This window comes from Magnolia sinica, chromosome 11 (genome assembly GCF_029962835.1).
Source record: "Magnolia sinica isolate HGM2019 chromosome 11, MsV1, whole genome shotgun sequence".
NCBI classification, from domain to species: Eukaryota; Viridiplantae; Streptophyta; class Magnoliopsida; order Magnoliales; family Magnoliaceae; genus Magnolia; species Magnolia sinica.
The window spans coordinates 6,385,652-6,529,830 of NC_080583.1; the positions used below are offsets into that span (position 1 = coordinate 6,385,652).

At 40.7% G+C, this 144,179-nt stretch overlaps 7 protein-coding genes across 10 annotated transcripts in view; 2 read left to right on the plus strand and 5 right to left on the minus strand.

Moving 5' to 3' along the window:
- The first annotated feature begins 1,250 nt into the window (after positions 1-1,250).
- On the plus strand, positions 1,251-6,323 carry LOC131218677 (uncharacterized). Its single transcript, XM_058213364.1, has 2 exons — positions 1,251-2,486; positions 5,743-6,323. The coding sequence occupies exons 1-2, from the start codon at positions 2,012-2,014 to the stop codon at positions 5,790-5,792; spliced, it is 525 nt and encodes a 174-aa protein (XP_058069347.1). The 5' UTR covers positions 1,251-2,011; the 3' UTR covers positions 5,793-6,323.
- Positions 6,324-10,903: 4,580 nt separating this feature from the next.
- LOC131218678 (protein NETWORKED 2A-like) lies at positions 10,904-19,887 on the plus strand. Its single transcript, XM_058213365.1, has 2 exons — positions 10,904-11,707; positions 17,051-19,887. Exons 1-2 carry the CDS (start codon positions 11,614-11,616, stop codon positions 19,750-19,752), a joined length of 2,796 nt encoding a protein of 931 aa, XP_058069348.1. The 5' UTR covers positions 10,904-11,613; the 3' UTR covers positions 19,753-19,887.
- Positions 19,888-23,589: 3,702 nt separating this feature from the next.
- LOC131218679 (protein ecdysoneless homolog) lies at positions 23,590-32,451 on the minus strand. Its single transcript, XM_058213366.1, has 5 exons — positions 30,891-32,451; positions 27,574-27,912; positions 26,266-26,405; positions 25,383-25,546; positions 23,590-24,104 (listed from the first exon to the last, which is right to left on the minus strand). Exons 1-5 carry the CDS (start codon positions 32,000-32,002, stop codon positions 23,922-23,924), a joined length of 1,938 nt encoding a protein of 645 aa, XP_058069349.1. The 5' UTR covers positions 32,003-32,451; the 3' UTR covers positions 23,590-23,921.
- Positions 32,452-34,493: 2,042 nt separating this feature from the next.
- On the minus strand, positions 34,494-61,422 carry LOC131218680 (uncharacterized). Of its 2 annotated transcripts, XM_058213367.1 has the most exons (6): positions 61,266-61,422; positions 56,373-56,565; positions 53,115-53,201; positions 51,869-52,255; positions 38,150-38,318; positions 34,494-35,974 (listed from the first exon to the last, which is right to left on the minus strand). In XM_058213367.1, exons 1-6 carry the CDS (start codon positions 61,337-61,339, stop codon positions 34,731-34,733), a joined length of 2,154 nt encoding a protein of 717 aa, XP_058069350.1. In that variant the 5' UTR covers positions 61,340-61,422; the 3' UTR covers positions 34,494-34,730. The 2 variants fall into 2 exon arrangements, with proteins under 2 accessions (XP_058069350.1, XP_058069351.1); XM_058213368.1 differs by lacking the exon at positions 51,869-52,255.
- A 4,615-nt stretch (positions 61,423-66,037) lies between these two features.
- On the minus strand, positions 66,038-74,990 carry LOC131218681 (small ribosomal subunit protein uS9m). 3 transcript variants are annotated; one of them, XM_058213371.1, is made up of 5 exons: positions 74,227-74,990; positions 68,438-68,878; positions 67,776-67,856; positions 66,596-66,697; positions 66,038-66,372 (listed from the first exon to the last, which is right to left on the minus strand). In XM_058213371.1, exons 1-4 carry the CDS (start codon positions 74,849-74,851, stop codon positions 66,606-66,608), a joined length of 1,239 nt encoding a protein of 412 aa, XP_058069354.1. In that variant the 5' UTR covers positions 74,852-74,990; the 3' UTR covers positions 66,038-66,372; positions 66,596-66,605. The 3 variants fall into 3 exon arrangements, with proteins under 3 accessions (XP_058069354.1, XP_058069353.1, XP_058069352.1); XM_058213370.1 differs by lacking the exon at positions 66,038-66,372 and adding an exon at positions 66,374-66,483; XM_058213369.1 differs by lacking the exon at positions 66,038-66,372 and having other exon boundaries at positions 66,374-66,697.
- A 17,622-nt stretch (positions 74,991-92,612) lies between these two features.
- LOC131218682 (protein ECERIFERUM 26-like) lies at positions 92,613-106,903 on the minus strand. Its single transcript, XM_058213372.1, has 2 exons — positions 106,386-106,903; positions 92,613-93,868 (listed from the first exon to the last, which is right to left on the minus strand). The coding sequence occupies exons 1-2, from the start codon at positions 106,812-106,814 to the stop codon at positions 93,002-93,004; spliced, it is 1,296 nt and encodes a 431-aa protein (XP_058069355.1). The 5' UTR covers positions 106,815-106,903; the 3' UTR covers positions 92,613-93,001.
- Positions 106,904-135,208: 28,305 nt separating this feature from the next.
- Positions 135,209-144,179, minus strand: part of LOC131218684 (putative U-box domain-containing protein 50) — a 9,276-nt gene continuing 305 nt past the window's right edge. The window contains 9 exon segments of the mRNA XM_058213373.1: positions 135,209-135,764; positions 135,865-136,065; positions 136,400-137,098; positions 138,618-138,882; positions 138,884-139,218; positions 140,397-140,537; positions 141,104-141,533; positions 142,889-143,016; positions 143,977-144,068. Of these exon segments, the coding sequence (XP_058069356.1) occupies positions 135,874-136,065; positions 136,400-137,098; positions 138,618-138,882; positions 138,884-139,218; positions 140,397-140,537; positions 141,104-141,533; positions 142,889-143,016; positions 143,977-144,068 (2,282 nt within the window). The 3' untranslated portion in view covers positions 135,209-135,764; positions 135,865-135,873.

The following is a 144,179-nucleotide window of genomic DNA, read 5'->3' on the forward strand; positions in this document are numbered from 1 at the left end:
AACAAAATAAATATCTTAGAAGATTAGAACGAATGGTCTTCAATTAAAATAGATATATGCCTCACTAAAGATTATAATTATATATTTTTAATATATAACACGTGTACACATGCAAATCCTTGTTGCGTGGGGCCAAAACGTCAGGAACCCAACCTGGTAGGTTCAAATCTGGGCTGAAGACAGGTTGGGTGGACCACCCAGCTAATTGCCACCCTTAATTTCGTTGGAACCACATAATGTGTGTGGTGGATAAGTCACGGCCATTTTCAAATGATGGTGAACTACCATAAGATTCCCCAAACCCCACCAATTCCTCTTATCTAAAACAAATGGTATTAGTAGAGACGTGGAGCTCCGTGAGCCCACCATTATCCATGTGTTTTATCAATGTTGTCTCTCTATATTTCATTTCATTTATGAGCCTAAAAGCAAGGAAGGCATATCCAAATCTAAGGTAGACCACATACGAAAACAATGTTGATTGAATTTTCACCATTAAAAACTTAATAAGATCTATTAATAAGCTGAGATTAAAAATAAATAATATATGATCATCAAATGGACCACACCACAAGAAAGAGTGTGAATTGAACATCCACCGTTGAAAATTTCTTGGGGCCACAGAAGTTTTGGATCAAGCTTATATTTGTTTTTTCCCTTCATCCATGTATGTATGATCTTACGAACAGGTTGGATGACAAATCAACATGACTGTGGGGCCAAGCAAAGTTTCAACGGTGGAAATCATTATTCCCACTGTTTCCTGTGATATGATGCATTTGATCTTTGGATATAGTTTAATTTTTGGATCAACCACTTAAATTAGTTGAAAAAACGGATGGACGGCGTGGATAAACTATATATCTTAACAGTGGGCCCAACGGAATTTAATGAGTACGATAAGAGCTACTGAGTAACTCAGTACGCAAACCGATTTCCCGGCGACAAGAAATTCGTCGCATTAATTCCACGTGTCACTTACTTGAGACGCACAAACACGCAATGATAGGACTCCAACTGACCACGTCAGCAAACTCGTCAGGTAGCGATCAAAATCCCACGTGGCATTTTCTTCCACGATTTATTTATTTTTTCTAATTAAGATTCCGCCCAAGTTCAATGATTAGAGTAGCCCGACGCATCGTACGGTGTACGATGGTCCACGATATCTTCTCGTAATCTCAACCGTCCAATCAGCCTTGTAAGAATCTAAGGCATCAGAGCTTATAAATAGAGAAGCCGACGAACAATTCAGCCGATTTTCTCAGAGAGAGGTTCGAATTTCTAGGGTTTTTCTGGGGATTTGGATACGCAGATCGCCGGTTAGGGATTCGAATTTTTCGAAGAGGAGGGGGAGTTAGGGTTTCGGAGGTTTTGATTCGAAGCGTTTTGGTGATTTTCAGGAGCTTTTTTTGGGTGATTTTGAGGAATTTGATTTTCAGGAAGAGGAAGGTGGGATTTCGATGGCATTCAAGTGATTTTTGTGGAATTTAGTGACAAGGAATGAAAAGGGATAAGGATTTTTTACGAGAAACTTCTGTTTTCTGCTGATTTTGGTAGTTTGGATTCGATCCCATGTTTTGATCTTTTGTGGATTTATTTAAAGATTTTTGATACTTTTATCTTTATTAAAGCTGTCTGATGTGTTTTTATTAAAAAAGCAGCTGTTTTTAGTACGATTTGCTAGAATTCAAGCTTTTGGGCAGTGATTTTTAGGCCGAGCGGAATTTATTGGAATTAAATTCGTTTTTTTTTTTTTTTTTTCATTTGATTGTTCGGCCAAACGACTCCTCATTTACATCATCCAAGTTGGATTTTTGAGGATTTGGGTTTTCGACAACAGTGATTCCTGGAACGGACGGGAAAAGTACTGAACACGCTCCTTTTGGTTTTCTATACTGGAAATAATCTCAATTCTATTTTGTAAATTGTTATTGCTGGATTCGGCTGTTGGGTGAATTTTATCATACATCTCGATATCTTTGCGCGCTATTGCTTTGATTGGGAAGAAATGGCTTTGGCCTTTCCGCGCCTTTCTTGGTGGTTGTGGGGTGGAAAAGATCACGAGTCCACTGCTCCCACGGGTCCTGTCTTAAACGCGTCATCGGATTTTGGCTTGGGTTTGCGGGAGCCGGACTATGTGAAGTTCCCTCCGGTTAAGGGAACGAAGATGCACTCCACGTCGAGGAGAGTTAAGCGGAAGTGGCAGAGCCGGGAAGAACGGAGAATTGACAGGGAATATGACCTTGTCCTGGTGCCATCAGATGGCGGGTGTTTGTCGGGGTCAGAGTCGGATGATTCTGATTGGTCGATAGGGTGGTTGGAGCCGCACGCTCCTGATTTCCAGAGTGATGATGAGTCGGAGAGCAGCTTTGCGGTGCTTGTCCCGTGCTATGGCCGTGGTCGTGGTGAGCTGGTGGAGAATTCGAAGAACCAGCTGTTGGGTGCCATCATTTCAGCAAACCTCCAGAATGGGTACTCTGCTGGTAAGAGCCTCTATATTTTCAATTTATATCCATTCAATCTCTATTTTGAATATGTTGCAGAATTTGATTGCTTGCTTGGTATGATCTGGTAATCCTGTACTTAAACTGACACTAATCCTGTATTTAAACTGACACTAGGGAATGTTGAGGCCATGGAAAGTTCCATTTATCTTGTGAATATGGTCATATCCATTTTCTTTAGTATGTCTATGGAACGACGTATATGCCACTGTAATGTTTAAAAACTGCACTAGCAATCAAGCCGGTTGATGGCCCATACAATCAGACCAGTTGGCCTCGGTCCAAAAAGCTGGGTCCTACAAAAACTTTTCAGAACTTAGGTGCTCTCTTCTTTATCCCAAAGTCATTGCTTAATTTGTAACACAAATCATTTCTGATGGTTTTGTACAAAAGTTTACGACAAAGAAAAGATAGACACACACAGACTTGTCAGGGAGGGAGGGAGAACTTTATTTCCATTTTTGATTGTTCTGTCAAGACTGAGTGGTCCAGTCCATGTTCTAGAACACTGTTTTGTTTTGTTGGTGAGCTACCAGAGAGGTAGTTTTTCTTTTACGTGTTCCCATGGCTTCCAATTCTAGTTTCAAAGCTTTTACCTTTGATGGTAGTTTATTTGGTAATCTGGGTCCAGCCACTATCAGAGGAGTGGTGCATGATGATAGGTGCAAACTGAAAGTTTGGGGGTTTTGGATGCATAAGTGAAAAGGTCTTAAATGAAGCAGATGGGGTCTTTGGTTAGCTATATTAAAGATGAAGGGGAGGCTTTTAGTGAATGTGATTTATTCTATATGGTTATTTGGCATTGAAGCAGAGTACGACTCCATGGAGATCAGCAGATATTCTTGAGGTGTATAGATGTGGTCGTTTCTTTTAGATGTATTTCTCATTGGACCACAAATTAGTGGGTGATGGTGCAAAGAGTTCTCTGTAACTTTTATTTGTTTGCATTTGGTAATCTCCGCTCCTAACCTGATGGATTTTCCTTTGGTTATTAGTGACAGTCTTTCACGAGGAAAAGAAAAATTGAATATCCGGATGATTCTTGATTGCTCTTTTTATAGAGATGCTATTTCGATTTAGCACTCTTGGGTCTTTGAGTTTCTTAGATTACTTGAAGTTGGCAAGCATAAACTGCCTGATTTTCTAGAAATGCACCAAATTAGACTTCATGATTTTAGCAGTTTTTGTGAAGTTCTTGTCAGATTATCGAAGTACCTGTTAAAGAGATCTATAGTTTGTTGTGCGGATGCGAATTAAGGCCTGTATGGAAGTGTATCGTCTTACCAGGGTATTTTGGTTATTCCTGGCCATAGAAATCCATTGTAGGATACCTCTTGCTTTCCACCAAATAAGGACCTCATGTTTCCAGACTTTCCTGTGTTGATACATAGTTCTAAAACTTTGTGACGACTTGAAACAAGGTCAACTTGAATCAATGAGATTTTGAGCCGAGTCATGGGGAAACTCACTTACGTCACTGACTTGTCTTGGACTCGTCGAGTCGCCCTGCTGACTCAGTTAATACGACTTGGCATGACTCTTTTCCAAACTTTTCTGTATCATTTGTAAAACCTTTTAGAATCTCAGTAGTTCCAACAGACTTCTGTTAATATTCATAGTGCATCAGGTATTGCACAGATTTGCTGGTTGATTTCTACAATGTTATTTTTTTTTTATTTTTTTTCTTTTATTGACCTTTCCTAAGCCCGCTCATGCGTAGACAGCATTCCATCTACATGCCACCACTAGTGCTAGTATAACACGCAGATATGAGATCCGGATCATTCATCAGGTGGCTACCTCATTGGAGATGCCCTGGCACAAAAATCAGGTTTGTCCAATCACCACGGTTCTCAAAGGGGAGGAAGGGTGGCAGCAGGTACCACAAGCCCTCTGTCCCTACCCTGGCCAATTATACCATCTAGTGAGTAGTCGTCCAATTCCGGCTGGTATTTGCTCCGTTTCTCTGGAATAGGAGTTGGTCGTTTCATGGGATCGTGGCGGCCACACGCTTGGTGAGCTATGGCTTTAGGCTGAGCCTTTTTTCCCTTAGCCTTCCTTTTTGAAGAAAGGCCGCTGCCCCTACCATTGGAAGTAGGGTCACCTGTGGGAACTGACGAACCATTTCAATAGTACGGGTGCTGCTATGACAAAAAATTGAAAAGGTCATCTTATTCAAAACCCTGATTATGACACCCCTTCTCCCACACTTCACAGAGGGGTTTCATTTGACTGAGTGAAAAGGAGCAGATCCACGGTCTGAACCGATTGATGTCAAAGAATCAGTGGATGAGTTGTGGTTAGGGGTGAAATGCCACTCGAACCCAGAGCTAGCTGGTTCTCCCCAAAATCCGACGCAGCAGCTCCATGAGGAACCGGTCGATTCCTGAGCCATTCGTTGCGCGGGAGCAGCGACGCATAGTCCCCCCCCCCCCCCCCCCCCCTTGCGTGCACGCGCGCGCTCTAACCCAGGACCAGAGCATGTCATGAAAGAAGCACACTGGGCAGGCGTGCTTCGACCATGTCTCACCCATTGCGGAAAATTCCCCACTGCTGCCTCCCCGTAGGAGTCTGGAATGTGTCTCAGTCCAAGTATGGCTGATCATCCTCTCGGACCATGCTGAAAAACGTAAGCTAGCGCGCAACAGCTTTGAAGCAGCCAGCAAGCAACGGCCGTTGCGCACGCATCTGATCGATGGCTTGGATATCACATCTGTTTGTCGAGCTGGCACATGTGGCTGTGGCATGTAGACAGGGTAACTTATACACACGTGGGCTAATACCAAACCTCCATTGTATTATTAATTTATTATCAGTATTTAATACCACTGTCATCATTATCATTTATCACTATTGAAAGTATTCTTCTTCTTCTCATTACTACTACTATTATAAACCTGTGTTTGTTACTACTGATATTCCATGTGCTGAAATTCACACCCATTAGATGATCCTAGCTATCAAATGGAGTACCTTTGCCCACTGATTGATTGTTGGTTGGATTTTTCCTTGCTGCGCCTTTGTAATCCTTTAAAGTCTGCCAAAGGTGGCTAGGGTGCCCCATCCATGCAGTAGGACCCAGCAGATGAAAGGTCCCCTATTGTGTACTTTGGATCCTATCTCTACATCTTAGAATGATATTAATCCATAAAAGTGAAAGTCCTAGTTCTGATTCTCTAGGTTCTGGTTAATTATTGGTTCTGATGTTTTCCTTGTTTTGTCTGGTAACGTGCAGATAGCGAGAAGTATATGGAAGAGTGGCTCTCTTCTCTCCAGAACAGCTGAGGTCGAAGACCATTCGATCATCAGCTTGGCCTTCTTTATTGAAATGGTTCTGTTTCTCGTCCGTCGAAGATCCTAAGATGATGTAATAACATGTGCAAAAACCCAAAAAAAGAAAAGAAATAAAAGAAAAATGAAGCTAAAGAGAGCGAGATCTGGACTCGTCAATCTCAGCCGGAAGGCGGCAATTGCAATGCAAGTGAAGATCAGCTCTGAATCTGATTTCTGGAGTGATGATCCGAATGCGGTTCTAAGATAAAAGAAGGGTTTGAAAAAAAAAAAGAGAGAGAAGAAGGTACCCGTGCAGTCCTTATTCCCATTCTATCTTCTCCATCACTTTCCTCCCAGAAGAGTTGTAGGGTTTGGATTGACAACATCATATATCCAACGACAATGAATGTCAGAGGATCATGCTTGCAATTCTTTGTGTAAATAACCCTGTGCATATGGAAACATATTTGCTTAATTTTACAGTGTAAATAACTCTTTTTTCTTCATCATGAAAGGGTGGCCCACCTGTTTATATTTGGCCAATCTGTTTGCATTTTGATGAAATTTGTGTGGAATTTATATAAGTCGGTCACTTGCTTGGAAGTTGTTTTTTCTTTTTATTTTTATAAAAGGTAAGAGGGGGGGATCAGATCCAAGATCTCTCTTAGAAGTACCAACGTCTCTGACCAACACACGCTGCATATCTCTTCAATTTTTATTTTTATTTTAAATATTTTATCCGTATATATCTGCATAAATTACTGGTAAGTATTATTAAATTGATTATTACACATTGAGTCAAGTAAATGCCCATCTGAGTCTTTTGAGTGAACCCAACCTGGCTGAACACTGAGTTGAGTTTTTGAGTCTTTGCACTATGGTTCTGAATCTTGTTGACAAATTACAATTCCTATTTGCCGAATCAATATAGGCCAAACCCTTAAACCATTGGGGATTGTAACACGCCACCATGCTCTGCAATGCGGCCCACAACAGACCACTATGAATTAGACATAAGATATAGTGCTGGCTTTGATACCATATATCTAGCAACTAATCAATTCACCAAAAGCTTGAACGCTAATGGAATGTGTCAAGCTGGGCCTCCCACTGGGATGGTTAAAAATTAAATCAATAAATAAAAAGATTTCTACTTTGGCATTTTAAAAAAAAAAAAATCCTTGTTCTGTTGTTTTAGAATTTCTAGGGCCTGTCCTGACAGAGGTAGAATTTGCACTGTCAGATTTGGGGGAAATGCTCTATCTAGACAGTTGTTTTTCCCCTCCTAGCTTTTTATTTATGCAATCACTTTCATCATGAGTCTGAACAGCCGAATGAGATTTATGTAGTCAACCCCAATTAATTCAGATAAGGCTTAAATAATGATGATGATGATGTTCATGCTACTTGATGAACAAACATGCTTGATCTTTGGAATAGCATTGGTTTATGGTCAGGTAAATCACTAAGAAATGCCCTATTTCTAATGAAAATGAAAATGAAAATGCTCTCAAAAGCTGTTTGGTTTTTTCTTTTTGTTCTCTAATACTTTTTTGAAGGATTCAAGTATAGTTTTAAAACTCAAAAACTTAGCTAGACTTGATATCCAGTTGGGTTGGGTTGACTCAATGACTTCATTCAACTTGATTAGTTATTTAATGATTAAATTAGTAATTTAGTTACACCAATCATAGACACTAGGTATGAATATGAGAATGTGCTGCTAATAACAGCTGATGGATGGTGCTTGCTGGGTTGGCTAAGGTTGTTAGTTTGAATCAAACCACTAGCACTTTTGTTGTCTTAACCGTCCATTAAATGTTAAACCAATCTGCCTGTCAGGACATTTTATGCAAATTTTAATTGATTGACCCATTTGAAGTGGGGCCCAATATTTGGACATTTCACTGTAGTCAGCAGAGCAAATTCTAAGTTTCTAGCGTATGAACGTGGGTATCAAAGATTTGCGAAAAATTGATTTTGGAACCATTGTTTGAAATATTGGTGTCCTGTTGCATATCATATGCTTGGGATAAAGATATGTTTGGGTTATTGCACGGGATAAGTTGTTTGTATTGGATAATTTATTATACTTTTTGAGAAACATGCGGAAACATTGGAAGATTTGTTGATTTTTTATTTTATTTTATTTTTTTAGGAAACTCCATGAATTGTTAAAAAAAATAATTTTAATCCACAATTTTAAATCATAACATCTAAAAAAAAAGAAGTATATATAATAGGTTTCCTTTGTATAGGGTCATAATTTATATATTATATGATTGAACTATTACAACTATATTCAAATTGAATGCATAATATTTAGAATGTATATAATGATTATTTTATCAAACACTCCCAAATACTTTAAAATTAGTCTCAATTTATTAAAAAAATAATTTTTATTTTTCAAAAATTAACAAGAACTTAACAAATCACTAATCTCTCATATATGCTTGATTTCATGTTTGAAGTGTAACATTGCAAGCAATTTGAAAGAACTTGAAAAAATTTCAATGTTTCCCAAATCAGATCACTTATGCTAAACTTTCGAAATTAGAGTATATGTAATGATCATTTAATTAAATACTTATAAATACTTCGAAATTAGTTTCAATGTTAATTGGTTTAAGGAAAATTTCGAAAAAACAGAGAAGAAATATATGAACTAATGGATATCAAAATCAAAGCTCCAAATCCACAATTTTCATGCAAAACATGAAAAACTAACAGATGTATAACCATTTGATACTGATTTAATATAATTTTAATAAAAAATATCTAAATTTTAAAATACTCACCAGATCGATCATTGTTAGCGCTATTTGTGCATTTCATTTCGCACATATGGTATATGAAGTATACCGTGAGATATATTGGTTGATATTGCCGGTATTTAAAATACTGTTTTCAATCATAGCAATCTGGCGGGATGCGAATTTTGTCCTATTTGTTTTCAATTAGGGTAATCTTGGCGGGACGCAGATTTTGTCCCACTCTGCCATCTCTAACCATGAACCGGTAGTTTTGTGAGCGGAGCGGACCCATGGTGACGTATCTGTTTATCCGTTCATCCCTTTACTCCCATCATTTTAAGGTACGAGCACAAAGGTAGACTGATCCAACACTCAAGTAGGCCACACAACATATGACTCCCGCATTTAATGTCTTGTGCATTTAATGCAACCTAAGCTTATTATCGGACCTACTTATTCTTTGTACGTACCTTAAAATCATACGAGAGTAGGGATGGACGGGTGGATAAACAGATACGTCCAGCCCAGAACTAGTGGTTCGGGGCCAGAGACGGGTGGGGTAGGACGCAATCCGCGTCCGTCTCGCCATAAAAGGTGGGGCCGTACGGTGAATACAATAGGTCCCACGTGCTGCGAGGGTCTTCAGGCGCACATCCCAGAAATACACTGACCGGACGATCTCAAAGATCAATTTCAGCCGTCCAGTCCAGATAGCTGGTTCTCTCTGGCCGTCCACCCAATAGACGCTGATTGGTTGGGTTAGGATCATCCAATCACTATGAATTTGGGGCTTTGCTCCATCCTCAATGGAATCTATTATTTGGATGGTCTAGATTAAAGTGTATATATGCCACGTGTAAGGCTATGAATTAACGTAGTTTAGTGGGTGGGTACACATGCACACGCTCGTACGCCGATTTCCTACCACACATTGGAGGCCTCCGTGATTCTTGAACAAAAGGAAAGAAAGACAAACGTTGTGGGACTCGGTATTATGTGCTTGTCAAATCCACGCCGTCCATCATCCGTGCCAGCTCATGTAAGAATGTGATCCCAAAAATCAGGCTGATCCAAAACTCAAGTGGGCCACACCACATGAACGGTGTAGACTGGAAGGCCCACCATTGAAACCATCCAATCCATTCATAAGGTGAACCCCATTACGATCAAAGGAAAAAAACAAAAAAAAAAAAAAAAAACAAAAATCAGCCTAATCTATAATGTTGGTGGGGCCCAGGAAGGTTTTGATGGTAGGTGTCTCGAGCCCTACTTTTCAGTTTTCCCTATGGGGCGGCTTGATTTTTGGGAAACGGATTGGCTACTCCCCCTGCCACCAGCCAATGGCTGATGGTCGGTGCTTTGTGAGCCCACCATGATGTATGTGTTTCATCCATGCCGTCCATCTATTTTTTAAAGATACTTTTAGATATGAGACAAAGAAATGAGGTATATCCCAATCTCAAGGGGACCACGTTACAAGAAACAGTGTTGAATGAACGTCAACGGTTAAAAACTTTTTGGGGCCCATAAAAGTTTGTATCAAACTGATATTTTTTTTTTCCCTTAATCTAGGTCTGTATGACCTAATCAACAGATTAGATGTCAAATAAACAATACAGTGGGCCTCAAGATGATTTTAATGGTGGATATCCAATCACTATTGTTTTCCTACGGTGTGGTCCACCTGAGATTTGTATCCTCTCATTTTTTGGGGTCAAACACTAAAATAATCTGTAAAAATGGATGAATGGCATGGATGAAGCACATACATCATGTTGGGGCCCACAGAGCACCGACCATCAGCCACCGGCTTATAGGCCCAACTGATGGACGGCGTTGGCTTTCACAAACACATCACGGTGGGCCCTACATAGCTTTTTGCTGCAGCGGGCTCCGTATGAAATTCGTGCGTTGAACGGACGCAGATACGTTGATTCGGTGAGGCCATGATCGTGGGGCCTACATTGATGTATGTGTTGTATATTCACCCGGTCCATCCGTTTTGCCAGCTCATTTATGAGGTGAAGCAGTTTCAAATATGAGGTCGACAACACTACAGGAAACGGTGGTGATTGCACGACCACCGTTAAAAAACTTTCTAGGGCCCACTAAAATGTTTATTTTCCATCCACTCTCTGAATTAGGTCACACGGGCTTGGATGAAGGGAAGACATAAATATTAGCTTGATCCAAAACTTGTATCCTTTGAAATGTTTTTAACGGTCAAACACCACTATCCCTGCAGTGTGGTCCAGGATCTACTTCATTTTTGGTACCACTCCTAAAAATAATATGACAAAACTGATGGACGGTGTGGATATCAAACATATATATCAAGATGGCCTCAACTGTTCACCACCTAACTCCGTGGTGACAGGACTCTCTGGGGGCCACTATGATGTATGTATTTTATCCACACCGTCCATCCGTTTTGCCAGCTCGGAATGAGCGCAAAATTGAAGTATATACAGCTCAAGTGGACCACATCACAGGAACGGTCAGGATACTGACGTACACCATTGAAACCTTCGTAGGGCCTACTCGCGATGTTTATCTTCCATCCAACCTGTTCATAACGTTACACATACCTGGATGAATGGAAAACACAAATATCAGCTTGATCAAAAACTTCAGTGGTCCCCAAAAATTTTTCAACGGCAGGCATTCAATCTGCACTATTTCCTATGGTGTGGTCCACTTGAGCTATAGATATACTTCAATTTCGTGCTTATGGAATAAAATGATCTGGAAAAACAGATGGACGGCATGGATAAAACAAATACATCACGGTGGGCCCCACATGGTCCTGAGTCGGGTCACCACCCAATCCGCGTCCGACTCGCCATCCTTCCGTCCGCCACGTGGCGCATTCTCCCGCCCATTGCTTCCCCTTCTTAAGTCTACCCGCTCGTTGTTCTAACTTCCTCTCTCCCCTCTCCAAACCAATTCAAACCTTCCATTTTTCAGCCTCAAAAAAGAAAAAGAAAAAGAAAAAGAATTCAAAACTCTCCATTGTTTAATGCAATCAATGTCTTTTCTCTAGAGAGAGAGAGAGAGAGAGAGAGAGAGAGAGAGGGATGCTGCAGAGAGCTGCCAGCAACGCTTATTCCTGGTGGTGGGCCAGCCACGTCAGGACAAAGCAGGGAAAATGGCTGGAACAAGGACTCCACGGTATCTCTTTTGTTTTTTCGTTTTTGTCGTTTTTTTTATTTTTATTTTTCTTATTGGTCGCCAAATGAATGGCTACGATTGATTTGATTGCTTGAATGAGATTTGATGATGTTATCTGAGCTAAGACTAGAATCTGGCATTTGGGTTTTGTTTGTTTTCTTATATTTTGATCTTGGTTGCAAAATGGAAGGCTAGGATTAGTTTTGATTTAGTGATGTTGGTTGGAATTAGATTTCCTTGAAGAGGTTTGCTTGAATACATCCCATTGTATTAGGATAAGATAAGTTGGGATTCTAGCCGTTGGATTTGGGTTTCTTTTGATGACCCAAATCGCTTATTTGATTGGGCTTTCCTTGGATGAAGGGTGGAAAAAATTCTTGAATTGAATATTTCAGTCCTTCGATTATGCAGAGGATATGGTCACTGTTCATGTTCAAGCAAAGGAGCCAAATTATCAAAGAGTTGAAATAATCCCAATTGAGAGCTTTTGTTTATTGATTTTCCATCATACAAAGTGAGATTCGTTGTATTAACGGTTTGGATCATTGAAAGATGACGCAAATTCAATTGCTGGAGTCCCGATGGCATTGCTCTGCAATGAGTCGGCTTGTATTTGGCAAAAAAAATTAAAAATTAAAAAATAAATCATGATTTCAACCCTTTGATCATTTCTCTTTTCCCTTTAATATGAATTGTCCCTTGACACTTGCAATATCAAATGGTTCAATATTTCAGTATGAGAGTTTAATTTTTTTAATTTTTTTAAAATTTTCTGGGTGGCCCATGGTGAGGCCATCATATCACTGGTTTAGGTCATTAAAATGGAGGCTGATTAAGGCTGAAGTTCAAATGTATTTTATTACAATATGTTGTTATGTATTCATGGAAGAAACCCACCAGATGCGGGGGGTGTGGCAGGAGGTGAAAAATGTTTCATGGAGTTGCCATTAGCCAAAATCTTGGAATCGATGGTGGGCTAGACATGATAGAATTATAATGGGGTTCAAATGTACGACTGGGATTCGATTGATTTCGCATTGTCTACATCCGTAGATTCCAATTAAGGGCTATAGTTGTGGATAAGGAAGATGTGAGGCACTCTTCCATGCTCATACAAATGCACGGTCTCTACCTTATGAGATTTTGGATGATTGAGATTATAGCTTTAAATTATTGTTCACAGATAAGTAAATAAATAAAGTAAACAGGAAAAAGAAAAAGTAAATCTACAATAGGGGGAGTATGAGAAGGAAATGTAGCAATGTAGTAAGTAAAAAAAAACAATGTAAAAAAGAAAATAGTAAATAAACGATTCAAGTTAGCTGAGGGGTTGTAGATGCGAGTAGAGAGGAAAGAACTTCGACATTCCTTTGAAGGAGAAGATGATCAGAGCTCTTAGATCTCCAACTCTATTCTACAAGGTTTTCGATCACAAGCGATTGACCTTGATTGGAGATCTAAGAAAGAAAGAGCACAGGCACTCTTCTATTATGGATGATTTTTTTTTTTTTTTTGAAGGGCTATTATAGAAGATTAATGGAGCTAATCGATCTATGCCCCACCCCTATGGCCATCTCAACGGAACTTAAGAGAGGGTAGTCCTAGAGAGAGGAGAGCACTTCACCCTTAATCTTTAGGATGTCTTCACTTAGGGGGTGCTTGGCACATGGTATTTGATAGGATTAGGTGGGATGGAATTGCATTTGGTCCTATGCAATTCCATCCAACATTTGGAGAGAATGGAAAGGGTGAGATTAGGTGGGATGGAATTGCATTTAGTCCCATGGGATTGCATTTGATCCCATGCATGAATTCCATGGATTTTGAAATCTACTACACATGTGGCCCCCACATTGATGCATGCGTGCCATCCATTCATATACACCATTTACATGTGACATTCTGGTTATATATGTGTACAAGTGAATGACATCCGTTGTGAACTTGGTCTGTTGATTACAATTCCATGGTCCCCCAAACATGATTTAGCTTAATTTGGTGTTTTCCGTGGCTTTTTTAAAAAATAAAAAAATAAAAAAATCCCAAACATGGGATTGGATGGCTTCAATACCATGGTATTTCCAGACATGCAATCATTGTGAAATAATGATGTTAGTCCCATCTAATACGATTCAATACCATTCAAATCCACGCTCCCAAATAGGCCCCTAGTCTTCAAAGCTTTGCACCTAGAACTATGAGAGGATAGTCTTAGAGAGAGTGGAGCACTTCACCCTTGGCCTTAATATCTAAGACACAGTCATTTTGTCTTCAAGGCTTGGTGTGGTAGTTGGAGGTGATAATTTTGGTTATTAGTGGATAGGTGAGGAGTGAAATATCACATGGCTTTTTGTGATTGACTCTTGGAAGCTTTTGGAAATATAGCATCTTTGGTGGTTGGGGTGGTGACCTGGTAATTTGAGTGAAGGTCAAGGATAATAGGGTAAACTGATTTCTTTTATGTATTTTTTGGTAATAAGGGTTGAAAATGGCTTTTGATGTGTGTGTAGTGCATGGTACACATCGGTACTCCAATTCATTTCTCCCTCTAAGTCAGAATAAATATGTTTTTGTTTTCAAACCCTCTCTTTAAAATTGAAAATGGATGTTCCGACGCAAATCTCAACAATCACTTGTTCTGATTCTACATGTTGATCGTTTTGAACTAAAAGGAAACTTTTTGGTGGAATATTCACGTTATGTATAATATCATGACCCTCAATAGTTACACATAGGTCTATATAACATAGAAAAGCAGGATGTCCATGACATGTATTTGTGGGATGAACTAAATCCTCATTGGTAGTGGAATCCTTTAAGAACCTCAGATGCCACCTGGTGAACCAGGTATGGTATGCGGGCTGCTCTGTAGGTAACTATGAGCTCGTATACAAGTTCAGTGGCAACAAGAGCCACTGGTGGCCTTCTCTAAGATAATGACCTTTACCCGCAACCCCTCTTTTGCGGCCTTGAGATCCTCGATTTCCTTCCCCAAAACCTCATGAATCCCAGCCATTTGGGCCTTTTGAGTATGTAAGGGGTTTGTAAAGCCTTTTTTTTTTAAATTTTTTTTAAAGAGAGTGAAATTCCAGATCAACAAGCTCTCATAATTGGGTTGTCATCAAAAGCAAAAATCCAATTTCCACTAGTGTTCTTTGATTAAATTTTGACATTTTATCGATTGGTTGTTGGTTGCAGAAAAACTTCGCAACTTCTGAAAGAGAAGGTGCCAACAAAAATTGGATTTTTACTACCTATTTGACCAAATCCCAATATACAATTGGTTGGCCACTGATTGTGGGACAGCTGGTCGCTTCCAAATGGAAAAAGGTGCCATCACATTTTGGATTTTCGCTACCACAAGAAGGTCAATCTAGTCTTATTTTGGAATTTGGACAGCCGAGATTAGGCCGTGGTCAGTTCAAATAGGATTAAGGGAGATTTTGGATGGACTTATATGAACTTGGACATGGTATGTGGTTATGGAATTCTGTGTGAGAAGCTATCCTTCTGATCGGGCACAATTGACTATTCCATTACTGAGTGGGGTGTTTATAGTATTCTTCGAGAACTATTTGATAGAATGTGGAGCCCACATGACAACTTTCATATGGGGCCAGGTTTCCACACCAGATGGCACATGTATCAGAGATCCTAGCCATACACGAGGTGGCGTGCATCATGAAAATGCAATACAATTAGAATTATTGAGGACCACTAAGGCATTATTTGGTAAAAACAGAAATTTTAAGCAAATTTGCAGTAGAACTCCCTTATTAATTGCATGATCATGGATGTGGAGATTTCTAGGGGGCATACGTTGTTCGTGAATCGCCTTGATTTTTTATTCTTCTAATCACACCATGGTGAGGTGGACCTATTGGATGTATTGGATTCATACACACCACGTGGGCCTCACAATGCTAGAACACCACTATTAAATAAAAATAAAAATGAGGGCATTTTGGTCATTTTCTCCACTTGAAAAAGCACATTTTGGCACTTCAAAGGGGTGGAGGCACTGTTACTTGAATCAGAATCCTTTTGAGTTAAAAAAAATACCCTTAATTAATTACACGACCATGTAAATCACTAATGTTACTTGTTTGTACTTCTTATGGGAAAGGGACTTTTACCACAAAAATCCTCATGAACTCTAATTTTACCAAAAACTGCTTCTACTAATTTAAAGTCCAATAAAAGTGCTATTTTAAAAGATGAAATGTCTAAAATGTCCTCTGCATATTTCTTATTTAAGATGCAGTGGATCTGAGCATGTGTATAAAATTCAATCCATCCAGCAGGTACAACCCAACATCATATGATCTGATTTGGAGAAACGCGTGGTCCACCCGATAATTGGATCAGCCTGTATTTTTGGGTCGTCCAATCAAAATACTGCGGCACACTTGTTGAATGGATTGGATTTCATCTGAAAAACATGTGGGCCCCACAATGCTGGACTGCGCCACTTATTATAAAAGATAGATGCTCCAGACAGAGCTCCTATCCGTTGATCTGAACTGTCTATTAAGTCCAGAACACATTTTATGGATTATCATGAAAAATGTTTACTGATAGGATGATCCAATCTATCTTGACTTTGGCCATATTTTCTCTAGCTATTCCCTTTTCCAAGCCATGGATGGGATGGTTATGATTGTGTAATGAAATTGATTCTTTATGATCATATGAAATCTAAGGTGGGCCCTACCAAATAGATGGATCAAATTGTTGATTGGACCTATTTTTCTGCCAAAGTCTCGACCGTCCATATCAGAGGCCATTGACCAAATAGTTGCCCAATGTCAGATTGGTGTACGTTTTGCATGTTAGCCAATGAAATGTGTTGGACCTAATAAACAGTCTAGATGAATCGATTGGACTGTCCAAGCGTCCCAAATGCAACTGGGAGAACTGTAACTTATAATGCTCTGGAAGCATGGGCTAGGAATGAAAAGGACGGACATTTTGGTAAAATTAAAATTCTTGAGGAATTTTATGGTAATTACTTAGTCTGAGTGTTAATTTCCATGAAAATGTTGAAAGGTCCATGGTTAAACAATGATTACTTTCTATTCCGATAGAAATCAACATTTCTTCTCTTTCTGAAGATAATGTTATCCATGTTTCTGGGGAAAAACCATGGAATCGCTTTCCATGCCTATGTTTTTTGTTTTATTTTTCTCAAACAGGGGAATTATATTTTCTGAGGAAATCAATCTATTTTCTAAGGTTTTTCACCGTCCCAAATGCCCCCCTAACGATGAATAGGATGAAGGATGAACAAGTTGATTTCTTTCTCACAAATAATCCAATGCTGAAACTTGTTTGGATTTGCAGATATGGAAGAGAAAGTGAAGTTCATTCTCCAAATCATTGAGGAGGATGGGGATTCCTTCGCCAAGAGGGCGGAGATGTACTACAAAAAAAGACCCGAGCTTCTAAACTTCGTAGAAGAGTCTTACCGAGCTTACAGAGCGTTGGCCGAAAGATATGAACACATTTCAAGAGAATTGCACAATGCCAACAAGACCATTGCAAACGTCTGTCCTGACCAAGTTGAATTTGAAATGGACGATGATGCAGATGACGATCAAGTGCCTGAAAAGCTGCCGAATCCACCGTCTCCAGCGCCCGAACAGCTGCCGAAACCACCATCTCCAGATCCCAGCAAGATTCAAAAGCCAGTGCCTGAAAACCCAAATTTTAATTTGAAGGCTAATGCACCGAGGAAAGATCGGAAAAGTGCATTGCCCCCAAAACCAAAGAAACCTCAATCTAAAAAGATTGCTTCTCAAAAGAGCAAAGATGAGGCACACGAAAAGATCGATAAGCTTCAGAAGGGGATCTTGCTTTTGCAGACCGAGAAGGAATTCGTCAAGAGCTCGTATGAGAGCGCGCTCGCAAAGTACTGGGACATTGACAATCAGATCATAGAGATGCAAGAGGAGATTTGCAGCTTGCAAGATGAATTCAGTGTCGATGCAGATGAAACAGTGATCGAAGACAATGAGGCTCGGGCTCTAATGATGGCCATGGCTCTAAAATCGTGTAAAGATACCTTAGTTCAGTTGCGGGAGCGACAGAAGAGATCGATGAGAGATGGGAGAGTAGAGTCACAAAGGGTTAACAATGCCAAAGAGAGGTTGAAGGCTCTCAAGGACGGATCTCTTGAGCATTGGACTGAAAACGGGAAGCTCTCGGATTCCACCGCTGAGAACTCAGAGGGAGATTTTTGTGTCCTGAAACAAGAACGATTAGAATTGCAATCGATATGCGAGAAAATCAAGGGATATTTTGATATGAATTCTAATACAACTACAACTGTGATGGAACTTGTGGAGATGGTGGATGGACTTGTAACTGTAGTCCTTGGATTGGAAACCACAGTTTCATCACAGACTGCTGCAGTGGAGAGATTGAGATCTGAAATGGATGAACTTCAGAAGTGCTTAATCGGCTTGGAAGAAGATAAGGATTGGAGTGGCAAGGTAACAGAACTGGAAGAGGAGCTGCATGGAGTGCAGGATCTCAACCAATCTGTCAAAGATCGGAACAATGAGCTTTCGAGGAGTTTTACAGAAACATGTCATACCTTCAATGGTCTCTTTGAGAAACTTGATCCACCTAAACAAAAGGATGAAGAAGTTGAGATTACAGGTTCATCCAAAGAGAGAGTTTCCCTCAATGCGGGCAGACCGCATGAACCGGCCCAAGAAGGGGAAGCTACTATCCATTCGGTAAATTCGATGGACAAGACAAGAGCACTAGAAGTGGATGGAATTGATATCGGGACGTACAAACAACTCACAGAAGAAGATTCACTGGACTGGCAGCAGCTATTCTTAAATGGGTTGGAAGATCGCGAGAAGATTTTGATGATGGAGTACACATCTATCCTTCGTAATTATAAGGAAACGAAGTTAAGGCTCTCTGAAATGGAGAAGAGAAGCCAAGAAACACTTGCGAAGGTTACGGAATTAAACAGCTCCAATGCCACAAAGGATGTGGAGATTTGGTCTCTAAGACAGAAACTGGGCCTTCCCCATACAAGCTCGCTTGGAAACCCTGACACCGACACCCATTTGATAGAGTTGAAAGATTCAGCAGTAAACAGATCGAAATCTTCCGACTACGATGCAAAGACGACATACTTCCCAAGTAACAAGATTTTGGCAGAGCTATTATACGAGCAAAATGGCAAGTCCATAGCAAGAAGAGGTTATTCAAGCACATCGATGCTAACAGAAACTCCACCTAAGAAAGAAGGTAGCACGGTAGCAACTGAAGAAAAGCATGTCCCTTCTGGGATTGAAGAGAAATTCCGACGGGACATTGACCAACTGCTGGAGGAGAATCTCCAGTTCTGGTTGAGATTCAGCTCATCATTTCATCAGATACAGAAATTCCAAACAGTCGTACAAGAACTCCAAACTGAAGTATCAAAATTGAGGAAGGAAAGCAAGAAGCAAGACAGCAGCACGAAGCAGCAAGACAGCAGCACCAATGCTTCGGACCTGCCGTCCACGGAAGCGGTCCAGATCAACAAACGGATCAAAGATGTACAGACTGAGTTGTTCCTCTGGTTAGAACAGAATGTACTAATGAAGGAAGAACTGCAGTGCAGAATGTCATCCCTAGGCAACATACGAGAAGAGATCTCAAAAGCTTTGAAGACTTGCTCTGAATCAGAAAAAGCTGAATTCACTTCCCATCAGGCTTCAAAGTTTCAAGGGGAGATTCGGAACATGCAACAAGAGAATAATAAGGTTTCCGATGAACTGCAGGCTGGCTTAGATCATGTGAGGAAACTTCAAATAGAAATACAGAAGCTGTCAAAAATGCGTGGGATCGAGCCATTGGGATCGAAAAACAGTAATAACCGATACCACAATGTGAGATACTCGACGAGCCGGAATAAAATTCCACTACGGAATTTCATCTTCGGTGCCAAACCCAAGAAACCATTGGTTGGTTCGGGCGAGAATCCGGCAGTGCAGAAACAATTAACAGATGGCACAGGAGACAAGTCTCCCACGTAAATTTGTTTCGATTCATGGGATTTTTTTCTACCTTCTCTGTAGATTCTTTATTTTCTGTTGAGAATTCCTTTTATTGAGATGAAATTCAATGATACATTTTTTTAATTGGAAATCTGAGGTCTTTATGCATATGTTGTGAAATTTAGTCATTTGAAGTTAGAACCATGCAATGGTATTGCCTCTATTGAAGATGAAAAAGCTATTGTAGTCTCTTTGAATATTGATTTGTCGTAGTCACCTGAACATCACAAGCTGCAAAGATCAGGCTACTGCATTCATCAGGTGGACCAAGGATGCATTTTGAACTTGTTGAATCAGACCATTGGCTGTCCATTGTTTCTGTACTTTGTTTCCCACCTGATCTAGATGGTGGGACACACCTTGTGGACCATAGTTCTAGAACTCGATGACTCAACTCAAAACTCAGCTGACTCAACTCGATTTCGACATGTTTCATTAAAACAACATTTCTAGGAAATGAGTTGTCAGAAACTAATTCCAAAGCCCTCGGAAACTAATTTCTGAATTGTCATCTACATGGGTCATTACAGATTGTCCACACAGTCACGTTTAGATTGTGGTCCACTCACTACTTGACCCATCAAACGAACACTTCTGATCTAGTTAACGTATGCAATGGCGTGGAAGCGAAGTACATCCATTCTTCCAAAGGCACTGGATCCAATCCGTATACATCTGCCAGTTTAAAGCTTTAGGGACATTATTAATTTCTTCCACCTTCAGGGAAATGTTAGTAATGTAATTTTCTTAGTAAAGGGATATATGTTATGTATGTGTAGTCATGTGGAATGCCATAATGGTCTCCTTTATTATTAATGAAGGGTGCAACTTGGGTGGGTTGGTTCGGGTTGAGGTTCAACCCGAACAAGACCTGAATTCAAGAGGAGCCAACCTGCAAGCCTAACAGACCCAAATTCCAACCTGTGGTGCCCAACTTGCACCCGACCTGAATTCATCTATACTTGACCCAACCCGACCTAACCCAACCCAAATACATGTGATGATTCCCAACCCGTACATGTGTTCATTCCCGACCTGACCTGAATTTGCTCAACACAAACCCAACCCAGTTTCAAATTAGGTCGGCATTTTCCAACCCAACCCAAGGACCTTGACAACATGACCCAACCACAAACAGAACTTGGGTTGGGTCAGGCGGCTATTTTAGTAATTATACACCTAAGTCATGTTGTGGTATATAACATATCTCTTTCTACAATAATGTCAGCTATCCATTCACTCCATAACACTATCAACCATGCTGAAAAATACACCAGCCTAACCTTTTGAATGTAGGTCAATTATTTATTACCGTCTATTTTCTACGAGTCATAGTACCGATGGTTAGCATTGTCGAACGAAAGTTCTTTAGGATAATAAGTAATCACAAATAGCTAGGATCAGAGAACAGAAATTACACATAAATTACACATAGACCAATGGCCTCCAAGCTCAGGGCTGCACCGTGTTGGGTGGGGCCGGGGCGGCACCTAATCCGCTCCCATATTTTGTTTTTGGAAGATGAGCAAAGGTATCCACTCCCATACCTACCACAGCAGCGATAGCAATCATCTTATAGCCACATCTTTTGGCTATGAGCAGTTATTATATAATACTCGAGCTGCATACACACTTGATATGCATGCACTCAGAAATTGTTCACGTGGCACATATTAACTTAAATAAAGGCCACTGCATTATGCAGCCCACTGTCTCAAAGTCACAGTGACATTGCAGAGGATATAGGCCTCACCTGAACCACCACTCAATGAAATGTTTCAAGATCAGTCTGATTTGGGTCTGTTTGGACACACTATCAAACGGCTGTTTGGAGACGAATCCGTCATTTTGACCTCTCAACCAACTAAATAAACAGTAGTGATTGGGAATATGCTTCCTATCTCGGAGACACTGGATTAGGGAAGATTTCCGATAATCTACTAAAATTTGAGAATTTTAATTTTATTTCTGCCAAATCATCATATACAGTCAATGGTACCACAACCTATACCATTCCACTCGTGTAGAGCATTGGGGACTCAGAAGCTAGGTGGGGCCCACCGTGATGTTTGTGAGAAATCCATCCTGTCCATCCGTTTTGCTAAACATCCATGGGGCCACAGAAGTTTTGGATCAGGCTAATCTTTTTGTTTTTCAGTTCATCCCATTAGGAGTGACCTAATGAACGGTTTGGATGGCATATAAATATCACGGTGGACCCAGAAAGGTTTCAACGGTGGGCATTTCTCTTCCCTACTCACTTTTTCCTGTCGTTCGGCCCATGTGAGCTTTGGATTTATCTAATTTTTGAGCTCATAACGGATGCATGTGGGTTTTGGATTTATCTAAATTTTGAGCTCATGTCCTAATATAATCTGGCAAAGCGGATGGACGGAGTGGATTTCTCACAAAACATCACGGTGGGTGGGCCCCATACTTCACCCCCGAGTCGAACGACTATGATAAGTTGGTTTGGCCAATTGGGCTGATGAGAAGAGAAAGCAGTCGACAGTCGACAATATTCCCTCATATAACCCATCAGTTGCTTCAGAGTCCACTACCACAACCAAAACCATGCAGTCCGCGCAGGTGGGGCCTATTGTTTGGTGATCAAGGCCACTCGCAATGAGAAGCACAATGAAGCTGGCCCAGCAATTCGTATGAGATAAATCAACAGTCCAAGGGACAAAACCATTCAAGATGCCTCAAGTGTAAGTAATTCTAATCAAATTGGGCTGAAATTCTTCACCCTACCTGACAAACGTACAAACTTCTTCAATTACTATAATATAAGATTTTGCTAGTGGCCCACCATAGGGCCCAGGCAAGTATTGAATTTGGCCTATTTGCTGATATATTTAGGCCTAAATCTTAGGAACTAAAAACTTACTACTTGGGGAAGATATTGGTGCTGATTTTAAAGATGTGATTGAAGACATTGAAGATTATTTCTACTAAGATTAGCTTGAAATCAGTGTTACAGGAATTTACATAAAAGATTCTAAGGACTGTTTTAAGTCTATATAAGGGGAGAGGTAAGCATTCTAAAGTGTCTGTGTGAGTTTTTTGAATTATTGTAAGAGAAGTAGTTTCTCTCCACCTCTACTCAAATATTCTATGTGGATGCACTCTTGTCAGTTTCTTTGTGTGATTCGGGTGTTGAGATTTCATAAACTGGAAAATCAGGTTGCACTAGGTAGGCACACACACTAGTATGGCACATTGGTGTGAGATCCAATCAATCCATCAGGTTGGTTCCACCTTCTACATCTTTTCCCAAAAATGAATCTAGTGTACTCAGCATGTGGGTCAATGGTATTTAAATAAATAAACAATTACATAACAGCCATTATGTAATAGTAACAGCGGGACTGTATGGTTGTAATGGCCTTTCTGAAAAAAATTGGTCTGAAACAGTCAATACAGGGCCTGTAACGGTCTAATTCAGGGCCAATAAAGTTTCTCCCCTTGCAAACGATTTTGACTATCACAGGGTCGTAATAGCTATTATGGCCACTGCAGGAATTTAACACCTTGTGTGGGTCCCAATATTGGAAACAGGCGAATGGGTTAGAAACTCCACCTTTTTAAAAAAAGAAAAAAGAAAAGAAGAGCCGTACATTTGTTCCGCTAACTGTGTTCCACTTGACAAGTGGATCAACCTGATTCTTGGGCTGGGGCATCAATATAGCGGCACTGTTGAGATGGATAGATTTGATCTCGGGCCTATCGTCCCATGCTGGCACATGTGTGGCACGTAGATGATCTTTATTGAACCACGAGTGTGTGCTTAGCAATGCTTCCATAATAAATATGTAAAGAGAAGCCCAATATCCATTGGCAAATGTAAAATCCTACACACATTGGTATCTTTCACATTCTGCATTTTAATGCCTTCGTTCCTTTTCCCTTCTGAGAAAATTGGATTTTCGCTGCAAGGTCACAATATTCTCATTATCTAAAGTATATATACAGCCCTACTAACACAGCCTTTTTAACAGGTCATGGCACAAGGTAGAGTTGAAGGCTCACCGCTCGTGCAGACCCGCTTGTATTAAACTGATTACCGGATGAAGTACAGTGCCATAAATGAGCCTCAAAACATGGCTGGCCTGAAGTTATAGAACACACTGTTACAGGGAAACATATCATTTACCCTTGCTTGCATCCTGGGGGAGCTGTAAACCCATGAGTCCAAGCAGATTGGATGCGGGGCCTGGAAGGCCCTGTTGAGAAGAGAAGGAATCAAGAAGGCTCTTCACAAGGTTTACATCAACATCTACAGGGGTGAAATCCTCGTCCATGTCCTCCTTCGATGCATTTGATGTTCCCTGCATCCAAATTCCACAGTTTATTGAATATTAGAGAAGGTAAAGATCGGGAAATTCATTCCGTAAGAATAATATTAAACTCATTCCACAGACTGCAACAGCTTTTTAAGTGTGGGTGATTCCAACAGGACCCGGCATGGGGCCGGAGGGAAAGAATGCATGGAAGTGGGGAAAATGGCTGTGCAGTCCTCTCAGACGCACATCTCAAGAGGCGTGCGTCCATCATCATCATCTTGCATGCTTCCCTCTCCCAACCCTTGACATGTCTCACAGGCCCCCAATTCTGGACCCTGTAAAATGCAAATACAAACATGTACATGCACATCATACAAGTATTCCGTGTTCTTATAGTTATAGCTAGTTGGTCCTGTAGGTTCAGCATCTGCAACTTTGGGATGGAGGTTGATGCAGGACAGTATAACAACAAACTGTTACTGTTTCTTATCTTGAAAAATTACACATTACCGGAATTCCGCCACTCCAGAATTGATTGAGATAATGTAGGAGAATGATGATATGGTATCTCTACAAATCAGCACCGTGTAGAGTTTTACAAGATTTAGTTTCCTTTGATTCACTTTCTCATTGTTTTCATTATTTGATTTTTTTTTATTAACTTAAAAATTACCTTTCAAAAAGAATAACTTAAAAAACTATATATTTGTGTACAGACGTGTCCCCATGCCAATATAAAAGTATATATTTTCTGATAAAAGAAAAGGATATGTTCATGTATAGGAGTGTCCCCAGGCCTAGAATTTTGTTTTTAGTCCGCCATACTGGACACTTCAACATGACCATGCCCCATCTGCAAGTGTAACAGTAGTTAGATCTATCCCAATTGGGGAATTTTCAGGGGGCATCCCCCAACACACTGAGATCCATCAGACCATCTCAGATCAGTGAACCACATGCCTCATGTGTCATATGCATCAGCAAACAGTACATTTAGTGAGGAGCATGACTAAATAATTCCTCTTGAATGTAAGGTAAAATATGGAATGGAAAAGAAAACAAAATCCCTCACAAACAATAAAGTTTCTTTTGTGGACCATAAGAAGTTCTGAAATTTCTATGCAGATTTCAACAGGAAAGACCATATTGTTAGCTTTGTAAAGAAAAGAGCAAACACAACAAGTTTTTCACTTTTTTATTTTTTCCTCTAATACAATTGTAGCCGTCAATATTATATATATATATATATATATATATATATATATATATATATAAACAAGTAATCAGCATATTATTTAAATATGCAAAGAGAGGAAATCCAACCTCCTTATCGTTCACAGCAGGCTGTTCGTTTGCACGGATGAAACTTTTCTTAAGAGTAGTTGCCTTTAGCTCCTCTTTTAGTGCATCAGAATAGGAATTCATAAAAGTGTTCCCCATGTCCTCATCTAATGGATCACCAACATCACTCCCATCTTCGGACTCATCTGCATGGTCATAGCAACTCTGTAAGAGTATGAACACAAATGAAAAAATAGAGAGATAACTGAAATTAGAATAACACATGAACAAACAGATGCATAACTGAAATCAGAATACATATACGTGCATGCGCATTCATTTGTAGAAGTTTGCTAATTCCACATGCTTGCACATCCCAAGCCCTCTACATGCATCACGTGTGCAAGATAACCGGCTTGCTATCAACTGGTCCAGTGAACAAATGAATGGATGAAAAACGTTGGTCAGAAGATGTGTTTTACTGATATCCTCTCTTCTCAGGTGAGAGAACAGTTGTATGACAGGGCCAAAATTTGTTTTATCACCTGGACTATTTTCTACCAGATTCCAAAATATCAGCAAAGATGCATGTTATGGTGCCAACTGTTTACAACTCCATCTAAAAGTGAAATTTTCTTATACAAAAATATAGAAGGTCAGTAAGTATTTTTATGTGATACAATTTTACTGAACCTTCTACTTATTTATTTATTTATTTTGGACAGGAACAGTCCAAAAGGTGCTTATCAGAGCCAACTAAATAATTGAACCATTTTGGATGATTTACATGGCCTTAACATAAGAGACAGTTAAGAAACAAGAACTAAGAGATCTGCCTTGGATATTTCTAGAGGGAAAACACTTGGTTAAGCATAAAAGATCATACAAACAAGCATAATCATAAGATATGTAATGTAGAAATTACCAAAATCCAAATCTGATGACGAAGAATCGCCTTCTTCAGAATCAGCACCCTGAGCAGTGTCTTCACGATCCATGTGACCCAGGGCTGATTCCATGTCTTTAATAAAGCGATCTGCATCTAGTTCCACTTCCTTTGAATCCCTTCAAAAGGGAAAGAAAAAGAAAAATTATGTCAAATGGGTGTTCAACTCCTCATCAATACCAGTATGCAAACAAAATGTCCCTTGACGTGGTATCTTCAATCATAATCAGATATCTTGATTCACCAGAAAAAGGGAAAACACAAGAAAGACAACAAAACTTTGCAGGGGATAAAAACATTCCATCCAGTGGGGATGGCAATGGCCAGGCAACCCTGCCCATCCCTATAGGGCCAAGGCTTAGGCCCCTAAACTTGGCCCAAGGGCCGGGCTTGGGCTTGAAATCTAGGCCTCTGTCCGGGCAGGACCAGGGCTAATGATGAATGGCCTAGTCCAATAATCAAGTGGGTGACTGTTGTACATAAGGATGGACAATTTGAAGATACTAGTGAGGATCCCATTCAACTTCCATGTGTAGTTTAAATACACTTTTTGGATACAAAGTCATGTTTCTATCATCTAAACCACTTATCTGAGGGACTTGTCACAGATGGAGTCATTATCATCATTCCACCACCAAGTTTCATTATATGATTGGCACAGGAAGTTAAGTGCACTAAAAAAGTGGCAAAAGATGTTATAAGCATAAGAACCCTTGCCTACTTCTCACAACAACCAGGAATTGTTGTGGTGCGTCGCTTCCAGGGGATGCCCCAGCCAACCCTTGCTCATTTCTCACTACACCCAGTTTCCAATATCATCCTTCGTTATAAGAAACGCCCCAGCATGGTTTTGGAACGTCATAGTGTCCGGGTTCATGATGAAAGTTATGGCATAAGTTTGACACAGACTCCCAAAATGATGCAACCCTCCTTTCAAGGTTAGGACCGACAATGAATGGCAATGAGAGCACAAAACTCCCACAGGCAATGTAATAGATCATTACATAGGTTGATTACAATGAAGCACTATCTAATAGTCTAGTACATAAATTGATTTAGACTATTTCAAACCTTTGATCATGTCACTCTTTTACTTACAGGGCCAGGGCTGAGGCCTTTTTAGCCACTACAGCCAAGGCTTTAGTGGCCTAGGGCTAGGCCAGAGCCAATCCCAGCCAGCCCTTGCCCATCCCATTGCCATCCTACCATCCAGGAAAGGAATGACCTGACAAAGTACAGGGACACCATGGCCAATTGGTATATTAGACCAATGAGTTACACAAATACCTGTTTTGAGGAACTTCTGCTCCTTCATAGCTGGAAACCTTATCGACAAATGCTTGCATAGTCTTTGCAAAGTTGCCAAGATCAAAATCATCCAACTGCATATCAGAAGAGTGATCAGTTCCTTTCTGTTTTCTTGACTTTTGATTTTTACTACGTTGTGATTCATAAATCTCCATCTCTTTCTGTCTCTCCAGAATAGCCGAGTTCAACTCATCCTCTCCATTGTAGAGCCAAGAATCATCGTCTGAAGGCGGAAGATCAAGACCTCTAAAATCATCAACCGAATGGGGCGATGTGAGAATCTCATCAATGCGTCTCACCGGAGCATTCAACGTCTTGCTGTAGTGAAATAACACACCACAAAGTTAGTATAGGAATATAATCAGTCCATTTTCGTATCTAATGTAATCCATTTAAATAAACAAGCCACGAAAAGATGGCATAACCTTCTCGACAACTAATGAAAGGTATTAAAAACTAGAAATAAGAAACAAAATGGAAAACAAAAGAGGAAAGCAAAGAAACCTTTATGGAAGTAATACCAATAATTTCACAATTATGTGTCTAGCCAATCTACCAAATTCAGAGAGAATTCAACCATCCGATTTTTTCAATCATGATCATCCTCTGAATTTTCCAATCATAATCATTATAGAGTTGTCCCGAGTACATGGGGGTCCCCTTCAAATCCCCTTTTGCCGTTCAACATATCCAAGTCCCTCTCCTTGTGAAAGTGAACAAGCCTCGATTCCATTCTCACCACCTCAATCTAAGTCCTCTTGGGCCTTTCCCTTGTACTCTTTTCAGGCCCTTCCCTCATACTCTTTTCAGTCCCTCTCTGTGCACGTGCACGTGCACGTGCATGTGTGTGTGTGTGCGTGTGTGTGTGTGTTACCAAGCACCCAACATCAAATATCAATCAACTTCTATCATTAAAATGAGCTAGAAAGATAATGTGGAATCACATAAGAATTTGTTTCCATATAATCAATATTCTAATTACAAACAAGGATCATCAAGGAAGAAGATTCATATCAACCAATGGCCTTAAGAGCATTCAATCTGTAAGCTAAGGGGTTGAGATCCTCTCCAATGCTGGCACCAAATCAAACAATCCAATTGTTTCACATACTAGGCATCCACGACCACAACCTGAAAATCCTAGAACCTCCCCCAATACCTCTAAAGCTATAATAATGCTTCCTACTAGCTACCTCATCAAATCACCAAGCCAAAGCCACATATAGATAGGGTTTACAGTTTGCATTATTACAAAAAGGGGTGGCGCACACAGCGCACTCCAGTGGTACTGGTGCCACCAGAATCTTACAGTGGAGCCGAGTAGATGTGGGTTCCACATGATGTACTCACACTATACCTACTGCCTATTAGATTTGTAACCTTAGAAGACCCTCAGGTCCCAAAATTCAGCCCGATCTAAAACTAAGGTGGGCGACAGAAACAGGAACGAGCTGGGAGGGAACACCCACCCTAGAATTTCACAGGGGCTCAACTGAGTTGTAAAACAACCTGAATGTTGGTCTTACCATTCATATGGACTTGGATGTAGGGTCTCAATGGCCTTGATTATATATAAAATACACAGCGGACCCCCTATGCTAATTAACAGCAGGTGTGCCACCTCAATATGTCCCATGCTGGTGCCCATCTGAGTTTTGGATTGAGCTGGCCCTGGGTGTTTTTTGAGCTGGCGCATCTTATGGACAGGTTAGATTTCATGAACAAATCATTGGAACCCACATCTGCCCGATACCACCATAGGCTTACAGTGGCAGGGGTACCACTGGAGCGGTTCCTTAAGAGGGTATGCAACATTGATGATGCAAAACCATTCAGGTGCCCACCCAATATAATGAAACCATATGCTGGTGAAAGCTCATAGCACAATTTCAAAAAGAAAAAACCATGAATCAGAGCTGTCCTAAGGGTGCTTGTAGGCAATGCTATAAATATTGATGATATCGGCCGATATATCTCATGATATATCTTGTATCCCACCTGTGCGTTACGAAACGCACAGCTAGTGCCAATATATCCCACATGTTCGATCTGCTGAGCATTTTTTATTTCCGATCCCTTTTTTAAAGTATATTAAATCAGTGTCAAATGGTTATAAATCCATTGGTTCTTCATGTTTTGCATGAAAAATCATGGAGTGAGCTTTGATTTCAATATCCATTCGTTCTTCATGTTTCTCCATTTTTTTTTTTTTTCGAATTTTTCCTTCAACCAGCTCTCAATTTAGACTAATTTTGAAGTATTTTAGGAGTATTTGATGAAATGATAATCACATACACTCTAATTTCGAAATTAGAGTGTAGGTGGTCCGATTTGGGAAAAATTCAAAATTTTCCCAAATTGCTTGCAATGTTGCATTCCAAACATGAAATCAAGCATGTATGAGGGCTGATCTATTGATTTGTTAAGTCACTGTCAATTTTTAAAAAAATCGTTTCTAATTAAAAATTAATGAAATTTTTTATCAAAACATTATTATTTTTTTTGAAATTTCCCTTCGACTAACTATCAATTGAGACTAATTTTGAAGTATTTACGAGCGTTTGATGAAATGATCATCACATACACTCTAAATGCTATGCATTCAATTTGAATATAGTTGCATTAGTTCAATTAGATAGTGCATAGCTTAAGAGATCCTATACGTGCACTTATTTTTTGAGATGTTATGATTTAAAGTGTGTATTAAGGTCTTTTTTAACAATCCCTGAAGTTTCATTGAAAAATTCAACCATTTTCCTAATGTTTCCTAAAAAGTACGATAAATTACCCGATACGAATGATATTATCTCGTGCAATAACTGATGCGTATCTGTATCCCAAGGATGCAATACATAATGCAACAACGATATTTCAAACATTGCTTGTAGGAAGAGGATTTTGAATCCTACTCTCCCAAAGAAGTTGGGGCCCATATGATGAATGGACCATATATATATATTTTTTTATATCGGTATCATCATCAACATCATCATCATAATCATAGCCTCATCTCAACCTATTGGGGTTGGTTACATGAATCCCTTCACACCATTCCACTCTATCAAGAGCCATATCTTGTGCCCGCATATCACATTGGTGCATTTGGTTAGAGTAAGATTCAAATACTACTGGACGTAGCCCATCTGATGAATGGGCCATATCTCTCAATTTCAAATACTAAATAAATACATAAACTTCAAGAACATCAAAACAAATTCACATAAAAAGAATAAGAAGCTTTAAACACAAGGACACGATAATCTGCAGAAGATATAAAAACAGAAGGTGAGCAATACCTCATCCGAGAAAACAGCTCACTCTTTCTATAGTACTCCATTGCATTTTCCATGCGTCGCCGGTGTTCTTTCGACCCCGGCATCAGCCCTTCAAAATACCCACTCCTCTCCAAGCTGTCCATATACGCATCCAAACCACTCCCTTTCCCTTCCACCCCAGCCAGCCACCTCTCCTGATATGCCATCTCAAACCCGCAAGCTATCTTCATCCCAAGCTCCGCCTCCACATACACTGGCCCATCACCCCTCGGTGGCATTGGGTAAACCCTCGGTGCCTGGAACATCTGCTGCACCAGCTGAGCGTACATCGCCCTCGACATCCGTACTGAAACCCGCACCATCTCCTCCTCCCTCCCTCCGAACTTCTCCATCCGGGCAGCGTGCTTCATCGAATCTATATCCCGGTCATAGAACCCCTCCACCGCCAGGGCAATCAGGCACGGCTCATGCTTCAGCACTTGCGCGACAGGGAGCGGGACCCGTACATTGGCCCGGTAGATGTTAGCCCGCGCTCGCTCGGGGTACTCCGAGATCCGGCGACCCAGCGCGGACTGGACAGCATCCGACGCTCTAGATTCCTCACCATGATCAATCATAAACTGCAATGCTTCAGATATGGTTGGGTTCGAGAGCCGGGCCATCGGCACGACGTGTAGTGCGGACTGACGAATGAAGACACGGTTCGAGCTGGTCTCGGGGTTGATCCAACGGGGTAGGGAGTACGCAGCCTCGATGAGAAGGAATTCACCATCGGAATCGCTGATACGGACAGACAGCGACGGGAATTGGCGGGAAATCTCGAAGAGAAGGAAGACGATGAACCATTCGTCGTCGAGATTGTCGCCGAACTTGGATTTTCCGTAGAGATGAGGGATCGGAGGGTTCGGAGAGATGGAGAGATTGAACTGCTGGTGTTGCCAGATGTAGTCGGAAACGTAAGGTTGGATGAAGTCGAGGATTTGGAGATGGAAGGAGATCAGTGCATCGACGTCGGACGGGGGTTTTGAGAGGGAGAAATCGGGGTATATGGAGTAGAATACGGTGTCGTCAGGGATTCGGGAGGAAGATGAAGGAGCGGATTGGGTATTCGGAAGAGCTGCTGCCGCTTCCATGTTCTCGTTTTTTTCCGTCTCGAAGGTTCTGGAAATGGGAGGGAAAGAGAGAGAGGGGATTAGAAGGGTTTATATAGGCTTTGGTAAATTACAGGAATGACTCTGGGTTTCTCTTGATTAAACATACAGCGGTACCCGATGGACCCGTCCAGAATTCAACGGGTCCAGGTACAAATGCTTTGATTCGTCAGAATCGGGTCGGGTCCATTAACATGGACTCGGTTAGAGTCGGGTCTGGGTCGCGTCCAATTAGTTTTATTAGTTATATTCATCATCATGCAAGCCTTGTCCCGATTAATTGCTGTCAGCTGCAGGATTGCCATTCTGTTGATTATATATGGAAAATATGTTGATTATATTTATATATAGGGAAATGGTACCAAGTGGTCCACCTCACTAGAGCTTCCCATGAGGTCGTGTGATGGACATCCACACTATCTATTTGGTAGGTACCCTCTAGATTATGGGATATGCTAAAAATCATTTGTATTTGGAACTTAGGTGAGCCGCAATATCTGAAACAATAGGAAATCATGCTTAAAACATCTAAAAGCATTTGATTAGGCCCATCTGAGTTTTGGAATGGCTAGAAATTTGGTGGGTCCCCTCATCCAAGTGGGACACACATGATGGATGTGCTAGATGTCTAAACCATGTCTCACTGGGTCCTAAATTATATATGATTAGGAAGGTTTCAATGAACGGGCATACAGTCTCAACTGTTGTCTGTGGTGTGGCCCACCTAAGTCATGGATTGGCCTACTTTTTAGATGTATGGATCATCATGAAAGGGTGCATCTTATTGATGGGATGGATGTTCATCACACATCATGGTGGCACACATAGAGCTCAACCTAATGGGAAGGTCCCATGAGGTAATCTTTTCCATATTGATTATTCTAACAAGAGATTGAATAAGGTCTCTATAGCTACATGCAGGTATCCGAAATCCATCGGATCCTGTCCAGCCCCCAAAAAGAGACCGAAACTCCAACGTTGATCAGACCATGTATGGACCCGACCCAAAACCAACCCGTGGACAGCCCTAACAGCGATTGTATCAGAACTTTTTTTTGTCTTCTTGTCACAAGTAGAATATCCTATCCATACAAAAGGTAATCCACACCATGATGATCTCCTGCTACTAAAATCAGGCCGGTCCACTCATTTGTTGGGCCACACCGATAAAATATATCAACGTCCCGCTATATGTTTTGTTTGGCCTGGTTCCACAACCAAATGATCATCTTAGCATGACCCACATTTTGAACGGATAGGATATTCTAAATAGTGGCTTATATCAGAACTGCTACAGCCGCTACCCACGGTTCATCTGACACTTTTGACATCTCAGAGCCACTCATCAGAGGGCATTGAATTAACGGCCAGGATCTCAGTCAGTGGGCCACTGACCTTTTAACAGTGAATGCTGGTGGGACACATCAGCTTGCAGTGATCACTTTGTAAAAGGGTCGGGGCGACCCAGCAGCTCATTGGATCCAAAATTCGGACCCACTAGAGCGGGTCCGGGTCCAACAGCCCGGCCCAATTACCAAATGGGCATCACGATTAGAACTGGGCATTGGGTCGAGTCGGACTGAGTTAGGGCTGACTCGACTCGATCCGGTTTTGTAATAGGCCTAACCTGAACTCGATCCGACTCGATACCAAGTCTAGCGTGCCTGACTCAATCCGACTTGATACCTAGTCCAACATGCGTTACTCAATCTGAGTCCAGTATGGCCTGGACTGATTCGGACCAAGTCCGATCCAGTCCGAAGTACAAAGTTGGGTTGAGTCAGCACCGAATCGGATTGTGAGATGAGGGAGGGAGAGACCGAGAGAGTGGAGAGGAGTAGGAAGAGGAGGGTGACGCTGGTGGGTGGTTGTCGGGCTCGGATGATGAGGAGGATAAAGGAGGGAGAGAGAGAGGTTGGGCTTGGAAGATGAAGAGGATGAGGGAGGGAGAGAGATTTTGGGATCGGGTAAGGGTAGGGTGTGGCGAGTAAGGTTTGAGAGTCGGGTCTAACAGATCGAGTTTCGAGTCGAGTCGGGTCGAGTTACTAGGTAACTCGAACTCAACTCGGTTTAAGTTCGAATTGGACGAAGACTCGATTCGAACCGCCTCACCCATTCAGTTCATGTTGAGTCAGATCTGAACAAGTCGGACGAGTCGAGTTTGCCAGATTGAATCATCCGGTGCCCACCTCTAGGCATGACCACCCAAACCAACCCAACTTCTAAACGGATCGAACTCGGGCCAATCCCCAAAGGACCCGGCACAGACCCGAATCAAGCCCAAACCCGATACATCAGTGTGTAGTGCATTACCAAGCCAACCTCCGTTTCCTCTCCTTCGTAATGGGTAGTTGAATTATGGATGCATGCACGTCTGCAAAGCTGGCACGTGCGGGATCATGGATCACGTCCATGGATCCCATGTGGGCCACGCTTCAGTGGGCCCCAATCAGACCCTATACAAACAAGCACAACCAGCACAAAGTCTCTCTTTTTTTACATCACTACTGTTTTACCATCTACTCTAAAATTTCAATCCTCATCCCCACCTCCTTTCTACACGGCCAAACGCCACACCCAACACGCGAAAACCATCGAATCTCAACCGTACATTACAGGCCCATCGGACCCCACAACCCCAAAAAGGACTACAACTCATTGCACCATGATACAAATCCAAGATTTTGGTTTTTTTGCCTACTCAGGAGTTTTAATCCCCCGTCTCCTTCTTCACTACAACCTCACCAACGATGGTTGGATTTCCACTGGCATCTGCATTCGACAAACTGGCTTGGTTCTCTCCCACAGATTGATTTTCAACACTTTCATTCGCCGGAATATGATTCTTGCATGCCTCGGCGTTCGGCAAGTCTGTCTGCTTCTCTACTGCAGTTTGAGTTTCCCTGTCCTTGCCAACTGCAATTTGATTCTCACTTGCTTGCGTGCTTGGAGAACTTGCCGTATTTTCAATCGCGATTTGATTTTTGCCAGCTCTGTTGTTAACAGCAGTTTGATTCTCACCCATGTCGGAGTTTGGCGGGCTGATCGGCTTCTCAGCTGCTGTTGGATTCAGCACGCTTGTCTGGATTGAAACAGCAAATGGATTTTCATTGGCGCAGTTTGCTGTAGCATGATTCTCGCCAGCATTTGAGTACGTTATTACTACCGGCTCTTGTTTGGGTTCTTTCAGCACCAGCAACGAGCGATCCGGTTTCTTATCTTCTGCAGATGGTGGGCCACCACTGACGGTGGAGATGCTGGGAATCTTCATTTCAGCTTTTACAAGTGGACCAATGAACTTATGAGATGCTGGCTTAGATTCCATGCCCACTTGCTGAGCTGGCCGATTAGATGGGGCAGTGGGGCCTGTTGGAGGAGGAGGCCCTGTCAATGCCAATCTCCCAGAACTGCCTTGAATATGCTGACCAGCGGGTCGTGGGACACCTTGCGCCTTGGTAGAATAGACGGCTGGGGGTGATGCAAGTCCTGTTCTAATGTAATGAATGTTGGCTGGCCGGGGCCCCATGTGGCCACTGGCCAATGGGTTGGTAACACCTGGCAACGACGATGCGGGGACTGAAACTCCATGCCTGATATGGACAGCAGTTTTAGACTGTGCAGCTCTGAACAGGGTGGCGGCAGTGATAGGATTCGCGATGCGGGCCCCGGCAGCGACCGCAGCTGCTTGCACTATAGGGTTTGGACCCGTTGAATGCTTTATCGGGAACGACTGCTTTTTCGAGCCAGCCGGCCGCGATTTAGGTGCAGGATTGGATGTTCCTCTGGGAAGCGTAGCTGGGTTGGAAGCTTGTTGAGGTTGATGTACTGCAGGCATGGAGCTGCTGACTGGAGATGCTGTGCTGGCTTCTGAGGGTGGAACAGGAGCTGTCGAAGCTTCGGCTGTAGCAGCAGGAACAGTAGAAGCATTTGATGGAGTGCTTGATTGTGAGGCACCTGTTTCAAAATCAAGAAGCTTATATGCTAAATGACGGGAGATGTGTGCAAATCATGTAGGGAAGTCGAAACCGCAACTTATTATTATCATTATTATTGCATAATTCTCTACTTTTGTTTTTTCTTCTTTCTTTTAAATTTTTTTTTTTTTTTAGGGTACTGCCCTAACACAAAGGGTAGAATAAAAGGAACAGGCATAAAAAACAAGAGAGTATAACTCAATAGTTTGAAAACTAGAAAACTCAACTCAACTCAAACTCAAAACCTTGTCAAGTCGAGTCGAGTAACTCTGTTGAGTATTTTCTAGTCTCGAACATCAACACTCAATAATATTTATTATCCAAAATAAATATAAATATTTTAGAGAGTCGGGGAATCGAGTCAAGTTTTGTCTAGTTCCATCAAATTTTCTTTGTCAACTGAAGTCTTGATCGTGTCTTGACTGAGATGGCCAAATCGGGTTCTTTTGAGTCATGTTTTTTTCAAGTTTTTAAACCATGGCGTAAATAGTATTTTCCATACAAAACAAGCATTATATCTTGACCAAAAAACATGAATTAAATGATTCCAGACCCGACGACATGCCCCAAAAGTCTCACAGACTACAACGGCTCATGATCATCTTGCCACAGAGGACCCATGACCCATCAGATCTTTGCCCTTTTTCCAACCTGTCCTATTGTCAGTTGAATGCAGACAGTTGTCGTATTTCTTTCTTACCCATCTCCAATGTTCCAAAGATGGTGATATCATCGCTAGTATCGCCGGGTCAGCAGTACCGAAACCCCAAGTAATATAAAAAATTCCAACTACCGCCAATCATTTCGATATTATCAGTGATATTTGGAGATAGCAATGATACTAGCAATATTTTGGTCTCTAGATGGTATTAAAAAAAAAGAAGTTCCTCAGTACGGGTAATACTAGCGATAATACTGCCTATACCAGGGATATTTCTATAAAACGTCAGAAATTCGTGAGAAAATTAGGAAAATCCCAAAATTTGAAAAATCATAATCACTACTTTCATTTTTTGTTGAATCAAAGCTATATGGGAGAGAAATCTTGACTTGAAGCAGAGAAGGGCAAGAACTCAAAGGTGACAAAAAATCTGTAGGAACTTAATTGATTTCAAATGTTAGTGAGGAATGCAGTATCTATGCATGATTCAATCACTGACATGGATTGTGACAAATATATCAACATTTGAGTGGGTCAATGGGGGAAATCGGAGAAATCCTAATTTCCACCATTTTTAGCCCTCAAATTGAGAATGGATGTTTTATTACTTGCATTGTATAGAATTTAAATGATATGAACACATTTTTGATACATAAATGCACTGCTTTTCTTTTTTTCTTTCTTTTCTGACAATACATGTTTTAAGGCCCTATAAAATGGATAGTTATTATATATAGTTTTTTTTTTTTTTTAAAAATTAATAACAATATTTTGACTCCTAAATGTGTAAACATGTCTTTTAACATCTTCTGAAGTTTTATTGAAAAATTCCACCTTTTTTTTCCTAATGTTTAGCCCAATCAGAGATATTTTTCCAAATATCAGTGATAATATTGGCGATATCGATACATGTTTCCGTATCCCTAATCATTGATGCATATAACGATACTGATACTATGAACACTGCCCATCTCTGTATAGATTCCCGATGGAAGTGTCAAGATTGTCTCGCCCTAGAGGTACATAGGATCAACATTCCACATAGCACAACCATGGGCCCCGCTCGTACAAATGAAGGGCCCCGAGTATATAGATAGTACAGATATCAATCATCAAGTTGAGGATTATATGGTGAGAGAGAGAAGAAGAAGAAGAAAATATTGCCACTGACTAGATGAATGAGACCTCAGCAGTGGGAAACAAAGAAATGAAATTTACTGCTTGTATAAGATTTTTTTAAAAAGTACCAAAATTCATGAACTTATGATAAAATAGGAAAAAAAAAATACAAATGGGTGTAAAAGAATTCCAATTATTTCAGAAAAGGGAGGGAGGGAGGGAGAGAGAGAGAGAGAGAGAGAGAGAGAGAGAGAGAGAGAGAGAGAGAGAGAGAGAGAGAGAGGAAACCACAAAGACCATCCCAAATAATAAACCACCCACTTCAGCAAATCTAGTAAGCTTGTAAAGAAAATAGGAGAATCGGCAGAGAATTACCAATTCCAACTGCAGATGCAGATGATAAGCTTCCCATCATAGGCATGTTCAGAGCCATGGAAACAGCCTGACGTGCTGCTAGCTGTGCCTCGGAAAGTGTTGGACCCACCGATTTGCTCGCATTGCTTGGTTTCAGGTTGGGTTTTTTCTTTCTAATGATGGCCCATCTCTGCAAGTACACGAGCAACCCAATTAAACTTCTTGAGAGAAACAATAACTGCTATCATTTGAATGTTACAAGGACTTACAAAGTAAAATGCATGAGCTTATAAAGATTGTGGTTTGGCTTTTAACCATGTTTTAAATATATTTCACCAAATGCCAAAGATGGCGGGAAGTGTTAAGGTGATTGGTATTGGGAGAGACTGAAGAGCCAATTCCCAGCGAAAGTGTCAACACGTGAAATCAGGCCGGTCCATTCATCAACTGGGGCATGTGTACGCAAGATCCAGGCCATTCCTCATGTGGGTCCCACCATAACTATGGCTAGCCCAAAATCAGGCAGAGGGAGGGAGGGAGCGCTTTAGCTACATTCATCCTATAAACACGTTGTTCCTTAACTGCCAACACTCTGTATGGCAAATCTTATAGCTATACTATAAAATTTTCCTTTCAACTTGAGTGGTACATGGCAATCACATAAAATTCCAAAGACACCTCTCCATTACTTCTACCCATCTTGAATTCTATGAGTAAAATCCTTCTCAATCTCTCCTCTCTTGTGAATTATCAACTCAAGTTATCGAAAGTGGTCATTCTAAGAAGCTTCTTGGTTAGCAATCTTAACTAATTCCTTGTTTTTGCTCCTGTTGTTACTAAAATAACACTCCATATACTCTGCTTTAGTCCATATATCCTAAAGCACCCCTCCATAAATCTAGCTTTGTGCTTACACCCTCCCTCACCTTGTCAATCAAAACCATGTCATCTTTAAACAACATACATTCTGGGATCTCTTCCTGCAAATATGGAATGTTAACTTATGCATAACCAATGCGAAAAGGTACAAGCTCAATGCTGAGCTCTGGTGCAAGCTTACAGTAATTGGGAACACACTTGTCTCTCCACTAGTGGTCCACTAAATTAACTCTCTAGGGACTCTATCTTATACTTTCTTAAAGTCAATAAAGACCATGTGGAGATCCTTCCTATCCCTATATTCCTCCATCAATTGTTGACGTTAGAAAATAGATTCAATGGTAAACCTCCCTGACATTGAACCAAATTGATTTCTAATACGTTCATCTCATGCATGTCTTTGCTTAATCACTCTCCCAAAGTTTCATAGTAAGGCTCATAAGTTTAATGATTGTTAGTGTAGAACTGTATGTCTCTATTTTTATAAATAGGTACAACAATACTTTTCCTCCATTCATCTAGCATTTTTTTCGATCTTACAATCTTATCGAACAAATTTATCAACCAAAATAACCCACTATTCCCCATCCACTTCTAAACCATATACATTTTCCCAAAGTTAAAAGGAAAAACCTTAATTTGTTAGTTTTTATGGACAATTGTTTACTAGCACTTCATCATAGGTGTGAGGATGAAGGGACTACTTTGCCCCTAAAAAACCCTCCCTCCCTGCCTCTTATCAATGGTTGCACCATCTCCTCTGCCACACTGACCCTCTCTCGCTAACTAGTCGCACCATCTCTCCCACACTGACCCTCTCCTATCGACAGCCACTAATCTCTCTCCCGCACCCACCCTCTCTCATTGACTGCCACACCATTCTCCTCTCATGGAGCAACCCTCTCACGCCAATGGCCACGCTATCTTGTTTGAATTGCAAGTGCTTTGTCAGGGTCTTCAATCTATATCTTGTGCATGCATAAACCCCAAATCCAGAAGATGAGGGTTTTCTGCAAGTGAGGTCCATGTTTCAATGGTAGGGAGCTTTGTAGTAGTGGACAGAGAAGGGAGATGCAGATAGATAGAGAAAGAGAGAGAGGGAGAGAAACTTACCTAACTAGAAGAGATTGAGAAATCAAACCCTCTATTAGAGTTCTACAACATCAGCTACATAGTGAAATTGGTTTAAAATGTTAGAAAGGGGAAAATATTAGAAAGGGTTTAAAGTAGTATGAAATGTCTCCGAACAATTTGGATTTACTCTTACATATTAGTGTATTTCTATGGTTGAGATTTGAAGCCCTGATGAAGACAGGCCCATGGGCTTCAAAGTGTACAGACGTAGGCCTAAGAAAGCCCATAGTTATCCATAAGACCCATCAAATGAGCCCAATAGCAAGGTATTAGTGGATCTTCTAGTAAGACCTAGAGTACCATGGGAACTTGTTTTCCATTAGTTAGTTCTAGAAAATCCTAGGACATTAGTTCTGGACAGTCTTAGGACAATAGTACCATAAAGTCCTAGTTCCAGAAGCGTCATGGGAAGATTTAAGCATGGATTTCGTGTTGGGCATAACAAAAACCCAAAAAGGATTGGATTCTACTTTTGTGGTGGTGGATCAATTCTCGAAAATTACACATTTTATCCCATCTAAGAAGGCCTCAGATGCTTCTTATATAGTTAATTATTCTTTCAGGATGTTGTTCGATTGCATGGGGTGCCAAAAAACTACTGTTTCTTATCGGGATGTCAAGTTTTGGAAAGCATTGTGGGCAAAAAATGGGTACAAAATTTCTGTGTTGTCTGTTGCTTGTTTCTGTTTTGGCTTTTGCCCAATAAAATTCATCTTTCAAAAAAAAAAAAAAAAAAAGGTATGAAACTTACGCACTCCAGTGCTTATCATCCTCGGAGGGATGGTCAGACAAAGTAGTGAATTGAAGCCTGAGAAATTTAGTGCTTGGTTGGAGACAAAGTTACAACTTGGAATCTTATTCTTCATCAGCAGAGTTTGCTTACAACAACTCTGTTAATTGAATGATAGGCCGATCACTTTTTTTAGATTGCTAATGGTATTTTTTTTTTGGAAAGGTAACAAAATTTCCATTAAAAAGAAAAAGACCGCTGAGGTAGCGGACAGAGAACAACCAAAAGAAAGGCAAAAGGAAACACAGAAAGAGAAAACAAAACAAAAAAGAAAAAGAGAGAACAAAACACAAAACAGAAGAAAGCTGATGAGGACATCGTGCACACGCACGCCCGCACACCACCACCCCTACGCACGTACATACGCAGAAGGAGTACCCCACCATCGATCTGGCTCGATGACGACGTCCAGGGAAGGCCTCCTAGCTAGAAGACAAGTTTTGGTTCAGAAAAGTGGCTCGATAGTCAAGAAAAGCCCATCATGGGATCTCATGATCGTGGCCCACTCGTCGGATTGGTTTTATATTTTAGGTTTTGCTTATTGTTATTATTTAGAACATCGTGAACGCTTTAGATTTCCTTGTTTGGTTTTTATTTTAGTTTACCTCATCGCCAAGTAATAGGTGTCGCACATGGTGCGAGTTTTTGGGTAGAGGGTTCTCCCTATAAATAGGCACCCCTTGTAGTTCTTTTCATGAATTGAAGTTAATAAAAAAATTCCTGCTTTATTTTTCTGCTCTCTTCGTGAGTTGTGGAATAATTCAAAAGTGGGTGCGAAGCCCTCCCTTTTCGAAGGGCTAACTACCGTGGTGCGAAGCCACATCGATCCCAATTCACCCCCATCTTCCATCATCTTTTTTGCTATCTTCCCCCACCATCCGTACTTCGAATTTATCCTTTTGTTGCATCAGATTTCTTTATTACAGCAGATTTCCAGATTTTGGCCCGCAGGCGAGCTGAAACTTCGGCGGAGCACCACGCACAAACCGTACATCGGATCGAGCTGAGATTTGGAGGTTTTGGAGTCCATCGCTGGCTGACTAGGGCTAAGGTGGCCTTTTTCTGAATAGTGGGCCTCACACACGTGCGGCCGAGATCACACGCACGTCCGTCTGGGCCATTGTTGCTGTCCACACGCGGGATCATCTTTGGGCTCAGGTTTTTATCCTCTTTTATCCTCTCATAGCCGTTTTTCATAAATTATAACCCTAGATTACATGATCCCTTATTGATTTACCCCTTTTATCACCTTAGAGTTCCTTGAATTGAAATTAGGAAATCCCTTGGATTAGGGACTGATTTTTATGCATGAGTAGTTGATTTTATTTCCCTTTGACATCGTTTGGTTTATAATTTTTATTAGTCCAGTCCTAGCCTGTGTCGGCTTGGACCCGCATAGATTCCCCTTTAATTGAATGTTTGGATTTTCATGTGGGATGTGGAATTTGTGTGATTGTTTCTGAATTAGTGTGATCTAAGCCTGAAATCTTGCATATCATATTTAAATTCACGTCCTGCATCAAATTTGGTATCAGAGCCAAATTTTCTTGTAAGGGAATTCACCACATATTTAGGGTTTAGTTTGAGTCCTTCATGCATTCAGTCCATCATATATAGCTGAATTTTAGTAACAGTGTGCAGTCTCCTTCATATAAAGTCTCGTAGGGTCATTTAGTTTTTAGACGCATATAGTTGTCATAGAAGGTCCTTAGGTTGAGCAAGTCAGTGTATGCCCACACAAACGGGTCGCGGTTTCGGTTTACACCCCACACTAAACATGGAGCAACTACAAGAAACAGTGGCCAAGTTAGCCCAGCAAGTTGAGTCTTTGAATAAGCATTTGGAACAGCACATAGATAAACGCCTCGAAGAAATAGAGGCCTCCTTCAGGGCAAACCCCACCATTGGAGAGGATGCCCAATCTCAGGCAGTTGGTCAGGAGGTTAGACCAAGGAATGGAGGCGGTCAAGGAGCTGGTCATGAGCGCATATCTGTGCACCCACCCCGTGAGGGACATCATGATCAATATGATCCAAATGCACAACTCCTCAAGGGAGTTAGGGTAGATGCCCTTACTTTTGATGGCCACTTAGACCCTAAAGCTTTTTTAGATTGGTTGGCGGATATGGACCACTATTTTGAGTGGTATGATATGTCGGATGCTCGACGAGTCCAATTTGCCAAGATGAAGCTTGTGGGTCAAGCAAAGAGGTTTTGGGTGACAGTTGAGCGAAAAAAAGAAAGAGCGAGGGAACTCCCAATAGTCCATTGGGGAGAAATGAAATAAACGCTGAAAGAGAAGTACCTCCATTTCTCTTATCGCATGCGGTTGATTGAGGAGTGGCAGTCTCTTCGACAGGGTTCCATGAGTGTTGCTAACTATATTGAGAAATTCGAAGAGTACTCGACCCGCTGTGAGGTTGATGAGGACCCCGTACTCACCCTTGCTCGTTTTAAAATGGGCCTCCGTCCTGACATTAGGAGAGAATTGCTCGCCAAAGACATAGGCACTATCGAACAGTTGTACCAAATAGTGTTATATGTCGAGCAATACCTTAAAGCATTTGTGGGAAAGCGGTTTGACTTTCGCAAATCCGGTACTAAGGCCAACCCCTCTGAGGCTAGACCTAACATGGGATTTCAAAACAAACCTTCCCCTAATGTTCAGCCCAGACTTAAGGATGATAAGGGAAAAGAGATTGTCGGGTCCAGTTCACGTGGAAGTAGGGCCACTAGGTGTTTTAAGTGTCAGGGGTTTGGTCACTTTGCTCACCAGTGCGGCACGAGAGAGGGCACCAAAGTACTCCTTATTGATGGGCAAGTAGAAGTAGTGCCCCCAGAGAGTGATAGTGAGGAGAAGGAATATGAGCCAGTCGGAACCCCTAGTGATGAGGAAGAGGGAGCACAAGAGTCGGTGACCCTCGCAATTGTGCGTTACGCCCTGGCTCAAGCCAAGAACACCGATGACTGGCGCCGCAACACGATCTTCTACACTTATGCAAAATGTGGGAAAAAAAGCTGTAAGATGATCGTGGATAGCGGTAGCTGTGCCAACGTGGCATCGACTAGCACTGTGAGTCGTTTGGGCTTGAAGCTGGAAGCCCATCCTCAGCCCTATAGAGTCTCCTGGGTTGATGAAACATCCATTCCAGTCTCGCACCGCTGTCTTGTCCCTATTCAGTTTGGATCTTATAAAGACACAATTTGGTGTGATGTTGTTCCTATGGATGTGGGTCATGTCATTCTGGGTAGGTCGTGGCTCTATGACAGGGATGTTACCATATTTAGTCATTCAAATGTATGTACATTCTGGTTTGAGGGCAAGAAGGTCAAGCTAAATCCTCTGCCACCCAAGAATACAACTGGAAAAGAGTTCACCACACAGTGGTGTGAGCGGCCCAAAAGAAGTGAAGGAGTCGAAGTCCAAGTCCAAACCGCTCCATATTTTGAATGCCAAAGACTTTGAGCGAGAGACGAAAGCGGACTCGATGATATACACCCTTGTGGCTAGGGAGAGTGTACCAGAGACTAGCGTAGAGTTACCCACTGAGGCCATTCAGGTAGTACACGAGTTTCGCGATGTTTTTCCTGATGATTTACCGAATGAGCTTCCCTCTATGAGGGATATACATCATGCCATTGATTTAATCCCTGGGGCAACTCTACCAAACCTCCCACATTACAGAATGAACCCGAAGGAGCACGCTGAGTTGAAGAGGCAGATTAATGAACTCCTAGAGAAGGGTTTCATTCGAGAGAGCATGAGTCCGTGTGCCGTGCCCGCCCTTCTTACACCTAAGAAGGATGGCACATGGAGGATGTGTGTTGATAGTAGGGTCATCAACAAAATCACAATCGAATATCGTTTTCTCATACCGCGTCTTGATGACATGCTAGATATGATGGCTAATGCTACTATCTTCTCAAAAATCGACCTCAAAAGTGGGTATCACCAAATCCGTATACGCCCTAGTGATGAGTGGAAGACGGCCTTCAAGACGAAGGATGGGCTATATGAGTGGCTAGTTATGCCTTTTGGGTTAACTAATGCCCCAAGCACTTTCATGCGTGTGATGACCCAAGTGTTGAGACCCTTCATGGGGAAGTTCCTGGTCGTATACTATGATGATATCTTGATTTATAGCGTGACTAAGGAGCAACACCTCAACCATTTGAGGCAGGTTTGTGAGATCCTTAGGGCCGAGAAGTTGTACGCCAACCTAAAGAAGTGCGCGTTCTTGTCTAGTAGTGTGATCTTCTTAGGTTTTATTGTGTCAGCTGAGGACGTATCGGCGGATCCCGAGAAGGTCAAGGCCATCGTTAATTGGCCTAAACCCCGCAATATTCATGAGGTGCGCAGCTTTCATGGCTTAGCCACTTTTTATAGGCGGTTCATTCGAGGCTTCAGTTCCATTGTGGCTCCCATCACGGACTGCATAAAAAAGGGAGAGTTTCAATGGACAAAGGCCGCCTCGAAGGCCTTCAAGGAGATAAAGGTCAAGATGACCGAAGCTCCAGTTACGCGACTTCTAGATTTTTCAAAAGCTTTTGAAGTCGCATGTGACGCGTCAGGAGTCGGCATAGGAGGAGTACTTAGCCAGGAAGGGCACCCTGTCGCCTTTTTTAGTGAGAAACTGAATGAGGCGAAGCAAAGATATTCCACTTATGACAAGGAATTCTACGCGGTAATGCAATCACTACGCCATTGGCGACATTACCTGTTACCGCAAGAATTCGTCTTGTTCTCAGATCACGAGGTCTTAAGATACTTGAACTCTCAAAAGAAATTAAGCCCTGGGCATGCTAAGTGGGTTCAATTCCTTCAAGAGTACACTTTTGTGCTTAAGCACAAGGCCGGTGTAGAGAATAAGCCTGCCGACGCGTTGAGTCGTCGAGTTGCATTACTCAACTCCATGAACGTTGAAGTTATGGGCCTTGAGCGCATCAAAGAAGAGTATTCTGAGTGTCCAGATTTTAGAGTTGTGTATATGTCTTTATTAGAGAGTCCGTCAGGAGCTAACAGTGAGTATTTGATTTTGGATGGATATTTGTTTAGGAGTTACCGCTTGTGCATACCACACACCTCCCTTCGCGATTTTCTTGTCTGGGAGTTACATTCAGGGGGGGTTGCAGGTCATTTCGGTCGTGACAAGACCATTGCCCTAATGGAGGATAGATTTCATTGGCCAAGCCTCAAGCGGGACGTGGCCAAAATTATAGGGCAATGTCGTACTTGTCAACTGGCAAAGCAGAGGAAACAGAATACAGGATTATATACACCTTTGTCAGTCCCATTCATCCCTTGGCAGGACATCAGTATGGACTTCATGCTTGGACTTCCCAAGACTATTCGAAAGCATGACTCCATATTTGTTGTCGTGGACCGTTTCTCTAAAATGGCCCACTTCATTCCTTATTCTAAGACCTTCGACGCCTCTCATGTTGCCAAGCTATTCTTTAGTGAGGTTGTCAAACTGCATGGGTTACCAAAAACCATAGTGTCTGACCGTGACGTGAGATTCATGAGTTACTTTTGGAAGACACTATGTCACATGATGAATACTAGGCTCCAATTTTCTTCTGCCTACGACCCTCAGACCGATGGCCAGACTGAGGTGGTTAATAGGAGCCTAGGGAGTTTACTTCGATGTTTAGTGGGGGAGTATACCAGGACATGGGACGCCGTACTACCCATAGCTGAGTTTGCATACAATAGTTCTGTCAATAGGTTCACAGGTCTAAGTCCTTTTAAAGTCGTTACTGGTTATAAGCCTAGGAAACCTATTGATCTTATCCCCATGTCATTATCCCATAGGCCATCAGAGTGCAGAGTCTTTTGCGCATCACATACATTCATTGCATCAAGAAATCAGGCGAAAGATCACTACTAGTAATGAGTATTACAAATTTTCTGCAGACCTACATAGACGCTTCAAAGAGTTCAATATTGGGGACTCTGTGATGGTCCATATCAGGCCCGAGCGGTACCCTCCAGGGGCCGTTCGTAAGTTACACGCGCGTAGCGCTGGGCCCTTTAAAATTATAAAGCGAAACGGTCTCAATGCGTATGAGGTAGATCTTCCACCTTCCATGGAAATTAGTTTCACATTCAATGTGGAGGATCTAGTTGCTTTTCAGGGACCCACTGATACTTTGTCCAGCCCTTTGCCCACCCATCCTTATGTCCCAACCTTACCCTTTGATCCATGGCCTCTTCCCGACCTTTCATGCCAGCCTCTGCCTCCCATACCTAGCCTTCACATACCCAAAGAGGAAATAGAGGATATCCTAGACCATGAGATAATTTCCACGTCGGATGGCGGGTTTCAGAAATACCTAGTTAAATGGAAGTCACGCCCAACTTCGGACAGTGCGTGACTCACTGAGGAGGAGCTTCAGAGACTTGATCCCGACATCCTAGAGCGGTTCAGGAGTTTTATTTCGCCAGTGGCGAGATCTTCACAGCCGGGGAGAGTTGATGAGGACATCGTGCACACGCACGCCCGCACACCACCACCCCTACGCACGTACGTACGCAGAAGGAGGACCCCACCATCGATCTGGCTCGATGACGACGTCCAGGGAGGGCCTCCTTGCTAGAAGACAATTTTGGTTCAGAAAAGTGGCCCGATAGTCAAGAAAAGCCCATCGTGGGATCTCATGATCGTGGCCCACTCGTCGGATTGGTTTTATATTTTAGGTTTTGCTTATTGTTATTATTTAGAACATCGTGAACGCTTTAGATTTCCTTGGTTTTTATTTTAGTTTACCTCATCGCCAAGTAATAGGTGTCGCACATGGTGCGAGTTTTTGGGTAGAGGGTTCTCCCTATAAATAGGCACCCCTTGTAGTTCTTTTCATGGATTGAAGTTAATAAAAAAATTCCTGCTTTATTTTTCTGCTCTCTTCGTGAGTTGTGGAATAATTCAAAAGTGGGTGCGAAGCCCTCCCTTTTCGAAGGGCTAACTACCGTGGTGCGAAGCCACATCGATCCCAATTCACCCCCATCTTCCATCATCTTTTATGCTATCTTCCCCCACCATCCGTACTTCGAATTTGTCCTTTTGTTGCATCAGATTTTTTTATTACAGCAGGTTTCCAGATTTTGGCCCGCAGGCGAGCTGAAACTTCGGCGGAGCACCACGCACAAACCGTACATCGGATCGAGCTGAGATTTGGAGGTTTTGGAGTTCATCGCTGGCTGACTAGGGCCAAGGTGACCTTTTTCTGAATAGTGGGCCTCACACACGTGCGGCCGAGATCACACGCACGTCCGTCTGGGCCATTGTTGCTGTCCACACGCGGGATCATCTTTTGGCTCAGGTTTTTATCCTCTTTTATCCTCTCATAGCCGTTTTTCATAAATCATAACCCTAGATTACATGATCCCTAATTGATTTACCCCTTTTATCACCTTAGGGTTCCTTGAATTGAAATTAGGGAATCCCTTGGATTAGGGACTGATTTTTATGCATGAGTAGTTGATTTTATTTCCCTTTGACATCGTTTGGTTTATAATTTTTATTAGTCCAGTCCTAGCCTATGTCGGCTTGGACCCGCATAGATTCCCCTTTAATTGAATGTTTGGATTTTCATGTGGGATGTGGAATTTGTGTGATTGTTTCTGAATTGGTGTGATCTAAGCCTGAAATCTTGCATATCATATTTAAATTCACGTCCTGCATCAAAAGCCCAGCAAAGAGGAAAAACAGAACGCATCTACGTGGTGCGGAGATGGATGCCGGTGAGGAGAGAAGGGTAGCTGAAGTTTGGGGAAGTGCAGGCCCATTCAGAGAGGAAATGCTGAATACGCTTGATCACGTAGAATACAGAATGAGACTCATCTCTAAAACAGCGACAATTTCTTTCTTCCCAGATAGCCCACCAAGCAGCAAGAAGAGAGCTTCCCCAGGCCACAGTTCTGTTCTTTCCCAGGGAAACACCATGCCACGCCGCAAGGACGTTGCTTGTAGAATTAGGGAAAGACCAGGAAATGTTAAAATTGGACAGGATAGTCGACCAGACCGTTTTGAAGTAAGGACAATGAACAAACAGATGGTCCGTCGTTTCCTCGTTTGACAGGCAACAGATACAGATATTTGTTAAAAGCATTCCTCTTTTCCTCAGATTGTCTACAGTGAACACTTTTCTCTTACCAACCAGCCACCCAAAGACCGCGATCTTTGGAGGCACCTTGTACTTCCAGACCTTCACAGTACTTCCAGATTGCTAATGGTATTAATCCTAGGCAGCCCATTGATTTGATTACTTTGCCAGTGTTTGCTCGCATTGGTGAACAGGTTAAAACATTCTCTCAGCATATCAAAGCAGTCCATGATGATGTCCGTTGGAAAATTGCAATTAGTACTGAAAGGTATAACGATAAAGTTGAACTTGATCGATTTGTTGCCCCATTCAATGAGGGTGATATGATGATGGCTTGTTTACGACCTGAGAGATTTCCAGCAGGCACCTATCACAAGGTTATCGTATCTTAAAGCAACTTGGAGAAAATGCTTATTTATTAGAGCTTCCATTGGATGTTCGATTCAGTCCTATCTTTAATTTTGAAGACTTAACAGCATATTTTAGTCACCACCAGGAGATTGAAGAATGTACTATCCACCGTCCCCCAGAACCTAAAGGAAAATAGAAGAAATTGAAGATGTGCTTGATGATCAAATTGTATCCAGAAGGCATAGTGGATACTAGAAGTTTTTACTTGAGTGGAAGAATTGCCCTCGACCAAATTGTATGTGGATCACCATGGACGATTTTCAGCAAATAAATCCTAATTTGTATGAGCATTGTCAGGCTATTCACTTGTCAGAGCCAAGTTTTCTCAAGCTAGAGGGAATTGATGAAGACAGGCCCATGGGCCTCAAAGTGTATAGTTGTAGACCCAAGAAAGCCCATGGTCGTTGATAAGCCCATCAAATGAACCCAAACAAGGTATCAGTGGGTCTTCTAATAAGACCTAGCGTACCATCAGAAATTGTTTTTCATTAATTAGATAAAGTGAGTCCTAGGACATTGGAAGTTGTTATCATTTATAAGTTAGTCCTAAGAAGTTGAGGCTATTTTAATTTCCCAAGTCTTTGCATTTATGAAAGAGGGTGAAGATCTAGGAGTGTATGCAGTGCGGGCTAAAAGGCCCCCATACCGGCAGGAGGGCAAGGGGGCATAGATGCCAAACCTGACCCCTATCTATCGTCATTCTAGCATTTATATAAGAAAGTATTGGAAGTTGTTATCATTTATGAGTTAGTCATAGGCAATTGGAGATTAAGTCTTGCATGTATGAAAGAGGGTTCTAGCATTTATAAGAAGGTTATATTGAGTTCATAAATAGAGGACCCTATATCAATGTAATTCGATTCATATTTAAAGTGAATGAAAGTTCTTGAGTAAGGTGTGACTCCTTACATTGGTTGGTGAGACTTCAAAAGATTCCTGAAGAAGTAGAGAGACTCTACTTCATACCTTCTTCTTTCTAACTCATGATATTGAACCCCGCATCCCTTTAAAAAGAAATCCAGCATCATTATTCTGTTTGTTCTACATCTATTTGTGACACTCCAACTAAGATATCCATAGAAGTAGAGAGACTCTACTTCACACCTTCTTTCTTTCCCCTACTTCTTTCATACCTTCTTTGTTTCCCCTTCTTCTTCTTCCTTATGATATTAAACCCCGCATCCCTTAAAAGAAAAGGATCCAGCATCATTATTTCTCTGTTGTACTTCTACATCAAGCCCTCTTTTACTCCAGGGTCGTTTTTGTCTTTTTTGAAAAAGTAATGAACAATGTCACCAATTCCTTTAGAGAAAGTAACCCAAGGCTGGGTTAGCACACATACGTGAAAAGTTACGGGGTTTTTCACAAATATGCATGCGTTGGGGTTTTACCCCACATGAGCACTCAAACCCATGACCTCAGTGCTGAAACGCACTGTCTACCATTGAGCCATGCATTATATATATATATATATATATATATATATATATATATATATATATATATATATAAAGAAACCTTTTTTTAAAAAAAAAATTGTAATAATTAATATCAAGTTGATAAAGGTGAGTCTTCAAGTCAACTCGACCCCTCTGAACATCGAGTTGAGTTTTTGAGCTATGGTGCATGGACCCTCCTGAGTTTCGAGCCAGTGCACGTTCACTATAGCACCCACCTGATGAGTGGCCACATACTGCACTCATTTGCAATGTAAGCACATGTGCTGAGAACCACCTCATCAGTCTATCCTCATGCTAGATATTTAGCTCTTGAGAAGTAAGCGGAAGAGGGAAAAGAAAAGCATAAGGTAGAGAAAAAATGTTGGGAACAAAAACTAGCAGAAGGAAACATATTCTCTCTTAAATATGGCTATTATTCAGAAATCTTGAGGCACTTGATGCCAGGAATCATTCTTCGCCTCTTTGCAATCAAAAGCATAAGAAAACACTTCCGCAGCAAGACCATGGGAGAATTATATGATCACCACCATGGGGATTCACAATGTTTCATCAGGTATTCAACTTGCACAAGTAGGTACCATGGTTTCTCGGAGAATGTTGATCTGCAGGGCCCCACCCAAGATTGACCTTGTCGAAAGGAAGACCACAGCCATCCAATATTCAGCCCTATTCAATTGAATGGGGACCATTGCTGCATTTCTTTTCCTAGCCATCTATTTGGCGGCAGAAAATCTAAGGGTCAGGATCATCCCATCGAGGAGATATTTGAGGGATGGTCTATCCATGGTGGGCCCATCAGAAACTAAAAACGTGAGCATGCTAACATGGATAATATCCTCGGTCAAGGATCATATAATTCTTCCATTCCCAGATTGTAGATTGCAAATGATTGAATACACTGCACAAAAATCAGAAACAGAAGTGCCCGGAGAAATTAAAGATTCCAAGGGTAAAGGAAACCTGAGATAGCTGTGAAGCAGTACGGTCATGCTTGAAATCTCCTTTCAAGATGTTAGCCCAATTCCCTTCACCACATTTCTGCACTGCTGCAATAAGTTCCATATCCTCTTCCTCAGTCCATAACTTCCTCTTCCTTCGAGGAGGAAGGTTCCCACTCCCTGGCCCATTTCCATCCAACTGTTCCAAAGATGGCACCGAAGGTAACGGTTGTTTCTGGACCGAAACAGGAACCGTTATGTTTGTCCCTTGTGTAGAGCGGGCCTGCTGAGGATTGTCTGACGGAGCACGTGATGCCTGGCCGTTGGGTATGTTTATAGTCAAAGGTGCCTCTACAGTGGCACGATTTGGCGGGCCAGAGTCGTTTGGCATACCAGAAGCAATTAGAACCTGACAAGCCAACCACTTCAGCAACCATTAGACACTAATTTATCATTGTTTGGCCAAAAAAAGAACCAGAAGTAGCATGCTACAATCAAAGCATCCAAGTGGTCCATAAGATAGGCCCCACCATGTAGATTCCGTGGCAAAGTATCAGGATGGTCTAATCATTAGGTGGGCAATGGTGCATGAACTGCCCATTTTCTTGGTACACTGGTCACACCTGATATGTGGACCAACCTGAAGTTTGAGCCATGGAATCTACATAGCAGGGCCCATCCAATGGATGGCTTGGATCTCGCAGACATATGGAAGATACCTCAAACGGCATGTAAACGGGCTATGCTATATGCACATGTGGGGTTGCATAACCTCTATGAATAATACACATTTACGAAAACTACATGGATCTATCTTTCTTACAGATGATCTTAGTGATGAAATGACAAACTGTCCACTCGCTAATTACATTGACTTGATGAGGATGTTTGATCTTTATAGTTAAAAGTTGTAAAAAATAACAGCCAAAAAATAACACAGAACTGCCATTACGAACCAAACTTGAAAAATCCAAACCCTTAGTTCCAAATGCAATATGGATTGTTTAATTTCATGTAAAGGAAATGAATCAATGCTACTCAAGGTTTGACGTATCCCCTGATACGTACTGGTATCGTCCATGAAATGTATTGGCCCATAATGGCCCGATACAGGGGCAATACAGTGCAATATGACCCTGTATTGGACATGAACAATTCGACGCACAAACACAATTTGCAAACCATGATGCTCTACTGAATATGTGCGTGACTGAGAAAATCATCATATCGAAGTGCATTGCAATTCTAACAGCAGAGATTGAGATTACCTTTACACATGCTGCTGCTTCTGTTGAAGCTTCAGCATTAACAGCGGGGAAAGGCTCCAATTCGAATTCCAAATCACTGTCATCATCCTGAAGGAGATTACAAGCATGATCAGGATTAATTACCTGACACTATACATGGTAATAAAGGCATCAAAACTCGTAGCAAGCAAAACCTGCAGGTCATTTTGGTGTCTGAAATTGAAACTTTTATACCTCAATCCATGTCATGTACGAGTATTTCTTCTCATTCCTGACTAGAACTGTAAATATGCTAGACTTATGTTGTACGGACCCGAATTTGAATTGGTCAGGCTTTGCCTATTCGAAATTTTTAACTCGCTCAGGCCCAAGCCCGACTCAGCTCAGCCCATCTAGTAGTAAGCAGATCTCATTTTCAGGCCCATTAGTACTATTCAAGAGATTTTAGGGACTTAAGCTTTCTATTACCATTCATAAGCATGTCTGGTTTGGTTAAGGCCAAGCTTTTTTTTTTTTTTGAAAGATGAGACAAATTTTAAAAACAGAACAGAATACAAGAGCACTAAAGGCCAGGAAGTCCAAGGGCTACCAAACCAAACTATAAAATATACACCAACAGACCCACAGCAGATCGCAGACCAACATAATGGCTATCAACGAACTCTCCTTTCTTCAATGATCAGTGCTGGAATAAATGGCTCCCCATTTTGCATTAAAGTCTTCTTCTTCATTTGCTTCTCTAAGAATAGGCATGAAGGAGACCTGCTTCTCCCCAGTTAACGTGTCTCATTTTCTCACCTGGAGCCGACCTACAACCTGTTAAGTATGGCCAAAACCCATCTAAGAAGCTGGTTGGACCAGCTGACCCACAAGCCAACTGGAGTTAAGCCCGAATGCTCTCTTAATGTTGAGCATGAGTGGGAAACTGCCAAGTCTTAGCCATAGCCTGAGCTTGAGTGTTCGCCTGCTATGTAAATTGTGAGAATCCTAACCACGCACATGCGCCATGAGCCTTCTTCAGCACCAAGACAACAGCGAGGCGCAAGGGGATGTACCGGGCCTCCCATGACCCTTTTCAAGCAGCTCCTTCAAGTGCTGCCTAATCTCCTCATTGGCCCATTGCCAGTGCTAGAAATAAAATGTTAGAAAAAGGAAAACGCTTGCATACCTTGCATGGATACCTACCAGGCTCACTTTCTCTAATGTGGGAGAAATGATTTAATGTGCATGAAATCCACCCTGTCCATCAGGCACACAACCCCTTGTTTGGCCTTGATCACAAAAAGCAGGCTGATTCAACAGTCAAGTAGACCGCCCACTATAAATTATACATAAAACTTCTATATTCACGTGGTATGGCCCACTTGAGTTTTGGAACAGCATGATTTTTGATTAATTATTTCATCCTGACAAGGCACATCTGACGAATGGATTGGATGGCTAAACACCACAGTAGGCCCTACACAGAACTAATGGTGGGCATCCAATCCCAAATGTTTCCTATGGTGTTGCCTGCCAGATTTCTGGATCACCATGATCTTTTGGTTTGAGGGTGCATATAAGGCAGCGTACTTGACGGATGGGGTGGATCTCATGAAAGTTCCACCCATGTGTGGCTCTCAGTCAGAGAAAGTGAGCTAGTGAGGCATCTAGCATGAGGCATGCTAGCACTGCTCTTAATAAAAACTCCAACCAATGACCAAAGCCCAATAGACAAAATCCCTCTAATCATTGGCTAAGATCATCCAAACATTGAGTTTTTTGGGGCGTGGCCCATCCAAAGTCCCAACCAAGGTGTGCCATAACGGCCGCTACATGAAAATAAATAGGGCAATTGTTACATGTTACGGGATCGTAACGGCCATTACAAAAAAAAAGACCCATAACAGCCCTGTAATGGCCCTGTTACGGAGCCGATGCAGTTTTTTTTTTTTTTTCCTTGAAAAAAAAAAACAAAAAAAAGAAGCCATTACAGCTTGTATCATAACGGTAACGGTGGCGGTCGTTACTGCAACCATTACCGTTAGAGAATACCATGGTCCCAAAAGATGAACATCTGGATCTTGACATGTGTACACATGTATAGGTATGGAAAGCTTGATAACTAACTAATATACGAGCTTTCCCTCAAAAGAAAAAGAAAAAGAAAATAATAACCAACCTCCGTCAATTGTTTATTTACATTAGTTGACATTATTGATATTTATCTAGGTGAAAAATTCAACCAGACAAAGCTCCATGGTCATATTTTATTTTATTTTATAGTACGGCCGTTTCCATGATCTTGGGTAAAAGAGGAAGGAAAGGCTAAGATGCTTTTGCTAATATACATTTAAAAGCTGGCCCAAATTTGTTGGGGAAAGGCTAAGATGCTTAAAATGATTATTTTTTTTTAATGGAAAATCATCCTTGTGATGATGATTTTACTTTTGATATTGATTCAATGTAATTGTTCAACAACACAAACTTGTACCATGGACTTGACCAGACTGACTCAGCTCCTAGTTGCTGAGTCAAATGAAAGTTATGACTCAGCTAGAACTATACTCAAATCAAGACTACACAAATCTTCTTATTGCTTAAAGAAATTTGACACTTGAAACATGGGACACAGACTCAGATGATCGATTCAACTTGGTTGGGTCACACTCACAAAGAAAGAAAGAAAGAAAAAGAAAGGATAGAAGTAAAAAATGAGTCGTGAAAAAACAGGCAATGAAAAAGGAAAAATAAATTAGAAATGCACATGCTCACTTGTCAGTATTAGTGAAAGAATTGGGAATGAAAATGGAAAAAAATAAAGCAGAAATGCACATGCTCACTTGTACGTATTACTGAGAAGTCTGTTTGCTGAAATATTTTTACATATCAAACAATGCCTTTGTGCAATCAAACATGACTTGAAAGATCGAAAGAGAACCCATCCAGTTACAAGGAATAACATGGTTTCTGAAAGTAACTCTCCAGCACACAGAGCCCCAAAGCAGCATGACTTGTTTAAAGAACACACATGCTGGGATGTGGGGGAGGTCATTTTGTGCCAGACCAAAACCAACTTGACATCTCAATTTCTAAAGAGCTCTGATTCCATGATAGTTTACCCGCTAAAAACACAGTAAGGCATGAACAATCTTTCTTTTTTCTTTCTTTTTTGAAGGTAGTAAGGCATGACCAATCCAACCTTAATAATGATAATACAGAGAAAACCAGAGAAAGAAGCACATTTTACATTCTACACAAATGCAAAAACAAACTGCCACTTAAAAGTGTCATGCTTACCACAGGTTCAGCACCATCTTCCAATTTCTCTAGCAATGTATCATGGTACGCCAGATGCCGCCATAGCATCTGATATTCCCGTGCATTCGAAATGCCAGTAGACGTCTTGCTCACCAGTGCATTCCAATCAATTTTCACACCAGTGAACTGAGCAACTTCCTGAAGTAGAGCAAGTATTGTTGTTGCAGTGTACCTGAAAAAAGATGAAAAGGTCAATAGAAGTCTATGTGGCCAAATACATCATTATAACCAACCAAATGCTTCAGTAGAGCTTCAGCTTTCAAAACACCCAATACACCGAATGCCATCATAACAACAAATCATGGAAAACATAAGACAAATGAGTGATTCATACTTTCTTTTTTGCCATACTCCAATGCAACATATTATATATGGTGTCCTAGGTAACGAGGGGATCTCAGGCTTTAGGGGCCGTTAGGTTACTGGGTTAGTGAAAAGGTTCCATTTAGATAGCCTTGTCCGGCCACGGCATATGCCCATGGTTTGTTAACAACAATTATTCATATACAGCTAATTTCAATAAAATTAAAGACAAGGCTGTCCAAAAAACTAGCCGTTATTGTTGATTGGGAAATCTGGACAAAATTTTGGTTTTAGCCCATTTTCCACGAAATACAAGGACTAGCGATCGTTTGTGCACAACTAGGATACATGTGCCAAATTTGTTACATAAGCCACAAGTGTACATGCATAAGTGAGATCACTCATCTTCAACCAACCCTCATGTGCCAAATTTAACCTTAAGAGCCCCACATGTTCCACATGTGCCAATACCCATGTGTACACCATACGTGTCACATGTGCCAGCATGCATGTTCAAGAGATTGACATTTCCGAAGATGCATCTTCAAGTAAACTATATATGTCACATATGCCAGTATTAACCTACAAGCGTGCTGCATGTCCACGTGTCAATGTGCCTAATGCAAAGAAGAGCCACACATGATTGTCTAGACAAGGTGTTTGACAAAACAATAGATAATACAACAAGATATTTCATTCATAAAAGACTGTTTAGACACCCTTTGTTGGACAAGTTCAAAAAGTTCTATCCGAACACAACTTTGATGGTAACCAAATGAAACCTTATTTATGTGGCAGATAATGTATGATATCAACATCAACCAATGCATCAATATAGTGATTAAAGCAAGTTTTCAATTTAGGATTTCCAACATTGCCACCTTGTTTTTTAAGATTCTTCTATTCCTTTCTTTCCAAACATTCCTCAAATCAGCAAACAGGACCATCTTCCACATGAACCTACCTGTCTAGGAAAGGCCCTCCAAACCATCTCTCCAAATATATCCCCCCAAATACTCTTGAATCATCAACTCAAAGCCAAACAATGACAGGAAATGGCTTACAACCTCTCTCGCTGATTTGCAATGAAGGAAAAGATGGTCCGCAATTTATTTCTCCTCCCAACAAATATAGCTCATATTTGGAAGCACGAAGTTAATTTTTCTCGAGTTTTTTATGGGCAACAACGAATTTATTAACAAAAGAGGAGCTACACAACCCATTTAAGGCAATGGATAAGACGCAATCCAAGACTCCTTTTACAAGGACATTGGTTGTACAATTAATCTCTATAGGGACCAAATTATATTTGAAAGGCATCGAAAGCAAGCACATCTTTATGTCCTTTAGGATAAATGCCAAATTCCAAGGAGGATGAGCTTATCCACTCTTAAAATTTTGTTGAGGCAGCCAACCAAGTGAAAGCCTTAACCTTCAGGGAAAACCTTTACCCCATGCCTTAGCACATGAAGATCTTGCTTGAAGCCTGTAATTCGAGCAAGGAAGGATTTTAGAGGAAAAGCACCCATTCATTGACCACTTCCAATACCTCTTATTTGGCTTCATTGGATCTATAACCACCTCTTTCAAGGCACCCAACAAAATTTTAAAGTTGTCTATCGCATCTTCTTTTAGAGTACCTCTCTCTAATAAATAAATAAATAAACTTATTTTAGATTACAGTGAAAAATAGTAATCCGTACCACACTGCTTCCAACAAGTTCATAACAATCCTTAATAGTGCCCTCTTCCTCAAGGTGAGGGCAAACAAAGATAGAAAGAAAGACCAATGGAACATCCCCCACCAAGGTGTTCTGTAACGGACTAATAGTAATGGTGGCCATAACGGCCACCACTGTTACCTTCATGATATGGGTTGTAACGGCTGTTACAACCCCCGTAACGACCGTTACGGTCACTTTTTTTTTTTTTTTTGGAAAAAAATCCTGAAAAACCTGTATTTGCCTTGTAGTGTTGATTAAAAAATATGAAAAACATGTATTTGCCCCATAACAGACAATTACGGGGCTGTTATGGCCTTTATAGGGGACATAATATGCCATTAACGGCAATTACGAGTCGTTTTTTCCATAACGGCTGTTACGGCCGTTACGACCCCATAACGTGTAATGGTTGACACCGTTACCTTTACGTAACAGCCTTTACGGCCCCGTAACGGCCTTTACAGCACACCATGTCCCCCACCCATAGCTCTTCCCAAAAGAGAATCTTATCCACCGTATCAAATTTGAAACGTACCCCCTCCTTGAGTGCCCTTCCCACTTTTTGGAAATATCACCATTCTAGTTGTGTAGACAAAACATGCTAATGAGTTTCCAAACCTCCAACTGCCTCTCTTACCCAGAGGCCCTACTTGGGAACCATCCAACTCCCCATGCTTACCTGCAATGACTTTTTTATTTTTTGCATGGCAATTTCATTAAAACGAGAGAGAGAGAGAGAGAGAGAGAGAGAGAGAGAGAGAGAGAGAACGAATGTTGCACGCAACCAACAAACAAGCTTGCAATGACATTTGACCATAATGTCCCCTCTCCTCCATGAAACACCACCGTCACTTGGTGAGAAGTGCCAAAATGAGGAATTAGTAAGAATTTTAGTGGCGATAGAAGTGGAAATGAGGAATTAGTAATAATTTTAGCGGCAATAGAAGTGGAAATGAGGAATTAGTAATAATTTTAGCGGCAATAGAAGTGCAAAATAATTTTACCATAATTTTGCATGGCAATTTTAGTTACGATTACTGACCAAGAAGTGCCCCAAAATGATCATTTTCGACTATCTTGCGTCGATCATTTGGGAGAGTGGCAAGATTGAGAAGGATGTTGCTCGTATAATTAGAGTTGGGTGGATGAAGTGGAGATGCTCCTCTGGAATTTTATGTCATCAGCGCATACCAAATGAAGTTGAAGGGGAAATTTAATAGGATAGCTATAAAACCAGTGCTTTATGAGACAAAATATTGGGCGGCAGTCAAGGACAACATGTTCATAAGATGTGCATAGCCGAAACGAGGATGTTGAGATGGATAAGTGGCAAGAAAAGGAATGATCGAATTAAAAATAAAGGCAGTCGAGGGAACTTAAGAGCAACAACAATTGATAATAAGACGAGCCAAAGTAGACTTAGATGGTTTGGCTACGTGCAATAGAGACCAAGAACTACACTGGTTAGGAGTGAGTTGGTTCAAGTTGAAGGCTATAAATGGGCAAGGATAAAAGCCAAAAGGATGTGAGAGGAGGTATTAAGAAAATGTGTTGTGAACTAGGGTTTAACTGAGGACATGGTCCTTGATAGTGGAACAAGATTCGTGTAGCTACACTAATTAGATGGGACAAAGCTCAAATGATGATGATGATGATGTCATCATGCTATTATCAACATCTTACCGATTCGAACTAAACATGGGTTCTACAACAAGGTATTCCGTAACGGTAAATAGTGGCCGTAACGGCCACCACCATTACTTTTACAATACAGGACGTAATGGCTGTTACAGTCTCTTTTTTTATTTATTAAAATAATTTAAAAAAAAAAAAAAACCCAAAAACTTGTACCTGCCCTATAACAAGACCCTTACAAGGCCGTTATGGCCTTTCCAGGGGGGCATTATGAGGGCTGTAACAGCGATTATAAGTTATATTTTTCATAATGGCTGTTACATAACATGTAATGGTTGCTACCGTTACCTTTATGGCTCTGTAACAGCCATTACGACACACCAAGTTCTACAATCTACAATCTTGTGTATTGGATGTGTTTGGTTATCCAAGGGCCCACTAGTTAGAAGGAGTGAGTTGGTTCAAGTTGAAGGCTAAAAGTGAAAGGGGAAAGCCCAAAAGGATGTGAGCATTGGTCTTAAGAAAATGCATTACGAACTAGGGTTTAACTGGGGATATGGTCCTTGATAGAGTGCAATGGAGGAACAGGATTTGTGTAGCTAACCTAATTAGTAGGGGATAAAGCTCAAATTATGATTATGACTTCATGCTATTATCAACGTCTTCCTGATTTAAACTAAACGCGTGTTCTACAATCCACAAGTTTGTGTATTGGATGTGTAGGTTATCCAAGGGCCCACTGCATCAACGGCCCCAATCACCTAACTACAAGCCACAAGTTCAAGAGTAGATAATTTCTTCTTCTTTTTTCTGGATGCTTAGGGTTAAAGAACTGCCCACAACATCAACGGTCCTGATCACCGAACTACCATCCACCAGTGCAAGACCCACTGCTGCCCGAGTACCCTATACACATCCTCAGGCCGAGGATCCTATAACCTCTGAACTAGAAACTGGGGTCAGTTTGTAACAGCTTCTTACTACAACTATTTCCTTATTTTCGTAAATTCTCCTAAAACATTCAATCCAGCGCCAGAAAAAAAAATCATTTCCATTACATAAATTCAAATTCAAAAAAACCAACTTGCAGAAACAAGGCAATGAAATGGAAAGGAAAAAAATAAAAAATATTATCTATTAATTTATTTAATTAAAAAAAAATTTAAAAAAAACAAAAAAAAAAAAACAGAAGCATTGTAAATTTTTTTACCTCTGCAAAATCAAGGAAATGTCTTCTTCGCTGATGGAAGCTTTCTTCTTCTTCTTTTGATTCGCTCCTATCATGATTTGTTCTGCTGATCATAGATTAAAGGAGATTGAAAAGGAAAATCCTATAGAGCGAGAGAGAGAGAGAGTGGGGGAGGAAGGAGGGATTTCCAGAGGAGGAATTATATGATACACGTGGCCCGCACCTTTATACGGTGTACACTCATTTATAATTCTAAAGAGTGGGGCCCACTTTCGATGATCCAGACCATTGGTCTGTTGAGTCCCACCGTGATGGTAATCTAGAAACGATATCCCACATTGGAATTTGGAAGATCACAGATAGGGGAGATGATGTGATGGATCCATCTCTCCAAGGACGCTTGGCAGGATGAATTGTCAATCGGGACCGTCCATCTAGTTCTCCGTCCTTTGGATGTCAGATATGTCTGAATACGATTGCATCACATGGACCGGATTCGTTTACAGCATCTGTTTTACGACAGAAACACTCCAAGCTCTATGGGCCCCACCATATTGTATATGTAAAATCCACAGCGTTCATAAGGTTCTATCCTCGATGTTAGGGTCTGGGACTAAAAATCATCCACATCCAGAGATCAGGTGGGCCACACCTGAGTTCCCACGTGTGCCATTAGTGAAATGGTTCAAAAGGATTCAATGATTAGATCAATCGATTCAACTGACACGTTGGCAGAGTGTTGGCCGAGTATGGTAGAAAGTTCCCACGCCAGTTAAAGCACAACAGCGCGGACAGACAAGCTCATATATCCAAGGCCGGTTTTTATTGCTCCAGGTGCTCTCATACCACTACAAGTTATGGTGCTCCCAGTCGCATAGGTTCACTTGGACAGTCTGATCGGTCAATCTAAACTGTCCATTAAGTTTATAACACATTCCATAGCCCACCACATAAAAATCACACTTATTGGATGATCCAATCCATCCTTGGTTTGTCTTATTTTTTTATAGCCATCCGTTTCTCAAGCCATGAATCGGATGGTTACAATTGCCTGAAGGAGATTCTTTAGAATCATAAGCAATCCATGTGGTCCCTAAAAATTAATGGATAAAACTGTTGCTTACACTTATTTTTTCTATAAATGATCTTGGCCGTTAATATTTAGGCCACTGACCAAACGGTTAATATTCGTCGGATTAGTTTGTTATTTTCATTGTAGGCCGTGAAATTTGCATTGAACCTAATGAATGGTCTAGATCAATGGATTGGACTTTCTTAGTGTCTCAATGCAAATGCAACTAGGAGAGAACTGGAGCATTTTTCAATTAGATAATGGAGAGGGATATTGGACTCCTTTATTTCATTGGTACTGTAGATTGTACCGATTGTCGTGTGGCCCACTATAATGTTTGTAAGAAATTCATCCTCACCGTTGGAATGGAGGAGCGTAAAAATGAGTGTCCCACCATAATGTTTTTGAGAAATCTACGATATCCACCAATTTCGTCAGCTGTGGGCCCGCATATGAAGTAGATCCAACATTTAAGTGGGCCAACCTACTTGAAACAACGGGCCCACATTGGTTTTTTGAAATATCCACCATTGAAATCTTCATGGGCCCACATTGATTTTTTGAAATATTCACCTGTCCACTTATTTCTTCATATGATTTTATGGGGTGGCAATGACCTTTTGATTGGATTGGATGACAGATGATCAGCACCGTGATGGCCGTTCAAACTCCATTGTTTCCTTCAGTGTGGCCCACTTTAGTTTTAGATCTGCCTCATTTATAGGCCCACCAAGCTGGACGGGTGGATTCTCAACATGCATCACGTTGGGCCCTAACTACATGACCGGGTCTACTGAAAGTTTCAATGGTAGGCATTGCTGTTACTGATGTTTCATACTATGTGGCCCACTTGAGTTTTGGATCTACATCAATTTTAGGCCCACCTCCTAACATGATCTGATAAAACGGATGGACGGGATGGATTGCTAAGAAAAATCATGGTGGGCCCTAGGGAGGTGGCATTGGGTGCCAGCAATTCCATCAAGCGAGAGGGGTGAGTGAGCAAATTAGGCTCGGTACAATGACATAAAATTAAAGCAAATCCAAATCTCAGGTGGACCCCACCATAGGAAACATGGTGATTGAACGCCACCATAGGCCACAAAAGTTCTTATCAAGCTTATAATTTTGTTATCCCTTCTAAACATTACGGTGGGCCCTAGGAAGTTTTTAATGGTGAGTGTTCAATCACCACTGTTTTCTTTGGTGTGGTCCACTTCAGATTTGGATCTCATTCATTTTTGGGCCAATGCCCTAAAATGAGCTGGCAAAACGGATGGACGGAGTGGATACACAACACATACATCAAGGTGGGCCCCATAGTTATGGCATTATTGGACGTGTTTTAAAAACATACTTGTCCAAATGCTTCAATGCTCTCAAGAGCACATAGTGGTGAGTCTAGAACACATTTCAACGGGTACCATGCAAAGATAAGATTGGGCCTTATTTTTCATAGCCGTCCTTTTTCCAACCCACGGATGGGACGGTTAAGATTTCATAACGAAAGTGATTCTTTGGAATCATAAGCAATCCATGATCGGACCTATCCAATAGATGGATTGGATTGTTGCTTAGACCCATATTTATACAAATGATCTTGGCCGCTCATATTAGACGACATTGATCAGATGATTAACGTCATTAGATTGCTGTGATATTTGCGTTGCTTCCACTGAAATGTGTGATGGAACTAATGGACAGTCCAGATCAATCGATTGGACTGTTTAAGTGTCCCAATGCAACTAGGAGCACTGTAACTAAACACACCTCTCCTTTGATACATATTCCTTTGGTGAGTAAACCATTAGATTTCCATCTTTGAATTTGCCTGTGTCTTCATGTGCTGACCTGGCATGTGCGTCATCTGAGCCGTTTATCCAGTGTGAGACGCGGTGTGGATCATCAATCCACTTCGGGTCTGGGTACTGTATTTCGAAATTCAGGCATATGGGTTCTCATCGGGTCGGGTCTTGGATCTTGAGCTTCAGATTGGGTCCTGGTCAAGCCCAATCCAGTAAAGGCATTGTGATTGGACCCACTCAATGGACAGATTGATGCTCACACGTGCCATGTTGGCACATGCATGGTGTGTAGATGGGTTCTGTAATGCATTTCGGGCCTAGCAAACTTCATTTGTCTGACCCAACTGAATTTATTTTTTTTCCTTCAAACGGGTCCCAAAATGGACCCGGGCCCTTTTAAATGGATCAGACTGAGAAGGCCCCCGCAGGCTGAGCTAGGGCCAGGGAGGGCTAAAACCATGCTGTTGGGATTAGGGTTTCGCTGGAAAGGGCCCACCACTCCAACTAACTGATAGCAATTGCATTCTTGGGTATAAACCATGGGAGAGGATTAGGTGCAGCCCTTGCCATGGGGCCCACATTAAGTTAGTTATTTTATAGATCACTTTAGGTGGGCAATGCAATAGGAAACTGGTGATTGAACACCCTAACATTAAAATCTTCCTAGGGTGGGGCCCACTATAATGTTTCCATATCACATGAACCTGGATGAAGGGAAAATAACAAATATCAACTTGATCTAAAACTATTGTGGCCCATTAATGATCAATCACCACTGTTTCCTATGGTATGGTCCACCCGTGCTTCATTTTTCGGCCATGCCCTAAAATGGTCTGGCAAAACGGATGGATGGCGATGGATATAAACTATATACATCAAGGTGGACCTAGCAATAAAAGTTTAATTTATTCCTGGACAACTTATTCAAGTTAATCTAGTCCAGGCTCTGCCTGCCAGGCCCTATCATGCTTATGCCTCATGGTTGCCTATAGGAATCATACCCCAACAAACTAGGTTCGCGTCTGGGTTGCTAGCTCTTCTACCCTACCCATTGGGTTTTTAGTTCTAGGCTTCAAAGTTCAACTCACTCATGATAACTAAGACCACAGACATGGTTTTGCCCACCTGATGGATGGATTAGATTGCACAAAGGTGCCACTTTGATACGTGGTGGTGTGCGTGGGTGGCGGCGTGAGTGCGTGGTAAAAAAACAAGCTCAACATGCCACAACATCATCATCATTTAAGCCTCATCCTAATTAATCGGCCTTGTCTAGTCTACATGAATACTTTTCCACCATTCCGCTCCATCAAGGGTCATAACTCCAGTTGGGCCACAGGTCATCAGGTCTTTTCTTATTACCTCTACCCGTATCCTTTTGGGCCTTCTCTTTGCCCTTTTAAAGCCTTTCAACTAGTACCAACTCACTCCTATCCAGAGAGATCCAAGTCCACTTTCCCTCATCTATTGATGCTACTCCTAAATTCTCTCGAATGCATTCATTTCTATCTTGCTAAGCTTATCATACAAAAATACTATTAAAACTAATTAGACCGGACTCAATCTGACTTCAACTAAGGCAACCGAACACAACTAAACCTAATTTTTAACCAGGTCCAAAAGAAGAGACCCAAACCAACCCATAACAGGTTCAAAAGATGGGACCCGGACACATTAAAATCGGGTTGGGTACATTGGGCTCCCAGAGACCCAGGTGCCATTGACGGCCTTAGTCATGCTGCCTATGAAATGCCCTAAAACAAAGAATTATTTTGCACCAACGGAGCATGTGCACATTGAAAACTTAGCAGTGTGGCACATGTGATGCTTGAAATGTAAAGTAACTTATCCTTGTCTGGGTGGTAGACTCCCAAGAGTTTCAACACGAGGTCTGTGCGCGTGGTGTGGGTGTGTAATAAAAAGTAACTTATATGGTACACAACATATGAGCTTTTGCTGCCACCAAAGGTCTTCTGAGTTTTTAAATGGTTTCTGTCTACTCATCACATGGGCCCACCAACAAACATTGCACATTCAGGACATCAGATGGGGTTCATGTGCATGTAAAAAGGATGGATGGGAAAGGGTTTTGACCAACTTCCAAATTCATCAGATGAACATGGACCACCCGATGGTCAGGCTTACAGAAATGCAGCGCGGGATCTGCCCATCGAATGGTGACCTTGTACATGTGTCAGGATGTGACAAGTCGGGGGGAGCATGATTCAGAATACGACACTCAACGAGCAGCCTTCAAAAAAGCAGACTACAACAACAATCAATTCGATGCTGATCAACCCTGCAACTACAAGTTAACCATCTCTGTGACCATAGCTTAGCGCCTTGAAACTTTCGGAGGCTACTACTCAGATTACAAAGGGAAGACAAAAGGTTGCTTATTTTAAGACTAACACTTGAAATGTACCATACAAAACTGGATGTGTATGAAAAGAATGCCGGTTGAATTTCGGTACCTGTCGCTGCTCATCGCTTGACCCATTGGAAGCTCTTTCGCGCTTTGGCTTTTCCGGGCTTTTTCCTTTCAACAACGCGTGAGTCCCTTGTCAAGAATCCAGCTGGATCGGCACAAGCAGAAGAATGTCAGCATAGACAGCAACAACAGATGTGATAATCCAAATTCCTAGTTTGTCTGATTTGTTAACAAATGGCAGTTGCAATCTACTGATCTCGGTGGGCCAGAGAAACTAATAAAAACCCAAATCAGGTTTGCCTGAATCTGCCAAATTGAAACCCGCAGCAGTAATGGTTGCAAGGCAAACGAGAAATATAACCCAGACGTGCCACAGTAGCATGTGTGGGGATAGTCTTACCATCGCATTAGTAGGGCCATCAACAGTCAGGTTCAGGTCGGATCCTATAGTACCCATACTCGGGCTAACAGGGTTGGGTCTTGGGATAGGGGATCTGCATAGTGGTACACTTCTGATGGATGGCATGGATATTGGACCTGTCTGACACACTAGCAAATATGGTGGCCACGTGTGTAGGCTCAGCAATGCTTAGCAAAGCTCACAGAGGAAAAGGAGGGGAACAACCCATCTGCCGCCAAATGCAGCAATATGCAAATGTACCCTAAATGAAAGAAGTGAACTGATCCAATGCCTCTGCGGGGCACAAAATTATGCATGTCGAGCTTCGATGCTTCCGTGCTTCCATATCGTGTATTGTACGCGTGGCATGTGTATCATGATCCGAACCATTGACCCTGCAAGCTCCGACTTTCTTTTTTTTTTGAAGGCTTGCAAGCTCCAAAGTTGATTTGCCACTAACCCAAAAATCACATGATCAAATTATCCTAACCATCCAAATAAACAATTTTGTTCTCACTGAACACCAGTCATTGCTGACATCTGTCTATTAGACATTAGAATCCATTTTTTCCACCACCGATCAAAGGGTAAGATCATCCAAACAGTGTTGATTTCAGTCTATGGCCAATCCACCATTGGACCTACTGGCTATATGGCTCCAATCTCATCCATGCATGCCATGTTTTCAGTACTTACATGGAAGCATGACACCTTCCAGGCCTCTAGGAGCACTGGATCACCTCTCATGAAAGAAATAAGCGGTCTGTTAAGGAAAATTGCGGCGTTTGTGAAGAAGAGATGGGCATGATTTCTTGGGTTTTACCTGATCGGAGTGGCGGACGCAGCCCGGGTTCCCAATTTTGCAATGCCCTGCTGACTCCTAGACGAACTGCTCCAGCTTGACCTGAAATGCCAACATCATCTCTGTGTTATTATTATTTATTTATTTATATACATACAGATGGAAAGTAAATAAAAACAACAACCAGGGTCCAGGACCCTGTTGAAAGTTTGAAGACATTATACAATACCCAGCTAGAAACTATCACCTTTTCTGCTTGGACTAGCATCCCTTTCAGGTGAGGTCAAACTTTAAATGATCCAGAATGTTAGTCAGGGCCTACCGTGAATGGGTGATGCACCATAAATCTCCTCCCGCAAGCAATCACAGTCATCAAATCAGTGGACTTTTATAGTTGCATATGTACCATTGCCCATATTCTATTTCTAATCATCCATTTGCAGGACAACCAGATAGCTAGGATTTACGGGGGTGCTTTCTGAAAGCATCACTAGTCCACAGAGCGGACCTCATTCAGATGAGCAATCATGGTCACTAAAAAGTGGGCCGCACCTGTGAAGAATGCTGGTCCGAACTAGAAGAAAGCCCCTTGGTCCAGGCAGTGAATACTTAGTGAAATTCGATGGCTTATAAAATTGAGAAGTCAAATAACGAGGAAAGAAAGGAATTTCTAAATGTATTACCTGAGATACCACCTCCTTTCACAGTACAACTGACATCCCAAAGGCCCAAAGTCTTCGTCTCAGCAAACGGTCGGAGGAGATCGGCACGGTGGTCGAGACTCGGAAAATAGACGTCGAACTGCTTGTCATTGACAATGAATGTCCCTTCGCCTGGTTGAATCCAGACACGAGCGATACTACACTTCCTTCTTCCCGTTCCGTAAGCCCTTCCCTTTTCATCGACCTGTCTAATGTGTGACTTGGCAATCTCCTCCCTTTTCTTCCGCTCCATTTCATATCTCGGGGATTTTCTCTCGTTCTTCTCCAAGCGCATGTCTTCTATCTCCCTCAGAGGGGGCAGTCCCTCGACACCTTCAAGGTCCTTGAGGGCAATTAAACTGTCTAGCATTGCTTCTGTTATCCCTGATGCTGAAATCAGGTCTCCAAATGCACGATTTGGGCCTGCAATTGTAGTGAAAGTGGCTGTTAGGATCTGTAGATATTGTGGGATGGAGCCCGCTAAGTGCACTCACAAGGGGCACTTCTCTGGTACTCACAACATGCATTTGCCAACTAGGCACCAAACACAATATCCAAGCAGCTCATCAAGTGCACCCATCATGTAGATGCCTTGGCCCAAAAAATCAGGCCAGTCTGTTTGTAAGCTAGGCCCCACCACATAGATGCCGCAGCCCGGAAATCAAAAGGCTGACACTTCAGGCAGGCCAAACGTGTAAGGATGTTGGCAAAGGACCAACATTCATTGCTGATACCTAAACGGTTTTAGTTTTAGCTAGTCTGTAGTTGACGATCAAGGTCATGTTACTAACATCAATCATGATAACCTTGGTATGAAATTTCTTTCTTTCTTCTTGTTCCTGTTTTTTTTTTAATAGGTAAACTGAGCTTGAACCCAAGACCTCATGTTGAAACACACCATCTACCCTTCAGATGTGGGCTCAAACCCACCCTCGGTATGCATGAATGTAATGCTCACAACTTTCCTCTAGCTTTCAAAGTTTCATCTACAAATGGATTCCATAAAAACCATTAAAGGATTATATCAATACCCAACTTCAACTTCTTCTCTGTCAAGAAGTTGGTTATTGTTTCATTTGATTCAATACTGCTTTACTCACAAAAGCTTCTTCTTCTTTTTCTTCTTCTTCTTTTTTCATTTCTTTATTTCAACTTAAGCAAACAATACTGTAGGTTGGTTCATGATCGAACATCATATTTTTTTTTCGTTATGTACCAATCTGTAATTTATGTGGGTTCCTCAAAGTCATTTTCTTTTATCCAAAAGTAAATATATGTTCATTTTTTATTCTACAATTATGATATACAAATTAGCATTTTATGTTCAATATATGCAACTTGCTATGAAGGAAAGTAAGAAAGAGTAAATACAATAATCATGAATGGTATAAATTGAATCCTTTAGAGAAGGGGGTGGATGTAGCCAAGCGGATTGAGGCAGTTGATGACAAACATGTGTGGACCACCAGATGAGCAGACTTACCTAGGGGAATCTATATGGTGGGCCCCTCCTCACCTTGTATATGTGTGGCACGTTTAAGTGGCGAATACATGGAAAGAGCACTCACACAAATGCACTTTTTTGAATTCTTCAATGCATTGCCACTTGAAAACTACATTATTTTCTCGGTATTTATAATGTATTTCCTGTGGAAACATGGGTTCAAACCTATGGTGAAGTTAAAGAGAATGCAACAAAATTTTCAATGGAAAACATGCACACAAGATTTCAATCTGTAAAGAGGATCAAACTTATTCAACAAATGATATTAGAACCATGAGTACTACTTGCAAAAGTGCATCTTCAAACGAAAAGCAGAAATGCCCCACACGTGCCAATGTGGCAAGCATGTAACAGTAGGGCACTGCATTGATTGTGCCCTAGCGTAGTCTAGGCCAGTCCACTCATCAGGGGGGCCACATGTGCACACTGAATGCGTGTTGGTTATCCGCACATGTATGAGCCATGTGATGAGTGAACCTGCCTAGTCATTTGGCTAGTGCACACTTATTCAATGAACTGTCTGCATCTCACACACGCATTCTACATGGCATGTGTGAGACATTTGCATTTTGTATAAGGCACTTGCACTTGTTTTAATCGAGATATCCCATTACTCATCGACTTCCTGATTAGAAGTAACATACAGTCTGTCGTCTTTCTTTAAATAGCTCAAAAATTGAAAATGCAAGCTTACTAAACTTTTTTTCAACAATACCCACAATTTTATTAAGGAAAGACTACAAAGAGCATTAACAACGGAAACAGTTACATGGCAACCAAACATGAAATTAAGGTAACTCCCAAAAGAAAAGAGAGAGAATGCATAAAAATAAGAAACAGGAAGCCATGACTTCCAGACTTTCATTCTTAGATTCAAAATAAGTTTCATTATTTATGAAAGAAAAAAATGAAATGTTTGCAGAAAGGAAACATGATGCTTATGATTGAGACATCCTTAGTAGACATTCACAGGTGAATGGTAGGCATGCCAGAGCAAATCCTTCCCATAACTTTCATAAATACATCTGGCAAATGACTTCAGACACACAAGGATGAGAAGTAAAAATAAAAATAAAAAATCTTGACCGGAAACTCTTCATTATTTGTAATGTGACCATCTCCTATATGACTAGTTGTCTTGCAAATCTAAGGTTTACAGAAATACAAATGAATACTCTGTACCCCCCTCAGAATTGTTACCAGACAAGGGCGAGGTCAGCTACACCTCACGTAGAACTGATCATGTCAAATCAGCCTTCAGCCGACAAAGCAGTTCCTCAAGTCCAGGAACATCCTACCAATTTAACCAGTAAAAACAATTAAAAACTAGCTCTCGCAAAACTACACTTCAAAGAAAAGAAGGGAAAAACAAAAAACTCTGGCAAAGCTGATGTCATGGATCCATGTTATTTTGCATGACCAATCCAGAAACCACTTAACACTTTGCAAGTTTTCCTTCTGCTAATGGAATTGCTGGAAGTCAATCCTAGGTGGTGGTGTGGTAGAGTTTGCTCATGTCAAGTTAAAAAACATGCAATCATGGGTTGAAACTCGCCAAACTAAGAGATGGATTGCCCATTACAGCTTTAAGGCAGAAGTAATCATGGAAGAAGAATATAAGGGACAACAAAATAGGGGATCTCGTCGAGATTCAATGCTTATTTCATCAGAAAGAGGGAACATCAAAGAAGCTGCGACAGAACTGCCTGAGGAGTATCTGTTTCAGGAGCTTACAATCTGTGAATCATTGGAGACAGCGAGAGAAGATGGAGCACAGATTGTGATGTCCTGCGGATCATACAAATAGTGGGTGCCCCAAGGAAGGGGGACGTGTCAAAGGTTGACTGGAGATGCAGGTAGCGAGGCAACAGATATCTTCCTTCAAGTTGTGTCCTAGGAGTAAGTTCTCACATGTCATCCTTGGTTCACACGGAGGACATTTGCAGTCATGTGTTCTTTCCTTGGCCCTTAATGAGTCGCAATTAGGTCCAATTATCAGGTAATGCTGGAGGTAGTGCTGTCTTTTTCTACTCTGATGGAGTGTATGGCTCTCACACATGTGGTTCTAGGAGCAATATTGGAGAGCCCGATGCGTGCCAAGGGGCAAGTGTGGTTCTCTTACTCTGATCATCTTTGAAAGCGATGGAGGAGCAAGTGATGGATGATGGCCTCGTCTCATCAGAGGTAAGAGACAAGCCCAAACAACAACTGGAAGGGGGAAACAAAGGAAAGAGATATCCTCCAGGTGGTCAAGTGGGGAAACCTGAAGAAGTAGCACAAGAAGTGATGTCTACATCCAAAATGGGAGAGACGGCATTCCAGATAGTTCGAACTATCCAGATAGCAGTTGCAGGAGATAGTTCGAGATAGTTCGAACTATCCAGATAGCAGTTGCAACAGTTGGGCTGATCAAGTCGAGCATTTTGAAGAAGACTCGAGTGTTAAGGAAGCTGGTGAACCTAGCAGAGAGATACTTCTGTTATTTTTTTGTAGGGAATGATGCCAGGATATTCAAAGCCCAGAAAGGGGTTCCAACATCAGATTGTGTCTCCCGGCAAGCATGTGGATCTATCATTTGGAGAGAAAGAAGATAATTTTAGAGATCCTTTCATTTTTTTGAAAGAAAGAGATGCCGCAAATCCCGTGCAAGAATGCCTGTTTCGAAGCAAAATAGACAGGTTTCTCTGTTTAAATTCTTTGAGGAGCTATGACAAAGGCAATAACTTGTCGAGAAGCAGCTCATGGGGGAGAAGTGAGGGAGGAAGAAAAGGGGTAAAGGAGTTTCTAGTAGTTTCCCAAGGAAGATAGTTTCACGGAACATTACGAGCCTGGGTAACCAAGCAAAAAAGGAACCGGTAAAGGAAATCTGCAGAAGATGGCTGGTGGAAGTCTTAGTGCTCTCTAACCGTTTCCTTCAACCAAGCTAGAAGGTTGCTCCAGCCAGATAGAAGGATAACAAAAGAAAACGAAACCAATGACCATGTTGGAATTTGCAGACTCCACCAAGCACGGCATTCCGAAGAACTAACAAAGCAAGGGGGGGGGGGGGCAACTGAACACGTATTGGATGCTAATCCAAAATGGTCACTACAGCCCGTAAGACAGGATCTCTTCACCATGGTTGCAAGCTAGTACACGTGGCAGAACTTAGCAGGAAATTCTCAAATGGCCGTGACCTTCAACAGGCAATACAAGCATCCTCGAATCAAGGAAGTGGTCTCTGAAATGGTCAGCTGATTTCTCCAAATATGACAGATTAAGCTCCCATATTGATACAAGTGATTGAGGAGTTGTCCTCAAAACCATGTTACCGAAATGGAGATGCCGGCCTTTGAATTGGAGGGGCATCGGCTAAGGTCATCAGTTCTAAAGAGTGATGGTCATCTTCACCAAGAAGGCACAATTGCTGAAGCACTAAGAGAGTGCTCATTCAGCCATCTTGAATGAAGGAACCCTCTTCAAACACACCCCTTATACCATCTTTTGCCCTATCAGTATGGTTTCTCTACAGTGGACCGTCTAACAATATGGCCCACCATATCATCGATCTTGAATACACCACGGGGCAACACTTTGGACTGTGTGTTCGACCATCTTGAATGACTGAACCCTCAGCACAGATTGAACCTCAAACACAGCCCTAATACCACATTTGCCTGATCGGTATGGTTTCTCTACAACGACTGTCTAACAATATGGCCTGACATATCAGCTATCTGAGTTTACCGTTAGTACAGCCCTGTGTTCACCGATGAGGCGCAACACTATGGAGTGTGTGTTCAACCGTCTTGAATGACTGAGCCCTCAGCACAGATTCTGTGTCAGACAACACGGCTCTATTACAACATTTGCCCAATCAGTATGGTTTCTCCACAGTGGACCATCTAACAATACGGCCCGCCAAATGAATGATCCAAAATCATCTATAGTGCAGCTATGTGTTCACTGACAGATTGAAACCTCATCACTCAGTATGGTTTCTCTACAGCGGACTGTCTAACAAAATGGCCCGCTATATCAACGATCCAAAATCAGCAATAGTACAGCCACATGTTCACTGGCGAGAGGCGACACTGTGGTGAACGGGATAATTGATTTCTTGAATGATAAGTTAAAATTACAAATCCAACTGCATTGTAAAAAAACAATAAAAATTCAAATAAAAAAAGCAGAAGGATAGAGAAACAAATTACTAGAATCAAATCATCAATCACTTACATGTTCTCATAAACGCCTATCCAATCATTTCATAAGAGAAAAACCATACCTTGTAACGTAGCAGAAAGCCCCCGCTCTTCCTCCTCCAGCTGCTTGTCCTCCTCGTTGATCTCCGGCCCAATGATCTCCGGCCCGACTCCATCAACAGCCGACAGCCCTTCAATCCCTCCTCCTCCACTCTCAAAAATCTCCTCCTTCCCTTCTTCTCCGAGACTCCATGGCTCATACCCTTCCGCCGTCTCCCACTCTTCTACGCTGCCCTTCTTCGACCCAAACTCCCTATCAATCTCTTCGAATATATCCCCACCTCCTTTCTCCTCCTTCACCACCCCCTCGTCATCATCTTGTGATCCAACGGTCGAGATCGCATCGTCTTCGTCAGCGATCCCCGAGAGGCTCGCGTCTTCTGATCCGAAGACGGATTCGGAAGATTCTTCGGGGGAGAAGGTCCAGTGCTGAGGAATGGAGGAGGGATCCCTGCCGTTGCCGTTGTTGTTGTTGTTGCGGTCGTCTGTGGAGAAGCTTCTGGATGGATAGGAGAGGGATGTAAGGTAGGGGAACGGACAGTGGATATTTGAAGATGAAGGGTGGTGGGAGATGATGTTTGAAGAGGAAAGGGTGGTTAGTGTCAAAAGGCGAAGATTGGAAGGTCGAGAAATGAAGCGAGAGAGCATCGTTAGAGGAGAATATGGTGTTTTTCAACTCACAGGTTACTTTCTTACAGGCAACGGCTACCTATTTTGAATTTGGGAAAGGGAGTTGGAAACGCAGCTTGCATTGCAGAACCACTACCTGCTCTGAGCGTCTCCTCCCTCTCTCAGTACTCTCGCTCTCTCTCCCCCTTCCAGCTCTAGCAGAGGTAACGAACCCTAACTCCTGTCATTTCTTTTTTTCCCTCAATCATTGTTTATTTTTTATTTAATTTCCCTCTCTCCGGCGCCACTATATCATGTGTTTCATCAACGCCGTCCATCCATTTTCCGTATCATTTTAGGGCTTGATCAAAAAACTAATAAAAAATGAATCGTATCTTAATCTCAGGTGGACCACATCATAAGAAAACAGTAGTAATCGAATGTCCACCATTAAGAACCTCCTTAGGCCTAGCTAAGGAGGAAGGAATATATGTATATATAAGTTTGATCCAAAACTTTTGTTAACACGGCTTGTGTGACATAGTTTACCTGTGATTTAAATCTACCTCATTTTTAGGCTCATGCCATCAAATGACTTTTTTTTAAAAAAATTGAATGAAAATGGCAAATAAACAGATGCATCAGGTATGACCTACAAAGTACCTATCATCAGCCACTCGGCTACTGGGAGCAGCGTCAGTAACCAATTTGTCCATGTGGAACACTGCTACTCAGATGGTGCTCTATGGGCCCACCATAATTTGTGTTCTATCTATGCCATCCATCTATTTCGGATTATTATGTTTTGGCTTGTTGATTAAATGTACACATACTCACCTAAGGTTATGATGTGGTTTTCTATAAATGACATGCATGCGGGTTCTATGAACCCTGGATTTCAGAATTTAGACATTATGGCCTGTCATACCATTTTTGTATTTTTATTGTTGTCAAAACAATCAATTAGGCACTACTGATAACATTATTATAGACTTTCCTTCTACATCTACTACAACTAGGGTTTTGAAATGACTTGATTTTTGTCACCTCATCATATTGATGCTAGCATGATGAATTGGATTAGATAGCTAATTAATAATACAGTAAATCATATAAATATTTTGAATATGGGAGCTCATTTTTATGGTTCATTTAATTATTAATTTAATATAAAAAACTATACAACTATTCATTTAAATAGGTCCAATAAAAAATATATTTTTATCTAAGTTTTTTCCACATCAATTTAATTTTTAAATAATTTTCTACTCCAAGTTTTGGTTAGTGCGAATATACAATTTATTATTTATAAATTAACCGGTTAAATTACTTATAAGTAATAGCTTATGTCTAAAGAGTATTACCCCAGAAGTGAAAATGAGAGAGAGTCGAAGGAGGAATTCTCTGACGAATTATATTATACACGTGGCCTACACATTTATGTGGTGTGCACTCATTCTTAATTCTCACAAACGGGGCCTACTTTCGGTGATCCAGACCATTGATCTGTTGAGTCCCACCATGGGGGTGCATCTCGAAAAAAAATCCCATATTGGAATTTGGAAGATCGCAGATAGGGGAGATGATGTTGTGGAGTCATCTCTACAAAGGACACGTGGCAGGATGAATAGTCAATCGGGACCGTCCATCTAGTTCTCCGTCCTTTGGATGTCAGATATGTCTGAATAAGGATGCATCACATGGACCAGAGTCGTCTACAGAACCTGTTTTACAACAATAAACACTACAAGCTCTGTGGGGTCTACCATGTTCTATGTGTGAAATGCACTGCCTTCATGAGGTTCTACCCTCGATGCTAGGCACTGTGACTAAAAATATCCAGATCCAGGAGCTCAGGTGGGCCACACCTGAGCTCCCACACGTGCCATGCCGTATTGAATTTATATAGTCAAAAGGACTCAATGATTAATGGGTTAGATCAAGTGATTCAACTGAAATGTTGGCGGAGTATGGTAGAAAGTTCCCACACCAGATATAGCACGGTGGGGCCCACCTGGTCTTTAAAAAAAGGATCATATCCATACTTCCCACTAAAATGTACCAAATCAATCCATTGATCAGGTGGGCCTCACGTGCACGAAAGAGGTAGAAATTAAGGAAAATGAAATTAACGGTCCACATGCAAGATGAATGTGTTGCCTAGCCGAGGCTTGGAGCACACATCTATATCCCAACCGTCCTTTCATTTGGAGAGCTAGTCCTAAGTCTTAAACCAAAACATTAGACGGATCCAAAGATCAAGTAGACCACACTGTAAAAATCTCTGTGGGATTGAACGTCTACCATTGAAATCCTTTTAGGGGTCACATAAGTTTTGGATAAATATGATCTTTGTTTTTCCTCTTCATCCATGTCTATGTGACCTTATAAACAGATTAGATGGAAAGTAAACGCTATGGTAAGCCCCACGAATGTTTTAACGATGAGAATCATTGTCCCCGCTGCTATTTCTAGTGCGGTCTACTTAACTTGTGGATATGAATCATTTTTGGTAACATGCTGTAAAATGATATATATAAAAAAAATGTATGAACGGTGTGGATATAATAAATACAGCATTTTGGGGCCATGTAACTTTGATCTCCGAACCACACCTATATAAAAAATAAAATAATAATAATAATAATTAAAAAAAGGTTTGGAGGGGACTCAACCGGGCCCCACCCAGAAATTGATCAAATCCATGTTTACCACTTGATTGTTCATGATCCATCCGTTGATCATGTGGGTCAGACCTTGAAAAGGAAACAGAAATTTAGAAAAATGAAACCAACGGTCTAGATGCAAGATGCATGTGTTTTGCCTGAGGAATGGAATGGCATATTTGCAGGATAGCACCCAATGCATATGAGATCGGTCGGGCCGGGCCGGCGGGCCGGGAGACCAAGTGTAGGCCAAGCTAAATCCCCAAGCCCGGTTTTTATTGCTCCCGTGCTATCAAAGTACTACGAGTTATAGTGCTCCCAGTTGTATCGGTTCACTTGGAAAGTCTGATCGGTCAATCCAAACTGTCCATTAAGTTCAAAACACATTTCATGTCCACCATATAAAAATCACACTTATTGGATGGTCCAATCCAACTTTGGTTTGCCTTATTTTTTATATCCATTCGTTTCTCAAGCTATGGATCGGATGGTTACAATTGCCCGAAAAGGAGCTTCTTTGGAACAATAAGCAATCCATATGGTCCCTAACAAATAGATGGATAAAATTGTTGCTTAGACTTATTTTTTCTATAAATGATCTTGGCCGTTAATATTTAGGCCACTGACCAAACGGTTAATATTTGTCGGATTAGACTGTTATTTTCATTGTAGTCCATAAAATTTGCACTGGACTTAATGAATGGTCTAGATCAATGGATTGAACTTTCCAAGCGTCCCATTGCAACTAGGAAAGAATTGGAGCATTTCTCAATTAGATAATCTAGAGATATTGGACTCCTTTGTTTCTTTGGTATTGGACACTATCTCCATGCATGTACAAGATCCGCCCTTGTCTGGAGGGCCTGATCAATAATGAGTTTTATGTATTCCAAAAGAAAAAAAGGAAAGATAATCCTATAGGGGTGATCCTAACCGTTGGTGACTTTTGCCTAAGGAACATGGCCGTTCGAACAATTTTGATCAAACAATTGGGGGTCCACCTCAATTTTAATGGGTCCAGATCCCAACTTTTTTTTTTTTTTTTTTGCACCCGTTGAGAAATTAGATTGGATATATATATATATATATATATATATATATATATATATATATATATATATATATATATATATATATATATATATATATATATATCAAATTTCCACATTTTAGGAATACCCATTTTCAGTTCCAACCTGAAAAATAAAAAAAAATAATAATAAAAATAAAAAATAAAAAAATCATATCCAAAATCACCATCAAAAGCAATAATTACCACCAGAAACAAGGTGCCCGTGAAATCAAAACTTCAATACATTATACTTCCAAGAAAATATCTAGTGCTCTTAAAGCACTACAAGTTATGTTACTCCTAGTTGCATCGAGATCTGGACAAATCAATGAATTGATCTGGACCGTCCATTGTGTCCATCACGTATTTCAAGGGCCACCAAACAAAATCACACTGACCAGACAATTCTGGACCATCGATATTTGGACAAGGCAATCAGAGGCATTGATCAATGGAAATTTCTAGTGACATTCTCAACCTCACAGCCTGGAAATTCAGAGACCAACACCTCTGCCAAATAGAACTGCTGCTGGATATGATCATTCCCTGCAGACCACTGCATGAAAAAGGCAGAAATAGTCCTTTTCTCTTTCCACTTTCAAAGCTAAAATTTCAGCACCCAAGGAATTATGAACTTAGATTCAGCACCTTTAACTCCTGCTTTTACAGCTGCTCATTTTACATCTTCTATCCCATCCTTCATCTTCTGATTCTTCACAAGCAAAGCAATGTGCTTCTCTTGAATATCTGCATACTACTCAAGAATGCAATCGTGACCCTGCAGTGCCATTTGCAATGCCTCTTTCGGCTCATCTGAGCATTTCTTCTCAGAGTCAAGCTCTTGCTTCTGTTTTCCCACAAGATATTTGCTTGCTTCCAACTCAAGCCTCAGCTCTTCGGAAAGAGAGATCCATTTCCTCTCGTCTCAGTCCAACGACGCCTCTCCTGTTCAAAAATTTCCTCAGCAGTGATCGCACCAAGAGGAGCTGAAATGGGTTCGCTTGGACAGCTCAACTGACAGAGAGGATTCTGTTTTCGAGTTGGCATGGGTGAATCTGAAGAGTCCAGTAATTCTGCAACTGGCTCCTCAAATGCTGAATTTCTTCCATTAGGACATTCCTCTCATCCATATCAAAAAAGTTTCTATGCCCATCCAGCTCGTCTTGATCTCTTTTTAACTCGATTTTCGTCCTTAGTACCTCAAGATGGTTCTCATATTTCTCTCAGAAGCTGTTTAGATGCCAAATAACACATCATTAATGGTGAAATTTAATAAAAATAAATAAAATAGAAAAGATATTACAGACCGAAGAAACCAATGAAAAACAATCAAATCAGACAAAAAAAAAAAAAAAAAAAGAACCCAGCTTACCTTGTGCTAATTTGCAAGCGACACAAACTCTTCTTCCACAAAATCCTCAGTGGGTAAAACACCATCCATAAGGCCCTTGAGATGACGGATTTTATCCTCCCATGTCTGTTCAATTATGGCGTTGCACTCATGTTCGTGCTTGTATTGTTGGACCTGAAACAAATGTCGAAATATTACCAAAAGTAAAAGAGTAGATATCTTACATTACGGCAAACTCGAAACTGAAACAAATAGCTTACCGAACAGTTGAGTTGTGTAATTTTCACAGATCTTGCTTTGTTTTTCCGCAAGAGATTTGCTTACTTCCAGCTCAAGCCTCAATTCTTCGGAAAGAGAGATCTATTTGCTCTCTTGTCTCAGTCCAATAATACCTTGTTTGAGGCCTTGCACGAAACCTTAAGATCTAGCCTCCCAAAACAAACCAGAATTATGGGATAATAAAGCAATGAAATAAATCAAAGCATAAACCATACTACACAAGAGATTTTTACGTGGGAAACCCTCAAAGAGGTAAAAACCACGGGACCTCGTTCAGATCAACAATCCATTATGAAGTAGAACGTTACAACCTTCTTTACTCAAGCAAGAGTGGACAAACAATAAGAGAATAAAAGAAAAACGGAGAGATCTCATCGATTACGAGGACGTAGAAGCGCTGAGATATAGTAGATCACTTCTACGAGCATAACCTCCCATCCACAAGCTTCTTCTCTCTCTTTTTCTTTCTTTCTCTCTTTCACACCTTTGATAGCCCTAAACCCTTTAGCAAATCCTTGTAAAGCTTTAGGAAACTCTCTTACATTGCCTATAAAGGCCCTAGGCACCCATATTTATAGATTTGGAAACCCCCTTTCGCACCTCTTGTGAAACCGCCTCCAATTTTCGCAGTCTGCACAAGATCCGGACTCAAATCTGCGTAAGCTCGACTAATCGAACAGAGTCCTCGATTGGTCGAACACTGTTCACTTGACTAATCGAGCCTACCCTCGACTGGTCGAGCACTATTTACTTGACTGGTCAAGCATTGTTCACTAAGCTCACTGGACTTTGAGTCGAGTGACCCTCGACTAGTCGAGCACTGTTAACTCGACCGGTCGAGCAGTCCACTCGACTGGTCAAGCAGCTCGGTGAAACACTCCAATTTTCAACTGCTTACACTATCTCTCCTCTGAAATGAGGAGGAAAACCCTATCAAATTCCCCCTTTCCAACTCAAGAGGAATTCACCTTCTTCAAAACAGTTTAGTTTTTACAAACCTCAAACTTGCCCTTGAGCAAAGCTTTGGTCATCATGTCTGACCCATTATCGTCCGTGTGGACCTTCTCAAGCTGTAACACCTTCTGTTCCAAAGTATCCCTGATCCAGTGATACTAAATCTCTATGTGCTTTGACTTGGAGTGCTGACTTGGATTCTTGCTCAAGTGTATAGCACTTTAACTATCGCAATAGACCACGTGTTGCTCCTACTTTAGGCTAAGTTTCTGTAGAAACCTCTTCATCTAAAACATCTCTTTATATGCCTCTATGACTGCAATGTACTCAGCCTCTGTCGTCAACAACGCTACGACCTTCTTTAGCTTACTCTGCCAAGAGACTGCTCCCCCTGTAAACGTGAACATGAACCCCGATGTAGACTTCCTGGAGTCTATATCGCCTGCCATATCTGCATCTGTGTAGCCCTCTAACACAGGTTTTCTGTCACTATAGCATAGGCTCAACCTGGATGAGCCTCTTAGATACTGCAGTATCCATTTCACCGCTGCCCAATGCTCTTTGCCAGGATTGGCAAGATATCGGCTGACAACACCAACCGCATATGCTATATCTGGGCGTGTACATACCATAGCATACATCAAACTTCTTACTGCTGATGCGTAGGGTATCTTCTGCATCTCATCCACCTCTGCCTTCGTCTCGGGACACTGTCTGTCGCTCAATCTGAAGTAACCATTCAGTGGAGTACTGACCGGCTTCGGTGTATTTATATTGAACTGCTCTAGGACTTTCTCAATATACCGCTCTTGTGACAACCAAAACTTCCTGTTACTTCTGTCACGAGTTATCTCCATTCCTAAGATCTATTTAGTCGCGCCCAAGTCTTTTATCACAAACGACTTGCCCAACTCTTGTTTCAGCCTGTCAATCTTCTTGATGTCTTTTTCCATGATGAGCATGTCATCAACGTATAATAGCAGAACTAAGAAATCACTATCTGAGAACTCATGTGTGAACACACAGTGGTTCAACTCTATTCTGTCATACCCATGCTGTAACATGAACAAGTCGAACTTCTTGTACCATTATCGTGGAGCTTGTTTCAGCCCATATAAGCTCTTCCTCAACCTACACACCATATGCTCCTTGCCCTTGACTTCAAACCCCCCTGGTTGATGCATGTAGATCTCTTCTTCCAGGTCAACATGGAGAATGGAAGTTTTAACATCTAACTGCTCTATCTCTAGATCCATGCTAGCTGTCAATCCAAGCAACACCCGTATGGATGTCATCTTCACCACTGGTGAGAATATCTCCTCGAAGTCTATGCTTTTTCTCTGACCAAACCCTTTCACCACAAGTCTGACATTGAACCTCATCTGTGAATTCTTCTGCTCAATCTTCTTTCTGAACATCCACTTGTTGCTCAAAGCTTTTTTGCCCTTAGGCAATTTCACCATATCATAGGTGTGGTTCTTATGCAAGTATTTCATCTCCTCTTGCATAGCTTTCAACCACTCCCTCTTATACTCGTCAGCTAGGGCCTTAGAATAATCTTCTGGCTCTCCCCCATCAGTCAGCATAATGTACTCATGCGGTGAGTACCTCTTGGACGACTGTCTGTCCCTAGATGACCTCCTCACCTGTGGCTCAACAGGTGGATCAAGTGGGGGCTACTCCCCTGGTCCATCTTCTAAAGGAACTCTCTCGTCCTCTGCACCTTACTGTACTCCCCCGTCATCAGGCACCACAGGAAGAATAATCGAATCCATGTCCTCTAGCTCACCTGAACTAGGCTGGTTCTTCTCTGGCTTACCAATGTCTTCTAAACACTGATCTTCAAAGAAAACACATCTCTGCTCCTAACGAGCTTTTTCTCGGTCGGATCCCATAATCTGTAACCGAATTTTTTATCACTATCCCCTAAGAACACACACTGCCTGATCTTCATATCGAGCATAGACCTCTCGTCCTTTAGTACGTGAATGGATGCCCTGCATCCAAACACCTTGAGATGACTGTACGATGGATCCTGTCTAGTCAACACCTTCTCAGGTACTTCTCCATTCAATGGGGCTGATGGAGACCTGTTTATCAAATGCACTGTCGTGTGCATTGCTTCTCCCCAGAACGTTTTGGGCAACTTCGCATGGGATAACATGCATATAATTATCTCAACAATGGTGCAATTCATTCGCTCAGTTACACCATTATGCTGGGGGGTCTTGGGAACCGTCTATTTATGCCGTTTAACAAGGACTTACAATACTCGTGAAAGTCACCAATGTATTCGCCACCATTGTCAGTGCGGATGCACTTCAATGATTTACCTATCTTTCTCTTGACCATAGCATGAAACAATTTAAACACACCAAAGACCTCATCCTTGAATTTCATAGAATAAACTCAAACCTTTTTAGATGCATCATCTATAAAAGTAACAAAATACAATACCTCACCCAAGGTTTTTGTCCTCATAGGACCACAAACATCAGAATAAACCAAATCTAATGCATACACTTTATTAACATGATAAACAAATTTAATAAATGAAACTCTATCTTATTTTCCTGATAAACAATCAAGGCAGGTTTTGAGAGGTATACCTGTCACGTCTGGAAGGAGCCGCTTCCTTGCTAGTACCTGAAGCCCTTTCTCACTCATGTGGCCTAGACGCCTGTGCCACATGTCAATATCTGAATCTTCCGCTGCGTTCAACCCACCCTTGTACACACTGACACTTGCCTTATAAAGGGTGCAACACTTCTTTTCTCTAGCTGTGATCAATGAACCATTTATGAGCTTCCAGCGCCCACCAACAAACCGGCTTTCATAGCCATCATCATCCAACCTTACCATCGATATCAAGTTAAAGTGAAGGTCTGGGATATGTCTCACATCCCTGAGAACCAATGTGCAGCCCACATCGGTCTTCACACAAATATCACCAACCCCTATGATCTTTAATACGCCAGAATTTTTCACTTCACGGTCCCATAGTCACCTGACTTATAGCTTGTGAAGAAGTCCCTGCGTAAAGTCGTATGAAATGAGGCTCCCGAGTCTATCACCCAGTCGATGTCCTGACTTGTAGCCGTGAGACAAACACCATGATCTGTTGAAAGAATAACTACAACGTCACCATCTGAAGCGACCGCAATGGAATCTGATTCATCTTCCTTCTCCTTTCCTTTTCCTTTCTTGTCGTTCTTATTCTTACGACATTCATGCTTATAGTGGCCCTTCTTGTTACAATTCCAGTATTCAATATCTTTCCTGATACTCAACTTGCCTCTTGATTTATCTCGGGCCTTCCCGCCCTTCCTGTTCTTTCCTCTCCCCCGTTCGTGTGTCACAAAGGTCTGTTGCTAAGTAGACCCCTGAGACTTCCTCCTTGTCTCCTCATTGAAGAGACAGCTAGTTACCTGTTCTATGGATACCTTTCCATCTACCGCGGAGTTACTTAGAGACACCACCAATGTCTCTTAACTATCAGGCAATGAGCTAAGCAATAACAAAGCCTGTAGTTCATCATCCAGGACCATCTTCATAGCGGAGAGCTGGTTAAATATATTGCTGACCTCATTCATGTGCTCGGCCACAGAAACACTATCTTTGAACTTGAGATTCACAAGTTATCGTATCAAGAAAATCTTATTGCCGGCTATCTTCCTCTCATACAGCCCTTCTAATTTTAGCCATAGGCTAGTGGCTGAGGTCTCCGTAAACACATGGTGGAACACAGAATCATCTAATCATTGTTTAATAAACCCCACTGCCTTCTTGTCTAACTTCTTCCAATCATCATCAGACATATCCTTGGATTTTGTTGATATGCTTAAAATTGGAGAATATAAGTCCTTGCAATAAAGCAAGTCATCCATCTTAGCCTTCCATATGGTCTAGTTAGAACCATTGAGGCTGATCATCCTTGATGAGCCACCTTCCATAATTCAGAACCGATCCCACTTCGTTCAATGAACCTGGCTTTGATACTATTTTGTTGGGAGCCTTGCACAAAACCTTAGGATCTAGACTCCCAAAACAAACCAGAATTATGGGATAATAAAGCAATGAAATAAATCAAAGCATAAACCACACCACACAAGAGATTTTTACGTGAAAAACCCTCAAAGAGGTAAAAACCATGGGACCTCGTCCAGATCAACAATCCACTATGAAGTAGAACGTTACAACCTTCTTCACTCACGCTGGAGTGGATAAACAATAAGAGAATAAAAGAAAAACGGAGAGATCTCACCAATTACGAGGACGTGGAAGCACTGAGATATAGTAGATCACATCTACGAGCATAACCTCCCTTCCACAAGCTTACTCTCTCTTTCTCTCTCTCTCTCGCCTTTGATAGCCTTAAACCCTTTAGCAAACTCTTGCAAAGCTTTAGAAAACCCTCTTGCATTACCTAAAAAGGCTCTAGGCACCCATATTTATAAATTTGGAAACCCCCTTTTGCAATTCTCGTGAAACCGCCTCTAATTTCCGCAATCCGCACAAGATCCGAATTCAAATCTGCGTAAGCTCGACTAGTCAAGCAGAGTCCTCGACTAGTCGAGCACTATTCACTTGACTGATCGAGCCGGCCCTCGACTGGTCGAGCACTATTCACTCGACTGGTCGAGCTAGCCCTCAACTGGTCAAGCATTGTTCACTGAGCTCACTGGACTTTGAGTCGAGTGACCCTTGACTGGTCGAGCACTGTTCACTCGACCGGTCGAGCAACACGGTGAAACACTCCAATTTTCAACCGCCTGCACTATCTCTCCTCTAAACTGAGGAGGAAAACCCCATCACACCTCTCCTGTTCAAAATTATCCTCAACGTTGATCGTACCAAGAGGAGCTGAAAATGGGTTTGCTTTGATAGGCCAACTGACAAAAAGGATTCCGTTTTCAAGTCGGCATGGGTGAAATTGAAGAGTCTGTTAACACTGCAACTGGCTCCTCAAATGCTGAATTTCTTCCATTAAAACATCTCTTGCCCAAATCAAAGAGGTTTTGATTACCATCCAGCTCATCTTGAACTCTTTTTAACTCGATTTTCATCCTCAGTGCCTCGAAATGGTTCTCATATTTCTCTCTCAGAAGCTGTTTAGATGCCAAATAACACATCATTAATAGAGCAATTTAATTAAAAATAATAATAAAAGATATTACAGACTGAAGAAACCAATGAAAAACAATCAAGTCAGACAAAAAAGCAGAATCCAACATACCTTGTGCTAATTTGCAATCCAACCTCAGTTAAACTTATCTTTCTTTGATACAAAGCGATATGATCTCTATAAGGCTCCTCTTCCGAGTGAGATTCAATGAGGTCGAAAGAGACTATGTCTTCATCCATTGGATCCCAAGTGCCCGGATCAATCATGATACAAACTCTTCCTCCGTGAAATCCTCAGTGGGTAAAACACCATCCATAAGGCCTTTGAGACGATGGATTTTGTCCTCCCATGTCTATTCAATTATTGCATTGCACTCATGTTTGTGCTTGTATTGTTGGACTTGAAACAAATGCTGAAATATTATGAGAAGCCAAAAAAGTATATATCCTACATTATGACTAACTTGAAACTGAAACAAATAGATTACCAAACAGTTGAGCTGTGTAATTTCCACAGCTTGCTTCGCACAATATTCTTGAAATGTCATTTCACTCTTGATACCTCCTGCCAAGACCTTCTCCACTGCCTATGGGGGCAAAAGAAATGTGTACTCATCAGGCAAGTAGAGCGTCATCCTAAAAACTACAATTTTCAAGAATATATGTGTGCATGTGTTCTTGTTGATGGTTTTAAACGTACTTTGAGTACTATCTTCTTGGATTTTTCAGTAACTTGTGATTCCTCAACAGGTACTAACTGCAGTTCGGTAAGATCTTTGGCCTCTTTGTTGCATTCAAGCTGAGGTGTTCTTGTTTTGCAATAACTGCACATGAATTCTAATACATCTTCCACCAATTGGATAGGTAGTTCGTCTGCATCGTGAACATGTTCTCTGCAGCTAGCTGATTTCAGACCAACATGAAGACAAAGCTTCTCGATGTCTTCCTCATCAATTTCCATCTCCTCATCACTGCCATCTTCCACACGAGGCAATGTTTCCGGACGATTGACGCTCAACCTTAAAAAATTCAAGCTTCTACGTGCATCCCATTTGATTGAATAACCACCATTGGACTTTATTCTTGAAGCTCATCCTGTCAACCATATCAAACACAACATATTTACATGTTTTGATATTGCTGAAAATGTTGTGTTTTTTAAAATAAAAAATAAATTTCAAAAATAAAAGTTATTTTTAGAAAGTAAATAAATATATTCTTTATTTAAACTTTCCATAAATAGTGTGTATAGCCAGTCAATAAGAGAATGGGTTTTTGCTTATGCAACCAGGGTTAAAATCTCCTCGAGGACGGTGTGAAGCACCGTTCGTGCATGTGCGTGCGTGGCGTGGGCTGTAGGGCTGCTTGGGCGCTTTTTGGCGCTTTATTAGGCGCACTTAGCATTTCGCATCGTCGCAAGGAGCAATAAGAGCCTTAGTCTTTTTGGCACACGGTTCAATTTTTTGGGCCATAGTACCCTGATGTTTTATTACTTTTTTTGCCAATTGAGAGTAATTGTGACATGATTGTACATGTGGCACATATGCCATGTGTTGCTTATGTGGATACAATTTTTCTTGTTGGATAACTGCTCCTGTCTGAATGGGTACAGAAATAACTGTCATATGACATAGAGTCATGTCCTTTCATGGAAAGGCAATTATTTGCTGTGAATGGGTATGGATTTCTTGAAGAGGCTCTTTAGCACCTCTTCAGGAAGAAATCCATGACCCTTCAGTTGATATAAATCCTAGATACTATAATCCAGAAGAATAGACTCTTAATTCTTAAACATTATATCATCTTCTGTGCAAATACTCTCGATCTAATCTCTTAATGAGTTTTTTCTGAACGTCTTAAGGCATATCGGTGTCAAAACTAGAGATCTGTTCAACACTTAAATGTGCAAATTTTCGTGTTGAAAATTGACTTGAGAGTTCATTATATCCTGAAGACAATTTGCAGATTTCCTTCGTTTGCGGTTACTGGAATTTTCAGAAAAAGGGCAGCAAATCTGTCTTGAGAAATCGACTATTGAAAGTCGAGCCTTGAACCCGATAGATCTAATCGTTTTCTTCTATCCTCCGTTGTGTATTGGATTTCTAACAGAAAATTCAAATAGCAGCAGTGCTATATGTTTAAGGGCCTCACAATACCTTCAGTTGGTGCATGAGTTCCTCCATGGCTTTCACATCATCCTGGGTGTCTTCATTCACAATTGCCCTGTTCTTTATGGCCTTTGCACGCTATGCAAATCTTGAAGTGTTGAATGCTTCACTCTTACAGCTGCATATATCAAAAATAAGAAAAAGTGTGAGAAATGGGTGTTAGAAGTGATTTTATTTCTGACGAATTAAGAAAAAAATACCTTTGTGCTAGCGAAATTACACAAATCATTGCCAGTTTTGCATCGCCATCCAAAGAATCCTGTAATAAGAATGCCAACCTGGAACCTCTATATGGAATGTGCATTTGCTTTCCTGATTGGGAAACTTCTGCAAGAATATTTATCAATCATATCAAACATAAGATATTTACATGTTTTAACATAGCTGAAAATTCAAATAGCACCAATGCTATATGTTTGAGGGCTCCACAATACCCTCAGTTGGTGTATGAGTTTCTCCATGGCTTTCACATCATCTTGGGTGTCTTCATTCACAACCACCTTGTTCTTTATAGCCTTTGCATGCTGTGCAAATCTCAAAGTGTTGAATGCTTCACTCTTATAGCTGCATATTTCACAAGAAAGAAAATGTGTGAGAAATGGGTGTTAGAAGTGATTTTATTTCCAAAAGATTAAGAAAAAAACACAACCTATTTACATGTTTTAACATTACTGAAAATTCAAATAGCACCAATACTATACGTTTGAAGGCCCCATAGTATAATCAGTTGGCATATGAGTTCCTCCATGGCTCTTCGATATGTATCGAAAATTGCAGGATTTTTGAGGCAAACTTGCTGGACAGTTCTAGACCCTTTTCGATTAATTGAAAGACCTTCGAAACATATTGAAAGATGTATCGAAATGGCAAGGGTAGTTTATGGCTGCGGTTATAATCCGTAGCTAGAGAAAACCGCGTACCCACTGGTTCCGGTTTATTTGTTTATTATTATTATTATTTTATTTTATTTTATTTTTTGCTGTTGAAATCCCCACTGCTTTTTGTGGGTCCTATTATGAGGTATGTGTTATATCCAAACCGTCCATCTATTTGGCAAACTCGTATTAAGGCTTGAGACAAAAAATAAGACAGATCTAGCTATCAAGTGGACCACACTGTAAAAGGCTGTGGAGGATTGAACGTCTACCATTGAAACCCTTTTAGGGGTCACAGAGGTTTTGGATTATTATGAATTTTTTTTCCTCTTCATCCAGGTCTTTGTGACCTTATGAATAAATTGGATGGAAAATAAATGTTATGGTGGGCCTATAAAATTTTTAACGGTGAAAATCAATTTTCCAGCTGCTCTTTGTGGTGTGGTCCAGTTGATCTTTGGATATGAATTTTTTTTTATAATGCTCCGAAATGATCTCGAAATATGGATGAACGTTGTGGATATAATAAATACATAACTGTGGGGCCCATGAAACTTTGATATCTTTTGAACCGTTCGTACAACTCGGAGTTCGAGGAGCATCAGCGCTCGTCTTCGAGCACCACCGATCCGGTTGAAGGAAAAAGCAGGGGCATTTTCGACCTTTGGCAAGCCGTCCGTACATCTGGGGCTTATTCTTGAGAGGTAAAAAGACGTGGGCTTTAAAATGTAAATGGGCCATATATGGGTCGTACGGTTGTAAACTTCTCTTTTTGGCTTTCCAAACGCCTTCTCATTCTCTCTGTTTCTTCTAGTAAAAATGCAGCAATCCATCTCTTTTGTTTTCAAAATCTTTCCTTTTTTATTCCATGCATGGTTTTCTTTATGTGGGTTTTCTCTCCTTTCTCTCCAAAGATACATGTTCTTGATATCTTCAAAGCTCTTTTTTTTATGTTTGAATTTTAACTGATCTTCTTGTTGTTTTCTAATGGAGTTGGCATGTTGGTTTTTTTTTTGGAAGTTGTGTTTCTGCAGTTGAGTTTTTTTTTTTTTTGGGCATTTGATTGATAAGGAAATAGAGAGAAATGAATCCAGTGCTCTCATGGCACTATAAGTCATGGTGCTTCTACATTGGATGGGAGCACCTGGACAGTACAATTGATCAATCCCGACTTTCCATTATGTCCATGTAATTTCTCATAATGCGGAATTCCTAAAGGACCTTGCTGTGCATTGGATATGGAGATATGAAGGAATGGATGGCTTACCTATCTGAGTTGTCATTGCTATAAATCGGAATGCCGAGATCTTTTCTCTCCTTACACCCTTTAGAGAAGATGCGGTGGGATTGAGCTTCTGTGGGTGATGTAGGATTGGGGACCCGGCTCTGTTAATATAGGTTAAAGGGTTGAGGAGTTTGAAACCCATGGAAAATCCTCTCCCAATGCTCCACACAAATTGTAATTCCAATTTGTCTAAAACAATGTGTGCGTATCACAATTATAGCACTCCACCCTCTTATATGAATTTATAAATGTATCACAACTTAGTGGGGCCCACTAGTACACCCGATCACACTATTTAACATTTAGGTTAATCTAGACCATTGATCAATAAGGCCCACCTTATTGGATTCTTATAGTCCATCACATATTTCATGGGCTACCATGCAAAACATAATGCCTGTTGAATGATTAGACATGTCGAGAAGTTGGGCTTCTTCACATTTCCCATGCCCTTGGAATTGGATGGTTAGGATTTCATGATGGATGTGATTCTTTAGTAGATTCATAGTGCACGATTGACAAATAGATGGTTCAAATTTCCAAGTGGGTCTAATTTTATATAAATAGTCTCGCCCGCGCATTTTATTGTTTATTAATTGGATGGCTGGAATCGTCCAGTCGGTGTGATTTTGCTTGGTGGCCCTTGAAATATGCGATGGACACAGTGTACAGTCCAGATCAATCCATTGATATGTCCAGATTTGGATGCAACTAGGAGAGAGATAACTTCCAGTGAACTAAGAGCACTGAATTGTCTCTTGGAACTAGAATATGTTGAGGTTTTGATTTCAGGGGCATTTTTTTCCGGTGGTATTTGATCTCAATGAAGATTATATAGCCCTCTTCCAGCTCATGGAGCAGAGGAGCATTTGGGTTTGTGTTTCAAATTTTCAATTTAATTTTTTGTTTGTTAGTCAGTTCAAATAAATTAAAAATAAAAATTGTTTTGTCATTTTTCAATTTTGTGTTTTCATAACTTGTCTTTAAAGATTTTGCTTGGAATATGTGAAGTACGAGAAGGACCCTACCACTATCAGATATTTCACTATGCTTGCCACAATCCTATTTTTTGGAAGAAAAAAATAAACCATTTTAAGGTCATCCGTCAAAGCTGAATATCGGGCTGTGGCCAATGCCACTCAAGAACTCATTTGACACAAATCCCTCCTCCAAGATCTTGGTGTCAACCATCTTCAACCAGTATAACTTCATTACGACAATCAGGCTGCTTTTCATATTGCCACTAATTCCATTTTTCATGAGCGGACTAAACATATAAAGATTAATTGCCACTTTGTTAGAGAAAGATTACTTCTAGAGTTCGAACTTAAAATACAAAATTATAAACATGGTATAGGTATTATCATGAATCCAAATAGTGGCACCTATTTATTTTTTTGGAATATGATCAATGAAAGCATACATACGCAAAGATATCAATTAGAAAACCATAAATCATAAGTGAGATTGACTACATACCTTGAGTTATGCTGAACCAATGATGCATGACACTTCTTATAGGGTTAGAATTGACAATGAACGGCTCCAATCGTAACTCTTGTGTCCGCATAACCTTCTTCCAAATCTCCCCTAGCACATGCTAGAGATGGATAGCCCCGGACTTGTTGAGCTTGGGTGGAGAAGGCCAAGAGTCTCTCTTATATATAGGCTTGAATCCCTTCTCTCATCATAAAAATCAAGTCTTATATAGATTCTAATTTCTTGCATGCATTAGCTTTCCTTTAATATGAAGTTTCCTTTTATGATTGGGTTATAAAACTTAAAGCCTATTTTCCGAAAAACCTAAAGTTGAGGAGATCATATGCATGTGCACGTGCGCGTGAACGAACCACCATTCGAAAGACACTAACACCCCAACCCCACGATGGTTGTTTACATAATGAGCAATCAAATGAATTGCAATTTGATTAAGTCGAGAATCCAAACACACATTTCAGCATTGAGAGAGAGAGAGAGAGAGAGAGAGAGAGACTTTGGGGGGTGGGGTAAGAAAATACACTTCATCTTGAGACAATAGTTAATAAAGAGACTTATTGAGTAAGCTTCTCTACCATGAACACAAATAACCAAATAATGTTTACACACAATCATAGCTACATGCTCTAAACACATTATCTAAAACAATCACAACCATCTAGATATTTTTCAGCCGTGTTTGGATGCACCATTATATTGAATTGTGATTATTAGTTCGATAAATTGGAGAACCAAATTCCGTTTCCCAAATTCACATCGAAGGCACAACACATCGTGCGATTCACAATTATGTTTCTTTCAAGTTGGACTCAAATGAATTCAACCATTTCCACCCTATGGAACCAATTATCGCAATCCAATTTAATATTGCATCCAAACACAGCCTTAGACACTCATTCTCTGCTCCCAAGTCCATGTTCAAGTGATACACCATTCTCTTTCGAGCTCGCTTTTCAGCTGCATTACTTCATTATCCGGCAGAATTACCGTCACCATCCATCCGCCGCTTCCACATTTATCATCTCCGCCACTCGCATGATCCCGAACCACCAACACGGCCCCTTCATCGCCGACCCCATCAATCTTAAACTGCACCAAAATTGGTTTCTGTCCTTTAAACTCCATCTCGAAGAAATTCACCTGCTCCAAGTCCACGAACGTCAGATTCACGCCGTATACGATAAGATCCGGCGACCCGCTATTGCTGTCCACCATCACTTCAATCTCCTTACTCACATCCACTCCCCCTTTAGCAATCAGCGCCGCCAGTTCCGATAGCTCAGCATCTTTCACATCTAAATCTGCTTCAACTGTGCTTATGATCTGATCATTACTCAGCCATACATTCTCTTTCCCACGAGGATCGGTTCGACAGATAGTCACGATCTTGGGTTCTTTTCCTTCTCTCATTTTAGCCAAAGATCGCCAGATCAGAGCGGAAAGAGCTTCGAACGGTGGGATTTGGCCAGAGATCTTAGACTGTATATGCTTCAGTTGGGTGTCTGTGATATGGAAAAGGAATGTGTCCATTTTACAGTTATTGGCAGTTAGCCAATGGTCTCCAACAGGTTCAACCGGTTTGGCGGGAAGCTGTTTTGTGGGAGGATTGGGTGGTTTTATGGGCTTTTCGACCGTTGATCTTGGGGGGTTGATGGATTGGGTTGGTGGGGTCCCAGCCATGATGTGGGCCCACGTGTCAATGAATCTTAGAGCTGAGAATACATCTCCAAGAGCATGAGACCAGCTGAAGCCAATTGCTACTCCTCCACATCTGAACCATGTGAACTGAAACAAAATCCAAATCAGATGAGAAAGTCAAGAGAAATTCATTGACTCTTGATAGGCAGGGCAGTGGGGCCTACCTTTATGTATTTTGTGAACATCCACGCCGTTCATCCATTTTTTCAGATCATTTTAGATTAGGAGACCAAAATTGAAGCAGACCCAAATCTCAAGTGGACCACACCACAGGAAACAATGTTGATTAAACACCTACCATTAAAAACTTCCTAGGGCCCACCGTAATGTTTATTTGTCATCCAAGCTGTTGATGAGGTCACACAGACATGGATGAAGGAAAAGCACAAATATCATCTTGATCCAAAACTTTCGTGGCCCAAGATCATTAAATAACCACTGTTTCCAGTGGTGAGGTCCACCTGAAATTTTGATCTGCTTCATTCTCGGGCCCACACACTAAAATGAGTTGAAAAAACGTATGGACGGTGTGGATTAAAATCAAGTACATCAAGGTGGGCCCCACTGTCAAGGCGCCACAGAATCGTACATTAACTCAAGTTAAACCGACTAACCTGTGGGACCCACTGTCACTGAGTCAAAGTCCCAAAATCAGATTGGTTGAACAATCCTAACATCTGATTGGTGGATGCTTGTTTATTCAAATAAGGCCGTTGGGTATTTTTCATTTTTGACCGTCCAATGAATGTGGACCAATACAATAGTCAGCTAATCACATCAGTTATTTTTTAAAAAAATAAAAAATAAAAATTCACGGTGCATCTTAATGTAAATATATTATTTGACTCGATTGCATGCCACGCAGGAAATTCTAAGTGCCTGTGTGTCATCCATCGCACTCTACCAGAGTATCAAAGTTTTCGAAAATGAGGTGATCCGAACGGTAGATGCGGATATAATTTCCCAAATGAAAAACTGGAACTCCTGAGGAGTACCAAAAAGTGTAGTCTCTCACACGAAATAGATGGGGCCTCATGGCACGCCTGCATGAGATATGGGCCATTCATTACGTAGGTGTGTAGGGTACATTGTATACATGAGCTTACATTCATTAAGTAGGCCCACTTACACGCGAATATAAACGGTTGGTGTTCTTTTCTATCTAACCATCCATTATTCTAGTACAAGTGTGGCCCACTGAAGAGTGGACAGTTCTGATCTTTTTCCCAGGGCTGCGGATTTGTGACGTGGACGGATGTGATTAGACGTAGTATAATACAAGGGCTGCGGCTTCAATGAACCCTAATTCATTGAGTGGGTAAATCCCTGATTGTAAGGCATCATGTTGTGTTTTCCTTACATCCAGGCCGTCCATCAATCTTTATAGCTCATTTTAGGGCGCTATCCTAAAATTGAAGTAGATCCAAATCTAAGGTGAATCACACCACAAGAAATAACGGAGATTGACCTGTAACATCCTTGATTTTCACTATTTTGGATTTCCAAAAATCCATCAATTTTTATTTTTTTATTTTATTTAATTAACCTAAATATTACTTAATGACCATTAGCACTCAATGTCAGTTTATACAGGGTGTACCAGTGAAGAACCGCACAAGTCCGGTTAATCATGTAACGTCCCGTCCAACTAGAACAGTGTACTGAAGCGTCCTCGTAGGATTTGCCGCAGGACCGCTCGTTTAAACTACTCATGGTTTGGTGCCATAACTAAATTAAGTTAGGATTAGCCCATTAGAGTAGACCAGTCGGGTTGTGATTGGGCCAAATGCGGGCCGTCAAGCCAAATGGCCATTTACACTTGGCAGTAGCCCGTGCGGCCTATACCGCGACATGGGAAGGTCAGAAAATTATAAAAATTGAGGGAAGCATAGATCTCATTGGGCTTGGGGACCATCGCGGACCGCGGACTCAGTGGACACCCAGAAGTGTAATCTGGCACTTGCCAGATGCGCCCCACTAAGGCCAAAATTAGAATTTGGCACGGGTAAATAAAAACTGAAATGTAAGACATTTCAGCCGTCGGATTTCTTCATAATTTACGATGAGGGTCTAATGTATTTTTCTACGCCCGTCCACAAACTCTAGGACCCGATCGTGGCACGGTGACCGTCGATCGCGAATCAGACCCGTGCGACCAAACCCCATATCTGATCATCCCCAAATTTTGCATGGCCCTTCATCGGGCCATGGAGCACCTATCCTATAAGTTTCATGGTCAGAGGGCCACCAGAACTTCCCCGGTTATCCAAACAAGCTCTAGACCGCTCGTTGGTGGACCACTAGTTCCAAAACTATAGAATAATGTCTGTCCCATTGGGCTTGACGTCCATCGCGAGAGTCAGACCGGGGTACTGTCCAGAACCGGTCAACTCGAGCCGAAGGACGAGTGCATGAGAAGTGCAAATACTCCAAAGAAAGGAGCTGGAACTTAAGTGAATTGGGTCATCCACTCTTATGCAAAGTTGAGGATTTCGGACCGTCAGTTTGCGACCAAACTTTACCCATAGAGTGAGGATATTTTCCTGCTCATATCCGTATAGCCGCGGCCCTGATCAACTATCAGTGACCGTTGAACAGACTTCTTATCATATCTGTCGATCAGCGCATCCAAATGACGGGCCGATCATATCCATACGTAGATCATCATTAGGGCTAGCTATCTTACGGTGTATATTGACTTGTACACCTCATAGTGGGCCCTAGAGCTTAGAAAGACTTTCTCATAGGTCTAGTATAGTGAAAACCCATCTCTTAGGGCCATTTACACCAAACCTGAGACTATATAAGGGCCTCATTTGGGGCACCCCTCTCCCCATACGAATTTGCCCTAGAGAAGAAAGGAGAGAAGAGGAAAAAGGGAGAAGAGAAAGAGGAGAAAAGAGGAGAAAGAGAGAGGGAGAGTAAAGAAGGGAGTGAAGGTGAACCCTAGATCGAGGTGGGACCTAAAGAATCAAACCCCACAACTCCCTACCTCTTCTCCAAGAAGAATCTCTCCTCTACAACCGCCCATTCATCCCGTTGATCGTCTAGGTAAGACCCATCACCCATTTTTCCTTAAAACCCTTGTGATGAGAAGGGATTTCATGAATCTCTAACATGCAAATGGTTGTTTTAGGGAATCCGGTCGTCCGACCCCAAAAGCCCTCATTCCTAGGTCGTTTCCAAGATCTCAACGATCCATAGGTGTGGACTATTACTCTTAGGTGACCTAGCACCAATTATAATACGAGATTAATGATTTTGATTGCTTGGATGTTATTTTTGAAAGCCTAGGAAATCCTAGGAATTGTATGTTAGTTGATATGATATGGATTTATATGTTTTGACTCTCTCTGTCATGATGTTGTTTATGTTTCTCACATGATTTGATGTATGGATGATCATATGCTCATGCCGTGTTGATTTTTATATGTTGTTGCTTCATATTTCGTATGATTTCATTACTCTTATGTGTATGATTTCTCAACATGGAGGAAGTGTTAACTTCCTCAATAACCCACACCACACACATACACTTTATTTATAATATTAATGATTTTGCTTGTAGAAAAATTTGAATTGTATGTTGAGCAATATGAGATCAAGGTGTTGAATATGTTTGATGTTACATTGGTAGTTAGCATGTTATAAGTCACTATTCCTACCCTTGGGTTGGTCGGGAACATGAGGAGAGCGAAGGTGGTTCCGTTGGTAGAACCACCTTGAGGCTAAACCCATGGGTTTGGACGAGTACGTGTGGGCGGCAGTAGTTGGGCTACATGGGTCGCTTGTACCCGATGTCGTTCCGCCACATACTTGCCTGAGCTCGTGTGGTTCAGTCTACTAGCTGACCCACCTAGTTTGTTAACCTTTTTTGCTCACACATGCATGGAAACTGGAACACCCCACCACCGTTGTAGCCCATCGATACCGGATAGAATATTGATCCATAGTCTCGTGAGCCGGGCATGGTGGAATGGGACACTATGTCCGAGCTGTCGGCCTACGCTGGGGTGACGCGCTTCCCCGTAGTAACCGTGAGCGACCCCACATTCAGCACCCCCCATGTGCTTGAAGTCGGGGATGGGGGAAACCCGACGGGGTCAAGGATCGCGGGGTCTCGGCCTCACACATTGGGGGGTCTTGGCCTCGCAACTAGTTCAGGGCATTTAATACGTGGGGTGTATCAGATTCTCAAATCTGCTGGATGAATGAATTTAACTAAGAACCTGGTTAACATCATCATTGCATGGCATTAGTTAGGTTGGCGACTCGGCAGTCGAGGTCGCACTGAGGGAGTGTTGGCATTGGCGATCGTTAGATGTTGTCGCACGAGGGAGAGTTGTGGTGAGGGCATACATCATATCATCCTGCATCCATGCACATTAACAAGACTAGATAGATGTTTATGATTGATTGCTTTTCATTAAATTTTTATTATAATTGATGCTTGTTGCGACTTAAGACTAATAGCACCCATTGAGTTGATCACTCACTCCCACTCTGGGACGGTGTTTTAAAACACCAACCAGACTCGTTCATAGATGCAGGTGATACAGATTTTGTGGAGCCTGGCGATACAAGCCTCGAGGAGGACGGGCCCTCATCGGACCTGTGGATGGCACGTTGGATCGCTGCACAGATGGCTCAGCTCTATTCTTTTTGGTCATATTATTCTTTATGATTTTGTTGGGTGACACCATGTGCGACCCTTTATTATTTTTTCTTGGTCATGTATATGTGTGTGTGTATATATATATATATATATATATATATATATATATATATATATATATATATATATATATATATGCTAGTTCTCTTTCATTTCAGTCGACAGGTGCATTTGTGCTTCATGTTCCAGGAACTCCAGGCTGCGCATTTAAACCCGATTAAATGCATATTAAGGAAAATCGATTATAAGTGACCCCGGAAACTCGGGAGTCGAGCGTATGCACGACCCCCGATTTTCAGGGTGTTACATGACCATTAAAAATTTATTGTGGGCAACCAAGGGTGTTACATGACCATTAAAAATTTATTGTGGGCAACCAAAGTTTTGGATCAAACTGATATTTGTGTGGTCCGTTCATCTAGATCCTTGTGACCTTATCAACAGGTTGGATGGCAAATAAACATTCTGCTAGTCCCCAAAAGATTTTTTTAACGGTGGGTATTCAATCACCACTGTTTCCTATGGTGTTGTTCACTTGAGATTTGGATTTGCTTAATTTTTTGGATAATGTCCCAAAAGGATCTTTCATAACGTGTGGACAGTGTGGATGTAAGTTACATTCATCAAGGTGGGCCCCACAGTAAGGGAACCACCACCTGTGGATCCGATCAAGATCAGTACATTGTCCAATCGCAATCCCCCACTTGACATTCCTCTCTCTCCCTCATGGGAGCGGATTGGATACTCTACGCTTGAGTAGCCAAAAGGTCACTGAAGTGACATGGCAAAATGGCATTGGTAGATATTAATAGGCTGTTTCCTTCCAATAAATGCTCTTCCAAAGGAAATCTGTTAGGGATGTTTTTCATTTTAGTCCTGAACGTACTCGGTCCTACACAAGTAAACTTCATTTTCATATTTTCTTTTCTTTTCTTCTCTCTCTATCTGCTTCTTACCATCAATATCTCTATCTACTTCTTGCTATCAACATTACTCAATCTATGACATCCAGTCTGTCCATCCATTTTATAAGATAATTTTAGAGCCTTAACTCAAAACCTAATTATATAAAAGGCTAAAATCGACCACACCAAAGGAAACAATGTGAATTGAATTTATACTGTTGAAAAATTCTTAGTAACCATAGAAGTTTTGGATCAAGATTATATTTAATTTTTACCTTCATCTATGTTTTTTTATTCTTTGAATAGATGAAAAATAAACATCACCATGGGCCTGGAAAGGTTTCAACGGTGGAAATCATTATTTTCACTGTTTCCTGTGGTATGGTCTACTTGAGATTTTTATAAGCTTCAATTTTAGGCTCAATGCCTAAAATTAGATGAAAAAACAGATGAAAGGTGTAGATAAATCACATAAATTCACAATGGGCCCAACTGAATTTACTCAGCGTGACAATCCAATTTCGTGGCCAAGTGTGTGCACGATGGAAACGGAGAAAAATCTGTTAACGGATCTAACTGAGTAGCATTTATACCAAGGGAACATACCATTGGTATCTAACCAATGATGTTTTGCCACATTACTTCATTAGCCTTTGCTACTGAAACTTAGAGTATCCAATCCGCTCCCCGTTAGGGGTGCACACTGAACCGGGAGAACCGTGGAACCGGACCGAAACCGACCAAACGGTCCGATTTGGTCCGGTTTTAGAGTGCACCGGTTCCGGTTCCGGTTCCAAAAATCAAAGAACCGATTACATCGGTTCGGTTCTCGGTTTAGGGGTATGTAGAACCGAACTGAACCACCGATCCAATCCGTAGAACCGAACCGTGGAACCGAACTTGAAACCAAACCAGGAACCCTTTGATTGTTTCCATATTTGACTCATGATTTATGGTTTATAATGTACCATTTGATTGTTTCTATAAATGTATTTTTGCACACCTTATACAATATTTAAACCATTTATCAAATGGATCACAACATGAATGGACATGAGCTAGATAATAAAATAAAACATGCAATTGAGCTGGATTATAAAAAGCCCAGAACCGTGGAACCGATCCGGAACCGAACCGGTTTTAACGGTTTGGTTCTAGTGTGCTAACGGTCCGATTCCGGTTCCGAATATCCTAAAACCATTAGGAACGGTTTGGTTCCGATTTCACCCTAGAACCAGACCGAACCCACCCGTGTGCACCCCTACTCCCCGTATGTTCCCTTGGTATAAATGCTACTCCGTTCGATCCATTAACGGATCGTTCTCCGTTTCTGCCGTGCGTATTGAGAAAATTCAGTTAGGCCCACTGTGAATTTATGTGATTTATCCACACCTTCCATATATTTTTCCACCTAATTTTAGGTGTTGAGCTCAAAATTGAAGCTTATAAAAATCTCAAATGGACCATACCATAGGAAACAGTGGAAATAATGATTTCCATCGTTGAAACATTTCTAGGCCCCACAATGATGTTTATTTTTCATCCAAACTATTCAATGGATCAAAAGACATGGATGAAAGTAAAAAAACAAATATAATCTTGATCCAAAACTTCTATGGCCCCCAAGAATTTTTCAACAGTATAAATCCAATTCACACTGTTTTCCTTTCGTGTGGTCGATTTTAGCTTTTTATATGCTTAGGTTTTGAGCTAAGGCCCTAAAATTATCTTATAAAATGGATGGAGAGGCAGGATAAAATACATAAATTACGGTGGACCCCATAGAGTTTACTCAGTACGCAATCCGCTTACCTTGGCCAGATACCGGTAAACTCCATGTACGACGCAGATTCCCTACGAAAGTCTTTCGTAGGAAGTTCCTGCGCTAGGAACCCAAGTGGGGCTCACTGTGATGTTTGTGAGAAATCCTCCCCTTCCATCTGTTTTTTGAATTCATTTCAGGACATGATATAAAAAAATGAACAGTATCCAAAGCTCAAGTGGACCGTACTAAAGGAAAAGTGGTTAGAAAAATTCCTACCGTTAAAATCTACCTGGGTTCGACAGTGATGTTTACACGCCATCCATACCGTTAATAACTTCATTCTTATTAGGATGAAATGAAATCACAAATATTAGCATGACTCAAAACTTCTGTGGGCCCACGAATATTTCAACTATGGAAATTCAATTATCATGTTTTTGGCCCACTTGAGCTCTGGAAATGGTTCATTTTTGGCTTCATATCCTGAATTGAACTCAAATAACGAATGGACGGGTAGGATTTCTCACAAACATCACAGTGAGCCCCACCTAAGTTCCAGCGCACAAACTAGGCGTCCTTTTTTTTTTTAAAGATAAACAATTACCTATGCGTTGCCAAGTGCATTCACGACCTAAAGGTATTTTACTCACTAACGGATCTCCGTTACAAGAGTATTTATTGAAAGGAAATAGCCTATTGACATCCACCCATGCCAATTTTCACGCCACTACAGTAGCCTTACGGTCAATGATGCGTATCCAGTCCAATCCCAAACATACCATTTGTCTCTAATCAATGGTGTTTTGCCGCATCACTTCAGTAGCCAAAAAGGCTACTGAAGCGCCCAGTATCCAATCCGCTCCCTATCTTACTATTAGGGCGTGTTTGGCCGGACCGATCCCATGGAATTTGGTGGGATGGGATCAGTTTTAAGGTAATGATGATGGTGTCAGTGGATTGTCTCATGATCCATGGGATTGCTTATATCCCTCGGAAGTTCACCGGGTCTGTTTGGCACGCTGCGCTTATCCTGGGATTTTACCATCCAGTCCATTCAACCAAGGGACAGGATCACTGTTAAGGTAATGATGGTGATGTCAGTGGATTGTCTTAAGATCCATGGGATTGCTCATGTCCCTGAACAAGTGCACTGGATCTGTTTGGCTCGTCATGCCGATCCCAGGATATTGCCGATCCCATCCCTCCTAATCCCACCTAATCCCACATCCAGCGCCCGGCCAAACACGCCCTTAGCATTTGGAAATTGTCCACGTGGCATGCATTAACTCAAATAAATTGTCAAACCCACTTCAATGTGTCAGAGACCCGAAATTAATATTGGTCGTGAAATCCTAGCCTTTGATCAGTGGATACTTGTTTGTTGAAACAGGACCACAAGATGTTTTTCATTTCTAACCGTCCACTAAACTCCTATCAATCCAATGGTTAGAAAATCAAGTAAGGGCCGTTTGGCCGGTCGGATTTGAAGGGATTGGATGGTATTGGAAGGGATTGGAAGTCAAATCCCGGGATTGGCCTGGCGTGCCAAACAGAGTCGGTGATCCGATACCAATCCCATGTATCTCAAGACAATCCGCTGAAAACACCACCATTACGTTTAAATCCCATCAAATCCACCCTAATCCTTCAAATTTGCCTGGGACGTGTTTGGTTTGAGGGATTAGAAGGGATGAGAAAGTTTAATACCCGGATTGGCGGGCGCGCCAAACAGACTGGATATAGCAATCCAAGGATATATCAATCCCATGGATCTCCAGACAATCCACCGACAACACCATTATTACCTAGAAATCCATGCCATCCACCCTAATACCATTCATTCCCTTCCAATCCACCCGGCCAAACGGCCCTAAGCGTAGCTTTTGATTCATGCTATATCTAAATTGCGATCAATAGGTTTGACTAAATTACTTATATGCCACGTATGCAATTTCCAATTGCTGGCGCATCATAAATAACACTCTGACAGAGTATCAAAGTTCTCATCTAACGGCAGTTATTGGTAAGGGTGTCAATGGGCCGATCTCGGGCCAGAAAATTCAAATATGAATAGGCCCGGCCCGAAGGCCTGGCACGAAACAGTTCAAAACCCGGGCCGAGACCCACAAAAGGCCCGGCCCGTTGTAGCACTAGCGATTGGTGATACAGATGGAAACAATAAATGCCGATGCACCGAATTCTGATGTGACGATTATTAAAAACCGTCCGATTTTGATTGATTGGTTGTAACAGATCAGGACCGTCACCTAAAATATATAATTCTGGGCCCACCAAAGTATCCAATGGTGGTGCAGACACGTAGCAACCGTCCGATCAACAGAATACAGGAACGCATTTAGTGGATCAATCCGCATCGTTGGATCAGTTTAACATCTTTCATGGGACACACACACGGTATCTGGCCATTTGGGATCCCAGGATAAGCGGTTCTGATCTTTCACACGTGTTCATATTCTCCACAGGTGCCGCGACTGAACATGGCCTTCCATGTGCTGGCAGAGAGCGGCAGGAAATACTCCTGAAATCAGTCCATGTGGGCCCATTGACTTGTGGTCCAGGATGTTGATCTGAAGGTACCTGATTCTCCCCAATTTCCAGGCTTTCCAACATTCGAGGTGGAGCCCATCAGATAAAAGGTCTGGATCACCGAACCATGGGCCCCACATGTATGAAGTCAGGAGCAATAACAAACTACACGCTGCTGTATCATAAGTTATAGTACATCCATCTTTTTCAGGGAAAATGTCACACGTGTAGAATATCCTACCCGTACAAAAGGTGGGCCACACCACGATAATCATACAGAGGGACACAACGTTAGTGTCCATTATCATCCAACTGCATGAGTGTACAGCTGTGGATTGCACGTGCCCATTTACAACGTCCTTTTGTAGAAGCTGTGTGGGGCCACAGAGATGCCCGTGACAAATCCACTCCGTCCATCAATTTTGAAAGAACACAATAGGACAGGTGTCTAAAAAATCAGGTAGATCAAAAAACTCATGTGGGCCATACCACACAAACAGCAGGGATTGAATGCCCACCGTTAAAACTTCGTGGGGGCTACGGAAGTTTCGTATCCGGATGATATTTGTGGCGCCACAATTTATCTGAGTGTTAATAACCATATTAACAGTTTGGATGGCATATAAACATCATGGCCAACTTACATAAGGTTTCAACATTGGAAATTCTCATTCGCACTCTCTCGTTTTGTGTGGCCCAACCAAGTTTTGGATCTACCTAATATTTTTACTCATGTCCTATTGTGGTCTTAAAAAACTGATGGACGGAGTGGATCTATCATGGCCATCTCTTCAGCGTGATGGATGTACTACATATGGATGTATTGGAACTTTTTGTTTTTTTTATGACGATGTATCGGAACTTAAATACAGTTGTGGTATCAGTTTATGGAAACGGATTGGCTACTCCCCCTGACACCAGCCCCGGAGCTGGTGGTCGGTGCGCTGTGGGCCCCACCATGATGTATGTGTTTCATCCATTCCGTTCATCCATTTTAAAATATCATTTTATGTCTTTATCCGAAAAATGAGAGGGATATAAATCTCAAATGGATCACACCACAGGAAAAAAATAGTGATTGGATATCCATCATTTAAATCCTCCTAAGGCCTGATGTACTGTTTATTTGAAATCCAATCCGTTTATTAGGTCATAAAGACCCAGATGAAGGATGAAAACAAAGATCAACTTGATCCAATATTTTTATGGCCCCCAAAAAGTTTTTAACGGTCGAAGTTCATTTAACACTGTTTCCTGTAATGTGGTCCACTTGAGAGTGGGATATACCTCATTTTTTGTGTATTACCATAAATTGATCTAGAAAAATAGATAGACGGAATGGATGAAACACATACATCATGATGGGCCCACAGAGCACCGACCACCAGCTCCGGGGCTGGTGTCAGGGGGAGTAGCCAATCCGTTTCCATAACTCAGTTTATCATGTCATCTTTCTCTCTTTTTCAAAATGCCCTCTTTTGCCCAGAATCTCTTATTAATAAGACATTTCTACCCTTGGAGATGGTCAAGGGATGTTTCCCTAAATACGGTGACACATGGCCCAAAACAGGAACGCCAGTTGCCTGCTGACACTGCTCTGTGGGCCCCACCATGATGTATGTGTTTTATCCACGCCGTCCATTCATTTTTCTAAGATCATTTTAAGGCATGAGCCCAGGAATTAGGTAGATTCAAATCTCATGTGGACCATACCACATGAAACAATTGTGACCGAACACCCACCATTAAAAACTTCTTGAGGGGCACGAAAGTTTTGGATGAATGTGATGTTTGTGTTTCCCCCTTCATCCGGGTTTGTGTGACCTAATCAACGGATTGGATGGAAAATAAACATTATAGTGGGCCTTAAAAAGTTTTTAATGGTTGGTATTCAATCATTATTGTTTTCTTGTGTGGTTCACTTGTGATTTGGTTCGATCTCATTTTTGGGATCATGCCCTCAAATGATCTGGAAAAACAGATGAACCGCCTGGATGAAACACATACATCATGGTGGGGCCCACAGAATACCATGTAGTCGCCACCTCGCTGGCGGCAGCATCCGTAGACAATCCGCGGCCCCAAAACACACTCTCTAAAACTATACTTTGTTTTTTCACTTTACATACCGAGGGGAGCGGATTAGGTGAGACCCCGGATCACCAAGGTGGGTGGGACCCACTGTGATGTATGTGACTACATCCACGCCGTCCATCCGTACTTAAAGATCATTTTAGTGCATGATCCAAAAAAATGAAGTAGATCCATATCTCAGGTTGACCATGATACAGGTAACAGTGATAATCAACCATTAAAAACTTCTCGTGGGCCACAAAAGTTTCGGATAAAGCTAATATTAGGGTGGTCTCTTCATCCAGATCTTTGTGACCTTATCAATGGGTTGGATGCCGTTCTGGTAGCCCCCATCAAACTTTTAATGGTGGAGATTCAATCACTACTTTTTCCAGTAGTAGTCCACATAAGATTTGAACTTGCTTCATTTTTGGGACCATACACTAAAATGAGCTTTCAAAACGGTTGGACTGTGTGGATTTAAGGCACATACATCCAAGTGGGCCCCACAGTGATGTTTATACAATTTTTTCAGTACACTCAATCCACAATGGGCCCACTAATCAAACGGTCTGGATTCAAATTGTGGATCCAATTATACAACATTGTAAGGAGAATAGATTAGGTGGTGGGCCATACCTGTAAGACTGCCAAAGGAGAAAATAGCATCTCAGGTCCAATAACTTGGCTGGGCACAAGGTGTTTGTGTAGGTCCCACTCCTTCTTATCTAGCCATTCATCAAGTGTCTCATTACACCGGCCTTCAATGATGCGGACCCCACTATCATTACACTTGATGAACGGTCTACCAGCATCTGATCGCCGGATCCGACCGGCTACTGTGCTGTAGAAATCGAGCCACCTGAACATAGGCCTCTTGATCGACAAGATATCGAGACCGTCGAAAGCTTCCTTATTGTAGTAATAGACGGTCCGTAGATAATGGAGCTTCATGGCCAAGTCCATGTTAGTTAATTCATGGACGGCGGTCTCGCCGGTGACTGCCGCCGGGACGACTGACGATGTCTTTACGGCATGGAGGGGGTTTTGGACGTCGCCGGAAACCATGGTGGGATGGGCCTTTTGGACTGGGCTTTTTGGGTTGGGCTTGTGTTATAGATAGAGGAAGAAGGAAGAAATATATGTAAGGAAAGGAGGAGAGTTGCAGAAGGTTTTATCAGATGGTCTCTTTATACGAAAAACAGAGAGAGAGAGAGAGAGAGAGAGAGAGAGAGTACTCAGGTTTTAAAAGTGTGTGGGGGAAGCACGGGTCAGTAATCTGGACCGTTGATTGATGGCCCAGCAGTGGGTGGAACATGCCCAAATGATATTTCTTTTTGTGGCACACAAATAAACGGTTAATAAGAGATATACACTAATGCTGCACAGTAAGTTGAGTAGTCTATAAGATCATCCGATATGTTTGGATTTTTGTGAGCAGTCCATCAAGGGTGGGGCCCACAAGATCAACGGTCTCGATCCTTAAGATATTGGCTCACTTATCGACGCCAGGTCTTGGGATACTGTGGAATATGGGTATCCTTGGTCGAGGATTATGTAATTGAGAGAGAGGGGTATTTACTGTAATCTGGGCCGTTGATATGATGATTCTCATTTAGTATATGGGCCATGATCCAAAAACCTCCGCGATGGGGCAATCCTAACCTTTCAGATGGTGCCCGACAAATAAACGGTTAAGAAGAAGTATAATTCATATTGTGCACATTAATGAAATTAAATAATATCAGGACCGTTGGTCTGATGATCTTCATAGTAGATGGGCCATGGTCCAAAAATCTTCTCGATGGAGGAATTCTAATTCTTCAGTTGATACCCAGAAAATAAACGGTTAGGAAGAAGTTCACAAACTATGCCCATTAATTGAAAAAATACTAATGCCCAACATTGGAGATTTTTGGGTGGCCCATTAACGGTGGGACGGCCAATATCAACGGTCCACATCCTTTTAGACGTGCCCATAGTTGTACAAAAGTGAAACTCGAGGATACTTCACGTGTCCTCGGGTTGAGGGTCATATATCACCTCCAACGGGGAGAAAGATAAAGTAGAGTGCTGTATTAAACTCGTCCCAAAGCGGGTGGGGGTTTTAATGGTGGGACCGTTCCCGTTTCCCATTTTCAGATGGACGGTTGGGTTTGCATTTAATGATAGTGACACGTGGCTCCACGTCTATCACAAGGAGCCGGATTAGGTGAGGCAGGGAAGCGGATTGGATGGTGTACCACACACCACCGTTGTAGCTGATGTGTTGACGTCACTAAGTTATGTGGGTCCCATCATGATATATGAGTTATATCCAAACCGTCAGTCCACTGGAAATATCGTATTAAGGACTGATACGAAAAATAATACATATACCAAAATCAAGCGGACCACACTGTAAAAAGCAATGGGAGATTTAACATCTGCCATTGAAACCCTTCTGGGGGTCACAGAAATTTTGGATCAATATGATTTTTTTAATCTTCATCCAGGTCTGTGTGACCTTATGAACAGATTGGATGGAAATTAAAGGTTACGATGGGCCCTAGGAATGTTTTAACGGTGAAAATCATTGTCCCCACTGCTGTTTGTGGTGTGTTCCACTTGAGCATTGGAAATTACCATTTTTGGGATAGAAATCTAAAATCATCTCGCAAAATTTATAAACGGTGTAGATACGATAAATATACCATAGTAGGGCCCATTTAACTTTGATCTCCTTTGAACCGTTCGTATAACTCGGAGCTGGAGGACCGTCAACGCCCGTCTTCGCACGACACGTACCCACATCAGCCACATCGGCAGGGACGCGGATTGCGTACTACACCCGCCCGTGCGCAATCCGCTTCTGGTCGGCAGCCAGTCTGCTTCCGTGAGGCACGGGTGACAGTTTAGAGGGTAAGGCCCTGACCGTTGGGGCCCACATTGATGTATTTTTGTATATCCATGCCGTCCATCCGTCTTTACAGCTTATTCTAGTGTATCTTTCCAAAAATGAAGAATATCCAAATCTAAGGTGGGCCACACCATAAGAAAACATTGGTGATTAAATATCCACCATTAAAAACTTCCCGGGCCCACCGTAATGTTTACTTGCCATCCGACCTGTTGATAAGGTCGCGTTGACCTGAGGAATTAACTCAATGCCACGATGCAGTATCTAACTAATTTACGAGTGCCTCAGTATCATGTACACACTCCGCCCGAGTATCAAAGTTTTTTTTTTCTCAAATGTAAAACGACGACCGCAACCATCCATTTTGTGGACGGGAATACTGTATTAAAACGCCTACGCTCGTGGGGCCCACCATGGTGTGGATTAAACCCATACATCACGGGAATACTGTATTAAAACGCCGAAGCTGTGGGCCCCACCATGATGAATGTGTTTCATCCATGCCGTCCATCTATTTTTCTAGATCATTTTATAGTGTGAGACCAAACCTGAGGTATATACCAATCTCAAGTGGACCACACTATAGGAAATAGTGTTGAATGAACTTCAACCATTAAAAACTTTATGGGGCCGTAAAAGTTCTGGATCAAGCTTATCTTTGTTTTTTCCCTTCACCTGTGTCTATATGACCTAATCAACAAATTGGATGTCAAATAAACAGTATAGTGGTCCTTTGGAGGGTTTTAACGGTGGATATTCAATCACTATTATTTTTCTGTGGTGTGGTCCACCTGAGATTTATATTCCTATCATTTTTGGTATAAAGTCCTAAAATGATTTATAAAAATAGATGAACGGAATGTATGAATCACATACTATAACATCCTGGATTTTCACTGTTTTAAATTTTCAAAAATTCTTGAAATTTTTTTTTTTGTAATTAACTTATATTGTCACTTACTGACCATTAACACTCAATGTTAGTTTATGCACGAGTGGAACCAATAAATAACCACACAAGTCTAATTAATCAATCGTAGGAAGTCAACGAATCCACCCGGTTCTTGACTAATAGACCAAATCAACCCCATTACTCATTTAGCCCAAAACTGACGGTTCAGAGTAATCATGACCTAATCTCCACTTTCACTAGTTATAAATAGGTCACACTATGAACATAATTAATCCAAACCCTAATTATTGCCCATGAGAAATCTCACTACTAAATTTATTCCAGAAATGTCTCGATTCTCCGAACGAGCTCTAGACCGCTCATTGGTGGGCCACTGGTTCCAAAACTATATAATAATGTCCGTCTTACTCGGCTTGACGTCCATCGCGGGAGTTGAACCCGGGTACTACCCAGAACCGATCAACTTGAACCGAAGGACGAGTGCATGAGAAGTGCATATGCCCTTAAGAAATGAGTTAGAACTTAAGTGAATTGGGTTGTCCACTCTTATGCAAAGTTGAAGATTTAGGACCGTCGGTTTACGACCAAACTTTACCCGTAGAGTAAAGATATTTCCTTATTCATATCCGCATAGCCGCGGCCCCGATCGACGGTCAGTGACCGTTGAACAGACTTCTAATCATATCTCTCGATTGCATGGAATTGTATGTCTTGTTTGATTTTCTTATATGATGTTGTTCTTGCCTCTCACATGGTTTGGTACAAACAAATGATTACATATGTATGTCTTACTTGATTTCTCATATGATGTTGCCTTATAACATGTATGATTTATTGATTCTTGTGTATTTTGGTTCTATGAGATGTAGGAAGTGCTTAACTTCCTCACTAACCCACACAACACACATGCACTTTATTCGTGATATTGTTAGCCTCTCTTGCTAGGAGATTCTGAATTGTATGTTGAGGAGTATGAGAACATGATGTTATTTATGCTAGTTGATAACCCTATTAGTTGGCATGTTATGAATCACCACCCAAACCCTTGAGTTGGTCAGGAATACGAGGAGAGCTAAAGCGACTTCGTTGGTAGGACCGTCTTGAGGCTAAACCCATGGATTTGGGCGAGTACGTATGGGTGACAGTAGTTAGACTACATGGGTTGCTTGTACCTAATGCCGTTCCGCCATGTACTTGCCCGAGCTTATGCGGTCTAGTCTACTGGCTGACCAACCTTGTTTGTTAACCCTATTTGCTCATACACGTATGGAACCTGACACACCCTACAACCGTTATAGCACATCGATAACCACCTAAAGCTGATCCACTGACTCGTGAGCCGGACATGGTGGAATGGGACACTATGGCCGAGCTGTCGGCCTACGCTGGGGTGACGCGCCTCCCCGTAGTGACCGCGAGCGATCGCTTTCTTAGCACTCCCCATGTGCTTAAAGTCGAGAATGGGAAACCCGACGGGATCAAGGATCGCGGTGCCCTGGCCTAGCACGTTGAGGGGTCTTGGCATCGCAACCAGTTGAGGGCATTGATACGTGAGGTGTATCAGATTCCCCAACCTGCTGGATGAATGAACTTAACTAAGAACTCGGCTAACACGATCACATTGCATCGCACTAGTTAGGGTGACGACTCGGCAGTCGGGGTCGCTTTGAGGGAGTGTTGGTCATACGCGATCGTTAAATGGAGTCACTCGAGAGAGTGTTGTGGCGAGGGCATGCATCATATCATCTATCATGCATATGCATTAATAAGATTAGTTAGGTATTTATGAATGATTGATTTTCATTAAGTTCATAATGTAATTAATGCCTATTACAACTTAAAATTAATAGCACCCACTGAGTTGATCACTCACTCTCACTCTGGGACGATGTTTTAAAACACCAACCAAACTCACCCGTAGATGCAGGTGCTACAGAGTATGAGGAGCCCGACGTCGCAAGCCTCGAGGAGAAGGATGAGTTCTCCTACTTTCAGTTGATGGGCGGTTCTCCATTGGCCTAGCAGACGGATTTTTGATTGCTGGGTGTTGGTCAGCATATTATTCTTTTTGGACATGTATATATATACTTGATCTCTTTCGCTTCAGTAGACATGTGTGGTTGTGCTTCATGTTCCAGGAAATTCCAGGTTGCGTATTTAAACATAATTAATCGTATTTTAATAAAAGAAATCGGTTATAAGTGATACCTGGGAACTCGGGAGTCAAGTGTATGCACGACCCCCTATTTCCAGGGCGTTACACATACATCATGGTGGGTCCCACATAGCACCGACCACCAACCACGGGGCTGGTGGCAAGGGGAGTAGCCAATCCGTTCCCAAAGCAAAGGTGGGCATATTAGACCCGACTCGGTACCGTTCCGAACAGAACCAACGGCCTAGATTGGCCTGATCGAGTTTGTCAATTTGGATCCGATAGTTTTTCGGGTCGGGTTCGGATAGAGGTGTATCCGGACAAAACCGATCCGAAAACCCGAACCGAAAGGGTTTGACCCGAGATGTAAATATCTCTCTAAATAAAAATTTTACCGTCCATATTTTTCGTTCGGCGCCAAAAAACCCCGCCCTATCTCTCTCTATCTCTCTCTATCTGTCTATCTCTCTCTATTTATCTCTCTATTTCTGTTGAAGAAGAAAGCAAGAAGAAGGCTCTTTCTGCTGTCGGAGATGGTGTATAGTTGTGTACGGAAGAGAGAAAGAGGGAAAGAGAGAGAGTCACAGCAGAAGAATGGTTGGCATACAGCAGTTTATCGGCTGTCGTCTTGACAGTCAGACCCAATGACGGAAGCGGATTGGCTGGTGTCCGAAGCGGAATAGCTGGTTTAACATTGGCAAGTTCTGTGGGTCTGATCACGAGGTATGTTTTATATCCAAACCGTCCATCCATTTGGCGAGCTCATTTTAAGGCTTGAGACAAAAAATAAGACATATCTAACCATCAACTGGACTACACTGTAAAAACTAGTAGGAGATTGAACATCTACCATTGAAACCCTTTTTAGGGTCAAAGAAGTTTTGGATTAATATGAAATTTGTTTTTCCTCTTCATTCAGGTAAGGCCCTTGTAAAATTTATTTTTTCCTTCACTTGTGACCTTATGAACAGATTGGATGTAAAATAAACGTTATGGTGGGCCCTATAAATTTTTTAACGGTGAAAATCATTATCTCCACTACTATTTATAGTGTGGTCCAGATGATCTTTGGATATGATTCATTTTTTGAATAATGCTGTAAAATGATCTCTAAAATTAGATTAACGGTGTAGATATAATAAATACATCAGTGTGGGCCCAGTAGCTTTGATCTCCTTTGAACTGTCCTCACAACGCGGAGCTCGAGGAGCGTCAGTGCTGTCTTCGCCCGACACGTGCCTAGAACAGCTATATATAGCTAGTGCCAGCTACGGATACTTGGGAATTTCAAAGCTTCTCCAGGAAGCTACATGGGCTGGGAAATGGGATTGCGTACTGAGTTACTCGGTAGGCTTTATCGTATTGAGTAAACTCAGTTGGGCCCACCTTGAATGTATGTGGTTTATCCAATCCGTTCATACGCTGTTTCAGCTAATTTTATACGTTGAGCCTAAAATTAAAGTATATACAAAGCTCAAGTGAACCATACCACTGGAAACAGTGGGAATAATGATTTCGACCGTTGAAATATTTCTAGTGCCCACAGTGATGTTTATATGTCATCCAACATGTTCATAAGATAAGAAAGACTTGGACGGAGGTAAAGAAAAAATATCAGCTTGATCCAAAACTTCGGTGGCCCCTCGGAAATTTTCAATGGTAGACACTCAATTCACACTATTTCCTGTGGTGTGGTCTATTTGATCTTTAGATATACTTTATTTTTGGTATATGGAATGAAATTAACTTTTAAAATGGATGGACAGTGTGGATCAAACAGATAAATCACGATGGATCCCACAGAGTTTACTCAGTACGCTTAGCGTACTGAGTTACTCAGTACGCAATCCGCTTCCCATGGCTAATGTAAAGCTTCTTCAAGAAGCTTACTGTACGTTTTCATCCTACTGGATAAACTATGTGGGGCCCGTCTTGAATTTTTTTTTGTTTATCCACACCGCCCATCAGTTTTTTCAGATCATTTTATGAGTTGATACTAAATTTTAAGTATATTTAATAATTAAGTAGATCGCATCATTGGAAAAACTAAAAATAATGATTTCCACACCGTTGAAAAAAAATAAATGATCCGGACGTTGCCCAATCCGATCCGACTCGGTATTCCTGACCAAGTCGGACTCGGATTGATTCAAATCAGCAAATGTTCGGGTCTAACCGAGTCAGCTGACTCAAACTCGGTCATGGTTCTGTCCGAGCTCGGGTTGAGCCATGTAAAATCCGGACCTGGTCGGGTTGGGCCAAATCCGAGTCGACTCGGTCCGATGCCCAGCTCTATCCCGAAGTGGATCGCGTCCTGTACCACCGGGATGGACTCGACTCAGGTAGGGCTATGTGCAGGGGCGGCTCAACATTTTTGGCAGCCTTATGCAAGTCATAAAAGTGAGGCTTTTTAGAAAAATGAAATTAGAATTTAATTTAGAAAAATGACGTTGGAATTTATTTTTTTGAGAATTTAATTAGCAGTAAAGTAGGTAGTCGTGGTCCTAGGTTTTAGGAGAAGAATTTATCAAGAATGATACTATTATTTCAAAAAGAGACGATAGAATTAACTGTTATTATTGATAGTGTTATTTTCAATTTCAAATTTATAAACTAATTTTTAGATGTTCCTATTTTGTAGGCCTTTGAATAAATTTTATTTCAAAAAATTTAAACTCTTTTTTTTCTTCTTTATTTTAATATTGCTATAATATAAGATCTTCATAATTAAATTTTTTTTAATTTTGCTATAATACAAGGGCTTCATAATAAGGGGCCGTAAGCGATTACCTCACACCCCTGGCTCCGTGGGTCCTTCCGTGATGTATGGGTTTAATCCACACCATTCATCCATTTTTATATATCAAATTAGGATATAAACCCCAAAATAAGGCCGGTCCAATATTTAACTGGTCCACACCAAACTCTCACCGTTGAAACCTTCCCATGGACCTTCTCCCAGGAAATTTTAATGGTGGCCGTTCAATCACCACTCTGTGGTCCACTTGAACCTTAGATCTGACTATTTTTTGGCAAACACACACAAAGTTGTAGAATAAGATCGTGACCACACAACATCGACCTCACGACCGCACTGTAATAACATTTTCTTATGACGTTAATGAGAAACGTTTTGTCAAATGCTACATACGTGGCTTTTTTTTCCATTAAAAATAAATTATATATAGAGAGAGAGAGATGCTCATGCGAAAAAAAATAAATAATATTTATCACGTGAATGTAGAGTTTTTTAAGCATCTCATTTTTACTATGGGATTGAACGGCCACCATTAAATAATTTTACCATGGGATCCAACACACCAACTAGTTAGACCTACAATTAATGAGAACATTTCTATAGAACGGTCAGTTCTGTAGGTGGGCCCATGGTGATGTATCTGTTTATCCAGATTGTTCATTTCTTTTCTAAAATCATTTAAGTCACGAGCACACAAATGAGTCAGATAAAAGACTCAGGTAGGCCAGACCACATTGATTCTTTCGTTTACTGCAACCAAGCTTATATTTGGTGTGGTACATTTGAGCAGTTGATATGCCTCATTTTTTTATAAATACCTTAAAATAATCTAAAAGAAAGAATGGACGATGTGAATAAACAGATACATCATGGTGGGAGTAGGACCATTCCTTTGTTCATGCATACAGCTAGGAAGCAACTCACGCAAGCACATTGCTTGTTGAGTAAATTCTGTGGGGCCCACCACCATGATTTATGTATTTTATCCACTCCGTCCATCCATTTTACCAGATAATTTTAGGACTCTATCTCAAAAAATGAAACATATCCAAAGATTAATTGGACCACACCACAGGAAACAGTGTAACTTAAACATTTACAGTTCATAATTTCCTGTAGGCCAAATAAGTTTTGGATCAAGCTGATATTTGTGTTTTCCCTTCATCCATGTATTTGTGATCCTATGAACAGCTTGGATGATAAATAAACATAACTTTGGGCCCTATGAAGGTTTCAACGGTGGAAATCAATATTCCATTGTTTCCTGTGATATGGTCCACTTGATCTTTGGATATACTTCAATTTGTTTTATGTATGCTCTTTTTTCTCCATATGCATAAGTTCAATGATAAAGAAACCCTTAATAAAATCCCTAAACTGAAGAAATCTCACTCAAAGAAATTATTTTCACTTGTTTTATTTATGCTACTTTTTCTTTATATGCATAGTTTTTTATTTCATGATTATACTATAAGTTATAACACACTTAGGGCCTGTTTGGCCGGCTGGATTAGATGGGCTTGGGTGAGATGGAATTGCATCCGGTCCTGTGCCAATTCCACTCCATGTTTGCGAAGAGTAGAAAAGATTGGAAGTTGGCTAGATGGAATCTGTATCGGGTCATGTGATAATACCACACAATGTTAGCAAGTTGTGTAGGTCCCACCATGATGTGTGGGCTATATCCACACTGTCCACCCATTTTTTGAGATCATTTCAGAGCATGGGCCAAAAAAGCAAGTAGATCTAAATCTCAAGTGGACCCCACCATAGAAAGCAATGGGGATTGAATACTTATCGTTGAAAACTTTTTTGCGGCACAAGTTTTGGATCTGCTTCATTTTTAGGCCCATGCCATAAAATGAAGTTACAAAACAAATGAATGATATAGATATAACACATGTATGTTATTGTCAATAGTTTAAAATAATGGTGGGTATCTCCATTCAATGTACCACCGTATTACAAACTAAAAAGGGAATTAAGCTAATCCCATGGTACCAGGGAACAGTCCCTGCCATGGGTAATAATGATGTTTTTTGGAATCCCATCCCACCTAATGCCGTGGGATCGGTCCGGCCAGGGCCTACTTGGGCGGTGGCAGGTGGGATGGAATTCAAAAATCATAATTATTATCCATGGTAGGGATTGTCCCCTCTTGCCATGGAATAAGATTAATTCCACGTTTTGTTGGTTATACGGTGATACATTGAATGAATATACCCACCATCATTTGAAATTAATGAGAATAGCACACATGTGTTATATCTAAATTGTTTATTTGTTTTGTAACCTTATTTTATAACATTGACCTAAAAATGAGGTAGATCCAAAACTTACGTGGCCCCAAAGAAGTTTTCAACGGTAAATATTCAATCCCTGTTACTTTCTATGGTGGGGTCCACTTGAGCTTTATATTTACCTGTTTTTTTGGCCCATGCTCTAAAATAATCTCAAAAAATAGATGGACGGTGTGGATATAGCCCACACATCATGGTGGGACCTACACAACTTGCTAAAATTGAGTGAAATTGGCACGGACCAATGCAATTCCATCTAATCTAATTCCAAGCTTTTCCATTCTTCCCAAACATGGAGAGGAATTGGCACAGGACCAGATGAATCCCATCCCACCTAATCCCTTCTAATCCCACTGCCCAAACACGCCCTTAAAATGACTAAACATATGATAATGATTTTATTATCAGATGCCAGCCATCAGCAATAAACTCCTATCCCATCACAATCGCTGTAGCCCACTTAAGTATCATCCTAATAAAGAGAATCAGTGCTATAGTTTGTTGCCTATAGTTAATAATAATGTTAAATAAGAAGAGACAACCCAGCTGTTTTATGGTTGGCACGAACCCACTGCGTTTAAAGGGTGGGGCCCATTCCCACAGGAGTGTGGATTAGGTGAGGTAGTGATTGTGGGGCCCAGCTTGATGTATGTGTTGTATATCTACACAGTCCATCCATTTTTCTAGCTTATCTTAGGGATGATCACATGACCGAAATCTCAGGTGGACCACACCACAGGAGAACAGTGGTGATTGAATGTCCACCGTTGAAAGCATCCTAGGGCCCACTGTAATTTTTATTTGCCAGCCAGCTTGTAGATAAGGTCACACGGATCTGGATGAAAGGAAAACACAAATAGCAGCTTGATCCAAAACTTTTGTGAGCCCCATGAAGTTTTTAATGGTGGGAATTCAATCCTTACCGTGTGGTCCACCGTTGACTTGGATCTGCCTCAGTTTTTGGGAAGATGCCCTAAAATGAGCCAGCAAAACTGATGGACGGTGTGGATATGCACCACATACGGTGAGGTGGGCCCCACGGTCGGGGCCTCACCGACTAAGCTCTTATCCCTGTCTCACCTAATCTGCGTCCTTCCCACAAATGGTGAGTTGCAGTCATGAAATCTTAGGTGGACCACTGATTATTTTATTTTATTTTCCTTCAACGGTGGTTAGAGAAATAGTTCGGATTCTATTGAGGAATGTGATGGTCCCTAACCAACGCTTGGAAAATGTCCACGTGGCATACATGTATAAGTCGAATCTAACCGTCCAAGTCGCATACCTTGCTCTGGATGGGTTAAAACTAAAAAATCTTTATGAATCGATTTCCTACCTGGCTTTTCGGTGGACATCTAATGGACGGTTATAATGAAAACCAGTCAATGGTCCGGTTCAGCGAGCAAATCTTCAGTAATCAGAGGCGTGGATGCTGCTTTAAGTTGATTTTGAGGGTTATGAGAGTGGGGCCCACTGTTTTAACGGTTTTTTTTTTTCCAGAGGCATGCTGCCATCTCTACAATCATATAGTGCATGCGTACGAGCCATTCTGCCGGACGCGGATTGCGTGTGCACCCGGGCACGGGAAGTTCCTGGGGTTGGAAGGTATGTGGGACCGACACAGATTACCGCAATGAATTGAATCTATCCATCAATTTTCTAAGACCACGCTTAGGAGAGGATTCTAAAAACCATGCAGATCCAAAACTCCCGTGGGCATGCCACGCGAAACAACGAGAATTGAATGCCCACCATTGGAAACATTGTGGGGCCATTGAAGTTTTGTATCAGGATGATATTTGTGTCTATAGCTTATCCGAGTTTTAATAATCATGTGTAAATAGACTTCAATTATGAGTTCTTATGTATTAACCAAATAAAAATGCATGTGTGATCCAAATTCAAATTCAAATTCATTTCATATACGAGCAATCAAAGTATCGTAATTCAATTGATATGATCAAATGTGAGATAGAGATAACAAAAATCAATTAATATAGGGTTAATAGTCGTGGTACAATTAAAAGTACTATTCACTCAAATGGGGATTATACACGCCACAATATACATACCCAAGACGATTAAAATGTTAAGTTTTCAGTTTTCGCCCTATCCTCCAAAACAAAATGACGGCGGCACAAGCCGATGTATGCTTACTCGTATGAAGTCTCGCTAGTACCTACATCAATAATATTGTCTGGTTGATATTTTAAAACACCGTCTCAGGTGATTGCAAGTAACTAACTCAGTGGTTTCATTAGTTCTAAGTTACACATGTTATACACCCACAATTATAGTTCAAGTGGTAGACTGAGTGAAAGATACTTCGTTTCAACACTGAGGTCTTGGCATCGATTCCCTAGTGGGGGTGGCTAACAGTGAAGTGTGATCTGACAGTAGGTGTATTAACAAGCTTTTAAAAAAAAAAAGTTACACACGTTATCAACTCAATTAACACAGTTAATGATAAACAATACATCAAAGATTTTCTAAATATTCTTGTTAAATGCACGAATGAGGTTATGGAATGATCCATGCGTCTTTCAATCAAACACTCTCTCGCAAGCGACTTGAACGCTTATTTTGTAAATTCCAACACTCATTCACAAGTGACTCTAATACTAAATCGTAACTTATCTTAGAGTATGTATGATTAGCCAAGTGATTATTAATTTTAATTTATACATGTAACATCCTGGACTTTCACTGTTTTGAATTTCTAAAAATTCATCAATTTTATTTATTTAATTAATTAACTTAAATGCCACTTAATGACCATTAACACTCAATGTTAGTATATACAGGGGTGGTACCAGTAAAGAACCGCATAAGTCCGATTAATCCACCGTAGGAATCCAACAAATCCGCCTGATCACTTGAACATCAGGTGTAGCCCCATGATTTACTCACATAGGACCCAAATCTAACCGACCCATCGCTAACCAATCAAGACGATCATGTCCAAATTAAAGATCTGGCCGAAGTCGAGTCAGATGAGGCCCGAATATTGGCTAATAGACCAAATCAACCTCGTTACTCTTTTAGCTTAAAACTGATGGTTTAGAGTAATCATGACCAAATCTACACTTTCACTAATTCTAAATAGGTCACACTATAAACATAGTTAATCCAAACCCTGATCATTACCTAAGAGAAATCTCAATACCTAATTCATTCTAAAAATGCCCCGATTTCCCGAACAAGCTCTAGACCGCTCGTTGGTGAGCCAATAGTTACAAAACTATAGAATAATGTCCGTCTTACTAGGCTTGACGTCCATCGCGGGAGTCGGAACTGAGTACTGCTCAGAATCACTCAGCTTGAACCGAAGGATGAGTACATGAGAAGTACAAATACCCTAAAGGAAGAAGTTGAAACTTAAGTGAATTGAGTTGTCCACTCTTATGCAAAGTTAAGGATTTCAGACCGTTGGTTTGCGACCAAACTTCACTCATGGAGTAAGGATATTTCCCTGCTCATATCCGTATAGCTGCGGCCCCGATTGACTATCGGTAACCATTGAACAGACTTTTAATCATATCTATCGATCGGCGCGTCCAAATGGCGGGGCCGATTGTTTGTGCGTAGATCATCACTAGGGCCAATTATCCAACGGTGGGTGTCGACTTCTACACCCCATAGTGGGCCCTAAAGGCTAAAAAAACTCTCCCATAGGGTTAGTATAGTAAAAACCCTACACTTGGAGCCATTTCCACCAAATTTCGCATTATAAATGGGGCTCATTGGGCACCCCCTCTCCCCATACGATTTTGCCCTAAAAGAGGGAGAAGAGAGAAAGGGGAAAAGAGAAATAGGAGAGTAAAAAGAGGAAGGGTGAGTGAAGAAGGGAGAGAAGGTGGACCATAGGTAAGTTGGGGCCCAAGAGAAGTCGATTCTTGTAACTCCTTCCTTCTTCCTCTAGAGATCCCACATCCACCGCTCTAAATTCGAATTTCAATCGATTGGGGAGGTAAGCACTTATCTTCTTAAGATCCTTTGTGTTGAGCTAGATGTTGCATGTAATCCTAACATGCAAAGTTCCTTTAACTTAGGGTCTCTACGAATCTACCTGCAAGTTGGCAATCCTAGGTCGTTTCTCAAGAATCCCAACAATCCATAGGTATGGACTATTATCCTTAGGTGGTCTAGCACCAACTATACTATGAGCCTAATAATTTTGATTGCTTGAATGATGTATTTGGAAATTCTAGAGAAAACTTAGGAATTGTATGTTTTGTTTGAAATTGCACGAAATAGTATGTTTGTTTAGTTCTCACATGATGTTATTCTTACGTCTCACATGATTTGCTACAATGGTTGAATATATGTCCATGTCTTGCTTGATTCCTCATATGATGTGCCCTATAACATACACAATTCATTGATTCTTGTGTATTTTGGTTATAAGGGATGTAGGAAGTGCTTAGCTTCCTTGCCAACCCACACCACACACACACACACCTTGTTCGTGATATTGTTAGCTTTGCTTACTAGGAGAAATTGAAATTGTATGCTGAGAAAAATGAGAACATGATGTTTTTTATGTTAGTTGATATATTGATAGTTGGCATGTTATGGATCACCATCCAAACCTTTGGGTTGGTCAGGAATATGAGGAAGTGAAGGTGGTCCCACTGGTAGGACTATCCTGAGGTTAAACCCATGGATTTAGACGAGAGCGTACGGGCGACAGTAGTTAGACTACATGGGTCTCTTATACCCAATATCGTCTGTCACGTGCTTGCCTGACTCGTGTGGTTTAACCTATTTATTGACCAATCTTGATTGTTAACCCTGTTTGCTCACATATGTATGGAACCTGGAACACCCTACAACCGTTGTAGCCCATCGATAATCAAATTGAAACTGGTCCACCGCCTCGTGAACCGGGCATACTAGAATGGGACACTGTGTCCGAACTATCAGCCTACGCTGGGGTGCAGCGCCTCCTCGAAGTGATCACGAGCAATCCCTTTCTCTCGGCACTCCCCGTGTGCTTGAAGTCGGGAATGGGGAACCCGACAGGATCAAGGACCGCAGGGTCTCGGCCTCACACATTGGGGGGCCTTGGCCTCGTAACTAGTTCAGGCATTTAATACGTGGGGTGTATCAGATTCCCCAACCTGTTAGATGAATGGACTTAACTAAGAACCCAGTTAACATTACCATTGCAATGCACTAGCTAGGTTGGCGACTCGGTAGTCGAGGTCGCTCTGAGGGAGCGTTGACATACACGATCGTTAGACGGAGTCACTCGAGGGAGAGTTGTGGCGAGGGCATACATCATATCATCCCCCATGCATATGCATTAATAAGAATAGTTAGGTGTTTGTGAACGTCTGCTTTTTATTAAATTCATAATATAATTGATGCTTGTTACAACTTAAGACTAATAGCACCCATTAAGTTGATCACTCACTCCCACTCTGGGACGGTGTTTTAAAACACCAACCAGACTCTTTCATAGTCTCAGGTGGCGAGGATTACGTGGAGCCTGGCGATGCGAGCCTCGAAAAGGAGGACTAGTTCTCCTACTTCCAGCTGATGAGCAGGCCCTCATCGGACTAGTAGATGGCACATTGGATCGCTGAGCAGTGGGCTCAGCTCTATCCTTTTTGGACATACTATTCTTTTGTGATTTTGTTGGGTGACGCTATGTGCGACCATTTATTTCTTTTGGACATGTATATGTGTATATATACGCTAGTTCTTTTTCATTTCAGTCGACAGGTGTGTGCTTTATGTTTCAAGAACTCCAGGCTACGCATTTAAACCTAATTGAATGCAATTTAATGAAAATCGATTATAAGTAATACTCAGGAACTTGGGAGTCGAGTGTATACGCAACCCCCGATTTCCAGGGCATTATAATACAACAGATTGACAAAGTTAGGTTATCGACATTATATCACGAGTCCTTATCCGGATCACGTGGCTCGTTGTTACACGTAGCGACTCCTTACCAGTGTTCCTTGATCCAAATTTAGGTATCACCCGCTTATCTCACAAATCAGCGATTTCAAATGTATGATATGATATCCAAATGTATGAGGATCAACTCCGTATGAGTTGTCACTCAAACACCGAGTATGATCACTTAGTTCCGATGTGCAGACTTGTCATATAAAACCAAATTACCACAAAAGAAATGGCTCGTAATCTACTTTCGTTCACGCCCGGGTCGTTCGAACGGTGCTCTAGCACGAAACCATCGGCTGTGTTATTTGATGGGGGCTGTTTGAACAATGATTTATTACCTCCGTTAATGTTTACTAGTCACTACGGAAAGACTCGTTACCCCAGCATAAGTCGACAGCTCAGAGACACGATGTCTCATACCACCATGCCTGACTCAAGAGTCTTAGTGAGATCGTATCGCATTAACCGTTATGAATAGACTCATTTATCGTGTCACACATTTTGAACATACATGATCAGTCGGCTAATGGAATGATTTGATTGACCTGTGAGAACCCCTGCGCAACTGGCATTGGGTGTAAGTATTTCGTGTAGTCTAGCTATTATCAGTCATCTGTTTTCAACCCGAGTTGATCGAATAAGTCTAGGGTGGCCGGCCTAACTCGGGTCACCCCTTCGTTCAAGTGATTTACCGACTAACCCAACATCATAAGCAATAGTAAACATCGCTAAGGACTAATAATTCATCTAGCAATCATAATAAAATTTCATATGAAGTATAAACTTAACAACGCAATCACTCAAACATTTTCATCGAACATGTGCGCATTAATGACACAACACAATCGCATAGGCATTTCATCAAACATGTGAGCATCAACAACACAATATAATCACATAGACATTTCATCGAACATCTAAGCATCAATAGAGCAACATATTCATGTTATTCATGCATTTTTTCAAACATGTGAGCATTCATAAATAAGAAATAATGCATGTTGCGATCAAATCAAAATGTAAACGTGTTAACATACATCAATATATTTACAAAAAAAAATAATTAACTAGTACCTTCAATAGTCGATAAATGGTAACCTAGGAATAATGGTCCGCACCTTTAAAAAGGAATCTCCGATTTTGAGCACCCAGGGTTATGGATTTTGAGGAAAATCACTAATTCCTAATGTAAACCAATGAAGTGTCATTAATTGCAAGTAAAGTATGTATTAAGTTGTGAAATTGAAAGGTTGAATGCAAGTCTTACCTCCAGTTGCAAGTGGCAGTAGATTCGGCGAATGATTCGATAAGTTCAAGGGTTTGATCAATGAGATACTAACCCCCAACCACCAGTTTAGTATCCCTGATCAAACTAGATAAAATTATCGTTCAAAATAATTCCTGAATATTTTTTTGAGTCATATACATACCCCTGGACAACTCTATAAAATTTTATGATGATTCGAATTGTAAAGAAATTATAAATATTTAAGTTCTAGGCTGTAAACGATAGAAACGACTATTGGACAACAGGATTTTTTACCCTTAACAGCGATAAAAACCCTAGTAAAAGTAATAATTTTAATCTGATTTTTTTTATCATATAGTTAATGACTTGACATATTTTTCAAATTTCAAGTCATTCTGACTTTTGATTCGAATGTTAAAATTCTATAAATAACATTGTGTCTGTGAGTCCAAATTTAAAATATTCTGTTAGTTATTTTGACCGATGCAATACATAAGATCATTGATTGTTATGATATCTGAAACTTAGAAACCCAACATAAAACCCCATAATATTTAAAAATAAAATAAAATTGTCCCTCCTATTTTGTTAAATAATGAAAATCATATGATTTAATAAACTCATAACTAATTAAATATGAGTCCAATTAAGGTGATTCAAAGGCCACATCATAGATTGATAAATCGAGTTTAAAAGAAAATAATTAAGAAACTAGAAATTAAAAAAAAAAAAAAATCAAATCTAGTTTTATTTTTAACTGGGAAAAAAAACGTTTATTTCTAGACAACCCTCACTGTCTAAATTTTTGAATTTTCTATAAACCTTATTTTTTGACAAAATTTTACATATTTATAAATTCACTACTACAAAAAACTAAAAGACCAATCCAGTACCTAAAACCGTCCATAACATAAGCATGACCAACACTACTGAAACAAGAAAATTTTAAGATATTAGTTTCTAAATCTCGAGGATGAGATTTTATTTTAAGGGGGGTAGAATGTAACAACCCTAAATTTTGGTGCATTAAAAAAATTAAAATAAATATTTAAAGATTTTATTTTTAAATAAAAAATAAAAATAAGTTAATAGTTGAGTTGATAGAGGCATTCTTAGTTGAGAGAGAGGTTTAGGAATTGATTCTTGGAATAGTAATAATAAAATTTTTTTATCAAATGTTATAAAAAAATTCAAATTCAGGATAAGGGAGGATGTACTCATCCTATCTTATCAAGAGAAGTTTCTTTTTTTAAAAAAAGGATGAATAGGTTTTGCTTAATAGAAAAAAATAAGAAATCTCTGGAGAATAAGGGAGAGGAGATTCTAAGAAGGCTCGATCAGGTAAGTTCTAATTGTTAGATCTTTTTAATTTTTTATTATATTATTAATTTCTTCTTAATCTATAAAATGGATGGTGTGGATCATCTACACGATCATTATATAGGTATGTAGAGTTAATTTTAATAAAGTGATGTTTTTATGATTTTAGATCTGGTTAGTAATATTTTAGGAATAAATTGAATAGATGTAATCTAATTGTATTAAGATAGATCTGTATGGATTATATGATCCCTAAGGCCAAAATATACAGGGGCTCTAAGTTTCAAATCAACCTAACCATCGGATGGGCCACATTAGTCAGATATAGAAGTGTTTAATAAGGAAATCTTAGATTTTTTCGAAAGTGTTGGTATTACTTGGCGTAGAAAGTCAAGATGGGCCATTGGTGTATGTGTGGTTAGATCCACACCATTCATCCAATGTGTAGAGGCAAAACATGACAAGACTTCAAGAATTTGAATGATCTAATTATCCGATGGCCACCCCAATCAAATAATTTTCGATCAATTTTATGATCTTAAAAAGGAAATAAAATATAGAAATATAAAATAGAAATTTTAATTATTTGATCATTTTGGATTTGGCTACCGAGGATGTTAATCAAAGGTGGGTCCCATCATGTAATAAAAATATATGAATAATAATATCATTGATATAATTGATAGGACCTTAGAATTTAAACTAACATGATTACCCTGCAGAGTCTATACTACCAGACTCAGGTGAGTAACCCAACTTGTTTCATAATTCATTAAAATTAAAATAAATCATTTGTGATTGTTTGATTGATTGATATACTGATTTGAGAAATTTGTTATGATAATCGTATGTTAAATTCATATATGAATATTCTGATCAAAACAACTATACCAAATATGAAAAATATGCATTTACATATCATCCATCATTTATTGCATTGCATAATGTATGGTCGATCCTAGGAGCCCTCGCTAGAAGAAATGTCGATCCTGGTAGAGTGTTACCAGATGCGGGATATGCTCAAGCCTACCGAAAGGTGGAAGCCTACCCAACGGGTGGATGCGGGTTGACGACCTCTAACCCAAGCAGATGGACGATCACCCCCTCTGATGCATTCATACACCATTTGCATCCATATTATTGTGAATACATTTTAATGTTATTTTAATTGCTATGATTATGAACCATGCTGAGTTGTTTTACTAAGCCTGGTTAGCTTACCCTTTTATTAATGGAAAAACCGTACAAAGGAGTCATTAGTAGATGATGTGGCCTAAGAACCGGAAGGGTCTACCGTACCTAAACACGACCCATGTGAAACGTAGCCATACTTATCTGAAGATAAAGTGGCGGCATTAGACAATTTCTAATTATGTGATTTATTTATTAGCATAGTTTAATTAACGTATAATGCATATTGATATTAATTTTGAGATTTTAATGAATTATTTAGATTTATTTTATTAAAACAATATTAGTATGGAATAAACATAATTATAGTACGATGATATAATAAATGAATGATTTTTAAGTTTTATTTTATTTTAAGGGTTGTCAAAATTTATATATACCTGGTTGATAGGTGCTAAGTATTATGTATGTGTGATTGAGATTATGGTGGAACTTAGACTGAATATAATTATCATCTCTGATTAAACTGATTAAGGAATTGAATTAGTAAACTTTGTGTACGAGTTATGAACTGAAACTCGGGTCTGAGGGTGCACACTCTGTACCCGGATTTCAGGGCGTGACAAAATAGTATCAGAGAGAGATCTTTTCTAAAACTTAGAGTAACCTGTAGGTTATGTACCCAACTAAATTTCATAAATTGTATATCCTTGAAATTAGAAACATTTCATTAGGATATCACTCTTGATTGATGTATGGATTGATGAACTTAGAGACCCAAATCTAAATTTCTATTAATTTTTATGAAATGTATAAATAAAAATTTAGATTCCCTACACTTTTATTTGAATATAATTTAGATTAAGATGGATTAATATAATAAAAATGAATTTTAAAGATATTTTAATTCACAAAATTCTTCTGGACAACAATGGGCAGTAAGAATTACCCAACTTATAAAATTCATAACTATAAAAGTACTATTTCGATTGAGGCGATTCGAAAGCCTGATTGAAGATAGACAGGTCTAAATTAAATAATAATAATAAAAAAATCGAATCTCATAGTCATTATACTGATCAAGTGAATTAGTACAGGCTGGTCATAAATCATCAAATTTTAGACAGGATTGACTGCAGGAATTTAAAAAAATTTTGTAGTTGGAATTTTTAGCTAAGATTTTAAAGAGACATAGTAAACTTATAATAAGATTTTTAGAAAAATTTTGAACCTAATATAAGATTTTAAAGTATAATAAAATGTGATAGAAACAACAGTCATCAAACCGAAAATCAATCTACCTCATACTGACTTTCTATAGATTTAAATTAACAAAATTTTTCATTTTGATAATTACCTTTGGTTAAATAAATATTTTTATTTGAAGTACTTTATTTAAAGAAAAAATTATATTAAGTATAAAATTTTTTAAAAAAATCATAATCTCTACTAAATTTTTAAAATTCCTTCTTATATGATCATAAGTCCATATTTGGTGAAAAAATACTTTAAAAAAAAAAAAATAAATAAATAAATATCAAACTCACTAGAACCTTTTTTCAGGTATAGGACAATGTCTTCCCCAAATTTCAAGGTATAAAAAAACTTATTTCTAATTTTCTAACAAATTTCAACATTATACAGTGAAAATCTGGACCAGTTTAGTATCCCTGATCAAACCAGATAAAATTATCCTTCAAAATAACTTCTGAATATTTTTTTTTGAGTCATATAAATACCCCTGGACAACTCCATAAAATTTTATGATGATTCGAATTGTAAAGAAATTATAAACAGTTAAGCATTAGGCTGTAAACGATAGAAACGACTGTTGGATAGCAGGATTTTTCACCCTTAGCAGCGATGAAAATCCTAGTAAAAGTAATAATTTTAATCTGATTTTTTCTTTTCTTTTTTTATCATATAGTTAATGTCATATTTTCCAAATTTCAAGTCATTCTGACTTTTGATTCGAATATTAAAATTTTGTAAATAACATTGTGTCTATGATTCAAATTTAAAATATTCCATTGGTTATTTTAAGATATACAATACATAAGATCATTGATTGTTATGATATCTGAAACTTAGAAACCCAACCTAAGACCCCATAATATTAAAAAAAAAAATTACCCCTCATATTTTGTTAAATAATGAAAATCACCTGATTTGATAAACTCATAACTAATTAAATATGAGTCTAATTAAGGTGATTCAAAGGCCACATCGTAGATTGATAAATCGAGTTTAAAAGAAAATAATTAAGAAACTAGAAATTAAAAAAAAAAAAAACCAAATCTAGTTTTATTTTTAACTGAAAAAAAAAAACGTTTATTTCTAGACAACCTTCACTGTCTGAATTTTTGAATTTTCTATAAACCTTATTTTTTGACAAAATTTTATATATTTATAAATTCACTATTACAAAAAACTACGAGACCAATCCAGTATCTAAAACCATCCATAACATAAGCATGACCAATACTATTAAAACAAAAAAAAAATTGAGATGTTAGTTTCTAAATCTCAAGGACGAGATTTTATTTTAAGGGGGGTAGAATGTAACAACCCTAAATTTTGGTGCATTAAAAAAATTAAAATAAGTATTTAAAGATTTTATTTTTAAATAAAAAAGTAAAAACAAGTTAATAGTTGAGTTGATAGAGGCATTCTTAGTTAAGAGAGAGGTTTATGGATAGATTCTTGGAATAGTAATAATAATTTTTTTATCAAATGTCATAAAAAAATCAAATTGAGGATAAGGGAGGATGTGCTCATCCTATCTTATCAAGAGAAGTTTCTTAAAAAAAAGGGGGATGGAAAGGTTTTGCTTAATAGAAAAAAATAGGAAAACTGTGGAAAATAAGGGAGAGGAGATTCTAAGAAGGCTCGATTAGGTAAGTTCTAATCGTTAGATCTTTTTAATTTTTTATTATATTGTCAATTTCTTCTTGATCTATACAATGGATAGTGTGAATCATCCACACGATCATTGTATAGGTGTGTAGAGTTAATTTTAATAAAGTGATGTTGTTATTATTTCAGATCTGGTTAGTAATATTTTAGGAATAAATTGAATAGATGGAATCTGATTGTATTAAGATAGATCTGTATGGATCATATGATCCCTAAAGCTAAAATATATAGGGGCCCTAATTTTCAGATCGATCTGACCATCGGATGGGTCACATTAGTCACATCTAGAAGTGTTTAATAAGGGAATCTTAGATTTTTTTCGCAGGTGTTGGTATTACTTGGTGTAGAAGGTCGAGATGGGCCATTGGTGTATGTGTTGTTAGATTCACACCATTCATCTAATGTGTAGAGGCAAAACATGACAAGACTTCAAGAATCTGAATAATCTAATCATCCGATGGGTCATCCCGATCAAATAATTTCCGATCAATTTTATGATCTTAAAAAGAAAATAAAAGATAGAAATCTAAAATAGAAATTTTAATTATTTGATCATTTTGGATTTGGTCACCTAAGATGTTAATCAAAAGTGGGCCCCACTATATAATAAAAATAAATGAATAATAATATCGTTGATATAATTGATAAGACCTTAGAATTCAAACAAACCTAATTACCCTTGTAACGCCCTGAAAATTGGGAGTCATGCATACACTCGACTCCAAAGTTTCCGGATATCATTTATAACCAATTTTACTAATTCGTGTTTGATCCAGTTTGAATGCACAATATGAAATTACTTGAAACATGAAACACAACCACAACCAGTATACTGAAGTGAAAGAGGCTATTTATATATATACAAGTCTAAAATAATATGAATGGGTTGCACAAGGCGCTGCCCAATAAAATTATAAAAGAATAACATGTCTAAAAGAATAGTGCGCCGAGTCCACCACTTAGCGATCCAAAACTCGTCTACTAGGCCGATGGAGGATCGCCCATCAGCTGGAAGTAGGACAGCTCGTCCTCCTCATCAAGACTCGCGCCGCCATGCTCCTCGTACTCTACGTCACCTGCATCTATGGGAGGTCTGGTTAGTGTTTTAAAATACCGTCCCAGAGTGAAAGTGAGTGATCGACTCAGTGGGTGCTATTAGTCTTAAGTTGTAACAAACATCAATTTCATTATGAATTTAATGAAAGACAAACATCCATGAACACCTAATTAATCTTGTTAATACAGGTGCATGATAAATGATATGATACATGCCCTCGCCACAATACTCCCTCGAGCAACTTCGTCTAACGATCGGGTATGACCAACACTCCCTCATCGCGACCTCAACTACCGTGTCGCCAACCTAATTAGTGCGATGCGATTATGATAATGTTAGCCGAGTCCTTATTTAATTCTATTCATCCAACAGGTTGAAAAAACTGATACACCCCACGTATCAATGCCCTCATCTAATTGCGAGGCCAAGGCCCCTCAATGTGCGAGGCCAGGACCCCACAATCCTTGATCCCGTTGGGTTCCCCATCCCCGACTTCAAGCATATGGGGAGTGCTGAGAAAATAGATCGCTCAGGGTCACTACGGGGAGGCTCGTCACCCCAGCGTAGGCCGACAGCTCGGACACAGTGTCTCATTCCACCATGCTCGGCTCACGAGTCGGTGGATCGGTTTCAATTGGTTATTAATAGGCTTCAACGGTTGAAGGGTGTTCCAGGTTCCATGCAGGCATGAGCAAACAAGGTTAACAAGCATAGTTAGTCAGTACGTAGATTAGACCGGGCGAGTCCAGATGAGCACGTGACAGACGACATCGGGTATAAGCGACCCATGTAATCCAACTACTGTCGCTCATTCGCATCCGATCAAATCCGCCGGTCTAGCCTCAGGGAAGTCTTACCAACGGGACCACCTACACTCACCTCGGTTTCCTGACTAACCTAGGGATTTGAGAAAAATTAATAACACTTCAACAATTCCGAATTCAACATCCAACACAAGTGATGTCATCCATTCATACTGCAAAAATATAAAAGTTCAGATTTTTCTATAATTTCAATGCTAACTATATTACAAGATAAATATGCATGTGTGTGGTGTGGGTTAGCGAGGAGATCAAGGGCTATAAACTATTCATAACACAAACATGTAACAAGGGCTAATGCTAACATATCATATATTGAGGACTTAAGCAAGCACATATATACAACAAGGAATAATGTATAATGTAACATGCAAACTATAAGGGATCATCACACAAGAATCAAGCAATATTGAACATGCATTCACCAAACCCATGTTGGGGAACAACAATCATACCATAATCAATCCATGTTAATTTAAAGGATCTAAAATGTACGATCTAGCTTAGGTTTTCTCTAGATTCTTCAAATACATCATCCAAGCAATCGTAATCATTAGATTCATACTAAGGTGCTAGGCCACCTAAGAATAATAGTCCGCACCTATGGATCGTTGAGATCTTAGGATAAGACCTAGAAACGTCGAACTCGGAGCCGCTTAGCCGGATTTCTGAGGAAATACATTTGTATGTTAGAATCTCATGCAAATCCTCCCTCAACATGAGGAGTTTTCAAAAAGATGAGAGATTTACCTACCCAATTGGCGGAGAGGGGTTCTTCTGGTTGTGGATGAAGAATTTCCTTATCTAGTGGTAGGGGTTTGCAAGAAGGAACTCTCTTAGGCCCCACTTCAATCTATGGTCCACCTTCACTCTCTTTCTTCTTCTCTGTACTCTCTTTGCTCTCTTTTTACTCTCCTTGGTGGTTGTAGTAATGGTGGGAGTTAGGAGAGAAAAGCCTTAGAGCTTTATTTCCTAGACTTGGGCCCCCTGGCCTTAAGTTTCAACAATTGTCCTCAATGGCCCTGTGGAGGCCCCCTTTTGCTTTAGGGTAGCCCTATCACTCCCTTGGCTACCAAATTTAGTATGTGAATACCTTGTGGCTCGATGAGGGGCTGTGCAAAATTTGGGAGCGATCGGATGTGAGGTTTGATCGTACGGTTCCGATCTATATATGGCCCTGTGAGGGCTATTTTGGCCGTTGGGGCGGTTCTGATGGCCTCATGGCTATGAAATTTATAAGATGGGTGCTTCATGGCCCGATGAAAGGCCGTGCAAAATTTGAAGGCAAACGGACTCGGGGTTTTATCGTACGGGTCTAATTTGCGATCAACGGTCACCGTTCCACGATCGGATCCCCGATTTTGTGGATGGGCATAGAAAAATACTCTAGGCTCTCACCATAAATGTAGAAGAGATCCAACGGCTGCAAAGCCTGGTATCTCAGTTTTAATTAAAAGGTGCTAGATTTCAATTCTAGCCTTTAGTGAGTTGCGTCTGGCAAGTGCCGCTGGAACAGCGTGGATAATTTATTTCTTGGTGTCTACTGAGTCCATGGTCCGCGATGGACCACAAACTCAGTGAGATCTGCGGTTCCTCAAATTTTTAGATTTTTCTGACCTTCCTTGGCCGCTGCATGGCCCGCACGGGCTGTTGCTAAGTGCAAACGGGCTATCTGGATTGACAGCCCGCACTCAGTCCGATCATAACCAGACTGGTCCACCCTAATGGGCTAACCAGGGTTAATTAATTGGTGGTACCCCACACACGAGCGGTTTAAGTGAACGGTCCTACGGCAAATCCTACGTGGACGGCCCATGACACTATTCTGATTGGACATGACATTACAACCCTGTAGAGTCTATACTACCAGACTCAGGTGAGTGACCCAACTTGTCTCATAATTCATTAAAATAAAAATAAATTGTTTGTGATTGTTTGATTGATTGATACACTAATTTGAGAATTTTGTTATGATAATTGTATGCTAAATTCATATGTGAATATTCTGATCAAAACAACTATGCTAAATATGAAAAATATGCATTTACATATCATCCATCATTCATTGCATTGCATAATGGATGGTCAATCCTAGGGGCCCTCACTCATTGCATTGCATAATGCATGGTCGATCCTAGGGGCCCTCACTAGAAGAAATGTTGATCCTGGTAGAGCATTACCAGATGCGGGCTATGCCCAAGCCTACCGAAAGGTGGAAGCCTACCCAATGGGTGGATGCGGGTTGACAACCTCCAACCCAAGCAGATGAACGATCACCCCATCTGATGCATTCATACTTTATTTACATCTATATCATTGTGAATACATTTTAATGTTATTTTAATTGCTATGATTATGAACCATGCTGGGTTATTTTACTAAGCCTAATCAGCTTACCTTTTTATTGATGGAAAAACCATACAGAAGAGCCATTAGTAGATAATGTGACGCAAGAACCGAAAGGATCTACCGTACTTGAACACGACCCATGTGAAACGTGGTCATCAGTTTATGGCAGGCTGGCAGTCTACTTAATACCCTTTTAAAAAAAACAAAATAAGCTTCTTGACACATGTGGCAACAAAAAATGAAAGTAGGGATGATGACTTTGCCGTCGACTCGTCATGAGCCTACTTTTTTATTTTGTCAATTGAGTCGTTGGTTGCTTCCAGAAGAAGTCAAAGATTCTTAATATGTGACCCGTTTGGATTTGCAATACTTTATAGGTTCGATAGAAATAATTTTAAGGTGCTAATTGAAGTTTCCAAAGCACTTGGATAACCGGCAAGGATCTAATTTGTCAGACTCCATTTTTGCCAATCAAGTCCATCCATGTGCCAATGATTTTGTCCCTTGATCTATTAGGTTTTCAATGATTTTTGAGTTGCTAAGAATGATTTTATCGAAGCTTAACCAAAGTCTAAAGAGTAGTTTAATCTCATTTTAAGTGAGATGTCAACAACCATGTATAACCATTGAGAATTTCATTACCTGGTTTGGTGTTGCACAACCAAACATCCGCTTAAGTTATTAAAAGAAATTCCCACAGCGTTATGACTCAATAAGCATTTTAGCTATGTTCCATCACTGCGGACGGTTGTGTCTGGCTGTCGAAATTCATTACTTGGTTTTATATGGTGCAGCCAAACATACCTCAGGAATATAAAAAACAACTAATGCTATGTTTGGATCTTTATTTATGGGTAGTTGAATGAAATTATGATATGTAAAGCCAAAAGAAGCCGAATATGTAGAGCCATACTGCTACATTTCACATGGTAGGGTTGTCATGTTATTAAATGGTCCTTTTTAGTGGGGCCCATAGTGGATGGAAATTGATTCAAGATCAGCATAGATTTGGATGGGAGTTTTTTTTTTTTTCTCAACTAACAGTGCTGATCCGATCCTTGCTCTTACTCGGGTGGTAGACTCTCAGTAGTTTTAGCACCCGGTTCGAGTATCCGTCTCCCGGTTCGAGTATCCATCGGCAGTGAAAGCCCACGACGGCGTGAGTGTGTGTGCGTGTGAAAAAAAAAAACTAACAGTGCTGATCTCACACACATGTGCCTCATTTTTACACGTGTGGGTCAAGCATCTTTCCACAATGCTCCACTATCTACGGTTTTCAATTCTGACAAGAAGGACCCATGGTTTGATAATCTAGGCCGTTCATACGTGGATCATGCACCAATGATCTCTGAGATTAGAAGATCCTATCATCCAACATTAAAAGACAGATGAATGTGGACCATCATTGTAATTTTTCCACATAATATAGCTTACCAACATGGGCGAAAGCAAACCAATGGTCTGGATCGCTAGATCTGAAAATCTGTATGGAAAGTTGCATGCGATCTACCATATAATTTCTCAAAAGAAAATCCAATGAATTTTAACGGTTGAGAAGAAACTTCAGTAGAGTGTGGTGGATGATATACGGCCGCTTATAAATTACTTAGAAATTGCATACGTGGCATTCAGATAATCCAAATTAAACATTCCAATCCGTTCATCTCACTTTAGATTAGCTGATCAACCGACTGGTGGTCATTTATTGGATCGTTAAAAATGAAAATATCCAACGGTCCTACTTTAACCCTCTATGAATCAGTGGTCACGATCGTTCGACCAATCTGATTTGGGACTGTGATTATAGTTGATCTGAACCATTCATTCGTTCATGAAACTAGGATAAGCCTTAGTGTAAGAATTACACCGATCAGATGATCTAAACCCTCTGAATGGGACCAATTTATTACAACCGACCATTATTTATGAGCCATAAATCACACGGTTGGCATCATCAAATCAAAGAATTACTTAAGAATCACATGAAATATAAAGTTGGATCTATTTACCAGATATTTCGAGATGATGATTGGGCCTAATTTGTTTCTCCAGTCAATCTCGACTGTCCATTTTCATGCTGTTGATCAGAAGCTTAGGATCACGTGATTGGCATGATTTTTTGCACCATACCTTGCTCCTAGTAATAGGAATGAATGAACGGTTCGGATCAACTGCAGGCTACCCTATGTGCCATTTAAAAGTTTTCCAGATTTATTATTATCAGATTCAAGCTATGTATACCTATATTATCTACGGTCGTGATGTGGCTTTTTCCGGTGGGGACCACTGAGATGGTCCAAAAAGTGGTCTTGATGATCATTACAAGTATACCTATATTATCTACGGTCGTGATCTGTTGTTGTGCCAGTCCTGGATGAGAGATCGGAGGGTGTGATTGGGGGTGAGGAGCTTGTTCTGTAGCTTCAAGTTGGTCATGGGAGAGGTGTCGTGGCCACTTCCCAGCCATTCCTCGATGGCCTCTAGTTCGTACGAGAATCCATCCGCTGCCAGGTAGGGGTGTTTCATTACTTCCTGTTTCAGAAAAATGGACAGTTAGATGAAAGGGGAAAAAATGATAAACGGCCTATATTCAAAGTTTAACACGTGCGCTGCCTGATGAACGGTCCAGACCGACTTTTGGATAGAAATAATACGATAGAACCGTTCTTATCGTAATATGATGGAACGCACCTTTCAATCTCCAAGTGGCAGTGTAGATAGTTGATTCGGACCGTCCATTTAATGGGCCGTAGAATGGATGGCCCATGATTAAGAATTTCCCAGAAATGGATGTTCCTAAATATCTGATTGGTGGCCTTCAAATGGACGGTTGAAAGGGAAACGAGTGTAGAAGGAGTTGACTCACCTGTAGAATTGGACAGAGAAACACCCCCGGCGCATCATAGCAGTTCTCCACCTCCGCCACGTCAGCATCTCTATCCGCTCTCGACCATATCTCAGCCTTCCGTCTCACCTCCTCAATCTCCCTCACCACCATCTCCATACCCCACTCCCCGCCGCTAACGTGCGCACATCGCACACCTAACCTCCCAAACCCCAACGCCACCTCCAACGGCCACTCCCCTGCCCTTTCATCCACCGTCAAATCCCCACCACCGTCGTTCGCTCTCAACACCTCATCCACCGCTACCTCTTCCTTCCCCGTCAGCATCTGCAGCATCAAGATCCCCAGATCTCGGACGTCCGATCCGATCATCCGGTCGAGATCTTCGCCCGATCGACGGTGGGGATCGACGCGGAGGTCCGCGATCTTCGCGACGAGGGCCCGGTCGAGGAGCACGTTGGAGAGCTTCAGGTTGGTGTGTGGGGTCGACGTCGGGCGGGTCCCGTGGAGGAACGCGAGAGCGGAGCAGATCTCGGATGCGATCCTGATGCGGGTGGGCCACGGTAGGAGTGGAGCCTTGCATCTGGTGGGGCAGAAGAGGAGATCACGGAGGCTGCGGTTGTGCATGTATTCGAAGACGGTGGACATGGGATGGACGGTTGTGCATGCGCCAACGAGGGTGATGAGGTTGGGGTGACGGATCTGGCAGAGGAGCCTCATCTGCAACGAACGGTTGAGATTGCTTGGAGTTAAAACGTGGCATCCCACCGCGAATCTGGCCATTGCGTGAATCGCGGCAAACATGCCGATAAGGTACACGTGTGAAAGATCAGGAACCAATCATTTGTGTGGACAGATTGTAAACGTGCCCTGCCCGTTATATCAGGCCAATCTACTAATTGGGCCGTCCACACTGATATACGGAAAATGGAGGTGACAAAGAAAATCGTCACCGGCCTATATTCCACGTATACGTGTGGACCATCTGGTGGGAGAGCGGGGAGCGACTTGGCTGGGATCCCCGAACCAGCGATGTGGGTGGAAACCTGACTGTGGGGCCCACCTCGATATATGCATTGCATATCTACGCCGTCCATCCATTTTTTTCAGATCAATTTGTGACATAAGACAAAAATGAAGCAGATACAAACCTCATGTGGACCACACCACAGGAAACAGTGGTCATTGAACGCCTACCATTAAAAACTTCCTAAGGTCCACTGTAACGTTTTTATTTTTCATCCAACCTGTTAATAAGGTCACACAGACCTGGATGAAGGGAAAACACAAATATAAGTTTGATCCAAAACTTTCGTGGCCCACAGAAAGTTTCTAATAGTCATTATGCACTGTTTCCTTTGGTGTGGTCCACTTGGGATTTGGATATGCTTCATTTTTTGGCTCATATAATAAAATGAATCCGTAAAACGGATGGACGGAATAGATATACAAATAATAGATATAAGTGGGCCCCACGGTCAGGGTCCTACCCACATAGCTGGATCCGGGGTCGTACTTAAAGTTGCGTACGGGAGGGCAGCGTCGCTACTAGGACAGGGGATTGCCTCTGTGGGGCCCATAGAGATTTATCTATTTTATCTACTCCGTCCATCCATCTTAGCAGATAATTTTAGCTGTCGAACCCCAAAATGAAGCATATCCAAAGCTCAGGTGGACCACACCACAGGAAACAGTGTGAAATGAACTTCTACCGTTGAAAACTTGTTGGGGGGCCACAGAAGTTTTGGATCGAGCTGATATTTGTTTTTTTTTTTTTTCTCTCCTTCATCCATTTCTCTGTGATCTTATGAACCGTTTGGATGAAAAGTAAACGGCACTGGTGGCCGTAGGAAGGTTTCAACAGGTTGGATGTCATGCAGACATTGTTGTAGGCCCCACACATTGCATTGTAGCCTAACCTTAGACTACAAAGCTTTGCAGTGGATCAGGCCCATTCATACACACACAATATCATTCCTCATTTGGGCCATGGCCCACAACTATGAGACAGCCCATGTGGGCCCTGTTGAAGAGTCACCTGGGCCCAAAAATCAAACCTCTTCAATCATCAGGTGGGCCACAGCCCACAAAACAAAAATGCCATTGAAAAATACTTTGGACAAGTTTTATTTTTTAGTGGACAACTTAATGAGTAGACTAGATTGACTTTTGGGCCCAAAGCGTCATTTCGATCAATGGACCAGATCTCTCTATCATGTTCCATGAATTTTATAATTACCTTATCTTGGAATTCCTCCTGTGATTGCAAGCTTAATGAATTCTCCAATCTAATTGCCACCATCACATGGTTGAGCTTCCCTTTATAGACTCCGTCTGCCACTCGCACACTGTCAGAGAAATTATCAGTCGCCGCTCGTAGTTCATCCAATGTAAATTCAGTGTAGCTGTAATTCAAACTGTTCGATACACTCGTCGGGGCCCGCTGTCTACAGAAATGGATTCGCCGGCGGAGGACGTCTCTTTGGCGGCGAATCTCATCAACTGTTCGATACACTCGTCGGGGCCCGCTGTCTACAGAAATGGATTCGCCGGCGGAGGACGTCTCTTTGGCGGCGAATCTCATCAAGCTCTCGGATCATCTCAGCTCTTGCGATCAACGCCTTCTCCAATCGAACTTCAATGCTCATCTTCTCTGATGAATGCGCATGGAGTATGTTCGTAAGATCGCGTTGAAGTTCTAATGCTGATTTTCGCCGGTTTTCGGTCTCTAAGATGTCATTAGAAGCTTCTTCTAGCTGTTCTCTTAGTATGTCTAATTCCTTCTTTAGAATGCTTTGGTGGGCCAACTCTTCATTTATATGGGCCTCCAGCTTTTCAGCCTACATGTGAGAAGCAAGGGTAATATGGTCATTTTGAAGGTTGAGGGTATTTTGGTCTTTTTAATAGGGCTACATGAAATTGTAGACCGTTGGATTTCCGTTGTAGATGGGCCTACCACTGGTGGTTGCAACTCTACTTAGGTGGGCCCCTATCAACGGCCCAACAATGGTTACTGGGCTTTTAAAGTAGGGCCCAGTAGATTGCCTGGTGGATAGTAGGTCTGTTCGGATTCAGATCAGGGTCAAATAAGGGCATTTACATGGTCAGGTGGACGCATTAGATTTGACACACGTGTACAGCATTGATACATTCATGCTATGTAAATGAGCTCTCGTGTATATATATGCGTACGTATACATATACATACACACATATATATACATACAGACAGACCCATGAGAAATGGTAATATGAGTTTGAGCTTTGTGGGCCCCACTGTTATCTATGTCGGACATCCACACCATGCATCTGGTGGGTACCCTATAGGATATGGGATATTCCAAAAATCAGCCCTACCTGGAACTCAAGTGGGCCCACCTAAGTTTTTGATGCAGCTGAAACTTAGTGCGACTTTTCATCTAAGTGGGACACACACAATGGATGGCCTAGATGTCTAAACCACATTTCAATGACTATTATAAACGAACATGAATGTTTCAATGAGTATCTACTCTATTTTTTTTATTTTTTTTCAATAGTGTAGTCCACTTGAATCATTGATTGTCCTAATTTTTAATCCCATAGCTCATTATTAAAAGTTGCATCTGATTGATGGATTGGATGTTAGACATCGGTTATAGTGGGTCACACAGAGCTCGAATTCATGGACCATGAGATTGACTTCATAAATACCTTTTCCTATGTGTATTATAATATAAATTTTAAAAATGGATCTGAGCGGACCAAGGTAGTGGACCTGACATAAACCTTATTTAATCAGGTCATAGACTTAGACTCCTGATTTTTAAATAGGTTGGAAAATTCGACTCAAATTCATTAAAATCGGATACCTATGGGTCGTATTTCTATTGGTAGCCCTAGTAGATGAAGTTTTGTGGGCCATCCAAAGTGATACTCTCACCTGATGCCAATGGTGGATTCCATTTGGGGGTGGATCCAAAAAAATTAAATTAAAAGAAAAAAAAAAGTGTTAATCTCATGGTTAAAGAAATCTTACCCGTCGATCGCACAAAGAAATGACCCGTTCAGCTCTTATTCTTCTCTCAATGTCCAACTTAATTTCATTTCTTTTTTCTTCAACCATCTTCTTAGCTTTCTCTAGCTTGGCTCTTAGATCGCCAGTCCTTTTGGGAGTTCTCTAAAATGATAGTCAGGAAATACAAGAATGTTAAGACATGTTTAGATGCATGGAATTCAAATAGATATAAAGATTATCTTTTATTAAAAAATAATTAAACTGAGAATTTTACTTATATAATATAAAAAATAAGATAACTATTGTCTAATAAATATAAAAATTCTACTCACTATCTAAAATAATACTGAGAATATGACTTTTTTTCAATAGATGATAACATTAGATGAGTATTATCTTTTCAATATTTTTTCATTGACTTAAATTGATTATTGATGATGATCAAGTGAGTTTGTTCTCATGTTGGGTCACGACACATAGTCGGGTCATGACTCGACGTAGCGAAACTTGATAAAAATTGAATTGATTCAGAACAACTCAAAATTACTTATATATTATTTTACTTCCTAAATATTAAATATTTTTGAGAAAAAATGTCAAGAAAACTCATGAGTCTTGAGCAACTCATCTGAGTTTTTGAGTCGACTCGACTCGACTTGACCAGCTTTTGAGCCAAGTAGAAACTCACACCAAAGATTTATACTGAATCATGCTCTATACATGCTTACCATGTTTGGGTTTATGTTTTCTGATTCAACCTTCTCTTCTGGACTGAGTGGTGGGGTGCCATCTTCTTCTCCAGCATTCGAATTCAACGTCAGCGATCGGAGATAAATTTCTATTTCTTCAGAAAAATCCTCCGACTTTTCATCTATATCGCCCGTCTGAGTGGATGATGTTTGGCCAGGTGATTTTCTAACCACATAACTAGCTACATTATCTGGTAACATCTTCTCTAGCCAACCTCTAGAGCTACTCTTCTCCTTCATTTTCTTTCTCATGTCGGCGATCACTACTCCCTCTTCGTCTTCCAAGTACCCTTCTTCGTTTTCTTCTCTAAGACGAACCAACTTCCCTCCGCAAGTTATGAATAATTCACAGTAATTGGGTTTATGCTTATGTACATAAAATGTCCCACTAATTCCACTTTTCCCTTTCCTACAAAGAGAAAATTAAAGAAAAAAATCCCATTAGAAAATAAGAACTCGAAACAATAGTATAGATATTTTTTTCAAAAAAATGAGTCGAATCACTTGCATTGACTAAACCCAACTTGAACAAATTTCATCATCACTCCAAAAAATAAAAAATAAAAAAATCAACTAGACTGATCAAGACTCAACCATATTTATATATTTTAAATATTAAATATAATATATTTAAACTATGGTTAAAAGAATATATCATTTGTAGGGAAGTCACTAAGGTTAGGTGATTATGAGATTAAAGATTGAAAAAAAAAAAACAGTTGTTTTCTCACTAGTAAACATTGTTATGTACCATAATGTAATGCCGTTATATTTGAAAAACCGTCTTGTCACAGCTGCTATTCCATTATATAATGGGTGTTATTTAGATAATAAGACAGCTGCGATTCCATTATATAATGGGTGTTATTTAGATAATAACAACCATTGTTTTTGCCGTTATTTTTGAAAAATGGTCTTATAAGGGCTGCTATTCCATTTTATATAATGGGTGTAATTTAGAAATTGAGTACCATTATCTTTTAAAATAACTAGTCTGATTTAATGGATTATTTTTCATTACACAACACCATGGAGAAAATGAAATGTTCCATTGATAACTTTGGAAACTACGTTATGTGAGAATATTGTGTTTGTATTCTATTGAGATACTTAAATTATATATAAAAGCATTATGCATAGGATGTGTATGCACAGCTAAACATAATTATCTATCTAATATATATACAGCTGTACATATATACATGGCGCATCTATCCTAACTTCACTCTAGATCGTCGATGTGTATATTGAATGACAAGTGTCATACCTTGATCAGATGGTGGGGCCCACCACCTGTTAAGGGAAGTATGGGGTGAGCCCCACTGGTTGATCTCATAGACATGAAGTAGTGCATAAGATCTACATTGGATCATTCCTCAAGAAAAGAAAGAAAAGAAAATTGAAAGAAAAAGAAAAATGGAATGTAGCTAACTAGCATTGCTCTTTTATAATCTAGCCTTCGAAAATTAGAGATTGGAGTTCGAAGATTGAAATTAATATTAAGGAAACTAAGATAAATACATTAGGGCCTTTTTCAATGCAACTTAAAAATGAGTTCATCTCATTTTAGTTAACAATAATTATTATTAGAGATTAAAAACAATCTTCATAACCAACAATTTATATAAGGTTGCGTTTGGTTTCACCAAATATCATGAAATTGTTGTCAGGTATGATGAACCCATTTTTAAGTGGCACACAAACAGGCCCAAAGATATCAATGTGTATAGAGAGAGAGAGAGAGAGAGAGAGAGAGAGAGAGACCTTGATGAGGATTTCATGCATGTAATGCTCATGACCAATTTCGTCACATGAAGTCTCGATATGAATCCAACGATGACATTATGCATGGGTTCCTCCGATTTCTCGATTCTAAGAACTTCCATTTTCACCTACATATTCAATAAAAAAAACATCATTAGTAAAACTTGATTCATTATAAAATGAAATTGATACCTCAAGTAGTAGCCTTAAGGTGAAAAGCACAATTTCAAAATTCAGCTCTTCTTTCTCTTTGGTTGCATTTGGATGCATTATGGAATTGAATTGCCATTATTAGTCTGATAAAGCTGAAATCACAAATTGCAATTTCCTTCCTCAGCATTCACATTGAGTGTTTGGGCTTTAAATTGTGATCGCGACACTTTCAAGACTTGAAAGGGACGTAATTGCGATTTGAAGAAACATGATTCACATTTGTCATTTCCTATTGACTAAAATTTTTAAATGGTCCAAGTGGATGGGCTCAAAGATCTAACGGTATCTATGCGATCTTAGGGACCTTCACCTACAAGGCCGAAGGTAGACAACTTATCTCCAACAATCCACCTAACTACTAGAGGAGCAGAAATGAACTAATCACCCTCTAATCCTACACTTAAGATGATTGCCAAACATGATTAATGATGTAGATGAAAGATGATTGTCAATCATGATTAATTACTTAGATCATCTACAAGAAGCCTGATTGACAATTGATGTTATTTCTCTCTCAATTTTCTCCGAAAAAAAAAAAAAAAATCTCTTAATGGAATGCATTTATTAACAGGATGCCTTGAGAATTAAGAGTTCGGATACGATCAAGCTTATTCCTATCCTATCCATCTCTCTACCTCATCATAATTTTCTCTCATTTGAATTTAGAATTCTAGAGAATAAAGTTTGAAAAGGCCAGGAATACATAACAAAATGTTCCTAGCTGTGTAAGACTCACCCACCCATGGTTGCCCACAAGTGGACCCCATGGGCCCACGTCAACAAAATGAACAATCCCAATTCAATTCATTTCTGCATCCAAACATGGCCTATAAGATTATTTCCAATTACAAAATGAGATACTAAGTGAGCCAAACCTTCCCACAAAAAGTCTTGTATGGGGACATTTCATGATTCCTAAAAACCTCCAATTTCTCATCACTAACAGAACTTGCAGGAAGCTTCCCAACTGAAAATTTTAAAACAAAAACACCCATATAAATTCCAATAATAAAAATAATAAATGGGTATGATTTTTTTTTAAAAGAAAAGAAAATAAGGTTGTATGTAGTGTGCTAAC

Coding starts and splice junctions, on each gene's coding strand:
- LOC131218682 (XM_058213372.1), bottom strand. CDS start 106,814: ATGGTTTCCGGCGACGTCCAAAACCCCCTCCATGCCGTAAAGACATCG. Junction 93,869..106,385: donor CTCCTTTGGCAGTCTTACAG/GTATGGCCCACC, acceptor ATTTTGTTTCAG/TTCACATGGTTCAGATGTGG.
- LOC131218677 (XM_058213364.1), top strand. CDS start 2,012: ATGGCTTTGGCCTTTCCGCGCCTTTCTTGGTGGTTGTGGGGTGGAAAA. Junction 2,487..5,742: donor CCAGAATGGGTACTCTGCTG/GTAAGAGCCTCT, acceptor GGTAACGTGCAG/ATAGCGAGAAGTATATGGAA.
- LOC131218679 (XM_058213366.1), bottom strand. CDS start 32,002: ATGGAAGCGGCAGCAGCTCTTCCGAATACCCAATCCGCTCCTTCATCT. Junction 27,913..30,890: donor GAGCTGTTTTCTCGGATGAG/GTATTGCTCACC, acceptor ATTTCACTACAG/CAAGACGTTGAATGCTCCGG. Junction 26,406..27,573: donor GCAGAAGTTCCTCAAAACAG/GTATTTGTGTAA, acceptor TCCCTTTTGAAG/GGATTCAAAGGAAGTGGAAC.
- LOC131218678 (XM_058213365.1), top strand. CDS start 11,614: ATGCTGCAGAGAGCTGCCAGCAACGCTTATTCCTGGTGGTGGGCCAGC. Junction 11,708..17,050: donor GCTGGAACAAGGACTCCACG/GTATCTCTTTTG, acceptor TTGGATTTGCAG/ATATGGAAGAGAAAGTGAAG.
- LOC131218681 (XM_058213371.1), bottom strand. CDS start 74,851: ATGCTCTCTCGCTTCATTTCTCGACCTTCCAATCTTCGCCTTTTGACA. Junction 67,857..68,437: donor GAAAGGAGGTGGTATCTCAG/GTAATACATTTA, acceptor TTGGCATTTCAG/GTCAAGCTGGAGCAGTTCGT. Junction 66,698..67,775: donor GCGTCCGCCACTCCGATCAG/GTAAAACCCAAG, acceptor GTGCCGATCCAG/CTGGATTCTTGACAAGGGAC.
- LOC131218680 (XM_058213367.1), bottom strand. CDS start 61,339: ATGATAGGAGCGAATCAAAAGAAGAAGAAGAAAGCTTCCATCAGCGAA. Junction 56,566..61,265: donor ATTTCCTTGATTTTGCAGAG/GTAAAAAAATTT, acceptor ATCTTTTTTCAG/GTACACTGCAACAACAATAC. Junction 52,256..53,114: donor AAGCAGCAGCATGTGTAAAG/GTAATCTCAATC, acceptor TTGGCTTGTCAG/GTTCTAATTGCTTCTGGTAT.